The following is a 144,179-nucleotide window of genomic DNA, read 5'->3' as shown; positions in this document are numbered from 1 at the left end:
TCAAGTACTTCCATATTTGCTGTTGTTGGCTAAATCGGGGCTGACGCACACCACCTCCAAGGTTCATCTGGCGGCTATCTCCCGCTACACCAGATCCCCAGGACGACCCTCCTTGTTGTTGCACCGGCTAGTCAAGGAATTCATCAAGTCTCAGTGTTATTTGAGCCTTCGGCAAGTGGACTTCTGTAATATTGCACACTGGCCTTGAAATTGGTCAAGATTTAGACCGGCGTTGGCTCTCAATTTGCAAAACAATGCATTGGCTTTATCAAATTAATATCCCCATTTCACTGGAGCCCCAGGTGAGCATTGCGCACTTGGAATAAGACCCTGTTGTGCCGCTCCGACCAGTTTGGCCCACTTAGAAGCCCCTACCCAGGCCGCACTCCATGCTTGCTCCCCGGACTTGCTGGTTCCTTCCACAGCCCTAATTCCCACCTCCCAGCACGCCCCCGGCCACCGATTTGCCTTCCTCCCCTCGTTGCATGGTGTATCCACCATAGGAAGCAGCTGATCTTCCCATTTCACCAGAGTCCGAGGTGAGCATTGCGCACTTGGAATAAGACCCTCTTGTGCCTCTCCGACCAGTTTGGCCCACTTAGAAGCCCCCACCCAGGCCCCACTCCACGATTGCTCCCCGGACATGCTGGTTCCTTCCACGGCCCTAATTCCAGCTTCCGACCACTGACTGGCCTCCCTCCCCTCGTTGCACGGTGTACACACCATAGGAAGCAGCTGATCTTCCCATTTCACTGACGCCCCAGGTGAGCATTGCACACTTGGAATAAGACACTCTTGTGCCTCCCAGACCAGTTTGGCTCACTTAGAAGCCCCCACTCAGGCCCCACTCTACGCTTGCTCCCCGGACTTGCTGGTTCCTTCCACTGCCCTAATTCCCGCCTCCCAGCCTGCCCCCGACCAGTGATTGGCGGTCTAGATCCTTTTACTACCCTACCCAGGGCATCCCTCTGCCCGTGCAGCCCTTGCGGCTAAGGACCCTGAGGCAAAGGGCGGCTCCAACTGAAGCGGCACCGGAGAGTGTCTGCAGGTGTTAGCAGTGGAAGCCAGTGGCCAGCCGTCAACCAGCAACGACTAGGACTAGTACGGTAGGAGTGGCCTGGGGGAGTAGAGCAATTACTCTGCCCTAGAAACCCAGCCATTTACCATGCTTACCTACACCTGTACAATACTGTGACTACATGCCTCTGCCCCCCTCTCTCCCACTTTACAGGACTCTCAAATATAACTGTGTTTAGATTTATACTCAAACTGCATTGGTAGGTGTAGGCCTCTCACCCACTATACAGGACTCTCAAATCTAGCTGTGTTCAGTCTTGTACTCAATTTGCTTTGTCAGGTGTAGGCCTCTCTCCCACTATACAGGACTCTCAAAACTAGCTTTGTCTAGTCTTGCACACAAACTGCATTGCTAGTTAGCTATGTTTAGTCTGATTATCATACGCTGATACCAGCTACAGTAGGTAACCTAGGCCCATCGCTACAGGACGCTCAATTCTAGACCCAGAAAAATAAGCAATTCTCTCCACCTACAGTACGCATTGCTCACACCACTAACGTGGACACAGGCCACAGACACGGCCAAACATCCATGCACGATAGAACACGTCTACGGCTAAGCACATCCGGCCTAGTTCAAACATAGCCGTCCAGACTGAAACACCTGACGTACCACAACACCTCTGCCACTAGCATTCAGCGACCACCACCCGGTATAGCTGGCCTTACATAGACTCGCTCAACAACAGCAATCTATCTCCGACCTCAAGAGCACCCACCCACGTGTCTGACCTCAACTGGGCTGCTTAGTCGAGCCTTGCCAGACACCAAAGTCTTAGAATGGCAAACATGCACATACGCATCTAAACTAATCCCCTAGAATATCTAACCACATCGACTACGGTCACCAAAGGTGTTCAACCAAGGAAAAAGCACATTGAGGCCACATAAGTGGGGAAAGAGCGCTATGTAAATAACAAAATACAATACAATACAATACAATCTCTTCAGGTGTTTCCTGGCAGCTGTCAGATGGTAATTTTCAGCAGCTCTCTCAGGATGGTAGTTTTTTCAGCTGTCTCACACTGATAATTTTAGGAGCTCCTTTCTTTCCTAATAGTGCATCCTGTCACGGTTTATTAGATGGTCACTCTCAAATCAGGGAGTTCCTTTCCCCCAATCAAGGTGTCGCACAATAAAGCACTTAGCAGATTCAAATTTGGTTAGGCCTCCAACCTGTATAATACCATTCACCTGATACCCACTGTATCACCAATATGCTAGGAACCAGGCCGGTATGTAGAAATAATAGTGTATATTTATTTACATTTCTCAATGAATAATAAATGCCAATAACACCAGCCGCCAACTCCTTGGCGCAACACAATAATCAAAAATGCAAAATACTTGCACTAATTGACTGACATGTATTTCTTAATAGACTTTCAGTTACCACAACAAACACAGGTTGAATTTTATGTCAAAATACCCATAGGATTTCTTTGCACATTAACAGAGAGGAAACTTTAAAAATACACAGTGATTGCTTGGTTTATCACAATGCTCTTTTCTCCCAGCAATTCCCCACCCGAAGGCATCAGTTATATATAACCCATTGGTTTAAAGGCAACGTACAGGGAGTGGGAATATAATGGGAATTTCGTTTGGGGTTTTTATTTGAAAGGCATGGTTTTGGAAATTATCTCAGTGGGAAAACCGTTTGGGGAACACACATTCAAATGAAATGCACTGCTTTGGGGTTCTGATTTGGGAATAAATGGGAACATTAATTTAGCAACACACATTTCAATGAAAACAGGGCTTTGGGATTCTTGTTTGGCATTAGAGGGAATATTTGTTTTGCACACACTACATTCACTTGAAAGGCAGCCTTTTAGGGATTCTTATTTTGGGATTAAGGACACCCCTTTTATCTAAGGAAGTCAAGGGTTACAGGAAAATAGGGTCACCCAATTACTTTATTGACTATTATTGCTGTATAACGCTGGGCATGAAATTTGTTAGTTTCGAATGTTAACACAAATCCTCCCGTGATCTTTTCTATATGGGAATTAATTGAATTAACTTTAATTAAATGTGCTAAGGATCTACACAGTTTCACCCCATCAACCACAATTTAATGGAAATGAGTAAGGCAGTTAGTTCCCAACACAATGCATAGCTTTGGGGATATATCTACTTACATAGGAGATCTCTATTCTCAGCTCAGGTCAACCAGATTTCAGACCCTCCTTTGGGAATAGGTAGGCAGCTCACACCTCTGGTATCTATTCACAGTAAGGTCCCTCCAGCCAAAGACCTCTCTCAGATAGGGCTCGCAGCTTCCACACAGAAGACCCCAGCAAGTGTCCCAGGGTCTCCTGTTTGTCTGCTCTTCCGGGACATTAACCTTCCCTCTTCTTTTTTTTTCCTTCTCCCCCTGTTGTCAGTCTTAGCTTATCTGTCTGCTCTCTTCTTTTTGTCGTTCTGCCCCTCTTTAGATTGAAAATTGATATCATATAGTGCTGATGACACATATACATTATGCATAATCCCATACTATGGATTGGACATCTCTCTTTCTGACATGATGCCTACCCCCGGGGACCTAGACCAAGTCCAGCAACCCCGGAAGCAGGCATCAAGTTACCCCAAGCATGCCCAACAACCTCCGCTAGGGGCTATTTGGGTGCAGTCCTGGCGCCTATGGCGCCAGGCTCATATGGAGAGTCAGTCTTGGCGCCATAGGTACCAGGCTCATAGATTAAAACTTACCTGATGCAGACCATGCTGCAAACTTACCTGATGCAGACCATGCTGCAAGAGCTCTAAGCCAAACGAGGCTTGGAAGGGACTATTTTACCTAGGGACTATTTTTTTACTCGGGTGGGGCTGGGGAGGAATACTTACCTGGGACTACTTTGGAGCCCATTTAAACCACCCCCGAAGAGCAGCACACGCTTCGCGTTATTCTGCATCCAGCAGCGTAACGCTCACCGTGCCTGCAAGTCTGCATCCAGTCTTCTGCCAGGCCCGCCTCGAGTTTGGAGCTCCTAGAAAAAGGGAGAAAGAAGGAGAAAAGGTTAGAACAAGAGCAATACCTTTGATCCTTACCTGAATTCCATATTCATCGCACCTTCGAGCTGGAAGAAAGAAGTTATTGTATGCGCGTCGCCTCGCCTGCTGCAGCGCCGCGCTGAACTCACCGGCCTTCGCAGCATCTTCAAATTTCACCGCATCCTCCTGCATATTCCCGCCGCACTCCGGCACCTAAGGGGAAGACAAGAACAGCAAGGTGAGCCAAGGGAATACACAGAGGAATACCCCCCATAGACTTACGTGATTTTACCACCGGGGGTACTATTCTTCTTCACGGGTCGGCGCAGCGTCCACTGCATCCTAGCCGAACCTCGGCCCCTAAGGGGAAACAAAAGGACAGCAAGGTGAAACAAGGGGCTAACAAGGGGAACCCTCCTCACCACAAAAGACTTACCTGATTTTACCGCCGGAGGCATTATTCCCCGAGACGTCATACTTTCTCTCAGCGCCTGAATATGGGAGAAAGCAACAGGTTACATATGGACATTATTTTATCGAACTGTGTTGGATAATAACAATCCTTACCAGAACATTACCGGTTGCCACGAGGAACTCTTCAGTAGGGTCAAGCTGCAACCTGCAAGGAATCGGACAAGAGTGAAAGTCAGACATTTGAACTCTTACGAACTACAATTTACGGCGTGTTGCCGGGAATATCGGAGTCAATATTGTCCTGGAACTCACCAATTCCTTCGAGCCAGTGAAGCAACTGGTTATCTACGCGCCCCTGCGCTCAATGCAGGATGGAGAGCTCATCTTTTCAAATCATCAGGTGAGACTATAAGAGGCGACATTCAAGGTGATCAGTGGGGAGAACAGCGGGGTGGAGGGATTTACGCTCAACTCCACGGGTGGTTATTTCCCTTTCTCCATTTACAGAAGAATATTCTTACGGGCCAAGCAAACGAAGCTAGGTGGGCCAGTCCATTACGCCATCTCGGCCCTACGCGTCACATTGGTGGAGACCGCAGCAGTCCAGTCCAGATCGACACATCTGTGGGAGCAAGGTGAATGTAAAAGAACGCAAAGCCTACCTACAAATTCCCTCCCGGGCGTTATGGATACCTCAGAGACTGACCAATTGGCCCAATTACTAGGGGAACTGAGGGCCGAAGTGCATTCCGCCCGTCAAGAAACCAATGCCCTTAGGAGGGAACTGATTTTGTCAAAGGAGCGAACTGATGACCTTGCTAGGCAACTATTGCAAAGCCAGGCTGGACAAGCACCCCTACCTGGTTCCGGGGGAAATCCAGCTCCTGTGTTATCGAGTAACCCAGTGCAAATAAACCTACCTGGAAATATTCCATTAGCTCCACCCGAAAGCTTTGCTGGAGATCCCAAAAGGTTCGCCGTGTTTATGAACCAATGCCGCTTGCACTTTTTATGCAGACCTGGAGCCTTCCCAAACGATCAAGCCAAGGTAGCCTTGGTATTGTCATATCTCAGCGGCATTGCAGCTGATTGGTCAATTCCACTAGTTACTCAGGATGACCCAATTCTTCGGGATTTTCGGGGGCTTTCAAACAAGCATGGAAAGACTATTTGCCCGGCACTCCCAAGAACAGGCCCCAGATAACAAACATTTGTCCCTACTGCAGGGTAACCAGGACCTTCTATCTTACATCGTGACCTTTAATAGGTTGATAGTGGAAACTGGATGGCCTGAGGTAAAACAAATCATGTTATTTCATCGAGGGCTTCGAGGAGAACTCAAGGATGTCTTGGCTCAAGTCGTGAACCCACCTCAAGACTGTGCTGAATATATAGACTTAGTGGTCCAGTTAGATCACAGACTTCAGAACAGAAAGGCTGATCGAGCCAAGTTTGAGAACAGGGTGTTGGTCAAAACCCACGCTAACCCCAAAGGAGCAGAGGCTTCAGAACCCATGCAAATCGGAGGGATTAAAGGACCCTTAACCCAGAAGGAAAGAGAAAGGAGACGGCACATGCAATTGTGTCTATATTGTGGTACTTCTGGGCATTTTCTACGGGATTGCCCTATAAAACCACTGAAGAAGGTGGTAGGAGCTGCTGATAAAAGCCATATGGAGTCAGACTCGGGAAACGACCACGCCCGACAAGCGTAGAGGTCCGCTTGCCGAGCTTGAAGAAGGATACTCAGACCTCGCATTTCATCATACCAATGGTCCTCGTAGATCCAGGGCAGCCATCGTGTATGCACGCAGTAAGGGCATACATTGATAGCGGGGCCATAGGAAACTATGTGGACTACGAATTGGCTTCCAGGATGAATCTGCCTCTCTGCCAAAAAACCACCTCAGATGTCATCACCACAGTTGATGGAACTGAAATTGCCTCTGGGCCTGTAACTCATTCCAGCGCAGAGATGACATTATTGGGTCCGGATGGGCATCGAGAGGCTATTGTGTTTGATCTAATCAAGGCCCCACAGTTCCAAATAATGCTGGGGATACCTTAGTTGGAAACACATAATCCTTGAATTGATTGGCGAGATAAGAGAATAACCTTCCCGGATTGTATGCAAACCTGTTACCCAAAAAGAAATCTGATCGCAGGCCTGGCTACAGTAACCACAGCAGTCATGCAACTACCTCCTGAATACCAAGAATTCTAGGATGTCTTCCAAAAAGAACAGGCAAACACCTTACCTCCTCACAGATCATACAATTGCCAAATCGATCTCATACCCGGTGCACAACCCCCTTGTAGCAGGATCTATGCCCTTACGGAACCTGAGAACCTTCAACTACGACAATACTTAGACCAGTACCTTGTCAATGGCTTTATTCGCCCATCTAAGTCCCCTGCACCTTCAGCTTTGTTCTTCGTGCCCAAAAAGGAAGGTGACCTCAGAACATGCATAGACTACCGCGCATTGAACCAGATAACTGTTAAGAACCGATATCCATTGCCTCTGATCCCTGAACTACTAGACCAAGTGAAGGACGCTTGCATGTACACTAAATTAGATCTCTGGGGGGCATACCATCTGGTACGTGTAAAAGAGGGCGACGAATGGAAGACTGCTTTCCGCACTAAGTATGGGTTATTCGAATACCAGGTGATGCCTTTCGGGTTTTGCAATGCACCTGCAGCCTTCCAATACTTCATGAACGATGTCCTTCGTGAACTCATTGACGTTTGTGTTGTCGTATATATCGATGATATTCTAGTATACGCCTCTTCAGAATCTGACCATGTGAAGCACGTCCGAGCAGTCCTTGAGAAATTGCGCCAGCACAAACTATATGCAAAACTGGAAAAATGCGTTTTTCATGCCACAGAAGTTGAATTCCTTGGGTTTATCCTGACCCCAAAGGGAGTCCGAATGGACTCACGAAAGGTGGACGCAATCCTTAAGTGGCCATCACCAAGTCCAGTTAAAGGAGTACAAAGTATGCTCGGCTTTGCCAATTTCTACCGCAGATTCATCCCAGATTTTTCACATGTACATCCCATCACAGCACTCTTGTGAAAAAATAAACGCTTTATGTGGACTGAAGAAGCTGAAAATGCCTTCCAAGAGCTGAAAGCGAAATTCACGTCTGCACCTGTATTAAGGCACCCGTGCCCTGAACTTCCATACATAGTGGAAACTGATGTATCCAGTCTAGCCATGGGAGCTGTCCTGTCTCAAAGGGACCCTGAAACTGGCCAGCTTCACCCAGTAGCGTTTTGGTCCAGAAAGTTCTTGGCACCTGAGTTAAACTATGCGGTTACAGATGAGTTATTAGCCATTAAATCCGCCTTCAAGGCTTGGCGGCACTATCTTCTCGGTGCCAGGCATACCATTACTGTGATCACCGATCATCGGAGCTTACAGTATTTAAAGACAGCCAAGGCCCAATCGTCACGTCAACTCCGATGGGGATTGTTCTTTGCCGAGTTTGATTTCGTGATAACCTATCGACCAGGTTGTAAGAATGGTAAAGCAGACGCCTTATCCCGAATAGGGATGGGAGAGGCAGAAGTGAACCCTGAACCAGCACCTATAATTCCAGAACAAAGGATTCTTGGCATGACTACTCTACAGACTCTAGAGGACATTCAGGTAAAGATCCAGCAACTCTTTGATTCTACAGCCTTGCAGGACTGGGTAAAGAAAGGCCTGGACTACTCTGTCACCAATGATCTGCCTTATTACCAAGGACGGCTATTTCTGCCACACAAGGAACTACAAGAGCTAGTCATTTCCCGTTATCATGATACCCTAATGGAGGGGCACCCAGGTATTGCAAAAACTGAAGCTAAATTAAAAGACAATTCTGGTGGCCCACCTGGCGAAAGGATATTAAATCATTTGTGATGTCTTGTGGCATTTGCGCCCAAAACAAAAGTCAAAAGAAAAAACCAGCTGGACTCTTACAACCTTTAGACATTCCGCCTACACCATGGCACACCTTATCGTTAGACTTTATTACTGATCTACCCCCATGCAATGGATTTAACACCATTCTAGTTATTGTGGATCTTTTTTCCAAGATGGCCCACTTTATTCCTTTAAAGGGATTACCTTCTGCTTCAATCCTGGCCAAGGAGTTCCTCGAAAACATTGTTCGCATACACAGATTTCCGTCCGTATTGGTCTCTGACCGGGGCAGTCAATTCATTTCACATTTTTGGAAAAAATGCTGTCAATTGACTCAGATCGATGTGAGGTTATCGACCAGTCACCACCCCCAGACCGATGGTCAAACGGAGAGGACCAACCAGACTCTCGAACAATACCTGCGTTGTACATTACATCAGACGGAGAGTAATTGGAAAGACATTCTTTGGATCGCCGAATATGCATACAATAATTCAGTACACTCTGGAACTGGACAAAGCCCCTTTTATACCTTATATGGGCACCATCCTCGAACCTCAGACCTTGACTCACCCCAACACTTAGAAATGCCCGCAGTGGACCATCTGCACGCTACGATTACACAAGCCTTTAAGGAAGCAACTACACATTTAAAACAGGCGAAAGAAAAATACAAGAAAGATGCTGATCGGCATAGAAGTGATTCTCAACAATACCAAATAGGGGACCAAGTATGGTTATCCACAAAACATATACCTCTAAAGGGAACACGGACCTTTAACCCCAGATATTTTGGACCTTGCTCTATTAAGGCCATTATCAACCCGGTGGCTGTCAAGTTGGACTTACCTGCTAATATGCAAATTCATCCCATCTTTCATGTGTCACTTTTGTAGCCAGTACAATCAGGGACAAGATTAACCAAGCCACCAGACCCCATCCTTGTAGACGGAGAACCCAAATTTGAAGTTAAGAACATCCTGGACTCCAAGCTGATAAAGTCAAAACTTTTTTATTTAATCGACTGGAAAGGTTACGGACCACAGGAAAGGTCATGGGAACCTAGTGACCATGTTCATGCACCCCGATTGGTGAAAAAATTCCACTGAAATTTCCCAGACAAACCGAAACCACAGGGAAGAACGACTTTAGGAGGGGCCTTGGGGGGGAGTGCTGTCATGATGCCTACCTCCGGGGACCCAGACCAAGTCCAGCAACCCCGGAAGCAGGCATCAAGTTACCCCAAGCAAGCCCAACAACCCCCTACTAGGGGCTATTTGGGTGCAGTCCTGTCGCCTATGGCGCCATGCTCATATGGAGAGTCAATCCTGGTGCCATAGGCGCCAGGCTCATAGATTAAAACTTACCTGATGCAGACCATGCTGCAAACTTACCTGATGCAGACCATGCTGCAAGAGCTCCAAGCCAAACGAGGCTTGGAAGGGACTATTTTACCTAGGGACTATTTTTTTACTCGGGTGGGGCTGGGGAGGAATACTTACCTGGGACTACTTTGGAGGCTATTTAAACCACACCCAAAGAGCAGCACACGCTTCGCGTTATTCTGCATCCAGCAGCGTAACGCTCACCGTGCCTGCAAGTCTGCATCCAGTCTTCTGCCACGCCCGCCTCGAGTTTGGAGCTCCTAGAAAAAGGGAGAAAGGAGGAGAAAAGGTTAGAACATGAGCAATACCTTTGATCCTTACCTGAATTCCCAATCCATCGCGCCTTCGAGCTGGAAGAAAGAAGTTATTTTATGCGCGTCGCCTCGCCTGCTGCAGCGCCGCGCTGAACTCACCGGCCTTCGCAGCATCTTCACATTTCACTGCATCCTCCTGCATGTTCCCGCCGCACTGCGGCACCTAAGGAGAAGACAAGAACAGCAAGGTGAGCCAAGGGAATACACAGAGGAATACCCCCCATAGACTTACCTGATTTTACCACCGGGGGTACTATTCTTCTTCACAGGTCGGCGCAGCTTCCACTGCATACTAGCCGAACTCCGGCCCCTAAGGCTAAACAAAAGGACAGCAAGGTGAAACAAGGGACTAAAAAGGGGAACCCTCCTCACCACAAAAGACTTACCTGATTTTACCGCCGGAGGCATTATTCCCCGAGACTTCAAACTTTCTCTCAGCACCTGAATAAGGGAGAAAGCAACAGGTTACATATGGACATTATTTTATCGAACTGTGTTGGATAATACAAATCCTTACCAGAACATTACCGGTTGCCACGAGGAACTCTTCAGTAGGGTCAAGCTGCAACCTGCAAGGAATCGGACAAGAGTGAAAGTCAGGCATTTGAACTCTTATGAACTACATACTTACGGCGTCTTGCCGGGAATATCGGACTCAATATTGTCCTGGAACTCACCAATTCCTTCAAGCCAGTGAAGCAACTGGTTATCTACGCACCCCTGCGCTCAATGCAGGATGGAGACCTCATCTTTTCAAATCATCAGGTGAGACTATAAGAGGGGACATCCAAGGTGATCAGTGGGGAGAGCAGTGGGGTGGGGGGATTTACACTCAACTCCACGGGTGGTTAATTCCCTTTCTCCATTTGCAGAAGAATATTCCTACGGGCCAAGAAAACGAAGCTAGGTGGGCCAGTCCAGTCCATCATCTCGGCCCTACGTGTCACATTGGTGGAGACCGCAGCAGTCCAGTCCAGATCGATGCCTCTAAGGGAGCCAGGTGAGTGTAACACTTTCTCCCCTCCTCACTAATCCGCCCACTGCCAGCCGATAAAACAAGGAGTTAGAAGGTCTGGATTATGAACAATAATCGGAGGAGAAAAGGCATCATTTCAAAACGACCTGTTTATACATTTTTGAATTCTACAATTTATGATGAATCGGGAGACACTAGTTTTATCGCGGCACGACCTTCCTAGCAGGAGCTGTGATTTTTCCTGGTTTATTCATGAGCTGAAATCATTATAAATGTCAAACTTTACAAAACACACATTAATGTTTCTTTCTATCAGCTCACCAACTTTCAAGTTCCTCTGAATTATGAGAAGGCCAGGATCATGGTTTCCTTTCTAACTCAAATTCTATACATCACATACAGAGAACTGAAGGGCTTCTTATGACCTTCGAAATGAGTCTGGAATGAACCCATCATGAGGTACAGTTCTCCTTTTCGGAATGAAACAGCATCCCAAGTTATCTCAATGGCAATACATTCATATGGAAAGTCATAGTTTCATATTTCCTCAGAAACATCTGACCTAAACTTATCAGTAGTGCCCGTTTCTACACATTGTTAGAAGATCCATTGGTGGCTCTGAGAGGCAATTTATTGGGGTCAAGAAAGACCTGAAAGGTAATTTCTGTTAGCAGCCTTAGCTGAAGCTTCCACAATTTTGATCTAACTTTTTGTGTTGCTTTGCATTTTAACCTGAAAACCAGACCTCTTTTCGTGGTGGGCCCAGCACAAAGTTCTTGAGGTCAACGTTTCAGAGGCACAAACATTTCAGTTCAGTGGGAAAAATAAGCTGCATCCATAATTCAGAAAGGATAGCATTTTAAATCGAAACGATGTGCTTAACATGTAACATTTTGCATTGCATCTGGCCGGCTGTCCATGAATAAAGTAATTCTTTAATACCCTAGTTGAAAAGATATGAGTCTCACTTTCAGTATTATTCACACATAGGCCAGAGTTAACATAGGAAACAAGTGTTCATTTCTACAAATAGGCCTATCATTTTAAATTATGTCATTGTGAATGTTGAAAAGTATGTCTTTTTTTGTATTTGTGACAAATGCAAAGTGCTTGACTTCACTGTAGATTTCTGGATCACAGTCTTGTGATGCATTGAAGCCAATGTAACATGCTGCTGTCTCTTTAAGCAGAATTGAAGCTTTTCATATTTTATTAAAACAGCATTTTCCTTTTCCCATGCATTGGGCACAGCCAGCAGTTTTAAGTTCTCAGGCACATTTTCCTTCACTTGAGTGCCTGTTCATTTCAGTAAAGTTGAGAGAGGTCCATTTTTGTTTATTATCTAGGCCTTATGTTGGAAAACAATGTTTTGCACCGGCTTGCATATTCCAATGGGTCTCAATATCAGTCAGCTTCATTCTCACAATAGGGCCTTGCATGGCATCTCAGGGTCTGTCACTCTGGGGCTGATTTTGCACCCCCACAATCCACTTTATATAGCAGCGATGACACCATCAAGTATCCTGCAAGAGTTCTCGCAAATACGATTGGACAGCTACCCTTCTCTCCTTCTCCTCCCAAATCCAGCCTCCCTCTTAGGATTAGTTTAGGAGTGTGGAGCAGACATATGCCAATTCCCATTTGCAATCCCCTTTGTTTTCATGTCAAATTTTGGGAAAAATCTAGTTATGTGTCAAAACTTTGTGATTTACTAGTAACTGCCACAATATATATATTTTCTGATTCAGCTAATAAGGGGGAAACAAATAAAATGACAGCCAGGTCCGCACCATTTTGCACACCCATTTGGCAATTTTCTGTCATTTTTACAAAAAGCATAATCATTAGGAACATGCAATTTATTATCCGTATTCCTCATGTTATTCTCCACCAGTTTGCCAATTCTCAAATTTGGAACATTTTCAGATCACCCAGAAACCCATTTTAGATGGCCATTTCAGGCGGCCCATTTTAGATGGCTTTCTGGGGCCTGCGTCCAAAATACCTTCAGCTAGTCCTCTGTTAATACCTCCCCTCTTAAGCTCTTCATTCCTCTACCTTTAACTCCCTCGGGGTCAGTCGTTTTTCAAAGACATGAGCTGGGGGTAGATCTCTGTCTTTGGCTGGGGCCTCCCTCTGGAATAGCCTCCCTGCCACTCTAAAATATGAGGAGAACCATCTCCGGTTCCAGTAGCACCTCACGACCTTCCTCTTTGCTTCTGCCTTCTCTCCCCTGCTGATCTACTCTCTCTTGGCAATGTGCACCTGGCCACCCTCTGTCCCCTGGGCCCAGGTACCTGCTCACCCTCCTGCACTGCCACCTGGCCACCCCTTGAAATGGGGACTGTATCTTTACCCATACAACTCCCCACCACCCCCATTTTCTTCCTTTTCTGCACTTATTCAGACCTGCCCAGTCCCCCCATTTTCTTGCTTTTCTGCACTTATTCAGACCTACCCAGTCTGCTGCCGTAAACAATGCACTTGTCACTTTCTGGCTGCACTTCCACTGTTTATTGCTTCTATTATCTATTTATTTGTATTTATTATTATTTATCTGTTCTCCTCTGCTCCGCACTCTCCTCTCTCCCCCTCCTTCCATGCTCTTGCTCCCCTTTCCCTTTCACTTGCACGTTCTCAATGTCACTGGGCCTAGTAAGATCGTTGATTTGTTCTCGCTTGTTCCCGCTCTGAAACACTTGTGTATGAGTGCGATAAAAATAAAATATCATATCGTATATCATTACTCTTCAATTTATTTAATGTGATTTCGTTTAAGTAAATTAAACTTTACACATATCAAAAAACAAACATACACAATGAATAAAACAGAATAAAAATAGAGTACACAATATCGATATATATACATCCTCACATGATTACACAGTTATCAAGATAAAATACCTTCATATATCAACCACAGGAAATGTTAAAAAGAAGAAGTGAATATTGCCTGTAAAAAGTTATGCTGATACTCAATTCAGGTTAACCTCAGTCAAAGTTATTATAGTTATTTTTGATCACACTTTTTAGCAGAGGGCCCAATTTAGATTCAATCCTTGTCCATATGTTGTATGAAGCCACTAATAAGCTCATATTCCCAGAGTTTATGCAATATTGCCAAAAAGATTGGTCACCAATGGTTCCTAAATTATGTACATATCTGGCTAACATTGCCTGATGGATTTGGCCATGACATGGCATTTAGTTAATAAATGTCTTGCAGTCTCAGGAGTTTCTACTTGTCTGCAGAATCGACAAATTTGATCTTCTATCGGTATTTATGCTTTACATCCCAAGTTCATCCTAGTGGGGAGTTGTTCCAGTCTTAGCAAGATGATGAATCGCCTGAGTCTAATTGCTGGGCAGAGAATTATAACCAGAACGGACAAAATTATCCACCTACGGGAGGAAGTAAAAAGGTTGCATTTAAAAACACATCCTTCAGCTCAAGTGATGGCAGTCTGAATGGTGATTCATACCCCAATCGAGGACGATCTAATAGACGCCCCCGTGGAAAACGGAATTACAGTGGCAGGAACATGCCAAACCGTGGTAACCAACAAAATAGGGGCAATATGCAACAACAACCTTTTTTAGAGAGAGGCCAGGACGAATGGGGCTTCGAACCACATTAGACACGAAGCATGCAAGCATTGTGGTAAATCTCTTAGATTATTCACCTACATCTACTGAGTACACAATGCTTGAAAAAGGAATGGGTTTCATTTCCACAAATTACCATGACAGATTTACCTTTCGCCAAGAGTTCACCCAGTTTATGCGCAAGATCCATTTGTTCAAACATTTCAAAGGAACAGAATACGAACCTGAGAACTCTGACTCAGGGCTACAGAACAAATCGGCGTTTTGTGTACCCACTTCACTGCAGAGCGCAGAGGCAAAGACCTACGAGAATTGCGTTTTACACGATTTGGGAATACTAGAACTTAACCTAACAAATCGGAATGCGTATAACAACACTAGTAAGAAAGAAGAAGAAGCAATGAAAAACCTCCTAAATAATGAACTGATAGTCATTCGCAAAGCAGATAAAGGGGGAGCAATTGTTCTACAGAATCGAGAAGACTACGTAATCAAGTGCAACAGACAACTCTTAGATCTCAGCTGCTATAAACCTCTAAATCAAGACCCGACGTCCACACTACAAAGTTTGATTAATAACAAAGTGGATAAAGCAGAGCAAAGAGGATGGATCACTAAAAAAGAGGCTGATTTCCTCAAAAAGGATAAACCGCGCATACCTCAATTTTATACACTTACCAAAATACATGAATCCATGACCAAACCGCCGGGCCATCCTATTGCTTCAGGGGTCAATTCTGTATTAGAACCCCTGTCTAAATTTGCAGACACCTTTCTCCAACCCATGGTTCGCAAAATGGCATCCTTTGTTCAGGACACTACACAAATAATAAAAGAAATGGAAGAATTATCTTTTGACCCTACCATTGAAATCTTACTAGGGTTAGATGTGGTAGCACTCTATACCAGCATTCCGCAGAGGACATCCATCGAAATGTTGGAAGAAAAACTTCTCTCTGATCATGAAGTTGGTTCTACACCTATTTCTTTCATCCTCTGGTGTGCGGAAATGAGTCTAGTTGAAAACTACTTCCACCTCAATGGCAAATGTTTCCAGCAAATACATGGCACGGCAATGGGAGCCACTCTAGCCCCGAGTGTAGCTAACCTTTACATGGAAGCCTTTGAAATTAACAAAATCATGAAAATAATAAATCCTTTTTTCAAATATATACGTATCTGACAAAGGTACATCGATGACATCTTTGTAATTTGGTCTGGCCCAAAAACAATCCTTGAAGTGTTTCTGGTGTGGATAAACAGCCAAGACAGACATCTGAAATTCACATCTAACTATAGTACCAGTGAGTCCTAGACATTACCATCACGGTAGACCCCATGAAGAACTGCATCTTTGTCAAACCCTACAATAAACCGACAGACAGAAATTCACTGCTGCATTATAGTAGCTCACATCCTAGACATGTAAGGGACAACCTCCCTTTGGGCCAATTCTTGAGGCTCAAAAGGAATAGTTCCAAAAAGGAGGATTTCAACAAAGAAGCTGTCAAGATGCAGAACAAGTTACACCAAAGAGGCTATCCGCATATGATCGTCAGGAAAGCTCTTAAAAGAGCTAACAACAACAATCCGGAGTCCCTATTGGAATACAAAGAACATTTTGTAACCAAGAAAGATCCCAAAATAATTTTCGTCAATATCTTCAGCAATATGTCTAATGACATCAAGAAGATAATTTTGATAAATTGGCCAATCCTGGAAAAAGGAGAGATACCGGTACCTAGACCTGTTGTTGCGTTCAAACGCAGCAACACTTGAGAGAACAAGTGACCAGGAACGATGTGTTGCTCAAACCTAAAACCACAACGAGCCTGTCCCAGTTATGGGGTCTCCCGAAAAATTGTGGGCCATTATCCATGTGGACAGTGTGTATATTGTAAATACACAACTAAGAGTACAGAGGTAGACATGGGGCTGAAATCTAAATGGCAACAAAAATCACATACCAATTGCAATTCCATCTTGGTAGTTTATGCCATCTGGTGCCCATGTGAAAAAATCTACATTGGCAAAACGGACCGGAAGGTGAAACTCCGTGTTGGCGAACATAAAAGCTGCCTACAAAATCAAATTAAAAACGCACCTATGGTCGAACACTGGATAGAATATCAACACACATTGGAAGACCTGAAATGGACAGTACTCTATGAATTGATTCCTAGTATGGACTATAACAGGGACAAAACGATCCTCCTAAAAAAAGAAGAACAACTTATTATTTTTTTTTTTTTAACCAACAGTTCCAGGACTGGCCTCAATGAGAAAGTGGATTGGAGTCTATCAATTGCTATTCAAACATCAAAACGAAATGTAATTGAACACTACTAAAATATTTGACTCACTAACATGGTGCGTGTTTGACAGCTCTTTCCCAATGGCGGTCGCCTCATAATTGCGCGAGTAACATGGATGATCATTGATCATGGAAATATATGAGGGACCTGTTATATTTGACTTACCAACATCGCGCGTGTTTGACAGCTTTCTTCCCAATGAGGCTCGCCTCATTATTGCGCGAGTAACACGGACGAACTTCGATTATGGAAACAAACAAGGGACTTGTTATATTCTTGCACTACTAACTATTAGTTAGTAGCTTGACGTATATTTCAACCACATGACACGTGATCGCTCTAATCACATGATACGCAAGACATTTGGAGACACGTCTATTCAGGTATATAAATCACGTGATTTATTGAACACTCCAGCATCGGCACTGTCAGCACGGATGGAGAGCCACTGGAGGAAACACACTACGCGGTAAGACTCAGAACCATGGGCATAAAATGCAGCTACATGTTAAATCTGTAGCCCTTTAAGCTAGCTGAATACGGACTTCCACTCATGTTAAATGGAGAACCGTAGCTAATGAGCTTTAACAGCTGCTCATTTCCTTCTGCTCGTTCGTGCACTGTGACTTAGATTTGACCCTCTCACTCTGTAACTCGAGTCTCGCTAAGTTTTGCTTAATGCAGGTGATTGCGAGATGAGGTTTTCCTTTATGCCTCAGGGGCAGCTAACCGCATCTTATGCCTTTATTGTTTACAGGCCAATAACCGGCACCCACAGCAATCTAGCAGCTATTTGTTAGCAAAGGAACGCCACAGGACATTTATCCTGAGTCTGGCCCACGAAACATGGATAAAGCTTTAACACTCTAAACACGATGGAAACAGACATTATATGTTTTCTTCCACTGCACAACCATGTTTGCATACGGAATGGTAAGCAGTATACTCCATCATTGAATGCTTCCATTTCTAATGTCTGCAGAACATACTGACAGAGATGTATTTCGTTTTTTGTTCTTCCTTGTCTCTCTGATGCAGAATAACCAACGTTGTTCTGTGTAACCCTAGACTGTAGCCACACGGAATCAAAGACGACCAACTTGGATGATCTTTCTTATATTCCCTTGTGAATTTCCATTTTTGATGTAAGTGATGATTCTCACTTCGAGCTTTAGCACCTTGATGCACAAATCTATCCTAAGGAGTTTCTGATTCACCTAGTCCTGTTCGAGCCAGCACATTTAGCAGTATCTTTGTATTTGTTGGTGACTCAATCTTTACTCCCATGAGTATTTTCATCCTTACTGAGAGTCACCATTTCTGTTTCTTTTTAGACCACTCAAAGTGATATATTTACCAGTACAGGCAGTTATATCATTTGTTGACAATTATTTATAAATTAGGTCGACCTTTGATGTTCATTCCTTCCTATTCACTAGAGAATTAATATACAGGGCATTACTCATTTTTACCCCGATCTGTTCCCTTTTCAGATATGGAGTCCCCCTCTTGCTGTTGAGTCTCAAACAATTCTTGGACCATTCACAGGACGAGAAGAGTTTGGACCATCAATTCACATGAATATTTGCTTAAAGCTATTGTATTTGTCATTGTGTTTTTTTTTATCTCCTGTTGACTCTGCAATAATCTGATTGTAGTTGTTATTAGGTGATTTGTACCCTCACCATTATCACTAGTGGGTTATTTTTGGTTTTGGTAGACGGCAGACTACCCCTGAAGAATTTCAGTTTACTCTGTTTACACACACGTTCAGAAAAAAACATGTTGGGAAAGTAATGAATGAATGAATGAGTATGTTTGAATTTGAATTAGAACGAATGTAGTGAGAGATTAGGTTGATTTTGGTGACATTTGCACAACACTACCCCGGAGTAATCTCAATCTTTATTCACTCCTGGTTTTCACATTGGTTTTTACTTTTATTGTTTGGTATCTGTGGTGATTATTCTATATTTTTTCTGTTTATTCTGCTGTTTCCCTCCAATTGTGAAGAGGTACATGTCATTTGCATTTGCACTTTATACCAGTTGTCTGGTTACTGAAGCTTTTAATGTTGACTATGAGCAAACTCAAAGTTTTTTAATGATGTTGAAAACTAATAAATGATATATATTTTTTGTAAACTCGTTTGGAATCTAATCAGTAACTGGTGATTAATGCTGCAAGCATTGGGACACCAATTGAAAAGGGATCAAACCAAGCCCCTTGGCACTGTTTTGTTTGTTGTTCTAGGCTTCGCCTGCAAAGTTTAGAGGATGTGCCAAAAAGAGGGCTCATAATCCTCTTACCTCCCCATAGGTGTTTGTTTGTAGAGATTTAGGTATGCCTGGGGCTTCATGAAGTCATAGGGCCTTATCACGACTTTGGCAGTAACCCTTAAATCTGGCGGTCGCGCTATTACCGCCGGATTTAAAGGCCTGCCAAATCAGTACTTCGGCAGATTTCGCCCCAGCTCTTGGCTGGGCGGAAAATCCACCGAAAATTCTCACTATTACAGCCGGCGGGAAATCCGCCGGCGGTAAGAGCGCACATTTTCCCCTTTGAGCCCAATGGGGAATGGGGCATTCCTGAATGGGCTCAGTGGGGAATGGGGAATTACATTACCGCCGAACTCGTGATCCGGGGAGTTTGGCGGTAGGGCGAATACCACCGGCGGTAATACCACTGGCGTTACCGCCAAAGTCGTGATCAGGCCCATAGTGTCTGTGGTGAACTAGTATCTCTTTAGCTTGCTCAGATGGGCATAGTTTTCAAGCCAGTCCCATAAGGCTACCCGCTTATGGAGCGCATTTTGCACTACACCACAATGCCTTCTGAAAGGACAGTTTTGCTCTGGCATAGCGAATTTCAGCTATGTATTCATCCACAGTTGAGCTCTTGATTAAGACATCAACTACATAGGCTAGGTTTCCCCTTTCGCCCAAGTCGGCATGGCCTTATGAATGAAGATGTTAAATTTGTTGCCAGAGTTTATGTATGGAAAGGGGGTTCAGGTCCACGTGTACTGCTGCGCCCTGAAGGTAAAGGCAAGCTTGTGCTGGTCTTCCCTACTCATGGGTACTGTCCAGTAACCATAAGTCAGGTCCTCCTTTACACCTTTGACCCTTGGATCTGGGCCAGTCCCTGATCGATGTGGGGAAGGGGCCATCTTGACATGTGGACCCATTTATTTAACTCCCTAAGGTCATTGCAAAATCTCCATTGGCTATTGGGTTTGAGTATCCCCAATACCGGTTTGTTGAAGGTCCTGTGGACTGGATGAATTATCTGATAGGAATGTACATTTTTAATAATCTCTGTGAGTGACTCCATAGATGTGAGAGGCAAAAGGTATTGCTTCACAAACACTGGAGCCATCCCAGGGTCTGTAGGTTTGGAGGTTGAATATATCTCTGTGCATCCACAGTTGTACAAATCCATGGCAAAGATATCCTGAAAATCCCAAAACACCTGTCTCAGCTTCTGCCTTTGCTCCTCGGTCTCACAGGCATCAGCGAGATCGATTTGTTCTTTGACCATCTGCTTAAAGCCTGGAAAGACCTTGGGTTTGGCAATTTCGGCAGTATGCACTAGTTGGGTGGAGAGATCTCTTGTTATGGTATTGGCCTGGACATGAGGTTTCACGGATGGGAGGTATTCACTGTTGAGTTGAAATACTGCCTCATCCTTCCTGATGTCACATGTCACCTCATCCCCACCATAAAGGCAGGAGGAGTACACCAAGTAATTCCCCCCTTGCCGGGGGAAAGTCTTTTCCGGAGGAATATCGTCGTCAAAATTGTAACAGTCATTTGGAATTGGTCTAATATCTCATTACCTGAATAAATAGAATAATGTTGGACATCAACCGTCATTCCAATAAAGGTGTCTGCGCCCATAGTGATACCTCTAGGGTCGCTGTTATCAACCAATATTCTAATGGTGTCATGTTCCAGGTCAACTAGAGGTGTTGGTTGTAAATACAAACCTTGCTGTTGGAGGTTATCAAATTTATATAAGCATCCTTGTTTTTGATGCTCTGTCCTCGCTTAATTTTTAGGGCATTGTACATTGTCGCATTTGTCCTTGAATGGTGATCTCTTCTCCCGTTTGAACTTCAACCACATACGGCAGCAATTGAGCTGACCAAAATATTTCTCAGTGTTGTCAAAGCCCACAGGGTTACCCCCAGTTGGGATCAGGCTTTGTAATTAATTAGGTCCAAATTAACTGTGGATCGATTGAGAATATCACTGCCTAAGTAGAAGGCGGATTGGGCATCTCTCACAACCCAACAATTATGTCCTATGCTTTTGTCGACAATGGAAATTTCGAGCATGCAGGAGACGTTTGGAATTTGGAGTTTCCAGGCCCATTTCCCACTTATCAATCAACTTAAACGTAGGAATGGGCGTTTCCCACGTGGGAGTTGGGCGTTCCCTGAATAATGCTACACTGATGAAGCTTCTTCCGTTATTCAGGCATACTCTGGTGAGAACAGGCTCCCCCTCCTTTACCTGAATGCATAAAAACAGCTGTTTACCCTTTATTTGGATGCTGGTCAAACTTTGAGCTGGTTTTTCATCATCTTTTATCATGGGATTTGAGTTTTCTTCAGATTGTGGATTGGTATAACATTTTAGAGTATTTCCTTCCAGTGTGGAATATCACTTAAAACTGTGAGGGAGGTTGATTTTCAAATATGGGCAAGGGTTCCCATCACCAGTTTATTCTCCTACAGAGATGACAGTGCTGTCTGGGACTTGATTGTTCCTAAAGTGGAATTCTATTTGGTCGGACCGTTGTTCAATCATGTGGCATGTGCCATTGAAACTCACATAATTTGTACTTTGTTTTAATTTCAGTGACTGGTTAGTCTGAGTCCAGGGGACCATGTCCATGCAGTCAATCTGGGGTGGTAACCTGCGAAGAAGGTCATTCCCCAGTAGACAGAGTGTGCCCTCTGGAGTGACAACTATCACCAGGTGGTTCACCCTATGTCGCCCAATTTTGATCTCCAGATCTGCAGTCCCTTCGACAGAAATGTCATTCCCATGAAAGTTTTGGAGCTGTCCAGGAAGAGGTGTGATGGGAATTTGGTGATTATCCCCCCTTACTGCATTTAGCTAGTTAAAGGCCTTTTTGGACAGGGGGGTGGCTTGGGATCCAGTGTCCACCAGCGCTGATAATGCACATTGACCCTGTACCTTGACGGAGTGATAACATCCTCCTTCTCTCTCTTCCAGGGGACAAAGAAAATGTGCATTTTGTGCCAGCTTGGCAGTGAATATGTTTATATTGAACTTCTACACTGTGTGATCTTGGACAGTTTTCTTGTCGAAGCCCGGGAACCTGTAAAGAGGATTTAGCACCCAGATATGTGTGGGATTGGGAAGTCCCCTTTTTCCCCTGATTCTTTGCTGTCCCCCTTTTCCTGGAGACAGTTACTCAAACCTGTTTGGGGAGAGGATCCCTTGGTGCTGTCAGGGTCATCGGGTGACATTGTTGCAGTTTAAGAAATGGTTGTTCTGGGTCCCACTCCATACTTACCCAGTTTAAGTTAGGGTCTTTTGGGACCCATTTTTCTTTGGGAGGGATCCCTCCATCTCTGAAAGAGAAGATTTTCTTCTCTGAATCCTCCAGGGATTCTTCCCCTTTGAACGGGATGATGCAGACTTCCTCCACAAAGTGGGTTCTCTTTTGCTCTTGATTTCTCCTACTTACCCTCTATTCCCTAGGTTCCAGCTTTTCAGGGGTAGAAGATTTTTGTTCAGGTTCAGAGGTTTCCATGGGTTTTGTTCTGGTGAGAAAAGAAGGTTCCTCTAGGGCTTTGCATCTCCCTCTCCCCCCGGAACCCCTTCTCTGAAACCGGTTGATTGTCAGAGGTTTCTTCCCATCATTGCTCCGGGGCACCAGACCCGGATGTTGAGCTGTTCTGGGCAGAAATTTCCATTTGAGGGCTCTGCAGAGCCCTCAACATGCAACCCAGGTCTTGTGTTAAAGGTTGGACCTGGTGCTTCAGTTGTGACATCCTTTCTGGTTGGTAGGGGAGTCTGGAATCATACCTTTGCTACTCACAGAAAAGGTAGCTGTCCCTTCTCCAAGAGTAGCTCAGGTATTGAGAGTTTCCCTGATAACCCTCCATCCTTGGTCTCTCTTCTCCCTGATTTAGGAATCTATTATTCTTATAGTGGGGAGAGAGAGGAGGATTGTTCTGGAAAGTTTGAAGGGTATCTGGGAAAGAAACTTAGGTTGAGGGTGGAGTATTTCTTCCCTCCTGAGGCAACCTCTGAGGGAAGTTTTGAGGGAGGATTCCTGGGGCAGTACTTACCTGATTGGACCCCCCCCTTGTGCCAGGATAGTCCATACATACCCCAAAATGGGTCTGTTACCCTTGTATCTAGGTCGGCTATAGGTGGCAGGGTCAGATAGAGCATTGGTCGGATACCCTGCCTGGCTACCACCTGATTGGGTTGGATCAGAGGGTCTCCTCTGTCTCTCATTCTGCTTATTAGTATTAGTGGGAGGAGTATTTGTAGCCCCCCCCATTTCCAAGTACACTATGGGGGTATTTTTCACCTCTGCCACCTTTGCAACAGCAGGTGTGGTTGACGGTTTGGGGGTTTTGGGATTATTTTCATTTTCAGAAGGCTTTTGTACTTCATAAATCCGGGTGGCCTGGTCTATCACCCAGTCCAGGGTCCTACACTCATGGAAGTCCCTTACCAGTTGGGTCATAATGTATTTCGGGAGCGCATGTAAGTAAGTGTTAATGAACTCCCAGCTATTTGTGTTCACCCGCTTCAGCTCTTGAACAAACTCTCTAGGTGCTTGGTCTTCCCCACACTGCTGGTTGTAGGCCACATTGCAGGCCTCCTGAGGGTTCCGTTGAATGGAGCAATGCTTTAAAATAGCCGCCTTATAGTTGGGCCATCATTGGTGATCTTGGTCCTCCAGCCCTGCAAATAAGCTGGAATATTCTGGGGAGAATGTCCATTTGACAAACTCCATGCAATGTTGATAATTCTTGATACTAAATGACATCATCATTTGGTCATAAAATTCCAGATGCTCCCATACTGAGTATTTGGCATTCTTGTGGTAAGGAGTGTAAAGCTCTTTATGGCCTTGATTTGATGAATTGGGTCTTTCACAAGATACCTCTTCTGTTTGGAGGACTTTCTTTTCTGCTGCACCTGAGTCCACTCACCCTCTGACTCAGAGCTGCTACTATTTGTGGTCGGCTCCATGTCCTCTAGGCGCTCCCTACCTCTATGAGACTGGGAATCCCTCCAAGAATGACACGGTCTGGTCTCTTCTCCCCTGTGGTACTGTGGGCTCTCAGTGTCCCTTCCCTTGTACTCCCCTTTTCGCACAGGGGAGTACTCTTCTTCCTCATCCCTTCTTCCAGGTATGGTGGAGAATTCCCCCCACCTCCCTGAATGTGTAAATGATTTTAAAATACTCTTTTGAGGCCTGGACTCTGGTTCTTTTCTGTCTGCAAAGTGGACCAGGTAGTCCCTTTGTAACTTTAGTGTCTGCCAGTCTAACTCCCTGATTAATTCATCATAGGAGCCCTAATGGTCAGAAGTACATGCTAGGGTATTTTTAAATCTCGGCGGAGATGAAGACTTGTTAATATCTGATAAGGACTGCCCTTCCAGCTCAGTTGGACTAGGCCTGGTTGATTCCAGCTGCCTCATGTTTGCCTATTCTTGAAACCTATCAGGCATGAAGTTAGCAGCACCCTATGCATATAAGGGGGTGAGTTGGCTTGAGGTCCCTGGTAAAGTAGTCATCACGCCATGATCAAAGGGTGCCTTTCCATACTCTAACTGGTCGGGGTGCCTGAAAGCCTGTTTGTATTTGGCTATTTCCTTTTCCAATCTCTCATGTTTGTTTTTCTCAGCCCCTATCTCTTGGTGATACATAGAGGCCTGAATGTTCAACACTGATACCAGCGCTTGAGTAGCTTCTTGCACTGTATTTTATGCCAATACTTTGTCACTAAGACCCTTGTTCTCCTCACAAGGGGACTCATGTTCCTTCTGTGAGGCTTGTATTGTCTGGGCATATTCAGTGTGTTGCCTGCTTTATGTCAAACTCTGCTTGCCTCACATGTTCAGTTACTTTTTCATTTTCTATCCTCATGTCAGTCAGTTCTTGAGAACATAAGTTCACTTTTTCCATGTTCATCCTTAACGGATGCACTTGCTGAAACAGGGAACTTGTCTCATGGCACAATTTTCTATTCTCTTCCCTGAACTGCTCTCTCTGTTGTTTCAGAGTGTTTAGATTTTGGCGCATCTGATCGAATTCCCCTTATGAATTGACATCCCTTATGATCAACTGGCTATTTTCATCTTTCAGTTGTTTAATCTGCGTTTGAAAAGCAGAAATGTCCTCTAAGCAGGCTCTATTGTGAACAACCTTCTCACTTAATTTGTGTTGACTCTCTCTCAGGTTTTCAACACCTTCTTGATACTCCTCTTTCAGTGCAAAAAATGGAGCCTCTCGCTCTAAATTCACTTGCTGTTGTGTCACTAACTCATCTTTTAGCTGCTGAATTATGTTTTCTAATTTTAAATCTGAATTTTGGCTCTTTTGCGCGTTTTCCTCTAATTGTTTCAACTCTCTCTGTGCTTGATACAAAATCTCAAACTGGTTTTGCACAAAGGCTACACTATCCTGGTATCTTTCTTCCATGATCATCACATGGAAGTACATATATGCTGTGAGCTGAGCCATTTTAATTTGCTCATCTCTGTTGGTCTGTGTCATATAAAAGTCTGTCAGTGCCTGATGTAACAGCCCATTATCCTGCCACATATCAACATTTGCAGAGGTAACACCCTTCATCATTCTAGCTTGCCACATTTCATGCTCCTATTCTTTCTACCCATTTACCTTTAATAAACAATTTGGATAGATGGTTCTTCCTGGTCATATTGATTTCTGTGGTGCTCATTCTGAAATGTGTTCTGCACCTAATATGCTCTCTATGCAAGGGCAGAATCTGAACCCTGTTCCTGATTAGTTTGTACTCACAATGACAACGCCAATCAACACTGTTTTATCTACACACCACCCTGAAACCCAGGGTTCAGGTCCGAATGGCGCCTTCACATTGCAACACAGCTTTCCATCCACTGAAATGCAATTACTCCTAAATAAATAGTCTGCTGCTACTGCACTTTTACAAGTGGAAACTCTCTACCAATCCCGGCACAAGCCCCCAGTTTGGTCACGGTTTATTACACAGTCAGACTCAACTCAGGGAATTTCTTCCTCCCCCCAATCAAGGTGGCGCACAACAAAGCAGCACTCTTCTTTTGTTATGGTTCAGTTTAGTAAGACCTCCAACCCGTCTCTCACCCAATCCCAACAAATACATGGTCCCACAATGGACTGGGAATCAGGTTGGTGTGTAGTAATAATATAGATTTATTAATTTATTTTAATCAACTTTGACAAATAGACTAACATCAGCCACCAATGCTGTGGCAACACAAGGACAAAATTGACTTCCATAATGTCACCAACACAGAGATAATACTGAGATATGCAGTCACAATGTCCTGCAGCTTTCTTTTCAAACCCCTCACCAACCCAGAAAAATAACATTTCAAAACACACATTGATTGCTGATTTGGTTATAATACTTTTTTCTCCCAGCAACCCCCAACCTCCAAACATCAATTAGACTTGACCTCTCCGAATTGACGGCAAGTGGCAAAGAGTGGGAACACAATGGGAAAATGATTTTTGGAGTTCGGATAAAAATGCACTCTTTGGAAAAGGGATTCAAGGGGAAAAGTCATGTTTTCATTTATTACCACAGATGCAATATGAGGGAAAGAAAAGCAAGGGGAAAATTTGTTTTGCCACACATAAAAAGAGCAGGCAGATCTATCTATCTATCTATCTATCTATCTATCTATCTATCTATCTATCTATCTATCTATCTATCTATCTATCTATCTATCTATCTATCTATCTATCTATCTATCTATCTATCTATCTATCTATCTATCTATTCTGGTTTTTATATAGCGCCCTATCGCCCATAGGTCTCAGAGCCCTCAAAACAGAAACAGAAACAACGTAGAACACAAGACTACAAAGAGAACGAGACAGAGATTCTCTTAGACTTCTCCTTCATCAAACAGATATGTCTTAAGCAGTTTCTTAAAGATGGTAAGAGACGTGCTGTTTTTTTATTGGAGATAGCATTCCAAATCAACGGAGCCCAGTGAGTAACGTTTGTGCCACCAACTCTTTCCAAGGTTTTTCCCGGTTGTTGCAGATTATTTTTTCCATTAGATTGTAGAGTTCTTTGAGTCGGGCCTTAATAAGTCTCTTAGTGAGATAATTAGGAGTGATGCCTGTCTGACATTTAAAGGTCATAACTGAGCATTTGAATTTTATTTGCTGTTGAACTGGTAGCCAGTGAAGTTTTTTCTGGCAACTGATGTTTTCTCCCGCCGGCTCAAGCCCCAGACCGCTCTAACTGCACCATTATGAATGGTCTGCAATCTCTTGATGTTAGCCTTAGAGGTACCCATCAAGAGACTATTGAAGTAGTCCAGTTTGGAGTTAATTATAGCTCCTGCAATCAGCACTAGATTTTGTTGTGATAGATATGGTTGAATTTGCCATGTGAGATTGATGTAAAAGGCGCATGTGGATTTAAGATAGGAGACCTGTCTCTTATACAAGAGATGCGAGTCCATAAAAATGCCCATGGTCTTAACATGCTTTGATACTTCGATGAAGCTATTGTTTATCTTGATTTTTTTGTATTGTTATCTAGTTTCCCTATTCTTTTAGGTGTGCCAAGAATTAGGAGTTCTGTTTTTGCCTCATTGACGACCAAAGAGTTGTTTGCCATCCACTTTTGGATAGCATTGAAAACTTTGTTTATTCTTTCCACGTCCTTTTAATAGGAACCTGACAATTCAAAGACCAGCTGGGTGTTATATGTGTAATTTGTGAATTGAACACCCAAGTTTTTAAGCATATCGCATAGGAGTTTTGAGAACATGTTAAAGAGCAGAGGTGATAGGCATGAACTCTATAGGGTAAAACACAGGTCAGCAGTGTTTTTAGAGAGCTGAAATGGCCCTTTACGACTGCGGCCATTCTTGGACCTAGGAAGGATTTAAACCAATTTATTGCTAGAGAGGAACATCTGCCAATGGATTTCAATACCTCAGCCAAAAGATCATGGTCTATAAGATCAAAAGCTGAGGAAAGGTCAAGTAGCATATGTAGGGCAGTGTTTCCTTTCTCAACAGTAATAGCAATGTTGGCCTGGAGATCCAGAAGCACGGTCTCTGTTCCACGTTTGGCCCTAAAGCCGGATTGCTCATTAACCAAGATTTCTTTGGTATCTATGAACTTCTTTTATTGTATGTAGACAATCCTATCGATATCGTTGAGCAGGAATGGCACATTTGTTATGGGCCTGAAGTTGCCTGGTATAGAAGGATCCAGGTTTTCCTTTTTTATAAGAGGAGTAATTCATGCTTCCTTAAGATCAGCAGGAACATAGGCTTCTTCAAAAGATTGGTTGAGAAATTGCGCAACCAATGTGCCAAGGTGTCTGCATAATCTATGAATAGCTTGGCAGGGAAAATGTCCCTCTGACAGGAAGATGGCCTCGACCTATGAATCACTTCCAAAACCTCTGAAATTGAGACCTTTTTGTAAGAAAAAAGATCTAGATGACTATTAGGCAGATCACTCTTAATGGTAGCAGCGTTAAGTGAGTTGGCTAGTGATCAGAAAATAGTTTTTCTGGTTTCAATGGCCTGTTGATGTTTACTAGTTTTATCTGAGAAACCTTCATGGATCCCTTGGCACCACTTATCGCTCTCTTGAGCTGGGTGTGTAATTGGAGGATCTTTCAGTTCTTTAATAATTGAAAAGATTTCCTTAGATTGAGATTTTCCTTGCTGAATCCTCGCATTAAAGTGTTCAGCTTTGAATTTGAATTTGTTCATTTGTATTGCGCACCCTGCCCAGGGGCATCTGGGCGCATTTCCCTACATGTTTACAGGTTAATTTACATGTTAACAATCATAAATTACAAATCTTTATGTACAGTTACAGAATGGCGGCCTAGTAGCGGAATAGCTTCAAACATATATTACAGCTCTATCACGCTAAACAGGTCTGCACAATGAAGGCAATATTGTGAAAAGGAAGTTTTCATACTAACGTAGGTTGTGGCAAGGTCTTGCTCCGTGAGCCAAGATTTGGCTCCATTCTTAAATAGTAAGTAACGGGTTTCAGTTCTGAGAAGATTAGGGAGAGCATTCCACAGTTTTGATGCAAGCACTGGGAAACTCGACCCACCTGCATTTTGAAGTTTGAATGAGCTTGTGCGGATCTTAGTGGTCTAGTGGCGGTATGTGCCGTGAGGCTATTTGCCAGGTACTCTGGTGCTTGTTTGGTTAGACACTTATGTGTAAGGGCGAGGGTTTTGAGTGAGATTCTAAGTGACACCGGGAGCCAGTGGAGGTTTCGTCTAGTGTCAGAAATGTGCAATTTTCTAGGGAAATTGAGGGCTGCTCTAATAGCGTTGTTCTGTGTTACTTGAAGCTTGTTAATGTTCTTTTTGATAGTCCCCAGGTACAGGGCATTGCAATAGTCAATTTTAGACATTACAAGAGTTCTTGCCAAGGTGATGCAGTTGGAAGTGGTGATGAAAGGTCTGCAAGCTGTAAAAAGTTTGCACGTGTAGGCTGATGCAGAGACTACCGAGTTGATTTGTCTTGTCAGAGAGACGGTAGAGTCCAGGTAGAATCCCAACATTTTGGTGTTGTTTGTCATCTTAATGGGAATCCCGTCGATAACAAAGATTTTGAAGGAGGAGTCTAGTTTGTTGAGTCTGTGAGGGGAGCCTAGGATATGTAACTCAGTCTTGTCGTCGTTCAAACATAGTCCATGAAGTGCCATCCAGGCTTGGATGACAGAATAGATCTCATTAAGCACCTTTAAGTCAGTTGTGTACACGCCCGTGATATGAATGAGTCTGAGGTGTCGTCTGCATAATTAGTGTAGGTGATACCCAGATAGTCGAGAATATCAAATAGTGGTTTGGTGAACACGTTGTATAACGTAGGGGATACACAAGACCCCTGTGGGACCCCACAGGTGGCAGGAGTAGGCTCAGAGGCGGAAGATGGGGAAAAGACATGCATAGTTCTGTTTGCCAGGAAAGATTTGATCCAGGCGGTGGCCTCGTTTGAAAAGTGAGCAGAAGTTTTTAGATGGTGGCATAGTATTTGATGATCGACCAGGTCGAATGCTGCGGAGAGGTCAAGTAGTAGAAGTAGAGCTAGCTTGCCTTTGTCTTTAATGTCCTGAATTTGTGTAGTTATGTGAATGAGGGCAGTCTCAGTGCCATGTTTCGGGCGGACGCCTGATTGCCAGAAGGCAAGGAGTTTGTTAGATTTAAGGTGTGCTTGAATTTGTAAATAGGCTGCTCGGTCTACATTTTTCAGGAGGAAGGGCACTGTAGTAATCGGTCTGTAGTTAAATGGGTTGCTGGGGTCTAAACTAGGTTTTTTAATGAGAGGGATGACCCAAGCATCCTTGAGGTCATCTGGGACCGTACCTGTTTTAAATGATGCATTTATGAAGGTGGCGATGAACAGGGCTAGATCATGGGCAGCTTCCTTGATGATAGGGGCAGGGCAGGAGTCACCTTGGCAATTTGTGGGTTTGAGTTTTTGAATGATGTTTTCCACCTCCCAGATAGTTAGAGGTGAGAATTTAAAAGGTTTGCACAAGTTCTGGTGGGCCAGGTGGTTGAGATTAGGTACTGTAGAAAGGGGATTTGTTAGTAAACTGCATTTTTTTCTTATTAATTTTGCTCTTTAATGTAGTTATTTTGTCCATGAGTGCTTTTTGTATACTAGTGCACAAGTCAGCGTTGGTAATGCACTTGTCTGTGGGGATTATGGGAGACTCAAGTTCTTTGAGGATCTTGAAGAGCTCTTTTGTATTTTATTCTGCCTGAGTGATCCGTTTATTGTAGGTATCCTTTTTTGCTGTGAGAATTCCTTCCTTGTAGTTCACTGAAGCTGAGATCAGCAAAGTTTTATTTGCGTCAGTTCGGTGGTTTTTCCAATGTGATTCAGCCTTTCTCTTCGTTTTGCATAGGTCTCTCAATTGTGGTGTGAACCATGAGTTGAGGTGCGCTCTCTGATTAGGTTTGCAGAGTTTTAATGGTGCTATGGAATTTAGAGCTTTTAGTATGGCTTGGTTGTATGTGTTTACCAAGACCATAGGGTCTGGACAAGATACTGAAGCTCTGTTAAGAAGGGGGATTGAAGAATGGTCAGTTTGTAATCCTTAGCAACTGGTTTATAAGATGCTAGTGATGCTACAGATTGGTGTTTTCTCCAAAGGCGTTCAGCCTTACGCATATTTCGTCCGGCTTCAAGAATATCCTTGGGGAACCACTTGTTCACGTTGGTGGATTTGTTACTTTATTAGGTTTAAGGGGGGGGCAATTCATCAAAGGCTTGACTAGTTGCTTTCTAAAGGCCTGAGTGAAGGAATCCAAGGATGTGTGCTGATGTAGCAGGGGCAGGAGAGGACCGACCTTATCTTTTAAAGCCTCACTGGTTACTGCCTTCCTGTTACACCAGGTTCCTGTAGGTGGAGATTTTGTGGGGCACTGAATTTGTCTGTTAGTGATGTGAAAGGTAAAATTGATCAGATGATGATCAGACCATGCACAATCTAAAATTGAGGTAATGGTAATTTACTCGTTTTTTGTCAGTATCCAATCCAATATGTTACCAGCATTGTGAGTAGGATTTTTAACTAATTGTTGGAATTTAATGGCCTCAAGTGAAGCTTTAAAGTCCTCAGCCTTTATATCCTGTGACTTGTTGTCCCGTAGGTTCATATCCCCCAGGACAACAACTGCTGAGGTGTCTTTGGAGATATTACCAATACTAGCCACTAAATGTTCATCAAACCTAGGAGTGAGTTTGGGGGGGGGGGTAGTACAGCAGTAGGAAGCTTATAGACGTCACATGATTAGATTTAGATTTGACATGAAGAGCTTCACAATATTCCAGGTCTAGGGTACTGGACATGTGAATGTTTAAATCCTTTAAAAAAATAATAGCAACTCCCCCTCCATAACAAGATCTACGTGAAGCATTGTGTGACTATCTGGAATAGCCAGCGGTATTACATGGCTAGTAGTTTGGGTCATCCAGGTCTCAGTGAGAAACAGGATATCCACTTTCTTCTTCGAGATCATGTCAGCAATTTCTGGTGCATGTTTTACCATGGAGCGGGTGTTTAATAAGCAACAATGTAGGTGGTCATGTGACCGATGAGCAGTATTATTCTTATCTAGACCCTCAACCTTTGTCAAGCAGTCATGTTTCTTGGAGCCCCCCTCCTGGGTGAGTTTAGTAATTACCCCTTGGCTATTGTGGTTCATGGTATTACATCCATGATGTTTTGTGCTTTCTATAGTAAATGGGGAGTCTATCGGAGTGTTAGTCGTAAGCAGCAAAGATGGTTCAGCATTTCTTGTTTGCTCTACATTCTTACCCGGGCTCTGAGCTTTGTGGTTAGGGTCACAGAACAATGGGAACAAGGAGCAATTTCGTTTTTCCCACCACACATGCAAAGGAAATACCAGGCTTTGCACTTCCGATTTAAAATGAAGGGGATCAATGGGGATGTTTGTTTTGCACCCTGCACCCTCTCTTGGAAACAGTGTTTTGGCATTAATTCTTTTGTCACATTTTTATGTCCATACTGGCTCAAAACACACTGGGAAGAGCTTATTAGTTTTGAATGCTAACAAAACACATCCTGTGATTTCTATAGGGGAATTAATTGATTTACTTTAATTAAATATGCTAAGGATCTAGACAGACAAACATGATATTTTGCTATGGGGAAATACTAGAACAATACTTGAGAAAATTGCAGGACCTAAACAATCTATGGCTTTGGCATAGTTTTACTCACAGGAGAGGCCTTGTAATGGGCATCAGGTAACAGCAGGGCACATCTGGGACAGCAAGGCTGTCAGTCAAGGATAGTCCCCTCTGGCTCCTACAAGGGGTCCCAGTCAACTTCTATGTCTCTTTGTCCATGTCTCCAATGCAAGATTTGGGGCCTCTCTGCTTGGGTGTTTCTCGCAAGAGTTCAGCAGCAGGTTACCTCCCGGAATAAGTGAACAAGCCTAGTTCTGATGCAAACTGGTTTACTTATAGGGCAAATGACATCACACACTTGTCATAATTTCTGCGAAAGGGATTGGTTGGTTTTCGCTACTCACCTCCCACCTGTGAGCTAATACGACAAGGAGATGAGGGGTGTGAGTTAGGAAAGTTGTGGGAGTAGAAAGTGTTCTCACCCCAAACTAACACGTGGGCTTGGTATGTTCAAACTCTGAAAATCTATCAACATGGCAAGTACCCTATTTTTTCAAATCTTTACATGTATGGATATATTTGTAAGAATTACATTTGAAGGCAAATCAGATGATGCTAATCTGAAGTGGGCATGCCTTTCCTATGCAGAGATATGGTCTTTCTTAATTTACTCAGGAGCCATATCAGTGAAAAATATGCGACTTCCTAGTTCGCATTTTAATTTTGTCCTTCACCCTCACACCAACTTTCAAATCTCTCGGAATCAAGGGAAGGCCCAAATCACATTTTCATTAATAACTCCTGTTATGTTTATCACACAACACCCATTTTGGCATAGTTCAAAGGGTTTCATCCAAAATGTTTGAAAAAAAAATACCGAATGCATGTTTTGGCCGAATTTCAGCCGTTCGAAAGTCCAAACGGCTGAAAAGTTTGACAGATCATGCACTCAAAGCTGGGGGCTGTGGGGTGTGCCCCGCACCCCTGCTTAATATATTGTAAGCAGGGGTTGCGGGGGACAATCCCACAGTGTCCCAAAAAAAAAGGAAAGGACCCTGCGGTGCTGGCTCCCAATAATGGAAGTGAAAGGGAACAGGTTTTGCAGGGACACGGCAAGTCGGAATGTAAGGTAAGGAAGGGTCTAGGGCCTGGGTGTTGGGGTGTGGGTAGGCGTGTGTTGGGGCTGTGGGTAGGGGTGTGGGCCAAATCAGTAATGTTCAGGGGAGAAAAGACCAAAGATTATTTTGAAAACAAAATCTTTTATCTGTTCTCCCTCGAACATTTCTAATTCAGTCTTTCAACCCCAATCCATTCAAAGAGGTTTACTGTCACCTTTAATAAAAGTTTTGAACGACCGTTGTGGCATATATGCTGCCCTTTTTATGCAATAGTATGTATTGTTCCATTAACAAAACTCTTGCCTTCCCTTTGTTCTCTTAAATTGCATTTCCCCTTACGCATGTGATTAGCCAGAGGCTGGATCATTTTATCTTCGCCTACTCTAATGTAGATTTTATTGGAGTTCTGACCTCAAAGCCACTTCTGCTGAAAGAACAGGAATGGCTTAATCTATTTCCACGTGGTTTAAATCTAGACAGTGTGTTTCTTCATATTTTTGTAAGCAATGGACCTTCTTGATTGTTGACAACCAGGCCTCCCTCTGCAGGACCAGCAGAGGAAAGGTCTTGGAGGTTACGTTTCATTTTCAGGAGAAATCGCCAGCTGCATGTACACATTCTGCAAGAAATGGCTGTTAAACATGCACAAAACATTTTACATGAGATTTTATAAGGCACCTGGGCCTTATATCCATGTGTAATGTACTTCTTTAATCTCACATTTGCAAAAGACATGAGTATCACTTCTGGATTGTCCATGTATATAATTCAGTTATATGAGCAAACCATGTTCAAACCTTTAAGGTCTAGTAGGCGCTTCTGTCTGCATACTGGCATTTGGATGAGGAAAAAGGAAGTTCTTTTATTTCTTATGATTGCAAGAAGCTTAGTTTCAATTAAGATTTCAGGATCACAGTCTCACGTTGCATAAAGATATTGTACACGCTGCTAGCTGTCTCTTTAAGTAAAAAGTGTAACTTTCCATGGATTTAGTTAAAAAGCATTGTCAGCCACATGTCTTTCTTTTTCTTGCCGAAATGCATTGCGCATATCTTTGCACTTTTGAGATTTAAGCCCACTTTCTTTCCTTTGAGGTGTAGGCCTGTTTTGGGCTCAATAGGTCTCATGTCTGACATCACCATTTCTGTGCTGGCCTTGTTTGTTTGTTTATTTATTTATAGTGCGCTCCAAACCCGGAGGTATCTGGGCGCATTACAAGGATATGTAGTATCAAAGTTACATGGGCAGTACACAGTGGGCCTCATTACGACCCTGGCGGTAAGTTACCGCCAGGGCCGTGACTTTACCGCCATGGCGCAAACTACGTTTACGCCATGGCGGTAAGGGGATTTACCGCCCCATTCCGACCTTGGCGGGGCGGTAAATCCCCAATCCCCATTTACCCTTCCCCATTCCCATTTTTGCCCCATAGGGCATAATGGGAGTGGGGAAGGCGTTAATTACACCACCGTAAATTACGGTGGCGTAATTAACACCAAGTTCCCTTACCGCCATGGTTTTTTACACCTGCTAACAGCAGGTGTAAAAACCGCCATGGCGGAAAGGGAACTCGTAATTGGCGGAAAGGGGTTGGCGCAGCTAACGCTGCCGCAAACCCCTTTCCGCCAGGGTCGTAATGAGGCCCAGTAAATCATTACACAAAAAGGAATATATACATTTGGATGCACGACATTACACAAAAAAGGAATATATACATTTAGATGCACAATGGGGAATACACAGTAAAAGGAAATATCCAATAAAAGGAATACACTGTAAAAAGGAATATATACACTTAGTTGCACATTAGGGAATACAGAGTAGGTCCGTACAATAGGGACTAACGTGCCTGCAGTATAGTGCAATTTAATAATGATGTCGGGTCTGAGGAATCCAGGACTGGTTAGAATTGGGGGTCTACTGTGGTGTATCTTTAGAGATATGCCAAAGTTTAGTGTCTTTCCTGAATTTGTAGAAGGACTGGTCAATTTTTAATGTAGACGGTAGGGATTTCCATAATTGAGCAGATATAACTGGGAAGCTGCTACTCCCTGCTTTTTTTAGTTTGTACCTGGGCACTCTTAGGCAGTCAGAGTTAGTCGTCCTGATGGGTCGAATAGGGTTGTTTCTGGTGAACTTTTCAGTGAGGTATTGAGGGGCTGCATTGTTGAGGCATTTGTGAGTCACCTAGGCTGTTTTGAGTTGTATTCTCTCCTTAATGGAGAGCTAATTGTGATCACGTCTAGTTGCTGAGCTGTGTTGCCATCTGGATATGCCCAAGGCAGTTCTAAGGGCATTATTCTGCAGGATCTTGAGTTTATTGATGATGTATTTGCTAGCACCTAGGTATAGTGCATTAGTGTAGTCGATTTTAGACAACACTAGAGCTCTGGCCAGCGTGGTGCAACTTTTTGTGGAGAGAATGGGTTTGCAAGAATGATTAAGCTTGCAGGTGTATGCTGTCGTCAAGGCTGTTGCACTGACCTGTTTGCGCAGACTCAGGGAGGAGTTTTGGTAAATACCCAATGCTTTTATCTCGTTTGCCGCCTTTATGTAATTTCCATCAATTTTGAAGGAACTGTATTGGTTGCTCATATTGGTAGGAGAGGCTAAGAGGAGCAGCTCAGTTTTCTCATCATTCAGTGTTGGGGTCTGAAGCCGGATTGACAGAGTCCAAGTAGCTTCTTGGTCTCCAGATTAAGTTTGTATCTGGTGTTAGGCAGATTTGTCAATGATTTTGAGTAAAAAAGGTACTGTTGTAATGGGTCTAAAGTTTGCGGGGATGCTAGGGTCTAATGAAGGTTTTATTAAGAAGTCGGAGTACCCATGAGTTCTTCAGGTTGGTAGGGACAGTGCCTGTGCGGAAGGAGGCATTGATTAACGAGGTGATGCAGGGGCAAGTTCGTTGGCAGCTTCTTTTTATGACAGATGCTGGGCAGGTTCTCTTAGAATAGTAAAGAGTTCTCGGGAGCTTGAGCTGGCTTTATCAATCCTATTATTGTAGGTATCCCTTTTTGCTAGAAGAATTTCTTCTTTTTAGTTAGCTGAGATTCATAGAAGTATGTCTTTGTTGGCTGTGGACGGGCTATTTTTCCAAATTGTCTCACATTTCCTTTTCCCATTTCTTATGGCTTTATGTTTGGGGGTGAACCACGTGTTCAGGTGTGCTTTAGGTTTACCTTTGCACATTTTTAGAAGGGCAATGCTATCTAGAGCTCTGGTGATGGTTTTGTTATAAAGATCCGCCAGTTCTGCTGGGTCGGAAGAGGCAAGAGAGGGTTTAAGTAGGGGTTGGAGAAAAGGCTTAAGTTTGTCTACTGTAATATTCTTTTTATTACTGGTAGGAATGGGTGGAGCAATACGTTTTTCTCTGTTAGGAAGTATACAGTCTTGAAGATGAAATGTCAGTACAAAGTGGTCGGTCCATGGTTGTGGCTCGGTAGAAGTGATAATTGTAGCACAGTTAAAGTCTGCCACCCAGTCAAGGATTATTCCTTTGTCATGTGTAGCTAGTACAGCTCTTTGAGTGAGGCCTAGTTCAGCCAAGGAATTGGCCAGAGTCAGTGCCAATTGGTCTGTGGGGTCATTGAAACCTAGATTAAAATCGCCTAATATGAGGATTTGTGAAGAAGGCTTTGTGTTGGTGGAGAGAAGTGTAATGACTTCTTCTTCAAAGGAGCCCACAGGTCCAGGGGGTCTATAGATTAAATGCATTGTTATAGTGCGTGAATTAGTGAGGGGACGTTTCACAGTCATTAATTCATATGACTTAGTAGTGGTGTGTGAGGCAATTGTGAGTCCCAATGTGGTTTTGGCTATAAAGGCAACACTGCCTCCCCTAGAGGATTCTCTGTCTGATCGAAGGATCGATTAGTTGTCTGGGGTTGCCATGAGGAGGGAGGGACCTGCTGCTGCATGTAGCCAGGTCTCGGTAATTGCTAGGAAGTCCAGATCTTTTGCTAAAATCAAATCTGCAATGTCTATTGCATGGGCAACCAGGGATCTGGCATTGATAAGTGCCCCATGGATAGCAGTAGGGCTATTGCTGTGGGCAGAGAGTTCAGGTGTGGCAGAAACCGATCTGGTCTTTTTTGAATATTTTGGATTTTTGGTGGGCCTTTTATCATGCATTGTGGAGGGCTATTTATTGGCAAAAGGCCTGGAGGTATTTTGTCTGATGTGCCTCGTCTGGCGCCAAGCCTGGCGTTTCTACTAGTTGTGGGGCCTGGGTGATTAATGATCGGTGAGGTGGGAGTGGTCAGGGGTTCCGCAATAGTAGTGATCCTAATATCTTGTAGGTTGCCATGTAGCAAGTTATCGTTACTGAAGGTGTTAGCTTCTAAAGGCAGTAGGGACATTTTTGTAAGTAGGGTGACGTGCATAGGCTTCAGTAGGGGTAGGAAAAGAGTAGATTTCATTTTGACAAGTGTAAGAGGATTCAATTCAACACTACAGCTAAGTCAATGCCTAGTCTGGGATACTGAATGGAAATCCTTATTGATATATCTTTATGTCCAGTTCATGAGTTCTGGATGACTACCCCTATATAACACCCCTGTCTTAGAATCCCCCTGACCCCACTGAGCCAAGAAGTAGTTCTGTTTTGCAAGTTTAAAAGGTTTATTTGAGAATTTAAACAATATATATATATCACACTTTATAATAAATTAATATCTGATAGTACACTTAGACATATGATGTTGATCAACAATGGGTAATCTGGCACTAGCACACTTCTTTGCAATCAATGATGAGTTAGTATAGGATGGATAAAGTAGCAAAACTACTTTTATAATTTCAAGGGAAAAGCAATGAGGAATAAAATGCAGTACATAAATACTTGATATGATTTTAGCAAAAGATAAAATAATCACTTTTTCTCTGGCAATTCACCCCCCTCCTCTATGCAATGTAAGACATGGAAATAGATGGAAAGAGGAGCACACAGTTCTCAGGAATGCAATCAAATACAATATGAAATTCAGTTCTCCCCCAGCAAGCTTAGAGAAAACCGGTATGAGTTTTAAAACACAGGCCCAAAATGCTTTTTAAATGTGATGGCAATGGATGAAAAATATGCTGAAAATGCTTTTAATTCCCTTTAGGAGGTTCAGGGGGAGTGGTAGCTACTTGGGATGAGTTCAGGCTCACTTTAGCAATGATTCAGGGATGGTTCTTAAGATGCAAACGAATTTTAGCAGTTCAGGCAAAAGCAGCTATCTTTTTACAAGTAAAGAAATAGGGCCAGATCGCAAATCGTGGCAAAATTCGCGAGTGCGTGAATCGTGATTGCGGAAAAAGTATAAGGAGTAGGAAGTCGGTTCTAGGCTTCCTGGAGAGCTTAGATTCCAAACGGTTCCAGAGATACGGACGATTAAATAAAGGTAGTTTTTCGGATTTTAAGTAAACTCAAAATGACAGGTGACAGCTTTGCAGCTGCAGAATTGACGAGTGACAGTGGTGCGGCTTTACAAATGACAGGTGACAGTTAGGAGGCAGTTCTACTTAGGTAAATAGATTGAATTATATTACTTTAAACTAAGAGATTTGGTTTTTTGCCCCGTCCTAGCTGTACTCACAATATATTTGGAAGGACTGGGTCTCGTCACGGATCTGATCAATCAGGCTAGCGGCACTTCACAGCGATCTGGTCTCTGGGTCTGCGGTTCTGCACGGTCTGGTCTGGTCTGGTCTGGCCCTGGTATGGTCTGTCCGGATACAGCGCTCTCTGCACGGCTCCTGGATCTCTGCACTGGTCCTGGCAAAAGTTCTTGGCAAGGGATTCAAGCAGCTTGCCCGGCTGTGAGTAGCTTGCAATGATTTGAGGCCTGCTGCAGAGAACTCAGCTTGTGGTTTTAGGCCTCTGATTTATGTTCTAAAGTATATGTTCTAGGTTCTGGAATATGTAGCTGGAGTCAGTCTGGAACTGGTATCTTCTGGATGTTGTGTGGTCCGGCAAAGCTTCCCGCAAGAAAATGGAAAATGAAGACCTCTCTAGATTTCAGTGGTCCCTTTTTATGTGGTCTGAAAGTGGGTGGAGAGGCTAGCTTTCTAGGCCCAACCCCTTCAGAGTTCTGATAGGTTGGAGAATTCTTTGCGTTCTCACTGGAGAGCAGGATTGTGTGTCAGAATGATGTCATTTAATGGCTTGCAGAAAGGACACTCCCCTGTCAAATTACACACAAATCTATATTTGACCTAAAGACATATTTCATAGATACACAGTGGTTTGAAATTACATGCACCCATCACGTATCACATGAGGTATACTCTGTTCAAACTCTGATGTTTCTAAGAGCTTGCATCCAGAAATGGCAATATTTTGCGCTTTTTAGTGGGTTATGCAACATTGGTTTTTCATTAAAATTGATACACATATACACCTTCCTACTACACATATTCCAGTAACTTTCCATTTGTCTAGCTTAAATACAGTGTCTGTGGTGTCAATAAATAGCGGGGTTTTGCCTCAGAACATCACACAAATTGGAGTTTGGGCTTGAATTGTAGGCAAAGATTCCATTTTAAGGTTCCCCACATTTCACGTTTCTATCATCCGGTTACCAAGAGTTATCAGTGTTTCTGTAAAATATATATTTTGCTTTCAATTCAGTTCTCAGAGTGTTGGAGTCCGCCTCCAAGACTTGGGTGGGTTAGTGATCACATGTCTCTTCTGCTGGGAGCTCTTTGTGTACAGTCAACAGTCAACATCAGCATATTCTATTCAAGTGCAAGAGCCTATTGTGTGGTCTCCAGGAGGCTGCCAGCCAGTCTGTCTTCTATCAATCAAGAGGTCATGTGAGATTCTAACTCCTGGTGTGAATCTCTGGAGGTGAGAGGTTTCCCAGCCTTTTGGCCTGTTAATCAACTCAGATTGTCTCTGGGAACAGCAAGTGGTTAAGTTTTTAATTAACTCCCAGCCTTTGATGTAAAGGCCTCTCCTGCAACTCCTGACATGCAGTTTCCCTGTCAGAGTTTAGACCGCTGGATCAGTCTTGAATGAATGCATTCCAAACGAGAGATTTTACATGGAAGTATATTATCCAGGTTCAGCACATGGCACTGGTGTGGTTCTGCAGTAAAATAATTTTGTGCCCTTTGAAGGAATGAATTCCCAATAGTTGTGGGTTGCTTTTGGCAATCAGCATTGCCCCTTTTGCAATGGTTTCAGGCTACTGTGTGTAGCCCAATGGTGGTTTTAGGCAGTGCCCTTCTGTGCCCATAACATCGGCAAAATGGGTGGCAGCCTATTCTTCATGCATTTCCCTGTGCATTTTCTGGTAAGCTCTGGCCATCATGATGTTTTCAATGCCAGTACTGCACAGTTTTCCTATTCTGGCGTACCTGTGGGCTTTTTGGCCATCTTGGATTTTCTAAGCCCACAGCACCAAATGTTGCAGCATGATAGCTCAAACGTGAGTCAGGACACCCAACACAAGAAGACTTAAAGGTGGAAGAAAATTGGTAGGCTTGATGTAGTGTGGGGTACATTTATGCACCCAGCAGAACTCCTGTACATCACCAAACTGCATTTTCAGCAGTACCAGCAGAATGGCTGTGCTGGCTCTGTTAAGCACCATTGCATTGCACCTAAACTGCGTTTTGCAGTCACCAAAATAATGGCTGCGCTGTCTTTGCCAAACACATATGGGGCAAGATGGAACATGGAACATCCCCAGAAAGGCTGCCAGTATTTTCCTTATGTGCACCAAAGAAATGAATTGAAAAGCAGCGCTGCTATGCTGTTAGCTCAAAATTTCCCATTGAAAAAGGAAATATTTTGCATTTAAAATGACTGCACCCTGGTGCTCTTTTCCACCTTTCCAACAGTACACAGTTCTGTTCCAGTGAGACCCAGCTATGTCCATTCATATTCAGGTTGTGCTTCGGCAAAAGGGTGCATTTCTCACAGAATGACAGGCTGTGTCAGGCAAGATCTGTGAAATAACAAAGAACTTCACTCTAAGCCATACGGAAAAAAGCTTGGCTTTTTGCAACAAAATATCACAGCTAAACCCTTAAGAAGCAGCCCTATCTCTCTGTGCTTATGTCAGTTTCAGTGGACCTTTACCTTGAACAGATTTCTGGGTATGAGAAAGTGACTAGGGCTACAAATAATGTTTAGAATCTAGATGTAAGAGAAAACCACATTGTGAAGTGACAGCCAAGGAAAATTAACCACGTGTAAAATGGTGCAAACAATATACAAGAAGTAACAGTATGCTCATGGAATACTAGGGGACATACACATCTGTTCCAAACAGATCGACCCGAATTAAATTCAACACAGGTGATATGTTTACAGGAGACATGGCTATCAATCCCCCCAGTATGTGAAAGATTTCTAACATACATGAACCCGGCTATTAACAACATTGGAGGAAGACCATCAGCAGGCCTCCTTACTTTAATCAGTCAAGATTTGGCAACTGAAATTACCGAATATCAGAATATTGGAAACTGGGCGCAAAATACTCTAGTCAAAAGACAAATGAGGACAGATCCGCAGAGGAACAAAGAGCCCATAAGCACCCAATACCTAAACATCACCAATATATATTGGAATCCAAAGAAAGTTCCAGAAGAAACGATAATTGATTCTATCTTCACTAAGATAGACAGCATTGTCCAGGAACATAAAGATGTAGAATTTATTATATGTGGAGATCTCAACCTGCATATTTTTGATGACAAAGGAGACCTAATAGCAGATCAACTGTTGGAAAATAGAGCACGAAGATGGAAAATAGAGACACAAAACAGAAACTTTGAAAGATGGGATGCCCTCAATGCAGTAAAAAAAACGATACCAACTTGGTCAAGAGGGGAAAATAAATCAATCATAGATTACATCTATACTAGTACGGGAATCACCCAAGCAAAAGTCGAAGCAAAAAATCTATTCAGTGAACATAGCGACCACTATATACTAAAGCGGTCTTGGGTAATGAATAAAGAAGAACGACACAAAATAAACATACCTAAGTTGACGCTAGTAAATAGAATGAACCGGTTGAGAATTCCGCAGAATAGACTAACTGAAATAACAGAAACATTAATGAATTCAGAGCAGAAAGATTCCAACAAAATCAATTATGGGTGGCTAACAGACCAATTCCAAATGAAACAGAGATCGAATCAATCACCAAAACCAGAACGGAAATATATCTACAATAAAGAGATTGCAGAAAAGAAAAAAGAAAAAAGGGACTCTATTAAAAGAGCACAAAAGGAAACACCACAATCCAAAAAAAGAATAATCGGCCAAGCAAAACAAAAATTCAAAAACTGGCACAAAAACGCCAAAATGATGCAAGACCAAGAAAATGCTGAATCCATGATGGCCACCCTGAAAAATCGTAACACCAGAAATTTGTGGGATCTCTTGAAAGCGAGTAAAAAGGCTGAAAATGCAATGATAGTGGATGTCCCAGAAGCAGCGTGGGTTGACTATTTTACAGCTCTTTATGAAGAACGAACAACAGTGATAAAGGAAATTCAACAACATCCGCCAAAGCAATGGAACTTTATATATGACATTGAAGAGATTACCAAAATAATAAAAAAACGAAATATATCAAGGGCACCAGGGCCGGATGGCATGTCGAACGCAACATTAAAACAAAATCCAGAAGCTTGGGCACAATTCTGTGGCAAAATTATAGATCTGATCAACTGCATGAAAAACGTGCCCGAGTCCTGGAAATTAGCAACGCTAATCCCTTTATACAAACAGGGATCATCAAAAGAACCGAAGAACTATCGACCTCTTGCACTTCTGGATCCGCTAGGGAAAATCTTTGCTAACCTTATACTGACAAGACTAAACATATGGGCAAAACAAATGAAACATCAAGCGGTGCGCCAAACAGGATTTGTGCGCAACGTCGGAACAAATGTGAACCTCATGATTCTAAATCTGATGAAACATGAAGCTGAACGAACAAAAACAAACACAATAGTAGCATACGTCGATCTGAGCCTGGCATATGATAAAATTAATAGAGATCTGCTGTGGAAGAAATTGGAACAATGGGGATGCCCTACTGACATCCTAGAACCAATTAAACTTTTGTATGCCAACACAAAAATACAAGTAAGAATGACAGCGGATGGAATAATAACAAGACAAATAAACACCTGGCACGGCTTAAAGCAAGGGTGTCCGCTTGCAGCACCCTGTTCAGCTTATTTACGTCGGATTTTGAAGAGGCTATAAATACACCAATCATCAATCCTCCAAAATTAAATGCGATTGCGGTACCTTGTTTGATCTACGCGGATGATATCATTTTATTAGCAAAAACACTCGTGTGGATTACAAAAAGCTCTTAACCAAACCTACGAATACATGGAACAAAACAAACTGATAATAAACACTAAGAAAACAAGAATCATTTATCTAACAAAGAAAAATTCAAATGGGAAAAAAGCATTCCAATACTTCCTCCAAGAAGAAAAATTGATCCAGGTTACCACCTATAAATATCTAGGGATATGGATAAACCAATCATTGACAGAAGCACCATGGGCAGAACAGCTAAAAGCAAAAACTAGGATGCTAGCCAGACAAGGCCTGTCAATTCATAAGAAATTTGGAAAATGTTTGCTCATACCATCGGTAACTTTTTATAAACAAAAAGTGACAGCGATCCTCGCATATGGGGCAGAAACCATGATTAATCATGATAGAACCATATGGATGAAACTGGAAGCGATGTATTGGCAGAAAGTATTGAGTCTACCTCAGAACACGCCTATGATACGGATACGATATGAACTGGGTCTCCAATCATTAGAATCAATAATCGAATGGAAAATAATAGATCTCTACAGAAAAATCAACAGCGAAGAAAGGATACCGGCATTAGAAATTCTAAGAACTTCAAAAGTACACGTCAATAATGTTGCACTGGACAAATGGAAAGAAGCATCCTGGTGTATATGCAACAAAAAAGGGATTACACTGGATACATTGACGAAAATGCCTCAAATCGCAAAAAAGAAACTGAGTCGAACTGATTGGGTTGAAACCCAAGAGCAGAAAGATCTATATAAGATGACACTTAAATGTGAGGGAGAGGAAAGAGCACTTAATCAACTGCCAAATTACTTAAAATTATATCCGGATCGAAAAATCAGAGACATGTTCCTGAGATTCAGACTAAACCTACTGCCAACAAGAGAGGTGTTGGGGAAATGGAGCCAAAATAAAAGTGCAAGTAGTGACTGCAGATTCTGTCAGATAATAGGGAAAACCGAAACACTCTATCATGTAATTATGGAGTGTGAGGCACTAAATCAAAAAAGACTGATCTTTAGCACCAAATACGCTAGTGCCATAATCGAAATGGGAAAAGAAGAAAGATGGAGTCAAATCTTAATGGGAAATAATAGAAAGATGGTCGCAACCATAATTCACTTCTGGAAAAACATCATGTCGGACAATAATAACAATAAGGAAGAAGGATGAAAGATAAAAGACATTGATGTTTGTAATTGGATTTTTTATTAGGAGAATAATGTAGATTGAATGTAAACGATAAATGTAAGGTTTAAGATGTAAACCAAATGCATTTTAATATAAAAAAAATGGTGCTTTTTACAAACAAGGAAATGTCTGTTTAAAAGTAAATTGTTGAATTAAGGCCCTGTCCTGGCATAGAAGTGTGAGGGGGTTTGTTTTAAAACATATGTAGGATATTTAATTCCAACAGTTTTGCTGTCTGTTTCAGGAAATAAACAAATAAATAAATAAATGTGCTGAAGCCACAGAACAGGTTTTTTCCTGGCCTGGCTTCAAAGGACTTTGCTTCCTGGGAACAGGATCTGCCCCCCTTCCTGTGGACTGGCCCCCGGGGCATATGAATAGGCAATGGTGATGGATCTCGCACCCTCATCAGATTCCGTGGCAGTGCTCCAGCCTGGCACAATAGATTTCTGGGGCACATAGGTGTGACTTTTTAGCAGCACCTTCTCTCAACTCAAACCGTGGAGCTTCAAAGGCAACTCCAGAGCAACATTGGATTCAGGCTGGCTAAAGACTGACATTTGACTGCGGGTTGGGAAGTATGCCCTTATTTGTAAGACAGTGATGGCCCATTTGGGGCAAAAGACGGTTCTAAATTAATAAACTTTAAGACTTCTATTTCTGCAACCAGAAAATGCAGTAATACGACAGTTTAACAGTTTAAATGTAATTTTGGTGGCATTAAAACAAAACTTTGTAGCTTTCCCTAGTATGAGGGGGACGGAAACAGCAGAAAAATGTAAATCATGGGAAAGGTATGCATGGTGCAACTTTGAAATTTAAGGCAAACATACTTTGTGATAATGGGTACACATATCTAAAATTGTAGAATTTTAGGTGAAGCGGTTCCCACTAGAAATGGCGAAAGATTATTAGAATGGTGAAACAATATTGTACAAATGTGGGAATTGGAATGACAGGTTCAGTGTGAAATCTGGAATCTGCCTATGCGTTTTTCAAAAGTGCCATAACTGTAAAAAATGTGCAATTTATGTCATAACTGATTTTGGCTAAAAGAACTGTGGGAGGGCCATGGGCATTGTAAACCCACACCATAAAACGGATGTCATGTCCCGGAAGTCCAACCGGCTGACAGGAAGGCAGTAACAGTAAACCCTGACCAATCCAGTTGTTAGAGGCATGTCAAGCTGAAGGTCTGCCCCCATAGTAAATCTTGTGATGTCACCCACCTTATGAAAGGAAGAAGCTCACAGAGACAAAGGACACTCTCTTCTGAATTTTCCAGCTCCTGCATATCCACATATTCCATATTCATCCTGCAAGATTCCAGATTCCACTGCCAGCCCAGAGCATAGCTGAATCTATCCAGGCAGGACCATTGATCCAGAAAACCCCCACAAAAAATCCCAATAACTCAGGGAGAAAGGGGAAAGGTGGCTGAATCCTCATTGGGATTATTCAGTGCTGCCTGCTTGCCCTGCTACCTGCTTTATTCAGCTGAGGTGCGGCTGCACCATGACCAGACCTTTGCCCAGCTGTTTTCTTCCAGGAGAGTCCGCCGCTGTGACCAGTGACCAGATATTGCCTCGCTGTCCAGAAACTCGGTCCGCTGTCCAAAATACCCCATTCAAGTGCGTGTTGTTAATATTTCCCTTCCCCAACAACCACAAACTGCATCCTTTGCTCTGTTACCTTGTATTAGTTACAGTACCATAGAAATCCCATAGCTGCTTTAGCAGAAATCCTTAAAACTGTCAGAATCCTTTGTGCATCCTGTCCTTGATCTCCAAGTGTTAGCACCATTCTTCCACTCATTTTTGTCCTTGTGTAAGTCCTTAGTACTATTTTGATTAAATAAATGAATTCTCTCTAAAAGAGGCACACAACTTGAAAGGGTTAAAACTGCAGATTAACCTTTGTATTCACGGGTGGCATTTCTCTTTTCTAGCCACTAAAATCGAGTTTAAGTGAAACTTGTCCTTTCCTTTCCAAACCGATTTTCTCTGTCAACTGCTTTTATTTTTGAATCCGAATTTCCTTCCCCACTGAGAATCTCATCCTGTCGTTAATTAAGAGTCACTCTTTCACTTTCATACTATCCCTATGATGTGTATCTGTTCCTTAGTATAAACGCGCATTCTGATTCTGCCTATTCAACCTGTTTTTCAAACCGTTTTGACATTTAAACCTGTGAAAGTAAGACAATGCAATTTCTACTTGTGTGATTTGACTGCGCTGTGTTTTCACTTCAAATTTGATTTTCTGAAGTGTATGTCCATTGTTGGTACCTTGCCTTGTAGTTTGCTGGTGTTCTTACATCCCTGATACTGTTATAACTCATATTTACCTCATTCATTCAGCCGCACATGTAAATTAAATATTTAGTAATTCTGAGTGCTATTTTGTGCAATTGCAAGGGTCTTTAAATCAAATTTCACTTCTGTTTGTTGCCTAGTATACCTGGCTCCTTGCTACTCCTTGCTACCAGGGACATCATTTCACCAAAATGCCAGGGGTAGCGGAAGTGACATCACAAGACCCTTGACCCCTGATTACACAACAGGAAGTGATGTCATTTGATCCCACCCCGAAGTGATATCGCAGGAAGCGATGGAACATGACCTTTAACCCATTGACAAAACAGGAAGTGGCATCACATAGCATTTACACTACGAAAAATATGGTTACGATTAGGGATGTAACGGTATTACGGTATACCGTTAAAGATACCGTGAACCACTTAATTGAACAATAATAACCGTCACATTGTTTATACCGGTATACCGTTCATACCGTTAAGTGTGCTTTTCAATCTGATTTGGAAAGGCTGCAGTAAGCAAGTGCTGCACAGTCTTGGTCTTGCACTGTTGGATGTGCTGTCTGCCAAGTAGTTTCAGTTGGAGCAGTTTTTAATGCCATTCCATAAACCACACGCACCTGACACAAAATCAATATGTTAGCAATAGGAAGAATAAACACAGTGCCAGGAAGGAAAAGGGTTTACTTTGGGTTGGCGGTTTGGGGTTTATATATTTATAATGGATAATGTTTTCTAAACATATGACAATGGGGGATTTCCCTGGTTCCATCATTGAATTTATATATAATAAGTCACAGTGTGAAATGTACTCATCTCTGTGGGTATTCCCTGCTGCCATACCAAAGTGTAACATGTCCGTGATTACTGAACATCTTTTGGCCCGCAAGTAAACTAAAGGCTGTAACGTAAAGAGAGTGTGTGTGTATGCGCACAAGCGTATACTACCATCAGACTCCATTGATCTGTGGCATGCAGGTTATCAAGATGGCAACATGTTCATCTTCACCAGTAGTCAGTGGGGGGACTAAAAGCCGAAAATGACCACTTAAGAAAAGCTATTCAGTTTGCTTTGCCAGTCGCAGAAGGGCTCCCCCCGCCCCGCCTCCTCTCCACACGCGTTTGTGTTTGGTGGAAGCAAGGGGTGGCATTTCAGTGAAAAGTATGTTGAAAAGCCCAATTCTGGCCCTGGGTGCCTGGTTTTGTTTGTGATGATAAATCTGACAATTTATGACTTTTTAGAAAATATTTGTTAAGATTAGTTAACTCCACCTGCTATACCGTGATAACCATGATATACCGTCATTTGGCAAGAAGGTTATTGTACCGTCATAAAACTAATACCGTGACACCCCTAGTTACGATATCACTATAATGTGATGTACATTTCATACAAGAATGGATCGCCATATGTATCGTTAAGATGAGTGTGTATAGGCACATATTACCAAATTACTGTGAATGCAAGCAGACGTCCATGACCAAATGATAATGATGCATTATTAAGCGCTTCATATAGAAAAAATATACACCCAATATCACCCAACCTTTGTTGGTACTCATTTATCGATCTCAGAAGGATGAAAGGCTGAGTTGAGGCATTTAAGAACAGACTGAATCAGTGACTCACCCCCTGAAGTGTGTCTGAAATAAAACTTTAATGAGTCTAGCAATTATTGTATAGAATTCCAGAAAGACACATTATTTGGTATTCCTATTCTTTCTTATTTAGGGTCAGTGCTGAAAGTGTTAGACTTGTGGCACTCCTGTTCTTATTTTTCTTCTTTTTTTAAGGGGCCTGAACAAGAAAGCCAGCCACACCAGAAGTAAAGTGCCACACGGTGCTGACCACAGCCCAGGAGTTGCATTACAAAATAAACAAAAAAAACCTTGTTTTTCTATTTTTTTAGAGGTCACAAGTGAGACCACAGAGGTCAACAGGGAGACCTCAGAGGTCGCAGTTGTGACCTCTGGAGACCCCTAAATGATGAACCTGCTAGCTACCCACCCGAAATGTGGTTAACAGGAGTTTGAAGGAGTATTGCAGGGGGAAATCTTAACTGGGTGCTATCTACCCGAAAAGTAATATTACTCTCATTAATTTGTGCTTTGTGTATGTTGTATTAGAAGGTCAACTAAGTGTATTTCATCAATTTACCTTATAATTATCACCCCATTCGTGACTGCTGCCCTATATTAAATGTGTGATTTTATTTGAAAAAAAATAAAGAAATATTGTGTTACCACCCAACAGCATGGTTTATGGTCGATTGTGACCCGGGGTTTTGGTAAGAGGGGGTGTGAGACGGGTTGGGTGCCATCTCAATCTGAATTCTTAGGAAATAAAGTAAGAGTGTTTTAATTGTGCGCTGCATCCTAGGCCAGTGGCAAGAGTCCTCGGCTGCTGTGTGAGACCCGATTATAATCCTTAACAGATTGGGGGCTCGTGCGGGTGATTGAGAAAGTGTTGCCACCCGTGCCAGCTTAACACAGAAGGCGGCTAACCTTTAAGGTAGTGATACTTTGGGGGATTAAAACACAGTGTTACACTGTAGGCCCTAAGTATCAGGCCTGTGTGTAAAGATAAAGTGAAACCAACCCAGAACTAGACAAAAAGCAACAAAATACAGTTTACCATTTCATAAATAAATTAATAGAGAAAAAACATTCTCCATAATGACCACAGTAGAGATAAACATGGCCAGGCAGCACCTTCTACATAAACTATTTATTAGAGGAGAATGTGCACAGCAAGATGAGGAGGTCTGGCTAGGAGAAATGATGCAACAGGTCATCGCCATGGACATGGATGTGTGGCAAGATGTTAGCCTGTTATATCAAGCTTTGAGCGTGTTCTACCTGACTCAAAATCTTAAAGAAGAGCAGATTAAAATGGTCCGAATCACAGCCTACATATATCTCCATATGGGGATTATGCAGAAAAAATCTGAAGAAAACAGAACTCTTGCGAAAAACCAATCTGAACTCTTAACTCAAATCCACACTGAGCTGAAACTAGTGGAACGGAAATTGCAAAAGAGCCAAGATTCTGAGGTCCAAGTTGAAACGTAATCAAATAGCTAAAAGAGGACTTGCCTCTACAACAGCAAAATAATTCAGACCAAGAGGCCCAAATAAATGCATTAAGAGTGGAGTGTCAAGAAAAGGTTGACTCTTTGGAAGATAGTCAACTGAAACAAAACAACAGGTGAGATACAATAACATCAGCGCAGAGCAAATTGTCACTTTAGAGAATCAGTTAAAAGAATTGGAAGAGGGAAGTAATAAATTAATTATGAAAGAACTCCACTTTCAATCAGAATTTGATGAAGAGCGCCAGAAATTAGGCGCCATGCGCAACAAAGGGATGACCTGGCTGAACAAAGGGGTGCTCTGTATCAGAAGAAAGAGGCCCTATACCAGCAAATGTGTAAATTAAAAACCAATCTGGAGAGAAGGGATTCAGACCTTCAGGGATTGACTGGCATAAAAGAAGAATGTGAAAAGTTAATGGTACATAGGAGACAAAAAAAAAAGGACCATTGATCCAGAAAACCCCCACAAAAAATCCCAATAACTCAGGGAGAAAGGGAAAAGCAGGCCATAGAGGCTCATAATATGCAGAAGAAGGAGGTTCACCTCCTGCAACAGAAATTGTCTCAGTGTTCCCAGACCATACAGGTAGCGCAAAGAGACAATGAGGCCCTCTGTGAGGAGAACAATGGACTCCGCAAGCAGGTGGCAACTCAAGAGCGGGTCATAGAGGCCAGTCAAGCCCTGATAGCCGAGCAAATGGCTCAGACCTTTGCCTACTATCAAGAGGCAGGGGCTGAGAAGGAGAAACTATGGAGGTTGGAGAAAGTGTATGCTAGGCTAAATCCAAACTTGAGGGACAAGTAGAGAGGGACAGGGACACCCCTGATCATGGTGTGATGCTAAGGACCTCAAACCCACTTACCAATTTGTATGTACAAGGCACTGCTGACTTCATGTCTACCTGTTCACATGAGCCAGAAACCATGAGGCAGTCAGAATTAAATAGGCCTAGCATGATGGAGTTGACAGGTCAGCGCTCCTCAGAAATTGATGGGCGGGGGTCCTGTATAGATTCAAGAATATTATGGCTGATGTCTCTGACCAGGAAGCCTCCTATGAGGAGAAGGTTCGGGAACTAGACCTGCAGAACTACTATCTCCAAAGGGACCATTTGGTTCGATTTGCAGAAAAACAGCAAGAAATGAGGCCCCAAAAAGAGCATTCTGAAACCCTCCACCCAATCAGTGAGGTGGGGGAAATCCTCCCCCAATCCGGGAAACAGAGAGAGGTCAAGAGTCTACTCTTCTGTGGGCCACAGGGGAGAAGAAACTATGCCCCAGCATTCTGCAAGCACCTCACAAGCTCACAGAATCAGGGAGCGTCTAGAAGATCATTGAGGGACCTCAAACAGTAGCGGCTCTGCGTCTGAGGGCGAGTGGGCTCAGGTGACACAGCAAAGAAAGGCAAATAAACAGAGGAGAGTTCTGGTGAAAGACCCCATTAGGCAGATCAAGGCTATTAGGAATTCATAACATTGTACCACGGAAAGGCAAACGTATCTGTGTGGGAGCACCTGGAACTCTATGAACAAACAATGGACACTTTTCAAACCAAAGATAGCCAGAACTGCATAGATTATGCCAAATGGATGTTCTCTCCGGAGTACTCGAGCTTCTTTGCTGGACTGGAAGATCACAAACGTTCAAGGTGGTCCACCTACAAGGCGGCCATTTTGGAGCACTTTTCTGCCCACAGAAACCCCCAGGAGGCTCGCAAAGTGGCCTACAATTTGCAATTCGGAGAAGATCAGGCCCCAAGAGAATTTGTGCAGGAGCTAAAACACGCCTTTGCACAAACTACCAGGTGGGTGTGCACTAATTCCAGAGAAGTCATAACCACTTATTTTCATGAACTCCCAAAATACATAATGACCCAGCTGGTGAGGGATTTTCATGACAAAAGATCCCTAGACTTGTTAATAGAGCAGGCTACCCGGATCTATGAGGTCCAAAAACCTGCAGAAAATAAAAACCAGATAAAAAAACCTGAACCAATCAACACCCCTGCTGCTGCTAAGGTGGCGGAGGAGAATGTTGCCCCCATTTTAGACCTAGAAATCGTGGGGCCTAAAAACAAGCCGTCCCAAAATCAGCCAAATCAGAGGCAGAGAAGGCCATCTGATCAATCCGCAACAGGTGGCAGTCAGGAAGGTAACCCCAACAATGGGACCCCTAACTCTCCTGATTACATAAGTCCCAGATAAAAGGGCAACCAACCTATCTTGGGGTATGAATGGACTCCCCCAGCCCAAGGGATGGGGGTCCAACCAGGTAATTACTGCCCCAGGAAACTTCCCTCCTAACTTCCCTCAGGAGGGCAGTAATCCCACAAATCCTGGGTTAAGGTTCATTCCCCAGTATCTACCAAACCCCAACCTGCAGACCAACCCTCCTTTCTTTCCCCGGTTTCAGGATTCTAGACCATCCAATCCAGGAGAGGGGAGGCCACGGTTGGAGGGTTACCACAATCCCCAATACCCAGGGTACTCCGGGAGAAGGGATAGTTACCCTTCCCGCGAACCACCTAGGTATGAAGAAAGACCCCCATACCAGCCAGAACGGATGTCCCAACTGGAGCGCCAGGTCCTCCAGAACCTCACGCATGATCTGAGTCGCATGTTGAGGGCTCAGCAGAACCCTCAGATAAACATGGCAGCTCAGAACCCCTGAAACCAAAGGTCTGGCACTCCAGAACAATGACAGGGAGAGAACCCCGGCAAATCACCGGTTCCAGAGGAGGAGGCACGGGAGGGAGGGGGGTGTAAAGCCCTGGGGGATGCTTGCTTCCTCACCTGTGAAAAGCCCCTGGACAACCCGGAACAGGAACTAAAATCTCCTGCCCCCGAACATCTGCAACCCAGTGAACAGAGTGTGAGTAGGAGAAATAAAGACATCAAAAAAGCCCATTTTGTAGAGGAAGTTAGTGTCCTCCAGTTTGAGGGGGAAGAATCCTTAGAGGGTTCTGGGAAGAGAATCTTCTCCTTCAGGGATGGGGGAATTCCTCCAAAAGAAAAATGAGTCCCAAGACATCTGAATGATGAAGACTGAGTGGGTGTGGGCACTGATTCAGAGTCACCCATCCCTGAACCCCACAATTGTCATCCTGAGAAAAACAAATAATGGAGGGATCCTCCCAACAAACTGGTTCTAGTGACCGCCACCAGGTAAGAGGGACAGCACAGAGCTAAGGGACAAAGGGGATTCCAAATCCCATCTATTTCAGGATGCAACATTTTTATTACAGATTCCCAGACTCTGGCACAGAAAACTGTCCAAAACTCCACTGTGTCGGAGTCCAAAATAAATAAATTGACCACCCAGCTTGCCCAAAATGCCCATTACATTTGCCCGCTTGAGGAGAAGGAGGGGAGATTCTATGCCCCTGTTCGAGTGCAAGGGCAATGTGCCTTTTTAGCACTGGTGGATACTGGATCTCAAGCCACTCGTCTTCCAAAAAGGGCCTTTGAGCAGCTAAATTCAGGAAGAGGGGAGAGACACCAGATCCCTCTCCTCCCTCTTCCTGGACAACTCCAGAACTTTGACAGGAATGAAATTCCTGTCGAGGGGACTGCAGATCTGGAAATAAAAATTGGGCAACATAAGGTGAAACACCCAGTCATAGTCGTGACTTCAGAGGGAACCCCCTGTCTATTAGTGAATGACATCCTTCGCATGTTGTCTCCCCTAATAGACTGTGTGAACAAGGTCCTCTGGACTCAGACTAACCGGCCAATAAAATTAACCATGTTAGTTGAAATGGCACATACCACATGGTTGAACAGAATTCTGATCATTTTGAGTTTAATTTCCAAAATAATTAAACACCTGACGTTACAGTAATTGCTGACGGACAACAAACTGGTGATGGAAACTCCTCTTCATTCCTGAAAATCAACCTTCCTAGAAGGAAATACTTTGAAATTTTATACCAATTCACAGACTGAAAATACCAATTCTACAGTCAAAAGTGATGAAAAACCAGCTCAAAGTTTAGCTGACATTCAGAAAATTAGAGAACAGTTGTTCCTCCCTATTCAGTTAAATGAGGGGAAGGAGTCTCTTCTCGCCCCAGTGTGCTTCAACAAAGGAAAGAGCTTCATCAGCAAAGCCATGTTCAGAAAGCTCCCAAAAGATCCAACAATTCACACATTTAGATTGATTGATAAATGGGATATGGGCGGGAAACTCCCAATTCTAAACATCTCCTGCCTAGCAGGTGTATGCTCAAAATTTCTATAGGTGACAAAAGCATAGAGCATAATTATTGGGTCGTGCGAGATGTCCCTGCTGCATTCTATTCAGGCAGTGACATTCTCAATCAGTTTGCAAATAATGTGGACCTTATAAATCACAAGGCCAGGTCCCGACTAGCTGGCAATCTCATGGGCGTTGATGATTCTGCAAAAGCATTTCAGCCCAATTGCTTCCGTATGCGGTTGAAGTTCAAATTGGAGAGGAGGTCACCATCCCAAGACGGACCCGACAATTCCCACTTATATTAAAAATTGAAAGAGGACAGACACTGCAAAATTCTGACGCCTATGTACATCTCAATGCCCATCTCCAACAGCAGGGGTCGGGGTTAAACCCAACACCATTAGTCAATATAGAACACAACACCATTCCAATATTGATGGATAACAGCGACCCTAGGATTATCACTCTGGGCGCAGGCACCATTATTGGAATGGCGGTTGATGACTGATATTTTTCCATGGATCTACGAAATGAACTGATAGGACCAATCCCCACTGACTGCTTTGACAATGATAGTGACAATGACATACCACCGGACAGGATCTTCACCCGGCAAGGGGGGAATTTCCTGGTGTACTCTTCCTGCCCTTACGGGGAGGAAGAGTTGACCTGTGACATCAGGAAGGATGAGGTGATATTCCAGGTCCACAATGACTGCCTCTCCTACCTGAAACCCTCTGTCCAGGTGAATACCCTAATCAGAGACCTCTCCACCCAGCTGGAGGAGGCCGCTGAGATAGCGAAACCCAAAGTCTTTCCAGTCTTCATGCAAATGGTTGAAGAGCGGGTCAACCTCGCTAATGCCCGTGAGACGCTGGAGCAAAAGCAAAAGTTGAAACAGGTGTTCTTAGATTTCCAAGATATCTTTGCTTGCGACTCGTAGGACTGTGGTCGCAACGAGATACATACAACCACTATTCCCACGGACCCTGGGATGACTGCTGTATTTGTGAAGCAATATCACTTGCCTCTCGTATCTATGAAGTCCCTGACAGAAATCATCAAAAACCTAGAGACCTGTGGGATAATTCGTCCAGTCCACAGCACCTTTAATAATCCGGTGCTGGGGATTTTAAAACCAAATGGCCAATGGAGACTCTGCACTGACCTTAGGGAGCTGAACAAACCGGTCCACATGTCCCAATGGCCTCTCCTCTACATTGACCAGGGGGTGGCCCAGATCCAGGAGTCAAAGGTATATACTGCTATTGACCTGACAAATGAATACTGGACCGTGCCCGTCAGTAGGGAGGACCAATGCAAGCTGGCCTTTACCTTCAGGGGGCAGCAGTACACGTGGACCCGGACTCCCTTCGGATACATAACCTCTGGCAACGAATTCAACATCTTCTTACACAAGGTCATGCCCCATTTGGGTGAAAGGGGTAACCTGGCCTATGTGGATGATGTCTTCATAAAAAGCCCACCTGTGGAGGAACATATAGCAGAAATCTATTATGTTCTGACCCAGTTGGGGATTGACGGAGCAAAACTGTCCTTCCAGAAAGCACAGTGGTTCAGGACCCGTGTCAACTTCTTGGGACATGAAATAACTGCTATGGGTCTCTGTCCCCAGGGGAAGAAAGTGGAAGCACTATTAAAACTAAAAGACCCCATGACTCTACGTGAGCTAAGAAGCCTCCTTGGACTGACTAATTACAGTAGAAAGTTCATTGAGGATTACGCAGAGGTCACAAGACCCCTAATCCATCTGTTGAAGGGGGGGTTAAATGGGAGTGGGGTCCAGAACAATCCGAGGCAGTAAAGCAACTCAAAAGAAGTCTCTCACAAGCGCCTTGTCTAGCTTACCCTGTCAAAAACAAGGAGTTCATTTTAGACACAGGGTTCTCGAATACATGCTTGACTGCAGTATTATATCAAAAGCATGACAAGGTCAATAAAGTAATCGCCTATGCAAGCAAGACTTTATCCTCTGTGGAGGAAAAATTCAACGATTGTGAGAAGGCACTCCTGGCAACAGTGTGGGCATTGAAAAATGACCGCCCGTTCATCCAGGGCGACCACATCATAGTGGTGACTCCACACGAGTCTTTGCAATACCTCCAAAGTGACAGAATCCGGGCCGGAAATGTGAGTAATTCCAGAATTACTTCCTGGATTCTGTCCATGCAAGGCTTTCCTGTGGAAGTCAGATATGGGCAAAACAAGAAGAGTCCCCTCGCGCAAGGTCTGGCTGACTTGCATGATTGTGCCACAGAAAACTGTCTTCGAGGGCGAAAGTCTCAAAACCCAGGACAACATGGAGGCGTGCCTGAATTCCCCACACAAGGTCTATGAAGAAGACAAGTGCGAGGGAATGCCCACAGTTTATGTGGACGGGTGCTCCTACCATGTTGTTAACAACGGGGAAAAGGAACTGCTGGCCGTCTTTGGGAATGCCTGGTTGAATGATGCCCGGAACCCTCTGCTGGGTACAAAATCGGTCCCTGCAGTAGTCAGGTGGAGTTGTTGGCAGTAGTCAGGCAGAGATGACGGCAGCTCATCAGGCCATCCTAACTGCCATCCAACACCAACTCCACAAACTGGTCATAATCACCGACTCAGATTATGTCCAGTACGGGTTAGTGGAGCACCTGGTTAATTGGAAAACCAGAGGCATGCTGTGTGCTAATAACAAACCACTTAAACATGGCAAGCTAATACAAAATATTGATGATCTGGTCACCTCTAACGGGATCACCATCTACTGGAAAAAGATTAAGGGTCATTCCAGAACATAGGGGCCAGACAAAACTGGTAACAACCTGGCTGATCAGCTGGCCAAAATCGGAGCCATCCAGGGGGATCTCCTTGAGATCGAGTCCCTGTTGGGGGAAATCCAGGTCACTGCTGTGACTAGGTCCCATACAAATGCTCACAATGAACTCTCAACTGCCCAGTGAAGTAGGCAGACCCCAGATACTGATTTAATCATGGCACAATAAGGGGATCCGATAAATGGGAAATTTTATTAACACATTGAGGACCCTGAAAACTTTCCTCTGATGGATACCGATTACATTGAGAAAGAGGACCTCAGGGTGTTGATGAAGTGTCCCAAAATGTTCCGGATCCAGATGTTCGTAATGTGATCCATCTCTGGCTGCGACCAGTGAGTGCTACCTACCTCATTCCGGAGCCTAATACTAAGTCACCCCCATGACCCGGCCACAGCCAGTCATCGGGGGTTTCACACTACCCTATAAATCTTACATGAGGTTGCATACTGGCCACAGATGGGGCAGGACCTCAACCAATATTTGAATGAGGTGTCTTGTGTTTGCACAATTTCAGCCAAGTTCACTCTCACATCGAGCTCCCCTCCAGAAGAGGGGGATGACACTGCCTTGGTCAAATTTACAAGTAGATTTCATTGGGCCCGTGATTAGCTCCTCTAGGGGGAACAAGTACATGTTAACAGTAACATGCTTGTTTACCAAATGGGTGGAATTTTTCCCGGCCCCAAATTTCAAGGCAGAAACAGCAACTGCCCTAATGATCAATCACATCTTCTCGCGTTTTGGCCTACCCCAAAGGATTAAGTCAGACCGAGGCAGTCACTTCACCAGCGAATTGATGACAAAGATGTGGGAGATACTTGGGGTAAAAAGGAAACTTCGTATTGCATACCGCGAGCGAATCCTCTAGTGGGGGAGTTGAGAGGTACAATAAAACAATTGTGAGCATTCTACCCAAAGTTTGTGGCAGATTCTGGGCCAAGTTGGGACATCTGATTATCTCTTGTCCTGATGGCCATCAGCTCTGCACCATCTTCAGCGACCAAAATGTCTCAATTTGAGCTAATGACTGGACGAAGGATGGTGCTATCTCAGCATCTGCTCTATAGAACACAACAGCAGACACTGATAAACACCTCCAAAACACATTAATATGTTGAGAATCTAAGAAAACACCTTCAGCATGCTTTTGCGTGCGCTCAGCGGAATCTGGAAAAATCAGCAGACGGGATGAAGACTCAATATGTCTGAAAAACAACCAAAAAGGAATCCCAAGTAGGAGACAGGGTCTACTTGTACAATTTTCAAAGGAACCAGGCTAAGGAACTAAAATGTCTCCCCTCCTGGCGCGGCCCATTTGAAATTGTAGATAAAATTTCACCTGTCGCCTACCGAATCTGCATCCCCAAAGGAGAGCTGACAGAAGAGAAAGGGAGCCACATTAATCAATTAAAGAGTTGTCATTCCAGGCACACTTTGCGGCGCCAAGGGATAGTCAAATAGAGGAAACATTTGGAGAATGAGAACAAGAAAAAGAAGAACCAGAAGGGAACGGGTAGGTCCATAGATATATCTATCTAACAGGGTGTACTTTTCTTCATCATCATTGCAAATGTGCCTCACATAACCATGGCATAAAAATAACTATCTTTGCCTTGTTAACGAATTATTTGCTGAAATGGTTCAAGTACAGTAATAAATGTAATGTATGTGTGTAACACTGATGTCAACCTTCCGGGAAGAAAATCAGTGGGAACATTTTGTAACCTGTCATTATTTATTCACTAGTGAGCACTGATTCCGTTCCTCCAGAACCTCCTGGGGACCTGGAAAAGGGAAGGAATAAAAGGTGGTTTTGCTCCACTCTCCAAAAAAAGGCAAAGGGAGGATTGTGGTGTACCACTCCCTGATGGAAGGACTCCACCTGATGAACCCCACTTTGCCCTACCCTCCCTCAATAAGAAATCTTGGGAAAGTCGGGGGGATCTGTGGGGTACATTTATCTGCCCAGCAGAACTCCTCTACATCACTAAACTGCATTTTCAACAGTACCAGCAGAATGGCTGCGCTGGCTCTGTTGAGCACCATTGCATTGCACCAAAACTGTGTTTTGCAGTCACCAAAATAATGACTGTGCTGTCTTTGCCAAGCACATATGGGGCAAGGTGGAACATGGAAAACACGGCAGCCTTTCTCAGGGTTTTTCATGTTCCATCTTGCCCCATATGTGCTTGGCAAAGACAGCACAGCTGTTATTTTGGTGACTGCAAAACGCAGTTTTGGTGCAATGCAATGGTGCTCAACTCTTATGTGCACCAAAGAAAAGAATTGAAAAGCAGCGCTGCTATGCTGTTAGCTCAACATTTCCCATTGAAAAAGGAAATATTTTGCATTTAAAATGACTGCATCCTGATGCTCTTTTCCATCGTTCCAACAATACACAGTTCTGTTCCAGTGAGACCCAGCTATGTCCATTCATATTCAGGTTGTGCTTCGGCAAAAGGGGGCATTTCTCACAGAATGACAGGCTGTATCAGGCAAGATCTGTGAAATAATAAAGAACTTCACTCTTAGCCATACAGAGAAGCGCTTGAATTTTTGCAACAAAATACCAGAGCTAACCTCTTCACAAAAATCCCTATCTCTCTGTGCTTATGTCAGTTTCAGTGGACCTTTGCCTTGAACAGATTTCTGTGTATGAGAAAGTGACTAGGGCTACAAATAATGTTTAGAATCTAGATGTAAGAGAAAACCGCATTGTGAAGTGACAGCCAAGGACAATTAACCACATGTAAAATGGTGCTTTTTACAAACAAGGAAATGTCTCTTTAAAAGTAAATTGTTGAATTAAGGCCCTGTCCTGGCATAGAAAGGTGAGAGGGAGTTGTTTTAAAACATATGTAGGATACTTGATTCCAACAGTTTTGCTTTCTGGTTCAGAAAATAAATAAACAGATGTGCTGAAGCCATAGAACATGTTTTTACCTGGCCTGGCTTCAAAGGTCTTTGCTTTCTGGGAACAGGATCTGCCTCCTTTCCAGTGGGGAGCCCCCAGGGCATATGAATAGGCAATGGTGGTGGATCTCGTACCCTGATCGGACTCTGTGGTAGTGCTCCAGCCTGGCACAATGGATTTCTGGGACACATAGGTGTGACTTTTTAGCAGCACCTCCCCTCAACTCAAACTGGGGAGCTTCAAAGGCAACTCCAGAGCAACATTGGATTCAGGCTGGCTAAAGACTGACATTTCACTGGGGGGTTGGGAAGTATGCCCTTATTTGGAAGACAATGATTGCCTATTTGGGGCAAAAGACTGTTCTGTATTAATAAACTTTAAGACTTTTATTTCTGCAACCGGAAAACACAGTAATACGACAGTTTAACAGTTTAAATGTAATTTCGGTGGCATTAAAACACGACATTGTAGATTTCCTAGCATGTGGGGGACGCAAAAAATGATATCATGGGAAAAGTATAAATGGTGCAACTTTGAAATTTAATGCAAACATGCTTTGTGATAATAGGTACACATATATAAAATTGTAGGATTTTAGGCGAAGTGGTTCCCACTAGAAATGGTGAAAGAGTATTAGAACAGCGAAACAATATTGTACAAATGTGGGAAATGGAATGACAGGTTCATTTTAAAATCTGGAATCTGCCTATGTGATTTTCAAAAGTGCCATAATGTAAATAAATGCGCAATTTATGTCATAACTGATTTTGGCTAAAAGAACTGTGGACGAGGGTAATGGGCATTGTAAACCCACACATGAAACGGATGTCATGTCCCGGAAGTCCAACCGGCTGACAGGAAGACGGTAACGGTAAACCCTGACCAATCCAGTTGTTAGAGGCATGTCAAGCCAAAGGTCTGCTCCAATAGTAAATCCTGTGATGTCACCTGCCTTATCAAAGGTAGATGCTCACAGAGACAAAGGACACTCTCTTCTGAATTTTCCAGCTCCTGCATATCCAGATATTCCATATTCATCCTTCAAGATTCCAGATCCCACTTCCAGGCCAGTATATAGCTGACCCTATCCAGGCAGGACCATTGATCCAGAAAAACCCCACTAAAAATTCCCAATAAGTCAGGGAGAAAGGGGAAAGTTGGCTGAATCCTCGTTGGGATTATCCAGTGCCACCTGCTTGTCCTGCTACCCGCTTTATCCAGCAGAGGTGCCGCTGCACTGTGACCAGACCTTTGCCCAGCTGTTTTCTTCCAGGAGAATCCGCCGTTGTGACGAGTGACCAGATATTGTTTAGCTGCCCAGAAACTCAGTCCGCTGTCCAAAATACCCCATTCAAATGCTTGTTGTGAGTATTTCCCTTCCCCAACAACCATAAACTGCACCCTTTACTCCGTTACCTTGTATTAGGTCCAATCCCATAGAAATCCCATAACTGCCGTAGCAGAAATCCTTAAAACGGTCAGAATCCTTTGTGCATCCTGTCCTTGATTTCCAAGTGTTAGCCCATTCTATCACTCATTTCTGTCCTTGGTAAGTCCTTAGTACTATTTTGATTAAATAAATTAATTCTCCCTAAAAGAGGCACACAGCGTGAAGGGGTTACAACTGCAGTTTAATCTTTCTATTCACGGGTGGCGTTTCTCTTTTCTAGCCACTAAAATCTAGTTTAAGTGAAACTTGTCCTTTCCTTTCCAACCAGATTTTCTCTGTCAACTGCTTTTATTTTTAAAAACCGAATTCCCTTTCCCACTGAGAATCTCATCCTGTCGTTAATTTGGAGTCACTCTTTCACTTTCATATTATCCCTATGATGCGTATCTGTTCTTTAGTATAAAAACCGCATTCCGATTTTGCCTATTCAATCTATTTTTCAAACCGTTTTCACATTTAAACCTGTGAAAGTAAGAAAATGCAATTTCTACACGTGTGATTTGGCTGCACTGTGTTTTCACTTCAAAGTTGAATTTCTGAACTGTATGCCCGTTGTTGGTACCTTGCCTTGTAATTTGCTGGTGTTCTTACAACCCTGATACTGTTATAACTCAATTTACCTCATTCATTCAACCGCACATGTAAATAAAATATTTAGTAATGCTGAGTGCTATTTTGTGCAATTGCAAGGGTCTTTAAATCGGATTTCACATTTGTTTGCTGCTTAGTATTCCTGGCTCCTTGCTACTCCTTGTTACCCACAAAAAAACTTGGTTAATAAGGGTTTGAGGGAGTATTGTAGGGGGAAATCTTAACTTGGGTGCTATCTACCCAGAAAGTAATATTGCTCTCGTTAATTTGTGCTTTGTGTTTGTTATATTACAAGGTCATATAAGTGTATTTCATCAATTTACCTTGTAATTATCACCCCATTGGTGATTATTGACGAATATTAAATGTGTGTTATTTTATCTGAATTTAAAATAACAAAATATTGTATTGCCACCCACCGGCCTGGTTCATGTTCCATTGTGACCCGGGGTATTTGTAAAAGGGGTGTGAGACGGGTTCGGTGCCATCTCAATCTGAATTCTTAGGAAATATAGTAAGAGTGTTTTAATTGTGCGTTGCATCCTAGGCCAGTGGCAAGAGTCCTGGGGTGGTGTGTGACGCCCGATTAGAATCCTTATCATTAGCATTCGGTGTTGGACATACATAGTAGCAAATAATCACAAGGTTACCAAGTACAGGTTTCAGGCAAGTAAGCATAAGGTGACCAAATATAGATTTCAAGCATTAGTTGCCCTGGACTACCCTGAGATTATGCACCGATTAGCAGGGTACTGATGTGTGCTAGGCCATTTGTATCTGTTGCAGCTGGGAGATATGGGTTATAACCCCTGGCACTCTTGTGGCAAAAAAGGTGGAGGTGTGTCTAAATATCAACACGGTAGCAGGCGGTGGACTACAATCAGAATAGCTAAGAGTGAGGTAACAATCTACCATTTAGTGTCCAGGTCATTGGTACAGATATGCCTTACAAATTTATAACTAGGTAGGTTGCATGCAGTACGGTCTACCAGTGGGCAAATGTCACCAAAATGGACAGGTTAAATGCAATACAGTTTACCAGAGGCCAAATATCATCAGAATGGGCGAGGTCAATGCAATAAAGTTTACCAATGGGCAAGTATCATCAGAGTGGGCGCAAACAATGCAATACAGTGTATCCGTGGGAAAATATCACCAAAATGGACAAGTTCAATGCAGTGCAGTTTACCAGAGGGCAAATATCATCAGAGTGGTCACAAACAATGCAGCACGGTGTATCAGTGGGCATATATCACCAAAATGGACAGGTTCAGTACAATACAGTTTAGCAATGGGCAGATATCAACAAAATAGCATGGCAGATTTGATACAATACCGTAAATTTTGTCTGGATGGGCAAGTTCAAAGCTCTGGTAGACACAGGTCTGCATATAAAGTAAGGTGTTGAAGTATTGCTGAGAGAAACGAGGCAAATACAGTAGGATTGTAGATGGTAAAGGAACAGGTGCTAGATGTGGCGGGATGTAACGTAAAAGAGTGGCATTACAATCAGTTTGGCGAGGTCAGGAAAGCATGCGCGAGGCAACTCAATCATAGAAGCCGTGCAATCAGAATCGTGTGAGGCGCATATAGGAGGGATACTGAAATTCAGCCATGATATACAGGGTGGTGCGGAGGCAATGAGTACCTTGTAGGACGCAGCGTGTGCGACAGACGTTGCAAAGGACCATGGATGCAGCCTATATTGTCCTCAGTGCAACGAGGCGAACAGGGGCAAATAGGGCCTTTTCCTAGGCCTTCTTCTAAGCCTTATACTTCAATGGGACTTCACAAATCACTCTGGCTTCTTTATTTCTGGCATTCAGGGGCTGTTTGTCACCCCCACACTGCTCATGACCTTTCAGCCTAGTGCTGCAACTATAATCTGCTTGTAACCTACCTGACTGACTTTTCAGGCTTGTGCTGCAGATGTACGTGCCTATTTCACCTGATAAAATCTTGTAACATCACACCCATTATAACTAGTGCCTAGATGCCTCAGGGTTTTGTGCGCTGCTATAAATACAAAATAAAATAAGCATGTGCTTCAAGCACATATGCCCTTCCTAATATGACACTTTGATTTATAAAATTTGGTCTGGCCTTTGTCTTTAGGGGCCAAAGCACAGTCCCAAGAGGACACCTCTTGTGGCAGGGCAGGCCCTTTGATTCAATGCCAGCGCCACTCACATTCACCTTTCCATGTTTTGCTGCTAGCTGCTTACGCACATATCTATAAAAACGAATTGTGAAATGTATAACGCTTGCAGTGATGTGATACATTAGTAACCCACTTAACTAGGGCAGGGTCGGACTAGTACATCATACAAGACCTGGGCATCAAAACAAAAGTGGCCGACCAACAAACAAGTGGCCCACATTCGAGATGCATGACTGCTGGCAACAGAACACATGCGATGGTTGAGAGGCTGCTCTGCACACTTGAAAAAGCAGTGGCAAAAATTCAACCTACACCTGCTACCCTCAAGAGCCAGACCCATGACTGCTAGTCTGCCCTCATGCCCCTCATACAGACATGTGCCCAAGCCCATAAACAAATGTTTCCAATGTGGGCTGGAGAATCAAAGGGGAGGGATGGAAATGCCTTCCTTGAAAAGGCCCAATTGAACGAGGGCAGTGAGGTGCAATGATGGATTCCACAGTAGAAACCATAGAAACATTGGATAAGAAGCCAGACAATCTGCATCTCACTTTAAAGCTGGCTGCGCCCAAAGAAAAACAAGACAGGACAGCATTGCCCTGAAAAATGGGTCCTCAGGCTGGTTGTGCCCAAAATCTCAAGGCCCGCATTTCCCTCTAACAAATTTCGCGTTCTTCGGTCACCCAGTGCAATTTCCACAGGTTTTAATCCAGCAGCCTTCACACAAACCACAATAGAAAAGAACTCTGAGCAAAAAATGAGTCTGCATGAAAGCAAACACTTCAGGGGCTTGATCGCATCTCAGCAAGTTGCAACTCTGCAGCATGTTAGTCCCAGGCTGTTAACACACAGAAAGAAGCCTGCTTTAACCAATGAGCTCATCAAACTCGTTTGAAGCAGCTGAAGTGTCATTCTCAGCTCGGTGGAAATTATTACATTGTTAACTTTAGGGGCATCAACCAGGGTAAGGTTAGATCGGGAGGCTCATGTGCGAAATAGATGCCTGTCGGTAGTGGCCTTAAACAGAGTTGTGTACCTGGCCGAATTCAGGGCCATCTTAACAGTTTTGGGGGCCTGGTGCACCGACAGCCTTACCCCCCACCCCCGAAACCCATGTCCTACTCCCACCCCCCTCCAAACCCATGTTGCCCCAGCGACACAACACCCATGCCCCCTCCCAATGTGAAAAATGAAGGGATTACATATCTCGAGTCCAATTCAACAGATACTCCTCTCAGCTTTAAATGGATTATCTAGTTGTTAATAGAGGCCAATTGTCCAGCTGTAAAGGGTGTTTCGGTAGCCAATGAGTGTTAAGCAGCAACGTTCTGTGATATGAATGTAACATACGCAGCACTTGCATAGTTGTAGTTCAATAACCCATACCACCTGGCAGCATGGCCATGATTTGTCGCATGCATTCGATCACTGTTAAAAGAAGTGACACGTGTTCATCATGACACACCCTCATGCGCGGTTATGCTATGATTCATTGCTATACTTAGTTGTGTTATTTTATTAAATCTATTAAGGTATGTTCATTAGCCTTGTTAAGCTGTACTATGTAAGTATGCTGTGCTATGGTACTCTACGCTATGCTTCTTTTATTACACTATGGCATGCTGTGCTGGGTCATGGTATGTTTTGCTATGATAGGTGACGTTATGGAATGTTTGCTATGGTGTGAACAATACACTTGTGAGAAATCCACTGAATTATTTTCTTGACTTCAAAGAGCTGCACTAGCTTGTCAGATAGCACAGCAAGTTGAGTGCTCATTCTGACATCTGTGCGCAGCTTGCTGATGCCGGTTCAAATCCTGTCAGGGCCAACTCAGCCCTTTATCCTTTTGAGGTCAATCATAAAGTGACTATAACGCAGTGTGGGATAATAATAACTTAAGATACCTGAGGGTTTGTAGCGCTATATAAAACTATATGTTATTAGATAATATTCTAATAGGAAAGTTCACTCCAATATCATATCTCCTGCCCCGCATTACCTGCTGGGCAGCATCACTTACCAGCCAGCTGGGTGATCCCCGTTTGTGACCCCACAGGCATTCATTCACCATAACCTGGAAGCAGATAGGCAAACCGCCATCCCTTCCTGGCACATGCCTATGTGAAACTTTGCTTTTATCAGCTAATGCAATTGTGTCTGTTTCTAAATGTATGCATTGATTATGAAATACAATGTCGGACCACAGTGCTCCTGAATCACAGATCTTTTTTGCATCACTTCGGGGATACACCAACAGTTAAGCACTTTACAAGTGCCACACAACATAAGCAGCAAGGTAGATTGAAGAGTTACTGCACCTGCTGCAGTTATGTTTACCTACCTCGTAAATAACTTGCTACAATCCAGGCCGTTCAAACTCATTCATTTTATTTCATGTACCATAGTTTGCCATTTTAGAATATTGTAAATAACAGATGTTTCTATTACCCAAAGGCATGAGCCGCAATTTATCAAACCAACCTACCCTAGTATATAATATATGCAACTTGAATGATGAGACAACTCTGAGTGCCATCTAAAATTCTGAGAAATGCGAACTAGGGTCCTACCCTTTTTATGGCAGATATTTGGGTTTCAGACAAATGTGCACACTTCGCAGAACCCCTTCTGCCGTACCGCTACTGAAAATATACCCATTTTAGCAGGATGTTCAGGTAAGCTTTGTTTCAGAAAACAACTTGCCGGAGGCCCTACTGGGGCAAAGGAAGAGGGACTGGGGATTGTGACCCGAGCCCCAGTCGCCTGAGGAATGGCGGGCAGAGAGCCCAGGTTGTCCATTGGGCACATCTCCCATGAAAGGTAGGGTTACGCCCGAGACAACTCTGAGTGCCATCTCAAATTCTAAGAAATGCGAACTAGGGTCCTACGCTTTTTATTGACGGCAGATCTTTGTGTTTCAGACAAATGTGAATGCCTCACAGAACCCCTTCTGCCCCTCACGGCTGTCCCTGGTCACGGAATCAGTGACCTGGGCCCGGCCTGGCACTACTGGCAGCAGCACCCAGCAGCAGCAGGTCAGGTCACACAGATAGCCGGGCCCGGGCAGTGGCGCAGTCTCCTGGTGGTGTCCTGACGTCTCCAGGCTGCTGGGTCTTGGCCAGGGCCCTTGGGGCCTTGTTTGGAATCACTTTGGGGTGCTTTTGTGGTCACGTCACTTACCTGATTTGGAGTCGGCTCGGCTGCCGGTGGGGCTCTGTCTCCTGTCGGGCCTCAGGGTTTAGGGGGGGTGGCCGGTGCACACTGCTGGCACTTAGTAGTAGTGACACTGGCAGTGGCACACCAGCAGGGCCCCAGGCAGCAACTGTGCCGCACGCACGCACCATGCAGTGCAGCAGGCTCTCTCTGTCTCAAGACCGACACCACGCCTACACACCTTTACAGTAATTCGTAAAATGAAGGTGGCGCCGCGCTGCCTCCTGTGGCAACAACACGTCACCATGTCATTTCACTGCAGCCAATGAAAACTGCACATTACTATACAGAATGTATCAAATACTGCATAGAAACAACAGAATGGTAGTTTTCATTGGCTGTTTGTAACAGTTTCTTGTTGCATTGCTATTGCTGGTCCCTTCCAGGCCCAGCCATGATATGCAACAATGATTTATGATCCAAGCAAAGTGGAAGACTGGCACTCACATGACTTCACTTGTTGTCAACTCTAAATCAGTAAGCCGCCCGGTGGGGATGGGGGCACAGAGAGGAGAGCACTATGTCGTTTCTTACTTCTTGGCCTTTGAGTTTTTATTGAACTTTAAATTAAAGTCACGGCCGGGGAGGGGGAGCCGTGGGCTGTGACTCCTGCTGCAGAAAGGCTGGCACGTGTAATTCTCACACTCCAGGATCTGTGGGGGCCCCCTCTGGGATGGGGGCTTGCATGGGACACGTGCCCCGTTTGCCCCTCCATAGAGACGTCCCTGGGTGAGCCTGCATAGGGTGAATAATTACGCCGCTAAAGTAAGACTTTATCACATTAAATGGCTGGCCAATGCTGACAACGTTATGTAACGTAGCCTGGATGCGACATTGGGCATTTGCACTGTGGCACCTTTATATACACAGTCTGAAGGCTTAAAGGTAATGCTGGGGTTCTCGGGTCGTTTTTAGGTTACTAGGAAACAATATGTACAGAGATGTTTTGGTGTAGACTGGAAAACTGTTTCAGTGAACAACAAATATCGTCCATTGTAAATGTTGTGAACGCATGGAAAAGGAATAGCAATAGATTATGTGAATTGTGAATGTGCTATATGGCTGTATACACTGCAGAAAGTTTATTTGAACCAAAACACATTAACAATAAATGTGCAGGACGAAAATCGAAGCAGTTCACTTTGTATTGAAAATAACATTTTGTTCTGATGTTCAACCGAATTCGCTAAACAATAGAGAATACACATAGAAAATCAGCAGCACGGTTTATTAAACCCTTGAGGGCCAGGCTATTAAGCAAGTCTATGCAAAAAGGACGAGCATACTCGCCCTTGGCACTTATAATGGGTGTGGGATGGGATGGGTCCAAGGGATAGATTGATCCCTGCTGTCTCATAATACTTATCTTGCTGGAACTCACTCATTCACTAGCTCACTCACTCACTCCCGATTCCCCCAGACATGAGCACACACGCTCACTCACGAGTTCCGTTACATATCACTCCCTCGTTCACCCACTCACAATCTGGAGGGCGGTTTCTACAGCACCAAAGTCACTATATAGAACGATAGCTTGCAAAGGGGAATAGACACACAAGTCAACACGCACCCCTCCTTTCCTATGGGCTATCTATGGCACATCTGGCTAAGATACACCTGGTGAGATGAGAGGTGTATATGTAAATACGATTTCCCCTTTACATGAAATCTAATGGAAGGCATCGATTTGAATCCAGCAGCATTGTTTGGGTTTGGGAGTGTGCTGCTGTTACCAGCTGTGACAGCTGCTCCCTTACCAGCCATCCCTCCACACTATGCCATTTCTAGGTTTCCTGGGCGGGGCAATGACAGTGAACACTTAGCGGCACGAACAGCAACATCCTCAGAGGTTTTCATTTTCAAATGTTGGCAGGTTTGTCCTGCACCCAACCAGCATGACTGTATGGCTGCAGTGGCCGCCTAATGTTTAATATGCACTCGACTGCAGTGCCAGACACCCCACACTCCCTCCAGCCTCCTGCCTTGTTGGTAGCGTCCTGCCAACTGCATGACTGCACACCTGGCCAACCAACGGTGCGATGGCTGGACTATACTCTCAGGCCCAGCAAACACGTGCACTGCTCTTCTGTGCTGGGATCGCCAATGCGCCGCCCTGCGTGATTTTTCTGAAAGTCGACAGTCAAAATTACTCTCAGCATGAGCACTGCATCCACGGAAGCGTCTAGAGGCAGCCCGGCTCAAAGTAGCACTATGCAAGTCACAACAGCAAATTAACGACAACTCCTGCAATGCCCCACACATGAGTAGTAACAAACTATCCCGATTTATTTATTTATTTACGCATCCCTGTGACATTTAATAGCAGTGGAAAAGTCACTCTGGCAGTCGGGGTAACATTAAACAAATACGTATGTGCGTTCCAATGCTGTTTGAACTGCCCCAATTGTCAATTCACAATCTTGGTGTCTGTACAGGATGACAGCATGCGCGTGGCGTGGGTCTCTGACCAGACATATACACTGGGATAAGTGTGAAACAACAACGGCATTCAGAAGGGGGCGTCTGACTACGCAGGACCGTGAAGTAGGTGTGAAGAGGGGGGGAGGCGTCAATGCAGGGCCGTGAATTAGGTGTGAAGAGCGCAGCTTAGATTTAAATGCTGACGGTAAAGCCCGAGGCACCACTTCCAAGGAACCTGGCCTCGGGAAGGAGCGTTTGCAAATGGCCTTGATGGCGCGTTCCAAGCACTGACCCCGGCAGGACAAAGGTCAAGCCAACGCTGCCTGGAGTTTCCCACCTGCTGTTTAGAAAACGCGCCATCTCGTGTTTGAGAGTTTGCATCAAATATTTTGGGGTGCAGTACACTCCAGAGATCAGAAAGCATATAAAAGCTACACCCCCACGCCCCCATTCCCTCTCCAAATCGCTCACCCAAGGCCATTTAAACACTCGTTTTAAATGACATGAAAATGCTTTTTAATTAGAGAATAGACATAAATACTATCAAATCCCTAAAAAGCTCTGCCAGGCGCGCGGCAGATCCCTTCCAGACCACCCTGGCTAAGATCGTATACCAGTGCGATGACTTGCCATCTGGCAAGGTGGCGAAAAACCTGTTTATTTAAAAATCTTTATTAACTAATAAAATGATGCAGGTAATTCCATCTCTGAAAGGGCGATCTCCTGATCAGATTCCCCTTCCATAAAGTCCATGCCAAAAGCATACTGTGCACATGTGCCCTGCTGCATCAGTATCCTGATCTGCAGCGCCTGCTCTACCAGTGACACAGAGCAGGTTCTCTCCTATGCACAGCAGTCCACCTTTTCAGGACTTTCTGCACTGTGCTGCAGGGGCAAAATCAACTTTAAAATAGGTGAAAAATATAGCAGAGATGGCCTTCCAAGGAGACCTATATGCCGACATGCCCCAATTTCAACCGCGGGCTGCTAGTCCAGTCTTGGTTTTAGCTTTGCATTCTGGGGCTTGTAGTCTCTGATTTTACCATTATAAACCCGAGGACTACAAATACAAGAATGCTTGAAAGGGGCATGTTGGCACTCATGCATGCATACCACGCGCTCCCATTTCAGACCTGAGTTGTCTGAACAGAGTGGTATTCCTTTGATATTATTTATTTATTTATTTGATTTATTGTGCATTTCTAAGGCGCTTATATATCAAGTAAATTGTGTTTCAAAGCGCCCAAAGGGCAACGGGGAGGGAACATGGGAATGAAAGGCAAATAAAGTAACAATGAAAACAGAGAGAGGCGGTCCCTCTAGGCCTTGTGAGCATTCAGAGCATCCAAGTGGAGGGAGAGAGAAGGGATGAGGGAGATGGGGTAAGTGCTAGGAGTACCACAGAGGGAAGGGCCAGGGAGTAATTTGCTTGTAGCTGTTAGGTGCCTGGCAAAGATAACTTGGTAAGAGTGGTCATCTGCCAATAATAATCGCAGGCCTGTGAAATAGCACAGGCCAGTGGACGCCCAAAGGCAAGTGCCGAGGCTGAAGGTGATTGGGGGGGCAGGACCCAGAAGGACATATAAGGGCCCTGGTCACCAATCTCAGCGACTGTGGGGTTTAGCAAGGGAGGGGAAGAGGGAAGGAGGAGACGAAAAGGAAATTCTTGAGGAGCTTCTGGAATTTGAGGAGATCCTGCTCAAGACAGAGAGGAAGGGGGAGGCTACTCTATAGGAGGGAACCAGCCGAGGAAAGAGATTGGCCACCAGCTCGCTGTTTAGGGATGCGCTTGACATGTAGAGAGTTGGCGCCAGAGGAACGTAAATATCTGGTAGGATAGTATTTGGGGATAGCCAGTTGTAGATAGCGTGGTCCCCGCCTCAGACAGCCTTATGGATGATGCAGAGGCATTTGAATGTGATCCTTTGGAACACTGTTGCTTTATCACAGCAAGCCATGATCTTAATAAATGTCCCCTCAGCGAATAAAGACGGGAGGATGAATGCTTCATATCTCTCCACCACTCAGTTACAATTAGGGTCCTGACACATAGGCATGCTTTTTCAAGGGCAACACTAACGGAAACGTTCCATTAAAAGCATTGGACTGTATGGATGTTTTGGAGGCAAACATCAGGAATCATGTCATTAAGGGACTAAAACTGAAAGTAAAAAGCGAGTTTGACCCTCGAGCGTCACTTTAGGACTTTGACGAGTGGATACATGTTCGAGGCTTGCAAGGGTTGGCAAATTTCAGTGTGCTTACACCCATGCACGCTTCTTGAGGGAGTATTGTGCTGTTTAAAGACTCTATCAATTTTAACATGCACACGTTTAGAGGAGTCATGGCATAATGCTTGGGTGCGGGGGGGGGGGTTGATCGAGGAAACGTGAAATTCCACTGCACAGATGACCACTCTTTCCAGTGGCCACAGTTGCCATCTTTGGGATAGAGGTGCCCTTCTATCCTTGAGTTTAGTGCATCCTCCTCGTCACATGCACGCCATGTCTGTGCCGTTGACCAGAAAGATGTTTTCATGGCCTTCAAATGCCCATCCAGGGCCGGCCTTAGGGCGGGCCGGGCGCGACCTCCAGGCACGCCAGGCCCCCCAGGGCATCATTACCCCCCTGCCACGCTAGCTTGGGGGAATCTTTCAAAGAATCCCCCAAGCTTGCATAGTGGGACAATGCGCAGCAGGCGCCCTTATTTAAATGCACCGGCGGGGCGCATTTAATAACAATAGGGTGCTGATTACCTCCCTGCTCAGACGTAGGAACGAGGCGGTTTTCATTGGACTAGGGCGCTCATGCACTTGCATGATCGCCCTATTCCAGTGATTAACTCCGAGCCAGGCTCCGGAGTGGGGAGTTCGAAAAAAAATGTGGCACCCCCCCGTTGACCAGGGCCACAGGGGGGGGGGCATTTATTTTTTTAAACAACCTGAGGCGCTGCCCCCGCTATGGCCAGCCGTGCACCCATCCCCTACCAACACTATCTGGAAAGCAGCTGTCAGGCCTGTTGTATCCCGGTGGTTCCATAATCATTACAAGCACAGCGTTAGCTCAAGAAAAGTCCATTTTGGTTTGAGCATTCTAATAAATATTGTTAGAAGACCTCCTCCGGGTCGCTGCTGTGCATGTAAATCCTCTGAGAATGAACACAAGGGATAAGACGATGGTGGCATACCTCTGAAGTTACCCTTGTTTGGACTCATCTTCACTCTTCCAACAGGCTGAGTGCCTTGAAAAGAATGAATTGCAATCAATCTCCCAGCAAATTACACAACAATTGTTTTCAACTCCATCGACATTGTAACTGTTTATTGAGAGGCCACCCTCAAAATGGTCACGAAAACATTTAGAGTCCATAATCGTTCTTCTCACATTTGTCCAGACGTATCTGCACCATTTTAACTTAGCTACTTTTGGTGTAAGACCCAGTTCTTCTACAGAGATTTCTGCACATTGGAGTGTTAATTCACAACTCGTGACCCAATCCATAAGGACCCTGCAGCCACCCTGTGACCTCACCTGGTTTAGCTGCTCAAATACCGAGGCCGTTGGGGGGGGTTCAAAATATTTATGAATAGCTGGAGCTTCCCCCAGTCTATCATTGTCTGAATGGGGAGCTGTCCCAGCTCAAACAAGATCCCGCAAGGGGTACTGACTGTGGTAATTGCAAGAGGCCTCTCCACAAAACACCCTCCAATGTTGGCCAATCTATAAGCTGACTCTTGGTTTTGGCACCATAAATTAGTTTCGGAACTAATTGCTGTTTGTATGGTTTCAAAGCTGGTAAAAGTGACTATCTGCCAAATTTAGCATCAAATACTCACAGCTTCACAAGTGCCCCTAGAAATGTGGCCTTAAGATCTTCTTGAGGTTCTGGCCCTGTAACCTTATCATACAATGCAAGACCTAGGCAAACAAACTTGCTCACTACATCTAGCTTCCCATTTTCCAGATGCCAGGGTAGTGTTTTACAATTTGTACCCCCCTTTTAAAATAAGCACCTTTGATTTTTTGTGTTTAGTAATAAATCCAGACCCCCAAAAATCCTTTCACTGCTGACAATGCTCTCTGCAGACCAATAGCTGTTAGATCACATAAAACAATGTCGTCTGCGTACAGTTAATATTGGATTACCAGGGTGCCCAATCTTGGTGGGGTGTGGGGGGAGTATTACATTTTCCTAAATGGCCTCCCAACCCCAACAAGTAGAAGCAGAAAAGGAAGGGGTCCAGCACACAACCCTGTTTTAGGCCCCTATTTTTCTTTATCGAAGGTGAATAACTTCCAGGCGTTCATCAAGGTCTGAGCACTGCCACAAATTGCTTTGTTTTAGACTTACTAGCACACCAAGACAAGACCCAATCTCGGCCTGTATTTTTAGCCTTTTTGGACATCAGTAAGGCCTTTGATCTGGTGAATAGGTCTCTTTTGTGGAAAAAGTTGCATGATCGGGGGTGCCCGGCTGCTCTGCTGGGTATCCTGGAGGCCTTACACACAGACACTAGGATTAGGGTCAGGCTTGATGCTTTTGCTCCCCAAGCTAGATCTCACACAATAACAGTCAATGCCAGTTCTTTTATTCAGCCCTGTTTCAGCCTCATATCATGCCCTTTGAATACCTCCCCGAGTTACCAATGAGCCAAGAACCAGGTTGGTGAACAGGAAATATATTTGTATTTATTTGAATTATAGGTAAAAGAAATCACACTAAACTACACACACCACCTTCTTTGTGGATCACAATTAATATTTCACCCACACCTTTGCTCAAAATAAACACAGTGTGATTTGGGAGTGGGGGTTTTCAGACCCCTCTACTGTGGCCTGCATTGGGGAAGTCTGACAGAAAAATTGGGATGATTGGAGAATTTATAGGCCTGTGTTAGGGAAGTTGGCCATTTAGGAATTTCGATTAGTTTTACTTTAGGGAAAAAGACAGCCCTCTTCCTAGAAGAAGTCGGGGTTAACAGCAAATAGGATCACCCAATTAAATTACAGTCTATAGTGTTCAGTACACCCCGGGAATGACCTTTGTTAATTTCAAATTTAAAAAAAAAATCACCCTGTGGTACTCTGCCAAGGGAAATTAATTAAATTAATATGTTTAGTTAATTAGGCAACGGATCTACACAGTCCTCCCCCCGCCCACTATAAACAGAAAGGATTTAAGGCAAGCAGATTCCCCCACGTTTTGGTCTACCAAAGCTCCGTTCTACTTACATAAAAAGCCTCTGTTTAAAGAGCAAGAGACTGCAGATAGAAAATGGCAGAAGCCATCTATTTGGTCTTTGCGGAAGAATTTATAGAAGGGATATTGGAAAATCCCTCTATTTTAGGTATCGAACAACAAGCTGCCGTAGCCACAAAAGGGGACGATTGGAATGAACTGGAGATCCTCAGAAAGAAACTCATCAGAACGGAACTGCATGGGGCAATCATGACAGAATACCTGCGGGCACATATTGCAACGAATGGGCTGATAATCAGAATTGAACCCAGAATCTTCCTGGAGGAATTACAATTTAGAAAGGATTAGAGTTTTGTTGCAAATAAGTGCACAAGGGGCTGGATAATTTTGATAATCAACACCGCCAAAACCGTCTCTGAAAGAATAATGAACGAAATCATTACAAAACAGGATGCAATGGCAACGAAAATGATAGTAGGGGATTATCTGAAGAATATGGCAGTGCTGGACGCAACAATAAAAGAATTCAAAGAATTAAACTTGAATAAAAAAATCATAAAACTAAAAAAGGATATTTCCGTATTCTCACATGAAAAGAAATACCCCTACACAACTATAATGAATATTACGAAGAATCAGAGAAAGGTGGCAATATACCCAACAATACAGGCCCCACAAGAGGCAGACAAAACCAGCAAAGAAACAGACCGAGACCAGGGAATTGGAACTTCTCCAATGGCAGTTCAGATGAGGACACAGGAAGAATGAACAAAACTCTCTGGTTTGAAGATCAAGAGCAGAACAGGGGTGGAAACACTCAGGGTTTTCAAGTTTCAAGAGGCCATGGCAGACCAAGAGGGTGGTGGCAGGAGCAATCACCCAGGGTCACCAGGAACTGAGGGAGAGGTTGGTACCAGCAGAACAACCCTCAAGAATAAGAGAAGAGGCAGAAAAATCCTTGGTAGTGGACCTCTCTGATGTGGTCCTCTCACCAGATTACCACAAGGTCCTTCAAAAAGGGCTTTCATTTGTCCCTACTTCGACACACGATCCCTTCCAGACTAGAATTGAGATTACTCAACTCTTAAGAAAAATACGATTGAAACAACATTTTGCAAAGAATATCTACGCAGGTCAAAAGGATGTGACTGGATTACACAACAAATCCACTTATTATCCACCTCCACAGTCCAATACAGTGGAATCACAAACGTTTGAAAAAGTGATTCTGAAGAAACTTGAGCAAATTGAGAAAGAGGAGAAAAAATATTTTAACAACATGACCAGGATGGAAAGATTAGCCCTACAAGATCTACAGAACAACGATAAAATAACAATAAAACCCGCTGACAAAGGGGGAGCTATCGTTGTTATGAATAAACTTGATTATGAAGGGATGGTAAATACCTTGACCGAGGATCGCACCACATATCGAAGACTAGGGAGTGATCCTACAGAGAGACTCAGGAATCTGATTAATCCGATTATAGAGGAGGCAGAAGCAGAAGGACACATTAGTGCCAAGGAAGCTGCTTTCCTGAGTCCACAACATCCAAGATGTCCTGCATTTTATGCGCTCCCTAAAATTCACAAAGTGGTCTCCCCACCACCAGGACGATCCATAGTTTCAGGTATTGGCTCCATCCTGGAACCCCTGTCACAGTTTACAGATTTCTTCCTACGGACTGAAGTTACCAAAATGCGATCATACACCAAAGACACCACGGCGGTATTGATTTATTTGGAACACCTCACCTTGAACAACCCTGATACTTTCATTGTAACCATGGATATAGAATCTCTATATTCCAGAATCCCCCAAAGGGAAACTCTGAAAGTTCTGGAAAAGGTTTTACAGGACAAAATAGAGACCTTGGAAATGCCTACCTCATTTATTTTACAGCTGGCAGAGATAGCATTGACCAAAAATTACTTCCTAAAGGGAGAAAGCTATTACGAACAGATAGCAGGAACTGCGATGGGCGCGATTTTGCCCCGGCATTGGCCAATCTATATGTCACAGATTTCGAGGAGAAACATATCTACCCAGACTAATCCCTTCTCTACTAACATCCTGAGTTGGCATCGCTATATTGATAATATCCTTATGATTTTTGAAGGAGATATAGCTACACTGGACAATTTCATCAATTGGGTCAACCATCGGAATCCGTTCCTGAAGGTTACACATGAGGCAAGTAAGAGCGAGGCCACCTTCTTAGACTTGAAGATCACCAGGACTGGGCAACCCCTTGAAACCACAGTGCACAAGAAGAAGACGGATAGGAATTCCCTTTTAGAATACTCCAGCTTCCACCAAAGGTCCTTGAAAGATAACCTCCCTTTCGGACAATTCGTCCGTTTCAGACGCAATTGCACAACAAGAATTGAATATGACAGACAGGCAGAGAGACTAACCAGCAACCTGAAGGAAAGGAATTACCCCAATAAAATAATCAAACAAGCAAGAAAGAGGGCAAGAAATATACCCAGAGAGGTAACACTCACTCAACATGGAAAGAAAGACAGAGGAGAGGACGTCATCACAGCAGTTTTCAGCCATTCACCAATCATTAACCGCCTAAAAAAAGAAATTAAGAAGGCCTGGCCCCTACTTAACGTAGAAGGCAATTTACCAACACCTCTTTTTGCTATTAAACAAAGAAGAAACTTAAGGGATAGCTTGGTCCATACATATAAAGAAAGCTAGACTATAGAAACAACAACTTTGTGGAATACACCGAGGCCATCGGGGCATACACCATGTAACAACTGCTCCGTTTGCCAATTTACAAAACGGACCACAACCATTGATATCGGCTGGGAGCATCCATGGGAACAGAGGCATCTCACTAACTGTAATACCACCAATGTGGTCTATCAGATCCAATGCCCATGCAATAAAAGATACATTGGGATGACTACCAGGGCCATCAGAACGCGGATGTGTGAACATAGGTCCAACATCAGGACAAAAAGACGCACGGCCCCATTAGTAGAACACTACATCACAATAGGCCATACAGAAAACGACCTGGCATGGACAATACTCGAAAATGTACTAGTACCCAGAAGAGGTGGGAATATATCAGCACTCCTTTTGAAGAGAGAACAGATGTGGATCTTCAGATTGCAAGGCCATAAGACTGGCTTGAATGAAAAAATCTGCTGGCAGGCTTTAGCGGTAAAATAACTGGATAGTACACATACTTACATCATATCTTCAATGATGATGTAACTAACAACCCATGTCTAATACTGTAAAATAAGTCATGGCCCAGGAATACCATCTCGTTAGATTCCTGTAGACCTGACTTGATCTCCGGTACCACCTAAGAAAGGGTGTTTTGCATCCAGTACAAATAAAATAAATATACATACGTTGTTGCCATAACTCCCTTGAACATCTGGGAATTCACAGTTCAATATGCCATTAATTGCCTAAGGCAGGCAGGACTGGACACCTATATATGTACAACATGGCACATACAGAATATGCTTACAAGTAGCATGTTATATATCACAGTGCAGGGAGACAAAGCAATGATGACGACCGCAGAGGAAATTACTGTGGCGAACTACAATACCCATGAATCCTTGAAAGATAACAACTCGAATCGCCAATGTCGGCAAAAGCCAGATAAAGAGAAATAAATAGCCGCTTTAATTCGCCTTATCTCGCAAAACGGGGGCCCCCCCTCTCTGTCCAAACACGACTGTTGAGGTAACCATTTGGTAACAATAAGAATAACGACATACTCCCTTCGGCACATTAGAACCACAATTCCCATGCACACCTGGGAATCTGTAGTTCAATGTGACACCATTGTTAGAGAGAGACAGGAGAACTGCATACATAGCATATAGTACATACAGTATACAGCCATAATGAATATATTGGCACTGAGAGGAATAAGATAATGATAGCAACCTCGGAGAATCTCTGGAGGGGCATATGGCAACCACAACTCCCATGAGCACCTGGGAGTAAGTCATGTCTCGAACTGCCGAGATCGGCAATTTCGAGATAAACAATAGGCACACACCTGACTTCCTATACTGGGTACAGCCCGGGTCCTAGAACATTCAGTTGCCAAAGGAAACAGACACCATTCACTGTTGATTCATACGTGAGCAGCAATAGGTCACGTGATGGTAGCACGTGACTCTAAATAGGGAAGTCCCACAAGATGGCGTTCACCACCGCAAACAAGGAAATGACCGCGTCGCGAACAAAATCGAAGGTAAGACCTCAGAAAGGATTCTTTACCTTATTGCAGGTCTGTTTAGCTCCCTTTACAAAAAATAGTCGAACACCTTGAGCGCAGCACACCAGTGCAGAACTGTGGCTGCTGCAACCCGTAATGACCCCTAATAACTAGAACGTGCACCACTCACAGTGCATACTGTGTTTTGATGTATGGCCACCACAGATGACCTTTGTGCACTGACTATAGATAACTAGATTACTCAAAACAAATGGACGTGAGTGGGTTTCACTCTAGTAAACACCTTGGCACTGGGATTTCTTTTCCAGGGTCACCAGACACCCGTTTGAAGAAGACAATCCTGCAATGTGAAAAGGTTCATTAGAATTCAGCCTCACAGTAAGGTAAAATGGCATTTTTTTAGATGTATATGACCCTACAAGCAGAAAAACAGTGGCATGATTTCAAGTATTCTTCCCATTGTCTATTGAATCATAGATACTTACTTGAGCAAGATCCTGAAAGACACCTAATACCAGGATACAACATCCAAATCTGATTGAGGACAGATGTATTGATAATGAGAGATAGGTCACCACAGGTACGGATATCGGAGTTCTTAAAAACCGCCTCACCTGTCTTGATACAGCACTTTTGAGACTGATGATGCCCCACCTGTCCTTTTAACCCCATAGGGCCTGGAAAGTGATCCAATATGCCCATCTGGAAACCCAAAGATTTCCTCAAGACATCCTTGAAAAGGAGCACTGTAAAGAAATTACAGATCTTGCGCAGAATACAGGAAGATTACATCTGTCCTGAAGAAAGCAGCAATTAATTAGCACCGCTGAAACTGGTTGACTTTCATTAAGCAGTCTTGGGCTGATGACCCTGACTCCAAGACCCACTATTCATGTGATAAAAGGGCTTCAATAAACAGATAAATGTAAAGAGCGCATCTAAGTGATCCACTTAACAACTACAAAAGGGACACCTATAGTTTTAAGCTGTGTTTCGACCACTTGGTCGAAATGATATTTTTTACTGATAAGATACACACATTGGAGGCGGGAACATTAAAGCCAAAACCGATGACCAATGGATGTGCACGTTACCTTTTTAGCATAGGAAAGTAGTGAGAGAGGAAAGGGAAAGGACCTCTACATTTCTTTTGTAGTCGCCACAGCAACGAACTCTAGGACGCATGTGACAGCTCCATATGTAGAACATTGACACAGGGCAAATAAGCTATTGCAAAGGGACTTAGACATAGGAATAACTCCCCGCAAACTAAAAAACTACTGTCAATTATGTGTTATGAATATTTGGGTATAGACAGGAGGTGACAGCCCTTTGACTCTATTTGTATCTATTTAAATAGCAGGAAAGCCAGCTGCATTTCAGGGCCTTATGGAACGGTATGGTCGCTCCACTCTCAAGGATGACCCCCAGCTCTCCACCATAGAATCTCTGTCAGCATTTAGGCCTTCCCAGCAATAGAGAGCTCCATCCAGATACAATCTCAGCGTGGCCGAGGCAGATATGGTACCCAGACCTTCTCAGCATGACAGCGTCCCCTCCAGTCAAGCTGCCAGTGGTAGCAGATCTTCCGCCAGGGAAGGAGGTGCAATTCTGCACCACAACCCAGAATCGCTCAACCTGAAGGCCTGGCTCCTGCAGCATTAGAATTCGGAGGGTTGTGATCTTCCAGCGAACTGCAAGGAGGAACTCGCCAAGGCCAGGGCGTCCTCTGCTTTGAAATGCTACAGACTTAAATGGAAGGGATTCGCAATTTGGTGCCTTTCCCAGAAGATCGACCCTCTCAGGGTCACGGCCCCTCAAGTACTTCCATATTTGCTGTTGTTGGCTAAATCGGGGCTGACGCACACCACCTCCAAGGTTCATCTGGCGGCTATCTCCCGCTACACCAGATCCCCAGGACGACCCTCCTTGTTGTTGCACCGGCTAGTCAAGGAATTCATCAAGTCTCAGTGTTATTTGAGCCTTCGGCAAGTGGACTTCTGTAATATTGCACACTGGCCTTGAAATTGGTCAAGATTTAGACCGGCGTTGGCTCTCAATTTGCAAAACAATGCATTGGCTTTATCAAATTAATATCCCCATTTCACTGGAGCCCCAGGTGAGCATTGCGCACTTGGAATAAGACCCTGTTGTGCCGCTCCGACCAGTTTGGCCCACTTAGAAGCCCCTACCCAGGCCGCACTCCATGCTTGCTCCCCGGACTTGCTGGTTCCTTCCACAGCCCTAATTCCCACCTCCCAGCACGCCCCCGGCCACCGATTTGCCTTCCTCCCCTCGTTGCATGGTGTATCCACCATAGGAAGCAGCTGATCTTCCCATTTCACCAGAGTCCGAGGTGAGCATTGCGCACTTGGAATAAGACCCTCTTGTGCCTCTCCGACCAGTTTGGCCCACTTAGAAGCCCCCACCCAGGCCCCACTCCACGATTGCTCCCCGGACATGCTGGTTCCTTCCACGGCCCTAATTCCAGCTTCCGACCACTGACTGGCCTCCCTCCCCTCGTTGCACGGTGTACACACCATAGGAAGCAGCTGATCTTCCCATTTCACTGACGCCCCAGGTGAGCATTGCACACTTGGAATAAGGCACTCTTGTGCCTCCCAGACCAGTTTGGCTCACTTAGAAGCCCCCACTCAGGCCCCACTCTACGCTTGCTCCCCGGACTTGCTGGTTCCTTCCACTGCCCTAATTCCCGCCTCCCAGCCTGCCCCCGACCAGTGATTGGCGGTCTAGATCCTTTTACTACCCTACCCAGGGCATCCCTCTGCCTGTGCAGCCCTTGCGGCTAAGGACCCTGAGGCAAAGGGCAGCTCCAACTGAAGCGGCACCGGAGAGTGTCTGCAGGTGTTAGCAGGGGAAGCCAGTGGCCAGCCGTCAACCAGCAACGACTAGGACTAGTACGGTAGGAGTGGCCTGGGGGAGTAGAGCAATTACTCTGCCCTAGAAACCCAGCCATTTACCATGCTTACCTACACCTGTACAATACTGTGACTACATGCCTCTGCCCCCCTCTCTCCCACTTTACAGGACTCTCAAATATAACTGTGTTTAGATTTATACTCAAACTGCATTGGTAGGTGTAGGCCTCTCACCCACTATACAGGACTCTCAAATCTAGCTGTGTTCAGTCTTGCACTCAATTTGCTTTGTCAGGTGTAGGCCTCTCTCCCACTATACAGGACTCTCAAAACTAGCTTTGTCTAGTCTTGCACACAAACTACATTGCTAGTTAGCTATGTTTAGTCTGATTATCATACGCTGATACCAGCTACAGTAGGTAACCTAGGCCCATCGCTACAGGACGCTCAATTCTAGACCCAGAAAAATAAGCAATTCTCTCCACCTACAGTACGCATTGCTCACACCACTAGCGTGGACACAGGCCACAGACACGGCCAAACATCCATGCACGATAGAACACGTCTACGGCTAAGCACATCCGGCCTAGTTCAAACATAGCCGTCCAGACTGAAACACCTGACGTACCACAACACCTCTGCCACTAGCATTCAGCGACCACCACCCGGTATAGCTGGCCTTACATAGACTCTCTCAACAACAGCAATCTATCTCCGACCTCAAGAGCACCCACCCACGTGTCTGACCTCAACTGGGCTGCTTAGTCGAGCCTTGCCAGACACCAAAGTCTTAGAATGGCAAACATGCACATACGCATCTAAACTAATCCCCTAGAATATCTAACCACATCGACTACGGTCACCAAAGGTGTTCAACCAAGGAAAAAGCACATTGAGGCCACATAAGTGGGGAAAGAGCGCTATGTAAATAACAAAATACAATACAATACAATACAATCTCTTCAGGTGTTTCCTGGCAGCTGTCAGATGGTAATTTTCAGCAGCTCTCTCAGGATGGTAGTTTTTTCAGCTGTCTCACACTGATAATTTTAGGAGCTCCTTTCTTTCCTAATAGTGCATCCTGTCACGGTTTATTAGATGGTCACTCTCAAATCAGGGAGTTCCTTTCCCCCCAATCAAGGTGTCGCACAATAAAGCACTTAGCAGATTCAAATTTGGTTAGGCCTCCAACCTGTATAATACCATTCACCTGATACCCACTGTATCACCAATAAGCTAGGAACCAGGCCGGTATGTAGAAATAATAGTGTATATTTATTTACATTTCTCAATGAATAATAAATGCCAATAACACCAGCCGCCAACTCCTTGGCGCAACACAATAATCAAAAATGCAAAATACTTGCACTAATTGACTGACATGTATTTCTTAATAGACTTTCAGTTACCACAACAAACACAGGTTGAATTTTATGTCAAAATACCCATAGGATTTCTTTGCACATTAACAGAGAGGAAACTTTAAAAATACACAGTGATTGCTTGGTTTATCACAATGCTCTTTTCTCCCAGCAATTCCCCACCCCAAGGCATCAGTTATATATAACCCATTGGTTTAAAGGCAACGTACAGGGAGTGGGAATATAATGGGAATTTCGTTTGGGGTTTTTATTTGAAAGGCATGGTTTTGGAAATTATCTCAGTGGGAAAAACGTTTGGGGAACACACATTCAAATGAAATGCACTGCTTTGGGGTTCTGATTTGGGAATAAATGGGAACATTAATTTAGCAACACACATTTCAATGAAAACAGGGCTTTGGGATTCTTGTTTGGCATTAGAGGGAATATTTGTTTTGCACACACTACATTCACTTTAAAGGCAGCCTTTTAGGGATTCTTATTTTGGGATTAAGGACACCCCTTTTATCTAAGGAAGTCAAGGGTTACAGGAAAATAGGGTCACCCAATTACTTTATTGACTATTATTGCTGTATAACGCTGGGCATGAAATTTGTTAGTTTCGAATGTTAACACAAATCCTCCCGTGATCTTTTCTATATGGGAATTAATTGAATTAACTTTAATTAAATGTGCTAAGGATCTACACAGTTTCACCCCATCAACCACAATTTAATGGAAATGAGTAAGGCAGTTAGTTCCCAACACAATGCATAGCTTTGGGGATATATCTACTTACATAGGAGATCTCTATTCTCAGCTCAGGTCAACCAGATTTCAGACCCTCCTTTGGGAATAGGTAGGCAGCTCACACCTCTGGTATCTATTCACAGTAAGGTCCCTCCAGCCAAAGACCTCTCTCAGATAGGGCTCGCAGCTTCCACACAGAAGACCCCAGCAAGTGTCCCAGGGTCTCCTGTTTGTCTGCTCTTCCGGGACATTAACCTTCCCTCTTCTTTTTTTTTCCTTCTCCCCCTGTTGTCAGTCTTAGCTTATCTGTCTGCTCTCTTCTTTTTGTCGTTCTGCCCCTCTTTAGATTGAAAATTGATATCATATAGTGCTGATGACACATATACATTATGCATAATCCCATACTATGGATTGGACATCTCTCTTTCTGACATGATGCCTACCCCCGGGGACCTAGACCAAGTCCAGCAACCCCGGAAGCAGGCATCAAGTTACCCCAAGCATGCCCAACAACCCCCGCTAGGGGCTATTTGGGTGCAGTCCTGGCGCCTATGGCGCCAGGCTCATATGGAGAGTCAGTCTTGGCGCCATAGGTACCAGGCTCATAGATTAAAACTTACCTGATGCAGACCATGCTGCAAACTTACCTGATGCAGACCATGCTGCAAGAGCTCTAAGCCAAACGAGGCTTGGAAGGGACTATTTTACCTAGGGACTATTTTTTTACTCGGGTGGGGCTGGGGAGGAATACTTACCTGGGACTACTTTGGAGCCCATTTAAACCACGCCCGAAGAGCAGCACACGCTTCGCGTTATTCTGCATCCAGCAGCGTAACGCTCACCGTGCCTGCAAGTCTGCATCCAGTCTTCTGCCAGGCCCGCCTCGAGTTTGGAGCTCCTAGAAAAAGGGAGAAAGAAGGAGAAAAGGTTAGAACAAGAGCAATACCTTTGATCCTTACCTGAATTCCATATTCATCGCACCTTCGAGCTGGAAGAAAGAAGTTATTGTATGCGCGTCGCCTCGCCTGCTGCAGCGCCGCGCTGAACTCACCGGCCTTCGCAGCATCTTCAAATTTCACCGCATCCTCCTGCATATTCCCGCCGCACTCCGGCACCTAAGGGGAAGACAAGAACAGCAAGGTGAGCCAAGGGAATACACAGAGGAATACCCCCCATAGACTTACCTGATTTTACCACCGGGGGTACTATTCTTCTTCACGGGTCGGCGCAGCGTCCACTGCATCCTAGCCGAACCTCGGCCCCTAAGGGGAAACAAAAGGACAGCAAGGTGAAACAAGGGGCTAACAAGGGGAACCCTCCTCACCACAAAAGACTTACCTGATTTTACCGCCGGAGGCATTATTCCCCGAGACGTCATACTTTCTCTCAGCGCCTGAATATGGGAGAAAGCAACAGGTTACATATGGACATTATTTTATCGAACTGTGTTGGATAATAACAATCCTTACCAGAACATTACCGGTTGCCACGAGGAACTCTTCAGTAGGGTCAAGCTGCAACCTGCAAGGAATCGGACAAGAGTGAAAGTCAGACATTTGAACTCTTACGAACTACAACTTACGGCGTGTTGCCGGGAATATCGGAGTCAATATTGTCCTGGAACTCACCAATTCCTTCGAGCCAGTGAAGCAACTGGTTATCTACGCGCCCTGCGCTCAATGCAGGATGGAGAGCTCATCTTTTCAAATCATCAGGTGAGACTATAAGAGGCGACATTCAAGGTGATCAGTGGGGAGAACAGCGGGGTGGAGGAATTTACGCTCAACTCCACGGGTGGTTATTTCCCTTTCTCCATTTACAGAAGAATATTCTTACGGGCCAAGCAAACGAAGCTAGCTGGGCCAGTCCATTACGCCATCTCGGCCCTACGCGTCACATTGGTGGAGACCGCAGCAGTCCAGTCCAGATCGACACATCTGTGGGAGCAAGGTGAATGTAAAAGAACGCAAAGCCTACCTACAAATTCCCTCCCGGGCGTTATGGATACCTCAGAGACTGACCAATTGGCCCAATTACTAGGGGAACTGAGGGCCGAAGTGCATTCCGCCCGTCAAGAAACCAATGCCCTTAGGAGGGAACTGATTTTGTCAAAGGAGCGAACTGATGACCTTGCTAGGCAACTATTGCAAAGCCAGGCTGGACAAGCACCCCTACCTGGTTCCGGGGGAAATCCAGCTCCTGTGTTATCGAGTAACCCAGTGCAAATAAACCTACCTGGAAATATTCCATTAGCTCCACCCGAAAGCTTTGCTGGAGATCCCAAAAGGTTCGCCGTGTTTATGAACCAATGCCGCTTGCACTTTTTATGCAGACCTGGAGCCTTCCCAAACGATCAAGCCAAGGTAGCCTTGGTATTGTCATATCTCAGCGGCATTGCAGCTGATTGGTCAATTCCACTAGTTACTCAGGATGACCCAATTCTTCGGGATTTTCGGGGGCTTTCAAACAAGCATGGAAAGACTATTTGCCCGGCACTCCCAAGAACAAGCCCCGGATAACAAACATTTGTCCCTACTGCAGGGTAACCAGGACCTTCTATCTTACATCGTGACCTTTAATAGGTTGATAGTGGAAACTGGATGGCCTGAGGTAAAACAAATCATGTTATTTCATCGAGGGCTTCGAGGAGAACTCAAGGATGTCTTGGCTCAAGTCGTGAACCCACCTCAAGACTGTGCTGAATATATAGACTTAGTGGTCCAGTTAGATCACAGACTTCAGAACAGAAAGGCTGATCGAGCCAAGTTTGAGAACAGGGTGTTGGTCAAAACCCACGCTAACCCCAAAGGAGCAGAGGCTTCAGAACCCATGCAAATCGGAGGGATTAAAGGACCCTTAACCCAGAAGGAAAGAGAAAGGAGACGGCACATGCAATTGTGTCTATATTGTGGTACTTCTGGGCATTTTCTACGGGATTGCCCTATAAAACCACTGAAGAAGGTGGTAGGAGCTGCTGATAAAAGCCATATGGAGTCAGACTCGGGAAACGACCACGCCCGACAAGCGTAGAGGTCCGCTTGCCGAGCTTGAAGAAGGATACTCAGACCTCGCATTTCATCATACCAATGGTCCTCGTAGATCCAGGGCAGCCATCGTGTATGCACGCAGTAAGGGCATACATTGATAGCGGGGCCATAGGAAACTATGTGGACTACGAATTGGCTTCCAGGATGAATCTGCCTCTCTGCCGAAAAACCACCTCAGATGTCATCACCACAGTTGATGGAACTGAAATTGCCTCTGGGCCTGTAACTCATTCCAGCGCAGAGATGACATTATTGGGTCCGGATGGGCATCGAGAGGCTATTGTGTTTGATCTAATCAAGGCCCCACAGTTCCAAATAATGCTGGGGATACCTTAGTTGGAAACACATAATCCTTGAATTGATTGGCGAGATAAGAGAATAACCTTCCCGGATTGTACGCAAACCTGTTACCCAAAAAGAAATCTGATCGCAGGCCTGGCTACAGTAACCACAGCAGTCATGCAACTACCTCCTGAATACCAAGAATTCTAGGATGTCTTCCAAAAAGAACAGGCAAACACCTTACCTCCTCACAGATCATACAATTGCCAAATCGATCTCATACCCGGTGCACAACCCCCTTGTAGCAGGATCTATGCCCTTACGGAACCTGAGAACCTTCAACTACGACAATACTTAGACCAGTACCTTGTCAATGGCTTTATTCGCCCATCTAAGTCCCCTGCACCTTCAGCTTTGTTCTTCGTGCCCAAAAAGGAAGGTGACCTCAGAACATGCATAGACTACCGCGCATTGAACCAGATAACTGTTAAGAACCGATATCCATTGCCTCTGATCCCTGAACTACTAGACCAAGTGAAGGACGCTTGCATGTACACTAAATTAGATCTCTGGGGGGCATACCATCTGGTACGTGTAAAAGAGGGCGACGAATGGAAGACTGCTTTCCGCACTAAGTATGGGTTATTCGAATACCAGGTGATGCCTTTCGGGTTTTGCAATGCACCTGCAGCCTTCCAATACTTCATGAACGATGTCCTTCGTGAACTCATTGACGTTTGTGTTGTCGTATATATCGATGATATTCTAGTATACGCCTCTTCAGAATCTGACCATGTGAAGCACGTCCGAGCAGTCCTTGAGAAATTGCGCCAGCACAAACTATATGCAAAACTGGAAAAATGCGTTTTTCATGCCACAGAAGTTGAATTCCTTGGGTTTATCCTGACCCCAAAGGGAGTCCGAATGGACTCACGAAAGGTGGACGCAATCCTTAAGTGGCCATCACCAAGTCCAGTTAAAGGAGTACAAAGTATGCTCGGCTTTGCCAATTTCTACCGCAGATTCATCCCGGATTTTTCACATGTACATCCCATCACAGCACTCTTGTGAAAAAATAAACGCTTTATGTGGACTGAAAAAGCTGAAAATGCCTTCCAAGAGCTGAAAGCGAAATTCACGTCTGCACCTGTATTAAGGCACCCGCGCCCTGAACTTCCATACATAGTGGAAACTGATGTATCCAGTCTAGCCATGGGAGCTGTCCTGTCTCAAAGGGACCCTGAAACTGGCCAGCTTCACCCAGTAGCGTTTTGGTCCAGAAAGTTCTTGGCACCTGAGTTAAACTATGCGGTTACAGATGAGTTATTAGCCATTAAATCCGCCTTCAAGGCTTGGCGGCACTATCTTCTCGGTGCCAGGCATACCATTACTGTGATCACCGATCACCGGAGCTTACAGTATTTAAAGACAGCCAAGGCCCAATCGTCACGTCAACTCCGATGGGGATTGTTCTTTGCCGAGTTTGATTTCGTGATAACCTATCGACCAGGTTGTAAGAATGGTAAAGCAGACGCCTTATCCCGAATAGGGATGGGAGAGGCAGAAGTGAACCCTGAACCAGCACCTATAATTCCAGAACAAAGGATTCTTGGCATGACTACTCTACAGACTCTAGAGGACATTCAGGTAAAGATCCAGCAACTCTTTGATTCTACAGCCTTGCAGGACTGGGTAAAGAAAGGCCCGGACTACTCTGTCACCAATGATCTGCCTTATTACCAAGGACGGCTATTTCTGCCACACAAGGAACTACAAGAGCTAGTCATTTCCCGTTATCATGATACCCTAATGGAGGGGCACCCAGGTATTGCAAAAACTGAAGCTAAATTAAAAGACAATTCTGGTGGCCCACCTGGCGAAAGGATATTAAATCATTTGTGATGTCTTGTGGCATTTGCGCCCAAAAGAAAAGTCAAAAGAAAAAACCAGCTGGACTCTTACAACCTTTAGACATTCCGCCTACACCATGGCACACCTTATCGTTAGACTTTATTACTGATCTACCCCCATGCAATGGATTTAACACCATTCTAGTTATTGTGGATCTTTTTTCCAAGATGGCCCACTTTATTCCTTTAAAGGGATTACCTTCTGCTTCAATCCTGGCCAAGGAGTTCCTCGAAAACATTGTTCGCATACACAGATTTCCGTCCGTATTGGTCTCTGACCGGGGCAGTCAATTCATTTCACATTTTTGGAAAAAATGCTGTCAATTGACGCAGATCGATGTGAGGTTATCGACCAGTCACCACCCCCAGACCGATGGTCAAACGGAGAGGACCAACCAGACTCTCGAACAATACCTGCGTTGTACATTACATCAGACGGAGAGTAATTGGAAAGACATTCTTTGGATCGCCGAATATGCATACAATAATTCAGTACACTCTGGAACTGGACAAAGCCCCTTTTATACCTTATATGGGCACCATCCTCGAACCTCAGACCTTGACTCAACCCAACACTTAGAAATGCCCGCAGTGGACCATCTGCACGCTACGATTACACAAGCCTTTAAGGAAGCAACTACACATTTAAAACAGGCGAAAGAAAAATACAAGAAAGATGCTGATCGGCATAGAAGTGATTCTCAACAATACCAAATAGGGGACCAAGTATGGTTATCCACAAAACATATACCTCTAAAGGGAACACGGACCTTTAACCCCAGATATTTTGGACCTTACTCTATTAAGGCCATTATCAACCCGGTGGCTGTCAAGTTGGACTTACCTGCTAATATGCAAATTCATCCCATCTTTCATGTGTCACTTTTGTAGCCAGTACAATCAGGGACAAGATTAACCAAGCCACCAGACCCCATCCTTGTAGACGGAGAACCCAAATTTGAAGTTAAGAACATCCTGGACTCCAAGCTGATAAAGTCAAAACTTTTTTATTTAATCGACTGGAAAGGTTACGGACCACAGGAAAGGTCATGGGAACCTAGTGACCATGTTCATGCACCCCGATTGGTGAAAAAATTCCACTGAAATTTCCCAGACAAACCGAAACCACAGGGAAGAACGACTTTAGGAGGGGCTTTGGGGGGGGAGTGCTGTCATGATGCCTACCTCCGGGGACCCAGACCAAGTCCAGCAACCCCGGAAGCAGGCATCAAGTTACCCCAAGCAAGCCCAACAACCCCCTACTAGGGGCTATTTGGGTGCAGTCCTGGCGCCTATGGCGCCATGCTCATATGGAGAGTCAGTCCTGGTGCCATAGGCGCCAGGCTCATAGATTAAAACTTACCTGATGCAGACCATGCTGCAAACTTACCTGATGCAGACCATGCTGCAAGAGCTCCAAGCCAAACGAGGCTTGGAAGGGACTATTTTACCTAGGGACTATTTTTTTACTCGGGTGGGGCTGGGGAGGAATACTTACCTGGGACTACTTTGGAGGCTATTTAAACCACACCCAAAGAGCAGCACACGCTTCGCGTTATTCTGCATCCAGCAGCGTAACGCTCACCGTGCCTGCAAGTCTGCATCCAGTCTTCTGCCACGCCCGCCTCGAGTTTGGAGCTCCTAGAAAAAGGGAGAAAGGAGGAGAAAAGGTTAGAACATGAGCAATACCTTTGATCCTTACCTGAATTCCCAATCCATCGCGCCTTCGAGCTGGAAGAAAGAAGTTATTTTATGCGCGTCGCCTCGCCTGCTGCAGCGCCGCGCTGAACTCACCGGCCTTCGCAGCATCTTCACATTTCACCGCATCCTCCTGCATGTTCCCGCCGCACTCCGGCACCTAAGGAGAAGACAAGAACAGCAAGGTGAGCCAAGGGAATACACAGAGGAATACCCCCCATAGACTTACCTGATTTTACCACCGGGGGTACTATTCTTCTTCACAGGTCGGCGCAGCTTCCACTGCATACTAGCCGAACTCCGGCCCCTAAGGCTAAACAAAAGGACAGCAAGGTGAAACAAGGGACTAAAAAGGGGAACCCTCCTCACCACAAAAGACTTACCTGATTTTACCGCCGGAGGCATTATTCCCCGAGACTTCAAACTTTCTCTCAGCACCTGAATAAGGGAGAAAGCAACAGGTTACATATGGACATTATTTTATCGAACTGTGTTGGATAATACAAATCCTTACCAGAACATTACCGGTTGCCACGAGGAACTCTTCAGTAGGGTCAAGCTGCAACCTGCAAGGAATCGGACAAGAGTGAAAGTCAGGCATTTGAACTCTTATGAACTACATACTTACGGCGTCTTGCCGGGAATATCGGACTCAATATTGTCCTGGAACTCACCAATTCCTTCAAGCAAGTGAAGCAACTGGTTATCTACGCACCCCTGCGCTCAATGCAGGATGGAGACCTCATCTTTTCAAATCATCAGGTGAGACTATAAGAGGGGACATCCAAGGTGATCAGTGGGGAGAGCAGTGGGGTGGGGGGATTTACACTCAACTCCACGGGTGGTTAATTCCCTTTCTCCATTTGCAGAAGAATATTCCTACGGGCCAAGAAAACGAAGCTAGGTGGGCCAGTCCAGTCCATCATCTCGGCCCTACGTGTCACACTGGTGGAGACCGCAGCAGTCCAGTCCAGATCGATGCCTCTAAGGGAGCCAGGTGAGCGTAACACTTTCTCCCCTCCTCACTAATCCGCCCACTGCCAGCCGATAAAACAAGGAGTTAGAAGGTCTGGATTATGAACAATAATCGGAGGAGAAAAGGCATCATTTCAAAACGACCTGTTTATACATTTTTGAATTCTACAATTTATGATGAATCGGGAGACACTAGTTTTATCGCGGAACGACCTTCCTAGCAGGAGCTGTGATTTTTCCTGGTTTATTCATGAGCTGAAATCATTATAAATGTCAAACTTTACAAAACACACATTAATGTTTCTTTCTATCAGCTCACCAACTTTCAAGTTCCTCTGAATTATGAGAAGGCCAGGATCATGGTTTCCTTTCTAACTCAAATTCTATACATCACATACAGAGAACTGAAGGGCTTCTTATGACCTTCGAAATGAGTCTGGAATGAACCCATCATGAGGTACAGTTCTCCTTTTCTGAATGAAACAGCATCCCAAGTTATCTCAATGGCAATACATTCATATGGAAAGTCATAGTTTCATATTTCCTCAGAAACATCTGACCTAAACTTATCAGTAGTGCCCGTTTCTACACATTGTTAGAAGATCCATTGGTGGCTCTGAGAGGCAATTTATTGGGGTCAAGAAAGACCTGAAAGGTAATTTCTGTTAGCAGCCTTAGCTGAAGCTTCCACAATTTTGATCTAACTTTTTGTGTTGCTTTGCATTTTAACCTGAAAACCAGACCTCTTTTCGTGGTGGGCCCAGCACAAAGTTCTTGAGGTCAACGTTTCAGAGGCACAAACATTTCAGTTCAGTGGGAAAAATAAGCTGCATCCATAATTCAGAAAGGATAGCATTTTAAATCGAAACGATGTGCTTAACATGTAACATTTTGCATTGCATCTGGCCGGCTGTCCATGAATAAAGTAATTCTTTAATACCCTAGTTGAAAAGATATGAGTCTCACTTTCAGTATTATTCACACATAGGCCAGAGTTAACATAGGAAACAAGTGTTCATTTCTACAAATAGGCCTATCATTTTAAATTATGTCATTGTGAATGTTGAAAAGTATGTCTTTTTTTGTATTTGTGACAAATGCAAAGTGCTTGACTTCACTGTAGATTTCTGGATCACAGTCTTGTGATGCATTGAAGCCAATGTAACATGCTGCTGTCTCTTTAAGCAGAATTGAAGCTTTTCATATTTTATTAAAACAGCATTTTCCTTTTCCCATGCATTGGGCACAGCCAGCAGTTTTAAGTTCTCAGGCACATTTTCCTTCACTTGAGTGCCTGTTCATTTCGGTAAAGTTGAGAGAGGTCCATTTTTGTTTATTATCTAGGCCTTATGTTGGAAAACAATGTTTTGCACCGGCTTGCATATTCCAATGGGTCTCAATATCAGTCAGCTTCATTCTCACAATAGGGCCTTGCATGGCATCTCAGGGTCTGTCACTCTGGGGCTGATTTTGCACCCCCACAATCCACTTTATATAGCAGCGATGACACCATCAAGTATCCTGCAAGAGTTCTCGCAAATACGATTGGACAGCTACCCTTCTCTCCTTCTCCTCCCAAATCCAGCCTCCCTCTTAGGATTAGTTTAGGAGTGTGGAGCAGACATATGCCAATTCCCATTTGCAATCCCCTTTGTTTTCATGTCAGATTTTGGGAAAAATCTAGTTATGTGTCAAAACTTTGTGATTTACTAGTAACTGCCACAATATATATATTTTCTGATTCAGCTAATAAGGGGGAAACAAATAAAATGACAGCCAGGTCCGCACCATTTTGCACACCCATTTGGCAATTTTCTGTCATTTTTACAAAAAGCATAATCATTAGGAACATGCAATTTATTATCCGTATTCCTCATGTTATTCTCCACCAGTTTGCCAATTCTCAAATTTGGAACATTTTCAGATCACCCAGAAACCCATTTTAGATGGCCATTTCAGGCGGCCCATTTTAGATGGCTTTCTGGGGCCTGCGTCCAAAATACCTTCAGCTAGTCCTCTGTTAATACCTCCCCTCTTAAGCTCTTCATTCCTCTACCTTTAACTCCCTCAGGGTCAGTCGTTTTTCAAAGACATGAGCTGGGGGTAGATCTCTGTCTTTGGCTGGGGCCTCCCTCTGGAATAGCCTCCCTGCCACTCTAAAATATGAGGAGAACCATCTCCGGTTCCAGTAGCACCTCAAGACCTTCCTCTTTGCTTCTGCCTTCTCTCCCCTGCTGATCTACTCTCTCTTGGCAATGTGCACCTGGCCACCCTCTGTCCCCTGGGCCCAGGTACCTGCTCACCCTCCTGCACTGCCACCTGGCCACCCCTTGAAATGGGGACTGTATCTTTACCCATACAACTCCCCACCACCCCCATTTTCTTCCTTTTCTGCACTTATTCAGACCTGCCCAGTCCCCCCATTTTCTTGCTTTTCTGCACTTATTCAGACCTACCCAGTCTGCTGCCGTAAACAATGCACTTGTCACTTTCTGGCTGCACTTCCACTGTTTATTGCTTCTATTATCTATTTATTTGTATTTATTATTATTTATCTGTTCTCCTCTGCTCCGCACTCTCCTCTCTCCCCCTCCTTCCATGCTCTTGCTCCCCTTTCCCTTTCACTTGCACGTTCTCAATGTCACTGGGCCTAGTAAGATCGTTGATTTGTTCTCGCTTGTTCCCGCTCTGAAACACTTGTGTATGAGTGCGATAAAAATAAAATATCATATCGTATATCATTACTCTTCAATTTATTTAATGTGATTTCGTTTAAGTAAATTAAACTTTACACATATCAAAAAACAAACATACACAATGAATAAAACAGAATAAAAATAGAGTACACAATATCGATATATATACATCCTCACATGATTACACAGTTATCAAGATAAAATACCTTCATATATCAACCACAGGAAATGTTAAAAAGAAGAAGTGAATATTGCCTGTAAAAAGTTATGCTGATACTCAATTCAGGTTAACCTCAGTCAAAGTTATTATAGTTATTTTTGATCACACTTTTTAGCAGAGGGCCCAATTTAGATTCAATCCTTGTCCATATGTTGTATGAAGCCACTAATAAGCTCATATTCCCAGAGTTTATGCAATATTGCCAAAAAGATTGGTCACCAATGGTTCCTAAATTATGTACATATCTGGCTAACATTGCCTGATGGATTTGGCCATGACATGGCATTTAGTTAATAAATGTCTTGCAGTCTCAGGAGTTTCTACTTGTCTGCAGAATCGACAAATTTGATCTTCTATCGGTATTTATGCTTTACATCCCAAGTTCATCCTAGTGGGGAGTTGTTCCAGTCTTAGCAAGATGATGAATCGCCTGAGTCTAATTGCTGGGCAGAGAATTATAACCAGAACGGACAAAATTATCCACCTACGGGAGGAAGTAAAAAGGTTGCATTTAAAAACACATCCTTCAGCTCAAGTGATGGCAGTCTGAATGGTGATTCATACCCCAATCGAGGACGATCTAATAGACGCCCCCGTGGAAAACGGAATTACAGTGGCAGGAACATGCCAAACCGTGGTAACCAACAAAATAGGGGCAATATGCAACAACAACCTTTTTTAGAGAGAGGCCAGGACGAATGGGGCTTCGAACCACATTAGACACGAAGCATGCAAGCATTGTGGTAAATCTCTTAGATTATTCACCTACATCTACTGAGTACACAATGCTTTAAAAAGGAATGGGTTTCATTTCCACAAATTACCATGACAGATTTACCTTTCGCCAAGAGTTCACCCAGTTTATGCACAAGATCCATTTGTTCAAACATTTCAAAGGAACAGAATACGAACCTGAGAACTCTGACTCAGGGCTACAGAACAAATCGGCGTTTTGTGTACCCACTTCACTGCAGAGCGCAGAGGCAAAGACCTACGGGAATTGCGTCTTACACGATTTGGGAATACTAGAACTTAACCTAACAAATCGGAATGCGTATAACAACACTAGTAAGAAAGAAGAAGAAGCAATGAAAAACCTCCTAAATAATGAACTGATAGTCATTCGCAAAGCAGATAAAGGGGGAGCAATTGTTCTACAGAATCGAGAAGACTACGTAATCAAGTGCAACAGACAACTCTTAGATCTCAGCTGCTATAAACCTCTAAATCAAGACCCGACGTCCACACTACAAAGTTTGATTAATAACAAAGTGGATAAAGCAGAGCAAAGAGGATGGATCACAAAAAAAGAGGCTGATTTCCTCAAAAAGGATAAACCGCGCATACCTCAATTTTATACACTTACCAAAATACATGAATCCATGACCAAACCGCCGGGCCATCCTATTGCTTCAGGGGTCAATTCTGTATTAGAACCCCTGTCTAAATTTGCAGACACCTTTCTCCAACCCATGGTTCGCAAAATGGCATCCTTTGTTCAGGACACTACACAAATAATAAAAGAAATGGAAGAATTATCTTTTGACCCTACCATTGAAATCTTACTAGGGTTAGATGTGGTAGCACTCTATACCAGCATTCCGCAGAGGACATCCATCGAAATGTTGGAAGAAAAACTTCTCTCTGATCATGAAGTTGGTTCTACACCTATTTCTTTCATCCTCTGGTGTGCGGAAATGAGTCTAGTTGAAAACTACTTCCACCTCAATGGCAAATGTTTCCAGCAAATACATGGCACGGCAATGGGAGCCACTCTAGCCCCGAGTGTAGCTAACCTTTACATGGAAGCCTTTGAAATTAACAAAATCATGAAAATAATAAATCCTTTTTTCAAATATATACGTATCTGACAAAGGTACATCGATGACATCTTTGTAATTTGGTCTGGCCCGAAAACAATCCTTGAAGTGTTTCTGGTGTGGATAAACAGCCAAGACAGACATCTGAAATTCACATCTAACTATAGTACCAGTGAGTCCTAGACATTACCATCACGGTAGACCCCATGAAGAACTGCATCTTTGTCAAACCCTACAATAAACCGACAGACAGAAATTCACTGCTGCATTATAGTAGCTCACATCCTAGACATGTAAGGGACAACCTCCCTTTGGGCCAATTCTTGAGGCTCAAAAGGAATAGTTCCAAAAAGGAGGATTTCAACAAAGAAGCTGTCAAGATGCAGAACAAGTTACACCAAAGAGGCTATCCGCATATGATCGTCAGGAAAGCTCTTAAAAGAGCTAACAACAACAATCCGGAGTCCCTATTGGAATACAAAGAACATTTTGTAACCAAGAAAGATCCCAAAATAATTTTCGTCAATATCTTCAGCAATATGTCTAATGACATCAAGAAGATAATTTTGATAAATTGGCCAATCCTGGAAAAAGGAGAGATACCGGTACCTAGACCTGTTGTTGCGTTCAAACGCAGCAACACTTGAGAGAACAAGTGACCAGGAACGATGTGTTGCTCAAACCTAAAACCACAACGAGCCTGTCCCAGTTATGGGGTCTCCCGAAAAATTGTGGGCCATTATCCATGTGGACAGTGTGTATATTGTAAATACACAACTAAGAGTACAGAGGTAGACATGGGGCTGAAATCTAAATGGCAACAAAAATCACATACCAATTGCAATTCCATCTTGGTAGTTTATGCCATCTGGTGCCCATGTGAAAAAATCTACATTGGCAAAACGGACCGGAAGGTGAAACTCCGTGTTGGCGAACATAAAAGCTGCCTACAAAATCAAATTAAAAACGCACCTATGGTCGAACACTGGATAGAATATCAACACACATTGGAAGACCTGAAATGGACAGTACTCTATGAATTGATTCCTAGTATGGACTATAACAGGGACAAAACGATCCTCCTAAAAAAAGAAGAACAACTTATTATTTTTTTTTTTTTAACCAACAGTTCCAGGACTGGCCTCAATGAGAAAGTGGATTGGAGTCTATCAATTGCTATTCAAACATCAAAACGAAATGTAATTGAACACTACTAACATATTTGACTCACTAACATGGTGCGTGTTTGACAGCTCTTTCCCAATGGCGGTCGCCTCATAATTGCGCGAGTAACATGGATGATCATTGATCATGGAAATATATGAGGGACCTGTTATATTTGACTTACCAACATCGCGCGTTTTTGACAGCTTTCTTCCCAATGAGGCTCGCCTCATTATTGCGCGAGTAACACGGACGAACTTCGATTATGGAAACAAACAAGGGACTTGTTATATTCTTGCACTACTAACTATTAGTTAGTAGCTTGACGTATATTTCAACCACATGACACGTGATCGCTCTAATCACATGATACGCAAGACATTTGGAGACACGTCTATTCAGGTATATAAATCACGTGATTTATTGAACACTCCAGCATCGGCACTGTCAGCACGGATGGAGAGCCACTGGAGGAAACACACTAAGCGGTAAGACTCAGAACCCTGGGCATAAAATGCAGCTACATGTTAAATCTGTAGCCCTTTAAGCTAGCTGAATACGGACTTCCACTCATGTTAAATGGAGAACCGTAGCTAATGAGCTTTAACAGCTGCTCATTTCCTTCTGCTCGTTCGTGCACTGTGACTTAGATTTGACCCTCTCACTCTGTAACTCGAGTATCGCTAAGTTTTGCTTAATGCAGGTGATTGCGAGATGAGGTTTTCCTTTATGCCTCAGGGGCAGCTAACCGCATCTTATGCCTTTATTGTTTACAGGCCAATAACCGGCACCCACAGCAATCTAGCAGCTATTTGTTAGCAAAGGAACGCCACAGGACATTTATCCTGAGTCTGGCCCACGAAACATGGATAAAGCTTTAACACTCTAAACACGATGGAAACAGACATCATATGTTTTCTTCCACTGCACAACCATGTTTGCATACGGAATGGTAAGCAGTATACTCCATCATTGAATGCTTCCATTTCTAATGTCTGCAGAACATACTGACAGAGATGTATTTCGTTTTTTGTTCTTCCTTGTCTCTCTGATGCAGAATAACCAACGTTGTTCTGTGTAACCCTAGACTGTAGCCACACGGAATCAAAGACGACCAACTTGGATGATCTTTCTTATATTCCCTTGTGAATTTCCATTTTTGATGTAAGTGATGATTCTCACTTCGAGCTTTAGCACCTTGATGCACAAATCTATCCTAAGGAGTTTCTGATTCACCTAGTCCTGTTCGAGCCAGCACATTTAGCAGTATCTTTGTATTTGTTGGTGACTCAATCTTTACTCCCATGAGTATTTTCATCCTTACTGAGAGTCACCATTTCTGTTTCTTTTTAGACCACTCAAAGTGATATATTTACCAGTAGAGGCAGTTATATCATTTGTTGACAATTATTTATAAATTAGGTCGACCTTTGATGTTCATTCCTTCCTATTCACTAGAGAATTAATATACAGGGCATTACTCATTTTTACCCCGATCTGTTCCCTTTTCAGATATGGAGTCCCCCTCTTGCTGTTGAGTCTCAAACAATTCTTGGACCATTCACAGGACGAGAAGAGTTTGGACCATCAATTCACATGAATATTTGCTTAAAGCTATTGTATTTGTCATTGTGTTTTTTTTATCTCCTGTTGACTCTGCAATAATCTGATTGTAGTTGTTATTAGGTGATTTGTACCCTCACCATTATCACTAGTGGGTTATTTTTGGTTTTGGTAGACGGCAGACTACCCCTGAAGAATTTCAGTTTACTCTGTTTACACACACGTTCAGAAAGAAACATGTTGGGAAAGTAATGAATGAATGAATGAGTATGTTTGAATTTGAATTAGAACGAATGTAGTGAGAGATTAGGTTGATTTTGGTGACATTTGCACAACACTACCCCGGAGTAATCTCAATCTTTATTCACTCCTGGTTTTCACATTGGTTTTTACTTTTATTGTTTGGTATCTGTGGTGATTATTCTATATTTTCTCTGTTTATTCTGCTGTTTCCCTCTAATTGTGAAGAGGTACATGTCATTTGCATTTGCACTTTATACCAGTTGTCTGGTTACTGAAGCTTTTAATGTTGACTATGAGCAAACTCAAAGTTTTTTAATGATGTTGAAAACTAATAAATGATATATATTTTTTGTAAACTCGTTTGGAATCTAATCAGTAACTGGTGATTAATGCTGCAAGCATTGGGACACCAATTGAAAAGGGATCAAACCAAGCCCCTTGGCACTGTTTTGTTTGTTGTTCTAGGCTTCGCCTGCAAAGTTTAGAGGATGTGCCAAAAAGAGGGCTCATAATCCTCTTACCTCCCCATAGGTGTTTGTTTGTAGAGATTTAGGTATGCCTGGGGCTTCATGAAGTCATAGGGCCTTATCACGACTTTGGCAGTAACCCTTAAATCTGGCGGTCGCGCTATTACCGCCGGATTTAAAGGCCTGCCAAATCAGTACTTCGGCAGATTTCGCCCCAGCTCTTGGCTGGGCGGAAAATCCACCCAAAATTCTCACTATTACAGCCGGCGGGAAATCCGCCGGCGGTAAGAGCGCAAATTTTCCCCTTTGAGCCCAATGGGGAATGGGGCATTCCTGAATGGGCTCAGTGGGGAATGGGGAATTACATTACCGCCGAACTCGTGATCCGGGGAGTTTGGCGGTAGGGCGAATACCACCGGCGGTAATACCGCTGGCGTTACCGCGAAAGTCGTGATCAGGCCCATAGTGTCTGTGGTGAACTAGTATCTCTTTAGCTTGCTCAGATGGGCATAGTTTTCAAGCCAGTCCCATAAGGCTACCCGCTTATGGAGCGTATTTTGCACTACACCACAATGCCTTCTGAAAGGACAGTTTTGCTCTGGCATAGCGAATTTCAGCTATGTATTCGTCCACAGTTGAGCTCTTGATTAAGACATCAACTACATAGGCTAGGTTTCCCCTTTCGCCCAAGTCGGCATGGCCTTATGAATGAAGATGTTAAATTTGTTGCCAGAGTTTATGTATGGAAAGGGGGTTCAGGTCCACGTGTACTGCTGCGCCCTGAAGGTAAAGGCAAGCTTGTGCTGGTCTTCCCTACTCATGGGTACTGTCCAGTAACCAGGTCAGGTCCTCCTTTACACCTTTGACCCTTGGATCTGGGCCAGTCCCTGATCGATGTGGGGAAGGGGCCATCTTGACATGTGGACCCATTTATTTAACTCCCTAAGGTCATTGCAAAATCTCCATTGGCTATTGGGTTTGAGTATCCCCAATACCGGTTTGTTGAAGGTCCTGTGGACTGGATGAATTATCTGATAGGAATGTACATTTTTAATAATCTCTGTGAGTGACTCCATAGATGTGAGAGGCAAAAGGTATTGCTTCACAAACACTGGAGCCATCCCAGGGTCTGTAGGTTTGGAGGTTGAATATATCTCTGTGCATCCACAGTTGTACAAATCCATGGCAAAGATATCCTGAAAATCCCAAAACACCTGTCTCAGCTTCTGCCTTTGCTCCTCGGTCTCACAGGCATCAGCGAGATCGATTTGTTCTTTGACCATCTGCTTAAAGCCTGGAAAGACCTTGGGTTTGGCAATTTCGGCAGTATGCACTAGTTGGGTGGAGAGATCTCTTGTTATGGTATTGGCCTGGACATGAGGTTTCACGGATGGGAGGTATTCACTGTTGAGTTGAAATACTGCCTCATCCTTCCTGATGTCACAGGTCACCTCATCCCCACCATAAAGGCAGGAGGAGTACACCAAGTAATTCCCCCCTTGCCGGGGGAAAGTCTTTTCCGGAGGAATATCGTCGTCAAAATTGTAACAGTCATTTGGAATTGGTCTAATATCTCATTACCTGAATAAATAGAATAATGTTGGACATCAACCGTCATTCCAATAAAGGTGTCTGCGCCCATAGTGATACCTCTAGGGTCGCTGTTATCAACCAATATTCTAATGGTGTCATGTTCCAGGTCAACTAGAGGTGTCGGTTGTAAATACAAACCTTGCTGTTGGAGGTTATCAAATTTATATAAGCATCCTTGTTTTTGATGCTCTGTCCTCGCTTAATTTTTAGGGAAATTGTACATTGTCACATTTGTCCTTGAATGGTGATCTCTTCTCCCGTTTGAACTTCAACCACATACGGCAGCAATTGAGCTGACCAAAATATTTCTCAGTGTTGTCAAAGCCCACAGGGTTACCCCCAGTTGGGATCAGGCTTTGTAATTAATTAGGTCCAAATTAACTGTGAATCGATTGAGAATATCACTGCCTAAGTAGAAGGCGGATTGGGCATCTCTCACAACCCAACAATTATGTCCTATGCTTTTGTCGACAATGGAAATTTCGAGCATGCAGGAGACGTTTGGAATTTGGAGTTTCCAGGCCCATTTCCCACTTATCAATCAACTTAAACGTAGGAATGGGCGTTTCCCACGTGGGAGTTGGGCGTTCCCTGAATAATGCTACACTGATGAAGCTTCTTCCGTTATTCAGGCATACTCTGGTGAGAACAGGCTCCCCCTCCTTTACCTGAATGCATAAAAACAGCTGTTTACCCTTTATTTGGATGCTGGTCAAACTTTGAGCTGGTTTTTCATCATCTTTTATCATGGGATTTGAGTTTTCTTCAGATTGTGGATTGGTATAACATTTTAGAGTATTTCCTTCCAGTGTGGAATATCACTTAAAACTGTGAGGGAGGTTGATTTTCAAATATGGGCAAGGGTTCCCATCACCAGTTTATTCTCCTACAGAGATGACAGTGCTGTCTGGGACTTGATTGTTCCTAAAGTGGAATTCTATTTGGTCGGACCGTTGTTCAATCATGTCGCATGTGCCATTGAAACTCACATAATTTGTACTTTGTTTTAATTTCAGTGACTGGTTAGTCTGAGTCCAGGGGACCATGTCCATGCAGTCAATCTGGGGTGGTAACCTGCGAAGAAGGTCATTCCCCAGTAGACAGAGTGTGCCCTCTGGAGTGACAACTATCACCAGGTGGTTCACCCTATGTCGCCCAATTTTGATCTCCAGATCTGCAGTCCCTTCGACAGAAATGTCATTCCCATGAAAGTTTTGGAGCTGTCCAGGAAGAGGTGTGATGGGAATTTGGTGATTATCCCCCCTTACTGCATTTAGCTAGTTAAAGGCCTTTTTGGACAGGGGGGTGGCTTGGGATCCAGTGTCCACCAGCGCTGATAATGCACATTGACCCTGTACCTTGACGGAGGGATAACATCCTCCTTCTCTCTCTTCCAGGGGACAAAGAAAATGTGCATTTTGTGCCAGCTTGGCAGTGAATATGTTTATATTGAACTTCTACACTGTGTGATCTTGGACAGTTTTCTTGTCGAAGCCCGGGAACCTGTAAAGAGGATTTAGCACCCAGATATGTGTGGGATTGGGAAGTCCCCTTTTTCCCCTGATTCTTTGCTGTCCCCCTTTTCCTGGAGACAGTTACTCAAACCTGTTTGGGGAGAGGATCCCTTGGTGCTGTCAGGGTCATCGGGTGACATTGTTGCAGTTTAAGAAATGGTTGTTCTGGGTCCGGCTCCATACTTACCCAGTTTAAGTTAGGGTCTTTTGGGACCCATTTTTCTTTGGGAGGGATCCCTCCACCTCTGAAAGAGAAGATTTTCTTCTCTGAATCCTCCAGGGATTCTTCCTCTTTGAACGGGATGATGCAGACTTCCTCCACAAAGTGGGTTCTCTTTTGCTCTTGATTTCTCCTACTTACCCTCTATTCCCTAGGTTCCAGCTTTTCAGGGGTAGAAGATTTTTGTTCAGGTTCAGAGGTTTCCATGGGTTTTGTTCTGGTGAGAAAAGAAGGTTCCTCTAGGGCTTTGCATCTCCCTCTCCCCCCGGAACCCCTTCTCTGAAACCGGTTGATTGTCAGAGGTTTCTTCCCATCATTGCTCCGGGGCACCAGACCCGGATGTTGAGCTGTTCTGGGCAGAAATTTCCATTTGAGGGCTCTGCAGAGCCCTCAACATGCAACCCAGGTCTTGTGTTAAAGGTTGGACCTGGTGCTTCAGTTGTGACATCCTTTCTGGTTGGTAGGGGAGTCTGGAATCATACCTTTGCTACTCACAGAAAAGGTAGCTGTCCCTTCTCCAAGAGTAGCTCAGGTATTGAGAGTTTCCCTGATAACCCTCCATCCTTGGTCTCTCTTCTCCCTGATTTAGGAATCTATTATTCTTATAGTGGGGAGAGAGAGGAGGATTGTTCCGGAAAGTTTGAAGGGTATCTGGGAAAGAAACTTAGGTTGAGGGTGGAGTATTTCTTCCCTCCTGAGGCAACCTCTGAGGGAAGTTTTGAGGGAGGATTCCTGGGGCAGTACTTACCTGATTGGACCCCCCCCTTGTGCCAGGATAGTCCATACATACCCCAAAATGGGTCTGTTACCCTTGTATCTAGGTCGGCTATAGGTGGCAGGGTCAGATAGAGCATTGGTCGGATACCCTGCCTGGCTACCACCTGATTGGGTTGGATCAGAGGGTCTCCTCTGTCTCTCATTCTGCTTATTAGTATTAGTGGGAGGAGTATTTGTAGCCCCCCCCATTTCCAAGTACACTATGGGGGTATTTTTCACCTCTGCCACCTTTGCAACAGCAGGTGTGGTTGACGGTTTGGGGGTTTTGGGATTATTTTCATTTTCAGAAGGCTTTTGTACTTCATAAATCCGGGTGGCCTGGTCTATCACCCAGTCCAGGGTCCTACACTCATGGAAGTCCCTTACCAGTTGGGTCATAATGTATTTCGGGAGCGCATGTAAGTAAGTGTTAATGAACTCCCAGCTATTTGTGTTCACCCGCTTCAGCTCTTGAACAAACTCTCTAGGTGCTTGGTCTTCCCCACACTGCTGGTTGTAGGCCACATTGCAGGCCTCCTGAGGGTTCAGTTGAATGGAGAAATGCTTTAAAATAGCCGCCTTATAGTTGGGCCATCATTGGTGATCTTGGTCCTCCAGCCCTGCAAATAAGCTGGAATATTCTGGGGAGAATGTCCATTTGACAAACTCCATGCAATGTTGATAATTCTTGATACTAAATGACATCATCATTTGGTCATAAAATTCCAGATGCTCCCATACTGAGTATTTGGCATTCTTGTGGTAAGGAGTGTAAAGCTCTTTATGGCCTTGATTTGATGAATTGGGTCTTTCACAAGATACCTCTTCTGTTTGGAGGACTTTCTTTTCTGCTGCACCTGAGTCCACTCACCCTCTGACTCAGAGCTGCTACTATTTGTGGTCGGCTCCATGTCCTCTAGGCGCTCCCTACCTCTATGAGACTGGGAATCCCTCCAAGAATGACACGGTCTGGTCTCTTCTCCCCTGTGGTACTGTGGGCTCTCAGTGTCCCTTCCCTTGTACTCCCCTTTTCGCACAGGGGAGTACTCTTCTTCCTCATCCCTTCTTCCAGGTATGGTGGAGAATTCCCCCCACCTCCCTGAATGTGTAAATGATTTTAAAATACTCTTTTGAGGCCTGGACTCTGGTTCTTTTCTGTCTGCAAAGTGGACCAGGTAGTCCCTTTGTAACTTTAGTGTCTGCCAGTCTAACTCCCTGATTAATTCATCATAGGAGCCCTAATGGTCAGAAGTACATGCTAGGGTATTTTTGAATCTCGGCGGAGATGAAGACTTGTTAATATCTGATAAGGACTGCCCTTCCAGCTCAGTTGGACTAGGCCTGGTTGATTCCAGCTGCCTCATGTTTGCCTATTCTTGAAACCTATCAGGCATGAAGTTAGCAGCACCCTATGCATATAAGGGGGTGAGTTGGCTTGAGGTCCCTGGTAAAGTAGTCAACACGCCATGATCAAAGGGTGCCTTTCCATACTCTAACTGGTCGGGGTGCCTGAAAGCCTGTTTGTATTTGGCTATTTCCTTTTCCAATCTCTCATGTTTGTTTTTCTCAGCCCCTATCTCTTGGTGATACATAGAGGCCTGAATGTTCAACACTGATACCAGCGCTTGAGTAGCTTCTTGCACTGTATTTTATGCCAATACTTTGTCACTAAGACCCTTATTCTCCTCACAAGGGGACTCATGTTCCTTCTGTGAGGCTTGTATTGTCTGGGCATATTCAGTGTGTTGCCTGCTTTATGTCAAACTCTGCTTGCCTCACATGTTCAGTTACTTTTTCATTTTCTATCCTCATGTCAGTCAGTTCTTGAGAACATAAGTTCACTTTTTCCATGTTCATCCTTAACGGATGCACTTGCTGAAACAGGGAACTTGTCTCATGGCACAATTTTCTATTCTCTTCCCTGAACTGCTCTCTCTGTTGTTTCAGAGTGTTTAGATTTTGGCGCATCTGATCGAATTCCCCTTATGAATTGACATCCCTTATGATCAACTGGCTATTTTCATCTTTCAGTTGTTTAATCTGCGTTTGAAAAGCAGAAATGTCCTCTAAGCAGGCTCTATTGTGAACAACCTTCTCACTTAATTTGTGTTGACTCTCTCTCAGGTTTTCAACACCTTCTTGATACTCCTCTTTCAGTGCAAAAAATGGAGCCTCTCGCTCTAAATTCACTTGCTGTTGTGTCACTAACTCATCTTTTAGCTGCTGAATTATGTTTTCTAATTTTAAATCTGAATTTTGGCTCTTTTGCGCGTTTTCCTCTAATTGTTTCAACTCTCTCTGTGCTTGATACAAAATCTCAAACTGGTTTTGCACAGAGGCTACACTATCCTGGTATCTTTCTTCCATGATCATCACATGGAAGTACATATATGCTGTGAGCTGAGCCATTTTAATTTGCTCATCTCTGTTGGTCTGTGTCATATAAAAGTCTGTCAGTGCCTGATGTAACAGCCCATTATCCTGCCACATATCAACATTTGCAGAGGTAACACCCTTCATCATTCTAGCTTGCCACATTTCATGCTCCTATTCTTTCTACCCATTTACCTTTAATAAACAATTTGGATAGATGGTTCTTCCTGGTCATATTGATTTCTATGGTGCTCATTCTGAAATGTGTTCTGCACCTAATATGCTCTCTATGCAAGGGCAGAATCTGAACCCTGTTCCTGATTAGTTTGTACTCACAATGACAACGCCAATCAACACTGTTTTATCTACACACCACCCTGAAACCTAGGGTACAGGTCCGAATGGCGCCTTCACATTGCAACACAGCTTTCCATCCACTGAAATGCAATTACTCCTAAATAAATAGTCTGCTGCTACTGCACTTTTACAAGTGGAAACTCTCTACCAATCCCGGCACAAGCCCCCAGTTTGGTCACGGTTTATTACACAGTCAGACTCAACTCAGGGAATTTCTTCCTCCCCCCCAATCAAGGTGGCGCACAACAAAGCAGCACTCTTCTTTTGTTATGGTTCAGTTTAGTAAGACCTCCAACCCGTCTCTCACCCAATCCCAACAAATACATGGTCCCACAATGGACTGGGAATCAGGTTGGTGTGTAGTAATAATATAGATTTATTAATTTATTTTAATCAACTTTGACAAATAGACTAACATCAGCCACCAATGCTGTGGCAACACAAGGACAAAATTGACTTCCATAATGTCACCAACACAGAGATAATACTGAGATATGCAGTCACACTGTCCTGCAACTTTCTTTTCAAACCCCTCACCAACCCAGAAAAATAACATTTCAAAACACACATTGATTGCTGATTTGGTTATAATACTTTTTTCTCCCAGCAACCCCCAACCTCCAAACATCAATTAGACTTGACCTCTCCGAATTGACGGCAAGTGGCAAAGAGTGGGAACACAATGGGAAAATGATTTTTGGAGTTCGGATAAAAATGCACTCTTTGGAAAAGGGATTCAAGGGTAAAAGTCATGTTTTCATTTATTACCACAGATGCAATATGAGGGAAAGAAAAGCAAGGGGAAAATTTGTTTTGCCACACATAAAAAGAGCAGGCAGATCTATCTATCTATCTATCTATCTATCTATCTATCTATCTATCTATCTATCTATCTATCTATCTATCTATCTATCTATCTATCTATCTATCTATTCTGGTTTTTATATAGCGCCCTATCGCCCATAGGTCTCAGAGCCCTCAAAACAGAAACAGAAACAACGTAGAACACAAGACTACAAAGAGAACGAGACAGAGATTCTCTTAGACTTCTCCTTCATCAAACAGATATGTCTTAAGCAGTTTCTTAAAGATGGTAAGAGACGTGCTGTTTTTTTATTGGAGATAGCATTCCAAATCAACGGAGCCCAGTGAGTAACGTTTGTGCCACCAACTCTTTCCAAGGTTTTTCCCGGTTGTTGCAGATTATTTTTTCCATTAGATTGTAGAGTTCTTTGAGTCGGGCCTTAATAAGTCTCTTAGTGAGATAATTAGGAGTGATGCCTGTCTGACATTTAAAGGTCATAACTGAGCATTTGAATTTTATTTGCTGTTGAACTGGTAGCCAGTGAAGTTTTTTCTGGCAACTGATGTTTTCTCCCGCCGGCTCAAGCCCCAGACCGCTCTAACTGCACCATTATGAATGGTCTGCAATCTCTTGATGTTAGCCTTAGAGGTACCCATCAAGAGACTATTGAAGTAGTCCAGTTTGGAGTTAATTATAGCTCCTGCAATCAGCACTAGATTTTGTTGTGATAGATATGGTTGAATTTGCCATGTGAGATTGATGTAAAAGGCGCATGTGGATTTAAGATAGGAGACCTGTCTCTTATACAAGAGATGCGAGTCCATAAAAATGCCCATGGTCTTAACATGCTTTGATACTTCGATGAAGCTATTGTTTATCTTGATTTTTTTGTATTGTTATCTAGTTTCCCTATTCTTTTAGGTGTGCCAAGAATTAGGAGTTCTGTTTTTGCCTCATTGACGACCAAAGAGTTGTTTGCCATCCACTTTTGGATAGCATTGAAAACTTTGTTTATTCTTTCCACGTCCTTTTAATAGGAACCTGACAATTCAAAGACCAGCTGGGTGTTATATGTGTAATTTGTGAATTGAACACCCAAGTTTTTAAGCATATCGCATAGGAGTTTTGAGAACATGTTAAAGGGCAGAGGTGATAGGCATGAACTCTATAGGGTAAAACACAGGTCAGCAGTGTTTTTAGAGAGCTGAAATGGCCCTTTACGACTGCGGCCATTCTTGGACCTAGGAAGGATTTAAACCAATTTATTGCTAGAGAGGAACATCTGCCAATGGATTTCAATATCTCAGCCAAAAGATCATGGTCTATAAGATCAAAAGCTGAGGAAAGGTCAAGTAGCATATGTAGGGCAGTGTTTCCTTTCTCAACAGTAATAGCAATGTTGGCCTGGAGATCCAGAAGCACGGTCTCTGTTCCACGTTTGGCCCTAAAGCCGGATTGCTCATTAACCAAGATTTCTTTGGTATCTATGAACTTCTTTTATTGTATGTAGACAATCCTATCGATATCGTTGAGCAGGAATGGCACATTTGTTATGGGCCTGAAGTTGCCTGGTATAGAAGGATCCAGGTTTTCCTTTTTTATAAGAGGAGTAATTCATGCTTCCTTAAGATCAGCAGGAACATAGGCTTCTTCAAAAGATTGGTTGAGAAATTGTGCAACCAATGTGCCAAGGTGTCTGCATAATCTATGAATAGCTTGGCAGGGAAAATGTCCCTCTGACAGGAAGATGGCCTCGACCTATGAATCACTTCCAAAACCTCTGAAATTGAGACCTTTTTGTAAGAAAAAAGATCTAGATGACTATTAGGCAGATCACTCTTAATGGTAGCAGCGTTAAGTGAGTTGACTAGTGATCAGAAAATAGTTTTTCTGGTTTCAATGGCCTGTTGATGTTTACTAGTTTTATCTGAGAAACCTTCATGGATCTCTTGGCACCACTTATCGCTCTCTTGAGCTGGGTGTGTAATTGGAGGATCTTTCAGTTCTTTAATAATTGAAAAGATTTCCTTAGATTGAGATTTTCCTTGCTGAATCCTCGCATTAAAGTGTTCAGCTTTGAATTTGAATTTGTTCATTTGTATTGCGCACCCTGCCCAGGGGCATCTGGGCGCATTTCCCTACATGTTTACAGGTTAATTTACATGTTAACAATCATAAATTACAAATCTTTATGTACAGTTACAGAATGGCGGCCTAGTAGCGGAATAGCTTCAAACATATATTACAGCTCTATCACGCTAAACAGGTCTGCACAATGAAGGCAATATTGTGAAAAGGAAGTTTTCATACTAACGTAGGTTGTGGCAAGGTCTTGCTCCGTGAGCCAAGATTTGGCTCCATTCTTAAATAGTAAGTAACGGGTTTCAGTTCTGAGAAGATTAGGGAGAGCATTCCACAGTTTTGATGCAAGCACTGGGAAACTCGACCCACCTGCATTTTGAAGTTTGAATGAGCTTGTGCGGATCTTAGTGGTCTAGTGGCGGTATGTGCCGTGAGGCTATTTGCCAGGTACTCTGGTGCTTGTTTGGTTAGACACTTATGTGTAAGGGCGAGGGTTTTGAGTGAGATTCTAAGTGACACCGGGAGCCAGTGGAGGTTTCGTCTAGTGTCAGAAATGTGCAATTTTCTAGGGAAATTGAGGGCTGCTCTAATAGCGTTGTTCTGTGTTACTTGAAGCTTGTTAATGTTCTTTTTGATAGTCCCCAGGTACAGGGCATTGCAATAGTCAATTTTAGACATTACAAGAGTTCTTGCCAAGGTGATGCAGTTGGAAGTGGTGATGAAAGGTCTGCAAGCTGTAAAAAGTTTACACGTGTAGGCTGATGCAGAGACTACCGAGTTGATTTGTCTTGTCAGAGAGACGGTAGAGTCCAGGTAGAATCCCAACATTTTGGTGTTGTTTGTCATCTTAATGGGAATCCCGTTGATAACAAAGATTTTGAAGGAGGAGTCTAGTTTGTTGAGTCTGTGAGGGGAGCCTAGGATACGTAACTCAGTCTTGTCGTCGTTCAAACATAGTCCATGAAGTGCCATCCAGGCTTGGATGACAGAATAGATCTCATTGAGCACCTTTAAGTCAGTTGTGTACACGCCCATGATATGAATGAGTCTGAGGTGTCGTCTGCATAATTAGTGTAGGTGATACCCAGATAGTCGAGAATATCAAATAGTGGTTTGGTGAACACGTTGTATAACGTAGGGGATACACAAGACCCCTGTGGGACCCCACAGGTGGCAGGAGTAGGCTCAGAGGCGGAAGATGGGGAAAAGACATGCATAGTTCTGTTTGCCAGGAAAGATTTGATCCAGGCGGTGGCCTCGTTTGAAAAGTGAGCAGAAGTTTTTAGATGGTGGCATAGTATTTGATGATCGACCAGGTCGAATGCTGCGGAGAGGTCAAGTAGTAGAAGTAGAGCTAGCTTGCCTTTGTCTTTAATGTCCTGAATTTGTGTAGTTATGTGAATGAGGGCAGTCTCAGTGCCATGTTTCGGGCGGACGCCTGATTGCCAGAAGGCGAGGAGTTTGTTAGATTTAAGGTGTGCTTGAATTTGTAAATAGGCTGCTCGGTCTACATTTTTCAGGAGGAAGGGCACTGTAGTAATCGGTCTGTAGTTAAATGGGTTGCTGGGGTCTAAACTAGGTTTTTTAATGAGAGGGATGACCCAAGCATCCTTGAGGTCATCTGGGACCGTACCTGTTTTAAATGATGCATTTATGAAGGTGGCGATGAACAGGGCTAGATCATGGGCAGCTTCCTTGATGATAGGGGCAGGGCAGGAGTCACCTTGGCAATTTGTGGGTTTGAGTTTTTGAATGATGTTTTCCACCTCCCAGATAGTTAGAGGTGAGAATTTAAAAGGTTTGCACAAGTTCTGGTGGGCCAGGTGGTTGAGATTAGGTACTGTAGAAAGGGGATTTGTTAGTAAACTGCATTTTTTTCTTATTAATTTTGCTCTTTAATGTAGTTATTTTGTCCATGAGTGCTTTTTGTATACTAGTGCACAAGTCAGCGTTGGTAATGCACTTGTCTGTGGGGATTATGGGAGACTCAAGTTCTTTGAGGATCTTGAAGAGCTCTTTTGTATTTTATTCTGCCTGAGTGATCCGTTTATTGTAGGTATCCTTTTTTGCTGTGAGAATTCCTTCCTTGTAGTTCACTGAAGCTGAGATCAGCAAAGTTTTATTTGCGTCAGTTCGGTGGTTTTTCCAATGTGATTCAGCCTTTCTCTTCGTTTTGCATAGGTCTCTCAATTGTGGTGTGAACCATGAGTTGAGGTGCGCTCTCTGATTAGGTTTGCAGAGTTTTAATGGTGCTATGGAATTTAGAGCTTTTAGTATGGCTTGGTTGTATGTGTTTACCAAGACCATAGGGTCTGGACAAGATACTGAAGCTCTGTTAAGAAGGGGGATTGAAGAATGGTCAGTTTGTAATCCTTAGCAACTGGTTTATAAGATGCTAGTGATGCTACAGATTGGTGTTTTCTCCAAAGGCGTTCAGCCTTACGCTTATTTCGTCCGGCTTCAAGAATATCCTTGGGGAACCACTTGTTCACGTTGGTGGATTTGTTACTTTATTAGGTTTAAGGGGGGGGCAATTCATCAAAGGCTTGACTAGTTGCTTTCTAAAGGCCTGAGTGAAGGAATCCAAGGATGTGTGCTGATGTAGCAGGGGCAGGAGAGGACCGACCTTATCTTTTAAAGCCTCACTGGTTACTGCCTTCCTGTTACACCAGGTTCCTGTAGGTGGAGATTTTGTGGGGCACTGAATTTGTCTGTTAGTGATGTGAAAGGTAAAATTGATCAGATGATGATCAGACCATGCACAATCTAAAATTGAGGTAATGGTAATTTACTCGTTTTTTGTCAGTATCCAATCCAATATGTTACCAGCATTGTGGGTAGGATTTTTAACTTATTGTTGGAATTTAATGGCCTCAAGTGAAGCTTTAAAGTCCTCAGCCTTTATATCCTGTGACTTGTTGTCCCGTAGGTTCATATCCCCCAGGACAACAACTGCTGAGGTGTCTTTGGAGATATTACCAATACTAGCCACTAAATGTTCATCAAACCTAGGAGTGAGTTTGGGGGGGGGGGGGTAGTACAGCAGTAGGAAGCTTATAGACGTCACATGATTAGATTTAGATTTGACATGAAGAGCTTCACAATATTCCAGGGCTAGGGTACTGGACATGTGAATGTTTAAATCCTTTAAAAAAATAATAGCAACTCCCCCTCCATAACAAGATCTACGTGAAGCATTGTGTGACTATCTGGAATAGCCAGCGGTATTACATGGCTAGTAGTTTGGGTCATCCAGGTCTCAGTGAGAAACAGGATATCCACTTTCTTCTTCGAGATCATGTCAGCAATTTCTGGTGCATGTTTTACCATGGAGCGGGTGTTTAATAAGCAACAATTTAGGTGGTCATGTGACCGATGAGCAGTATTATTCTTATCTAGACCCTCAACCTTTGTCAAGCAGTCATGTTTCTTGGAGTCCCCCTCCTGGGTGAGTTTAGTAATTACCCCTTGGCTATTGTGGTTCATGGTATTACATCCATGATGTTTTGTGCTTTCTATAGTAAATGGGGAGTCTATCGGAGTGTTAGTCGTAAGCAGCAAAGATGGTTCAGCATTTCTTGTTTGCTCTACATTCTTACCCGGGCTCTGAGCTTTGTGGTTAGGGTCACAGAACAATGGGAACAAGGAGCAATTTCGTTTTTCCCACCACACATGCAAAGGAAATACCAGGCTTTGCACTTCCGATTTAAAATGAAGGGGATCAATGGGGATGTTTGTTTTGCACCCTGCACCCTCTCTTGGAAACAGTGTTTTGGCATTAATTCTTTTGTCACATTTTTATGTCCATACTGGCTCAAAACACACTGGGAAGAGCTTATTAGTTTTGAATGCTAACAAAACACATCCTGTGATTTCTATAGGGGAATTAATTGATTTACTTTAATTAAATATGCTAAGGATCTAGACAGACAAACATGATATTTTGCTATGGGGAAATACTAGAACAATACTTGAGAAAATTGCAGGACCTAAACAATCTATGGCTTTGGCATAGTTTTACTCACAGGAGAGGCCTTGTAATGGGCATCAGGTAACAGCAGGGCACATCTGGGACAGCAAGGCTGTCAGTCAAGGATAGTCCCCTCTGGCTCCTACAAGGGGTCCCAGTCAACTTCTATGTCTCTTTGTCCATGTCTCCAATGCAAGATTTGGGGCCTCTCTGCTTGGGTGTTTCTCGCAAGAGTTCAGCAGCAGGTTACCTCCCGGAATAAGTGAACAAGCCTAGTTCTGATGCAAACTGGTTTACTTATAGGGCAAATGACATCACACACTTGTCATAATTTCTGCGAAAGGGATTGGTTGGTTTTCGCTACTCACCTCCCACCTGTGAGCTAATACGACAAGGAGACGAGGGGTGTGAGTTAGGAAAGTTGTGGGAGTAGAAAGTGTTCTCACCCCAAACTAACACGTGGGCTTGGTATGTTCAAACTCTGAAAATCTATCAACATGGCAAGTACCCTATTTTTTCAAATCTTTACATGTATGGATATATTTGTAAGAATTACATTTGAAGGCAAATCAGATGATGCTAATCTGAAGTGGGCATGCCTTTCCTATGCAGAGATATGGTCTTTCTTAATTTACTCAGGAGCCATATCAGTGAAAAATATGCGACTTCCTAGTTCGCATTTTAATTTTGTCCTTCACCCTCACACCAACTTTCAAATCTCTCGGAATCAAGGGAAGGCCCAAATCACATTTTCATTAATAACTCCTGTTATGTTTATCACACAACACCCATTTTGGCATAGTTCAAAGGGTTTCATCCAAAATGTTTGAAAAAAAAATACCGAATGCATGTTTTGGCCGAATTTCAGCCGTTCGAAAGTCCAAACGGCTGAAAAGTTTGACAGATCATGCACTCAAAGCTGGGGGCTGTGGGGTGTGCCCCGCACCCCTGCTTAATATATTGTAAGCAGGGGTTGCGGGGCACAATCCCACAGTGTCCCAAAAAAAAAGGAAAGGACCCTGCGGTGCTGGCTCCCAATAATGGAAGTGAAAGGGAACAGGTTTTGCAGGGACACGGCAAGTCGGAATGCAAGGTAAGGAAGGGTCTAGGGCCTGGGTGTTGGGGTGTGGGTAGGCGTGTGTTGGGGCTGTGGGTAGGGGTGTGGGCCAAATCAGTAATGTTCAGGGGAGAAAAGACCAAAGATTATTTTGAAAACAAAATCTTTTATCTGTTCTCCCTCGAACATTTCTAATTCAGTCTTTCAACCCCAATCCATTCAAAGAGGTTTACTGTCACCTTTAATAAAAGTTTTGAACGACCGTTGTGGCATATATGCTGCCCTTTTTATGCAATAGTATGTATTGTTCCATTAACAAAACTCTTGCCTTCCCTTTGTTCTCTTAAATTGCATTTCCCCTTATGCATGTGATTAGCCAGAGGCTGGATCATTTTATCTTCGCCTACTCTAATGTAGATTTTATTGGAGTTCTGACCTCAAAGCCACTTCTGCTGAAAGAACAGGAATGGCTTAATCTATTTCCACGTGGTTTAAATCTAGACAGAGTGTTTCTTCATATTTTTGTAAGCAATGGACCTTCTTGATTGTTGACAACCAGGCCTCCCTCTGCAGGACCAGCAGAGGAAAGGTCTTGGAGGTTACGTTTCATTTTCAGGAGAAATCGCCAGCTGCATGTACACATTCTGCAAGAAATGGCTGTTAAACATGCACAAAACATTTTACATGAGATTTTATAAGGCACCTGGGCCTTATATCCATGTGTAATGTACTTCTTTAATCTCACATTTGCAAAAGACATGAGTATCACTTCTGGATTGTCCATGTATATAATTCAGTTATATGAGAAAACCATGTTCAAACCTTTAAGGTCTAGTAGGCGCTTCTGTCTGCATACTGGCATTTGGATGAGGAAAAAGGAAGTTCTTTTATTTCTTATGATTGCAAGAAGCTTAGTTTCAATTAAGATTTCAGGATCACAGTCTCACGTTGCATAAAGATATTGTACACGCTGCTAGCTGTCTCTTTAAGTAAAAAGTGTAACTTTCCATGGATTTAGTTAAAAAGCATTGTCAGCCACATGTCTTTTTTTTCTTGCCGAAATGCATTGCGCATATCTTTGCACTTTTGAGATTTAAGCCCACTTTCTTTCCTTTGAGGTGTAGGCCTGTTTTGGGCTCAATAGGTCTCATGTCTGACATCACCATTTCTGTGCTGGCCTTGTTTGTTTGTTTATTTATTTATAGTGCGCTCCAAACCCGGAGGTATCTGGGCGCATTACAAGGATATGTAGTATCAAAGTTACATGGGCAGTACACAGTAAGTCATTACACAAAAAGGAATATATACATTTGGATGCACGACATTACACAAAAAAGGAATATATACATTTAGATGCACAATGGGGAATACACAGTAAAAGGAAATATCCAATAAAAGGAATACACTGTAAAAAGGAATATATACACTTAGTTGCACATTAGGGAATACAGAGTAGGTCCGTACAATAGGGACTAACGTGCCTGCAGTATAGTGCAATTTAATAATGATGTCGGGTCTGAGGAATCCAGGACTGGTTAGAATTGGGGGTCTACTGTGGTGTATCTTTAGAGATATGCCAAAGTTTAGTGTCTTTCCTGAATTTGTAGAAGGACTGGTCAATTTTTAATGTAGACGGTAGGGATTTCCATAATTGAGCAGATATAACTGGGAAGCTGCTACTCCCTGCTTTTTTTAGTTTGTACCTGGGCACTCTTAGGCAGTCAGAGTTAGTCGTCCTGATGGGTCGAATAGGGTTGTTTCTGGTGAACTTTTCAGTGAGGTATTGAGGGGCTGCGTTGTTGAGGCATTTGTGAGTCACCTAGGCTGTTTTGAGTTGTATTCTCTCCTTAATGGAGAGCTAATTGTGATCACGTCTAGTTGCTGAGCTGTGTTGCCATCTGGATATGCCCAAGGCAGTTCTAAGGGCATTATTCTGCAGGATCTTGAGTTTATTGATGATGTATTTGGTAGCACCTAGGTATAGTGCATTAGTGTAGTCGATTTTAGACAACACTAGAGCTCTGGCCAGCGTGGTGCAACTTTTTGTGGAGAGAATGGGTTTGCAAGAATGATTAAGCTTGCAGGTGTATGCTGTCGTCAAGGCTGTTGCACTGACCTGTTTGCGCAGACTCAGGGAGGAGTTTTGGTAAATACCCAATGCTTTTATCTCGTTTGCCGCCTTTATGTAATTTCCATCAATTTTGAAGGAACTGTATTGGTTGCTCATATTGGTAGGAGAGGCTAAGAGGAGCAGCTCAGTTTTCTCATCATTCAGTGTTGGGGTCTGAAGCCGGATTGACAGAGTCCAAGTAGCTTCTTGGTCTCCAGATTAAGTTTGTATCTGGTGTTAGGCAGATTTGTCAATGATTTTGAGTAAAAAAGGTACTGTTGTAATGGGTCTAAAGTTTGCGGGGATGCTAGGGTCTAATGAAGGTTTTATTAAGAAGTCGGAGTATCCATGAGTTCTTCAGGTTGGTAGGGACAGTGCCTGTGCGGAAGGAGGCATTGATTAACGAGGTGATGCAGGGGCAAGTTCGTTGGCAGCTTCTTTTTATGACAGATGCTGGGCAGGTTCTCTTAGAATAGTAAAGAGTTCTCGGGAGCTTGAGCTGGCTTTATCAATCCTATTATTGTAGGTATCCCTTTTTGCTAGAAGAATTTCTTCTTTTTAGTTAGCTGAGATTCATAGAAGTATGTCTTTGTTGGCTGTGGACGGGCTATTTTTCCAAATTGTCTCACATTTCCTTTTCCCATTTCTTATGGCTTTATGTTTGGGGGTGAACCACGTGTTCAGGTGTGCTTTAGGTTTACCTTTGCACATTTTTAGAAGGGCAATGCTATCTAGAGCTCTGGTGATGGTTTTGTTATAAAGATCCGCCAGTTCTGCTGGGTCGGAAGAGGCAAGAGAGGGTTTAAGTAGGGGTTGGAGAAAAGGCTTAAGTTTGTCTACTGTAATATTCTTTTTATTACTGGTAGGAATGGGTGGAGCAATACGTTTTTCTCTGTTAGGAAGTATACAGTCTTGAAGATGAAATGTCAGTACAAAGTGGTCGGTCCATGGTTGTGGCTCGGTAGAAGTGATAATTGTAGCACAGTTAAAGTCTGCCACCCAGTCAAGGATTATTCCTTTGTCATGTGTAGCTAGTACAGCTCTTTGAGTGAGGCCTAGTTCAGCCAAGGAATTGGCCAGAGTCAGTGCCAATTGGTCTGTGGGGTCATTGAAACCTAGATTAAAATCGCCTAATATGAGGATTTGTGAAGAAGGCTTTGTGTTGGTGGAGAGAAGTGTAATGACTTCTTCTTCAAAGGAGCCCACAGGTCCAGGGGGTCTATAGATTAAATGCATTGTTATAGTGCGTGAATTAGTGAGGGGACGTTTCACAGTCATTAATTCATATGACTTAGTAGTGGTGTGTGAGGCAATTGTGAGTCCCAATGTGGTTTTGGCTATAAAGGCAACACTGCCTCCCCTAGAGGATTCTCTGTCTGATCGAAGGATCGATTAGTTGTCTGGGGTTGCCATGAGGAGGGAGGGACCTGCTGCTGCATGTAGCCAGGTCTCGGTAATTGCTAGGAAGTCCAGATCTTTTGCTAAAATCAAAACCGCAATGTCTATTGCATGGGCAACCAGGGATCTGGCATTGATAAGTGCCCCATGGATAGCAGTAGGGCTATTGCTGTGGGCAGAGAGTTCAGGTGTGGCAGAAACCGATCTGGTCTTTTTTGAATATTTTGGATTTTTGGTGGGCCTTTTATCATGCATTGTGGAGGGCTATTTATTGGCAAAAGGCCTGGAGGTATTTTGTCTGATGTGCCTCGTCTGGCGCCAAGCCTGGCGTTTCTACTAGTTGTGGGGCCTGGGTGATTAGTGATCGGTGAGGTGGGAGTGGTCAGGGGTTCCGCAGTAGTAGTGATCCTAATATCTTGTAGGTTGCCATGTAGCAAGTTATCGTTACTGAAGGTGTTAGCTTCTAAAGGCAGTGGGGACATTTTTGTAAGTAGGGTGACGTGCATAGGCTTCAGTAGGGGTAGGAAAAGAGTAGATTTCATTTTGACAAGTGTAAGAGGATTCAATTCAACACTACAGCTAAGTCAATGCCTAGTCTGGGATACTGAATGGAAATCCTTATTGATATATCTTTATGTCCAGTTCATGAGTTCTGGATGACTACCCCTATATAACACCCCTGTCTTAGAATCCCCCTGACCCCACTGAGCCAAGAAGTAGTTCTGTTTTGCAAGTTTAAAAGGTTTATTTGAGAATTTAAACAATATATATATATCACACTTTATAATAAATTAATATCTGATCAACAATGGGTAATCTGGCACTAGCACACTTCTTTGCAATCAATGATGAGTTAGTATAGGATGGATAAAGTAGCAAAACTACTTTTATAATTTCAAGGGAAAAGCAATGAGGAATAAAATGCAGTACATAAATACTTGATATGATTTTAGCAAAAGATAAAATTATCACTTTTTCTCTGGCAATTCACCCCCCTCCTCTATGCAATGTAAGACATGGAAATAGATGGAAAGAGGAGCACACAGTTCTCAGGAATGCAATCAAATACAATATGAAATTCAGTTCCCCCCCAGCAAGCTTAGAGAAAACCGGTATGAGTTTTAAAACACAGGCCCAAAATGCTTTTTAAATGTGATGGCAATGGATGAAAAATATGCTGAAAATGCTTTTAATTCCCTTTAGGAGGTTCAGGGGGAGTGGTAGCTACTTGGGATGAGTTCAGGCTCACTTTAGCAATGATTCAGGGATGGTTCTTAAGATGCAAACGAATTTTAGCAGTTCAGGCAAAAGCAGCTATCTTTTTACAAGTAAAGAAATAGGGCCAGATCGCAAATCGTGGCAAAATTCGCGAGTGCGTGAATCGTGATTGCGGAAAAAGTATAAGGAGTAGGAAGTCGGTTCTAGGCTTCCTGGAGAGCTTAGATTCCAAACGGTTCCAGAGATACGGACGATTAAATAAAGGTAGTTTTTCGGGTTTTAAGTAAACTCAAAATGACAGGTGACAGCTTTGCAGCTGCAGAATTGACAAGTGACAGTGGTGCGGCTTTACAAATGACAGGTGACAGTTAGGAGGCAGTTCTACTTAGGGTAAATAGATTGAATTATATTACTTTAAACTAAGAGATTTGGTTTTTTGCCCCGTCCTAGCTGTACTCACAATATATTTGGAAGGACTGGGTCTCGTCACGGATCTGATCAATCAGGCTAGCGGCACTTCACAGCGATCTGGTCTCTGGGTCTGCGGTTCTGCACGGTCTGGTCTGGTCTGGCACTGGTATGGTCTGTCCGGATACAGCGCTCTCTGCACGGCTCCTGGATCTCTGCACTGGTCCTGGCAAAAGTTCTTGGCAAGGGATTCAAGCAGCTTGCCCGGCTGTGAGTAGCTTGCAATGATTTGAGGCCTGCTGCAGAGAACTCAGCTTGTGGTTTTAGGCCTCTGATTAAGGTTCTAAAGTATATGTTCTAGGTTCTGGAATATGTAGCTGGAGTCAGTCTGGAACTGGTATCTTCTGGATGTTGTGTGGTCCGGCAAAGCTTCCCGCAAGAAAATGGAAAATGAAGACCTCTCTAGATTTCAGTGGTCCCTTTTTATGTGGTCTGAAAGTGGGTGGAGAGGCTAGCTTTCTAGGCCCAACCCCTTCAGAGTTCTGATAGGTTGGAGAATTCTTTGCGTTCTCACTGGAGAGCAGGATTGTGTGTCAGAATGATGTCATTTAATGGCTTGCAGAAAGGACACTCCCCTGTCAAATTACACACAAATCTATATTTGACCTAAAGACATATTTCATAGATACACAGTGGTTTGAAATTACATTCACCCATCACGTATCACATAAGGTATACTCTGTTCAAACTCTGATGTTTCTAAGAGCTTGCATCCAGAAATGGCAATATTTTGCGCTTTTTAATGGGTTATGCAACATTGGTTTTTCATTAAAATTGATACACATATACACCTTCCTACTACACATATCTCAGTAACTTTCCATTTGTGTAGCTTAAATACAGTGTCTGTGGTGTCAATAAATAGCGGGGTTTTGCCTCAGAACATCACACAAATTGGAGTTTGGGCTTGAATTGTAGGCAAAGATTCCATTTTAAGGTTCCCCACATTTCACATTTCTATCATCCGGTTACCAAGAGTTATCAGTGTTTCTGTAAAATATATATTTTGCTTTCAATTCAGTTCTCAGAGTGTTGGAGTCCGCCTCCAAGACTTGGGTGGGTCAGTGATCACATGTCTCTTCTGCTGGGAGCTCTTTGTGTACAGTCAACAGTCAACATCAGCATATTCTATTCAAGTGCAAGAGCCTATTGTGTGGTCTCCAGGAGGCTGCCAGCCAGTCTGCCTTCTATCAATCAAGAGGTCATGTGAGATTCTAACTCCTGGTGTGAATCTCTGGAGGTGAGAGGTTTCCCAGCCTTTTGGCCTGTTAATCAACTCAGATTGTCTCTGGGAACAGCAAGTGGTTAAGTTTTTAATTAACTCCCAGCCTTTGATGTAAAGGCCTCTCCTGCAACTCCTGACATGCAGTTTCCCTGTCAGAGTTTAGACCGCTGGATCAGTCTTGAATGAATGCATTCCAAACAAGAGATTTTACATGGAAGTATATTATCCAGGTTCAGCACATGGCACTGGTGTGGTTCTGCAGTAAAATAATTTTGTGCCCTTTGAAGGAATGAATTCCCAATAGTTGTGGGTTGCTTTTGGCAATCAGCATTGCCCCTTTTGCAATGGTTTCAGGCTACTGTGTGTAGCCCAATGGTGGTTTTAGGCAGTGCCCTTCTGTGCCCATAACATCGGCAAAATGGGTGGCAGCCTATTCTTCATGCATTTCCCTGTGCATTTTCTGGTAAGCTCTGGCCATCATGATGTTTTCAATGCCAGTACTGCACAGTTTTCCTATTCTGGCGTACCTGTGGGCTTTTTGGCCATCTTGGATTTTCTAAGCCCACAGCACCAAATGTTGCAGCATGATAGCTCAAACGTGAGTCAGGACACCCAACACAAGAAGACTTAAAGGTGGAAGAAAATTGGTAGGCTTGATGTAGTGTGGGGTACATTTATGCACCCAGCAGAACTCCTGTACATCACCAAACTGCATTTTCAGCAGTACCAGCAGAATGGCTGTGCTGGCTCTGTTAAGCACCATTGCATTGCACCTAAACTGCGTTTTGCAGTCACCAAAATAATGGCTGCGCTGTCTTTGCCAAACACATATGGGGCAAGATGGAACATGGAACACCCCCAGAAAGGCTGCCAGTATTTTCCTTATGTGCACCAAAGAAATGAATTGAAAAGCAGCGCTGCTATGCTGTTAGCTCAAAATTTCCCATTGAAAAAGGAAATATTTTGGATTTAAAATGACTGCACCCTGGTGCTCTTTTCCACCTTTCCAACAGTACACAGTTCTGTTCCAGTGAGACCCAGCTATGTCCATTCATATTCAGGGTGTGCTTCGGCAAAAGGGTGCATTTCTCACAGAATGACAGGCTGTGTCAGGCAAGATCTGTGAAATAACAAAGAACTTCACTCTAAGCCATACGGAAAAACGCTTGGTTTTTTGCAACAAAATATCACAGCTAAACCCTTAAGAAGCAGCCCTATCTCTCTGTGCTTATGTCAGTTTCAGTGGACCTTTACCTTGAACAGATTTCTGGGTATGAGAAAGTGACTAGGGCTACAAATAATGTTTAGAATCTAGATGTAAGAGAAAACCACATTGTGAAGTGATAGCCAAGGAAAATTAACCACGTGTAAAATGGTGCAAACAATATACAAGAAGTAACAGTATGCTCATGGAATACTAGGGGACATACACATCTGTTCCAAACAGATCGACCCGAATTAAATTCAACACAGGTGATATGTTTACAGGAGACATGGCTATCAATCCCCCCAGTATGTGAAAGATTTCTAACATACATGAACCCGGCTATTAACAACATTGGAGGAAGACCATCAGCAGGCCTCCTTACTTTAATCAGTCAAGATTTGGCAACTGAAATTACCGAATATCAGAATATTGGAAACTGGGCGCAAAATACTCTAGTCAAAAGACAAATGAAGACAGATCCGCAGAGGAACAAAGAGCCCATAAGCACCCAATACCTAAACATCACCAATATATATTGGAATCCAAAGAAAGTTCCAGAAGAAACGATAATTGATTCTATCTTCACTAAGATAGACAGCATTGTCCAGGAACATAAAGATGTAGAATTTATTATATGTGGAGATCTCAACCTGCATATTTTTGATGACAAAGGAGACCTAATAGCAGATCAACTGTTGGAAAATAGAGCACGAAGATGGAAAATAGAGACACACAACAGAAACTTTGAAAGATGGGATGCCCTCAATGCAGTAAAAAAAACGATACCAACTTGGTCAAGAGGGGAAAATAAATCAATCATAGATTACATCTATACTAGTACGGGAATCACCCAAGCAAAAGTCGAAGCAAAAAATCTATTCAGTGAACACAGCGACCACTATATACTAAAGCGGTCTTGGGTAATGAATAAAGAAGAACGACACAAAATAAACATACCTAAGTTGACGCTAGTAAATAGAATGAACCGGTTGAGAATTCCGCAGAATAGACTAACTGAAATAACAGAAACATTAATGAATTCAGAGCAGAAAGATTCCAACAAAATCAATTATGGGTGGCTAACAGACCAATTCCAAATGAAACAGAGATCGAATCAATCACCAAAACCAGAACGGAAATATATCTACAATAAAGAGATTGCAGAAAAGAAAAAAGAAAAAAGGAACTCTATTAAAAGAGCACAAAAGGAAACACCACAATCCAAAAAAAGAATAATCGGCCAAGCAAAACAAAAATTCAAAAACTGGCACAAAAACGCCAAAATGATGCAAGACCAAGAAAATGCTGAATCCATGATGGCCACCCTGAAAAATCGTAACACCAGAAATTTGTGGGATCTCTTGAAAGCGAGTAAAAAGGCTGAAAATGCAATGATAGTGGATGTCCCAGAAGCAGCGTGGGTTGACTATTTTACAGCTCTTTATGAAGAACGAACAACAGTGATAAAGGAAATTCAACAACATCCGCCAAAGCAATGGAACTTTATATATGACATTGAAGAGATTACCAAAATAATAAAAAAAACTAAATATATCAAGGGCACCAGGGCCGGATGGCATGTCGAACGCAACATTAAAACAAAATCCAGAAGCTTGGGCACAATTCTGTGGCAAAATTATAGATCTGATCAACTGCATGAAAAACGTGCCCGAGTCCTGGAAATTAGCAACGCTAATCCCTTTATACAAACAGGGATCATCAAAAGAACCGAAGAACTATCGACCTCTTGCACTTCTGGATCCGCTAGGGAAAATCTTTGCTAACCTTATACTGACAAGACTAAACATATGGGCAAAACAAATGAAACATCAAGCGGTGCGCCAAACAGGATTTGTGCGCAACGTCGGAACAAATGTGAACCTCATGATTCTAAATCTGATGAAACATGAAGCTGAACGAACAAAAACAAACACAATAGTAGCATACGTCGATCTGAGCCTGGCATATGATAAAATTAATAGAGATCTGCTGTGGAAGAAATTGGAACAAAGGGGATGCCCTACTGACATCCTAGAACCAATTAAACTTTTGTATGCCAACACAAAAATACAAGTAAGAATGACAGCGGATGGAATAATAACAAGACAAATAAACACCTGGCACGGCTTAAAGCAAGGGTGTCCGCTTGCAGCACCCTGTTCAGCTTATTTACGTCGGATTTTGAAGAGGCTATAAATACACCAATCATCAATCCTCCAAAATTAAATGCGATTGCGGTACCTTGTTTGATCTACGCGGATGATATCATTTTATTAGCAAAAACACTCATGTGGATTACAAAAAGCTCTTAACCAAACCTACGAATACATGGAACAAAACAAACTGATAAATGATTCTTGTTTTCTTAGTGTTTATTATCTAACAAAGAAAAATTCAAATGGGAAAAAAGCATTCCAATACTTCCTCCAAGAAGAAAAATTGATCCAGGTTACCACCTATAAATATCTAGGGATATGGATAAACCAATCATTGACAGAAGCACCATGGGCAGAACAGCTAAAAGCAAAAACTAGGATGCTAGCCAGACAAGGCCTGTCAATTCATAAGAAATTTGGAAAATGTTTGCTCATACCATCGGTAACTTTTTATAAACAAAAAGTGACAGCGATCCTCGCATATGGGGCAGAAACCATGATTAATCATGATAGAACCATATGGATGAAACTGGAAGCGATGTATTGGCAGAAAGTATTGAGTCTACCTCAGAACACGCCTATGATACGGATACGATATGAACTGGGTCTCCAATCATTAGAATCAATAATCGAATGGAAAATAATAGATCTCTACAGAAAAATCAACAGCGAAGAAAGGATACCGGCATTAGAAATTCTAAGAACTTCAAAAGTACACGTCAATAATGTTGCACTGGACAAATGGAAAGAAGCATCCTGGTGTATATGCAACAAAAAAGGGATTACACTGGATACATTGACGAAAATGCCTCAAATCGCAAAAAAGAAACTGAGTCAAACTGATTGGATTGAAACCCAAGAGCAGAAAGATCTATATAAGATGACACTTAAATGTGAGGGAGAGGAAAGAGCACTTAATCAACTGCCAAATTACTTAAAATTATATCCGGATCGAAAAATCAGAGACATGTTCCTGAGATTCAGACTAAACCTACTGCCAACAAGAGAGGTGTTGGGGAAATGGAGCCAAAATAAAAGTGCAAGTAGTGACTGCAGATTCTGTCAGATAATAGGGAAAACCGAAACACTCTATCATGTAATTATGGAGTGTGAGGCACTAAATCAAAAAAGACTGATCTTTAGCGCCAAATACGCTAGTGCCATAATCGAAATGGGAAAAGAAGAAAGATGGAGTCAAATCTTAATGGGAAATAATAGAAAGATGGTCGCAACCATAATTCACTTCTGGAAAAACATCATGTCGGACAATAATAACAATAAGGAAGAAGGATAAAAGATAAAAGACATTGATGTTTGTAATTGGATTTTTTATTAGGAGAATAATGTAGATTGAATGTAAACGATAAATGTAAGGTTTAAGATGTAAACCAAATGCATTTTAATATAAAAAAAATGGTGCTTTTTACAAACAAGGAAATGTCTGTTTAAAAGTAAATTGTTGAATTAAGGCCCTGTCCTGGCATAGAAGTGTGAGGGGGTTTGTTTTAAAACATATGTAGGATATTTAATTCCAACAGTTTTGCTGTCTGTTTCAGGAAATAAACAAATAAATAAATAAATGTGCTGAAGCCACAGAACAGGTTTTTTCCTGGCCTGGCTTCAAAGGACTTTGCTTCCTGGGAACAGGATCTGCCCCCCTTCCTGTGGACTGGCCCCCGGGGCATATGAATAGGCAATGGTGATGGATCTCGCACCCTCATCAGATTCCGTGGCAGTGCTCCAGCCTGGCACAATAGATTTCTGGGGCACATAGGTGTGACTTTTTAGCAGCACCTTCCCTCAACTCAAACCGTGGAGCTTCAAAGGCAACTCCAGAGCAACATTGGATTCAGGCTGGCTAAAGACTGACATTTGACTGCGGGTTGGGAAGTATGCCCTTATTTGTAAGACAGTGATGGCCCATTTGGGGCAAAAGACGGTTCTAAATTAATAAACTTTAAGACTTCTATTTCTGCAACCAGAAAATGCAGTAATACGACAGTTTAACAGTTTAAATGTAATTTTGGTGGCATTAAAACAAAACTTTGTAGCTTTCCCTAGTATGAGGGGGACGGAAACAGCAGAAAAATGTAAATCATGGGAAAGGTATGCATGGTGCAACTTTGAAATTTAAGGCAAACATACTTTGTGATAATGGGTACACATATCTAAAATTGTAGAATTTTAGGTGAAGCGGTTCCCACTAGAAATGGCGAAAGATTATTAGAATGGTGAAACAATATTGTACAAATGTGGGAATTGGAATGACAGGTTCAGTGTGAAATCTGGAATCTGCCTATGCGTTTTTCAAAAGTGCCATAACTGTAAAAAATGTGCAATTTATGTCATAACTGATTTTGGCTAAAAGAACTGTGGGAGGGCCATGGGCATTGTAAACCCACACCATAAAACGGATGTCATGTCCCGGAAGTCCAACCGGCTGACAGGAAGGCAGTAACAGTAAACCCTGACCAATCCAGTTGTTAGAGGCATGTCAAGCTGAAGGTCTGCCCCCATAGTAAATCTTGTGATGTCACCCACCTTATAAAAGGAAGAAGCTCACAGAGACAAAGGACACTCTCTTCTGAATTTTCCAGCTCCTGCATATCCACATATTCCATATTCATCCTGCAAGATTCCAGATTCCACTGCCAGCCCAGAGCATAGCTGAATCTATCCAGGCAGGACCATTGATCCAGAAAACCCCCACAAAAAATCCCAATAACTCAGGGAGAAAGGGGAAAGGTGGCTGAATCCTCATTGGGATTATTCAGTGCTGCCTGCTTGCCCTGCTACCTGCTTTATTCAGCTGAGGTGCGGCTGCACCATGACCAGACCTTTGCCCAGCTGTTTTCTTCCAGGAGAGTCCGCCGCTGTGACCAGTGACCAGATATTGCCTCGCTGTCCAGAAACTCGGTCCGCTGTCCAAAATACCCCATTCAAGTGCGTGTTGTTAATATTTCCCTTCCCCAACAACCACAAACTGCATCCTTTGCTCTGTTACCTTGTATTAGTTACAGTACCATAGAAATCCCATAGCTGCTTTAGCGGAAATCCTTAAAACTGTCAGAATCCTTTGTGCATCCTGTCCTTGATCTCCAAGTGTTAGCACCATTCTTCCACTCATTTTTGTCCTTGTGTAAGTCCTTAGTACTATTTTGATTAAATAAATGAATTCTCTCTAAAAGAGGCACACAACTTGAAAGGGTTAAAACTGCAGATTAACCTTTGTATTCACGGGTGGCATTTCTCTTTTCTAGCCACTAAAATCGAGTTTAAGTGAAACTTGTCCTTTCCTTTCCAAACCGATTTTCTCTGTCAACTGCTTTTATTTTTGAATCCGAATTTCCTTCCCCACTGAGAATCTCATCCTGTCGTTAATTAAGAGTCACTCTTTCACTTTCATACTATCCCTATGATGTGTATCTGTTCCTTAGTATAAACGCGCATTCTGATTCTGCCTATTCAACCTGTTTTTCAAACCGTTTTGACATTTAAACCTGTGAAAGTAAGACAATGCAATTTCTACTTGTGTGATTTGACTGCACTGTGTTTTCACTTCAAATTTGATTTTCTGAAGTGTATGTCCATTGTTGGTACCTTGCCTTGTAGTTTGCTGGTGTTCTTACATCCCTGATACTGTTATAACTCATATTTACCTCATTCATTCAACCGCACATGTAAATTAAATATTTAGTAATTCTGAGTGCTATTTTGTGCAATTGCAAGGGTCTTTAAATCAAATTTCACTTCTGTTTGTTGCCTAGTATACCTGGTCCTTGCTACTCCTTGCTACCAGGGACATCATTTCACCAAAATGCCAGGGGTAGCGGAAGTGACATCACAAGACCCTTGACCCCTGATTACACAACAGGAAGTGATGTCATTTGATCCCACCCCGAAGTGATATCGCAGGAAGCGATGGAACATGACCTTTAACCCATTGACAAAACAGGAAGTGGCATCACATAGCATTTACACTACGAAAAATATGGTTACGATTAGGGATGTAACGGTATTACGGTATACCGTTAAAGATACCGTGAACCACTTAATTGAACAATAATAACCGTCACATTGTTTATACCGGTATACCGTTCATACCGTTAAGTGTGCTTTTCAATCTGATTTGGAAAGGCTGCAGTAAGCAAGTGCTGCACAGTCTTGGTCTTGCACTGTTGGATGTGCTGTCTGCCAAGTAGTTTCAGTTGGAGCAGTTTTTAATGCCATTCCATAAACCACACGCACCTGACACAAAATCAATATGTTAGCAATAGGAAGAATAAACACAGTGCCAGGAAGGAAAAGGGTTTACTTTGGGTTGGCGGTTTGGGGTTTATATATTTATAATGGATAATGTTTTCTAAACATATGACAATGGGGGATTTCCCTGGTTCCATCATTGAATTTATATATAATAAGTCACAGTGTGAAATGTACTCATCTCTGTGGGTATTCCCTGCTGCATACCAAAGTGTAACATGTCCGTGATTACTGAACATCTTTTGGCCCGCAAGTAAACTAAAGGCTGTAACGTAAAGAGAGTGTGTGTGTATGCGCACAAGCGTATACTACCATCAGACTCCATTGATCTGTGGCATGCAGGTTATCAAGATGGCAACATGTTCATCTTCACCAGTAGCCAGTGGGGGGACTAAAAGCCAAAAATGACCACTTAAGAAAAGCTATTCAGTTTGCTTTGCCAGTCGCAGCAGGGCTCCCCCCGCCCCGCCTCCTCTCCACACGCGTTTGTGTTTGGTGGAAGCAAGGGGTGGCATTTCAGTGAAAAGTATGTTGAAAAGCCCAATTCTGGCCCTGGGTGCCTGGTTTTGTTTGTGATGATAAATCTGACAATTTATGACTTTTTAGAAAATATTTGTTAAGATTAGTTAACTCCACCTGCTATACCGTGATAACCATGATATACCGTCATTTGGCAAGAAGGTTATTGTACCGTCATAAAACTAATACCGTGACACCCCTAGTTACGATATCACTATAATGTGATGTACATTTCATACAAGAATGGATCGCCATATGTATCGTTAAGATGAGTGTGTATAGGCACATATTACCAAATTACTGTGAATGCAAGCAGACGTCCATGACCAAATGATATTGATGCATTATTAAGCGCTTTATATAGAAAAAATATACACCCAATATCACCCAACCTTTGTTGGTACTCATTTATCGATCTCAGAAGGATGAAAGGCTGAGTTGAGGCATTTAAGAACAGACTGAATCAGTGACTCACCCCCTGAAGTGTGTCTGAAATAAAACTTTAATGAGTCTAGCAATTATTGTATAGAATTCCAGAAAGACACATTATTTGGTATTCCTATTCTTTCTTATTTAGGGTCAGTGCTGAAAGTGTTAGACTTGTGGCACTCCTGTTCTTATTTTTCTTCTTTTTTTAAGGGGCCTGAACAAGAAAGCCAGCCACACCAGAAGTAAAGTGCCACACGGTGCTGACCACAGCCCAGGAGTTGCATTACAAAATAAACAAAAAAAACCTTGTTTTTCTATTTTTTTAGAGGTCACAAGTGAGACCACAGAGGTCAACAGGGAGACCTCTGAGGTCGCAGTTGTGACCTCTGGAGACCCCTAAATGATGAACCTGCTAGCTACCCACCCAAAATGTGGTTAACAGGAGTTTGAGGGAGTATTGCAGGGGGAAATCTTAACTGGGTGCTATCTACCCGAAAAGTAATATTGCTCTCATTAATTTGTGCTTTGTGTATGTTGTATTAGAAAGTCAACTAAGTGTATTTCATCAATTTACCTTATAATTATCACCCCATTCGTGACTGCTGCCCTATATTAAATGTGTGATTTTATTTGAAAAAAAAATAAAGAAATATTGAATTACCACTCAACAGCATGGTTTATGGTCGATTGTGACCCGGGGTTTTGGTAAGAGGGGGTGTGAGACGGGTTGGGTGCCATCTCAATCTGAATTCTTAGGAAATAAAGTAAGAGTGTTTTAATTGTGCGCTGCATCCTAGGCCAGTGGCAAGAGTCCTCGGCTGCTGTGTGAGACCCGATTATAATCCTTAACAGATTGGGGGCTCGTGCGGGTGATTGAGAAAGTGTTGCCACCCGTGCCAGCTTAACACAGAAGGCGGCTAACCTTTAAGGTAGTGATACTTTGGGGGATTAAAACACAGTGTTACACTGTAGGCCCTAAGTATCAGGCCTGTGTGTAAAGATAAAGTGAAACCAACCCAGAACTAGACAAAAAGCAACAAAATACAGTTTACCATTTCATAAATAAATTAATAGAGAAAAAACATTCTCCATAATGACCACAGTAGAGATAAACATGGCCAGGCAGCACCTTCTGCATAAACTATTTATTAGAGGAGAATGTGCACAGCAAGATGAGGAGGTCTGGCTAGGAGAAATGATGCAACAGGTCATCGCCATGGACATGGATGTGTGGCAAGATGTTAGCCTGTTATATCAAGCTTTGAGCGTGTTCTACCTGACTCAAAATCTTAAAGAAGAGCAGATTAAAATGGTCCGAATCACAGCCTACATATATCTCCATATGGGGATTATGCAGAAAAAATCTGAAGAAAACAGAACTCTTGCGAAAAACCAATCTGAACTCTTAACTCAAATCCACACTGAGCTGAAACTAGTGGAACGGAAATTGCAAAAGAGCCAAGATTCTGAGGTCCAAGTTGAAACGTAATCAAATAGCTAAAAGAGGACTTGCCTCTACAACAGCAAAATAATTCAGACCAAGAGGCCCAAATAAATGCATTAAGAGTGGAGTGTCAAGAAAAGGTTGACTCTTTGGAAGATAGTCAACTGAAACAAAACAACAGGTGAGATACAATAACATCAGCGCAGAGCAAATTGTCACTTTAGAGAATCAGTTAAAAGAATTGGAAGAGGGAAGTAATAAATTAATTATGAAAGAACTCCACTTTCAATCAGAATTTGATGAAGAGCGCCAGAAATTAGGCGCCATGCGCAACAAAGGGATGACCTGGCTGAACAAAGGGGTGCTCTGTATCAGAAGAAAGAGGCCCTATACCAGCAAATGTGTAAATTAAAAACCAATCTGGAGAGAAGGGATTCAGACCTTCAGGGATTGGCTGGCATAAAAGAAGAATGTGAAAAGTTAATGGTACATAGGAGACAAATGGAACTCGAGTTAAAGCAGGCCATAGAGGCTCATAATATGCAGAAGAAGGAGGTTCACCTCCTGCAACAGAAATTGTCTCAGTGTTCCCAGACCATACAGGTAGCGCAAAGAGACAATGAGGCCCTCTGTGAGGAGAACAATGGACTCCGCAAGCAGGTGGCAACTCAAGAGCGGGTCATAGAGGCCAGTCAAGCCCTGATAGCCGAGCAAATGGCTCAGACCTTTGCCGACTATCAAGAGGCAGGGGCTGAGAAGGAGAAACTATGGAGGTTGGAGAAAGTGTATGCTAGGCTAAATCCAAACTTGAGGGACAAGTAGAGAGGGACAGGGACACCCCTGATCATGGTGTGATGCTAAGGACCTCAAACCCACTTACCAATTTGTATGTACAAGGCACTGCTGACTTCATGTCTACCTGTTCACATGAGCCAGAAACCATGAGGCAGTCAGAATTAAATAGGCCTAGCATGATGGAGTTGACAGGTCAGCGCTCCTCAGAAATTGGTGGGCGGGGGTCCTGTATAGATTCAAGAATATTATGGCTGATGTCTCTGACCAGGAAGCCTCCTATGAGGAGAAGGTTCGGGAACTAGACCTGCAGAACTACTATCTCCAAAGGGACCATTTGGTTCGATTTGCAGAAAAACAGCAAGAAATGAGGCCCCAAAAAGAGCATTCTGAAACCCTCCACCCAATCAGTGAGGTGGGGGAAATCCTCCCCCAATCCGGGAAACAGAGAGAGGTCAAGAGTCTACTCTTCTGTGGGCCACAGGGGAGAAGAAACTATGCCCCAGCATTCTGCAAGCACCTCACAAGCTCACAGAATCAGGGAGCGTCTAGAAGATCATTGAGGGACCTCAAACAGTAGCGGCTCTGCGTCTGAGGGCGAGTGGGCTCAGGTGACACAGCAAAGAAAGGCAAATAAACAGAGGAGAGTTCTGGTGAAAGACCCCATTAGGCAGATCAAGGCTATTAGGAATTCATAACATTGTACCACGGAAAGGCAAACGTATCTGTGTGGGAGCACCTGGAACTCTATGAACAAACAATGGACACTTTTCAAACCAAAGATAGCCAGAACTGCATAGATTATGCCAAATGGATGTTCTCTCCGGAGTACTCGAGCTTCTTTGCTGGACTGGAAGATCACAAACGTTCAAGGTGGTCCACCTACAAGGCGGCCATTTTGGAGCACTTTTCTGCCCACAGAAACCCCCAGGAGGCTCGCAAAGTGGCCTACAATTTGCAATTCGGAGAAGATCAGGCCCCAAGAGAATTTGTGCAGGAGCTAAAACACGCCTTTGCACAAACTACCAGGTGGGTGTGCACTAATTCCAGAGAAGTCATAACCACTTATTTTCATGAACTCCCAAAATACATAATGACCCAGCTGGTGAGGGATTTTCATGACAAAAGATCCCTAGACTTGTTAATAGAGCAGGCTACCCGGATCTATGAGGTCCAAAAACCTGCAGAAAATAAAAACCAGATAAAAAAACCTGAACCAATCAACACCCCTGCTGCTGCTAAGGTGGCGGAGGAGAATGTTGCCCCCATTTTAGACCTAGAAATCGTGGGGCCTAAAAACAAGCCGTCCCAAAATCAGCCAAATCAGAGGCAGAGAAGGCCATCTGATCAATCCGCAACAGGTGGCAGTCAGGGAGGTAACCCCAACAATGGGACCCCTAACTCTCCTGATTACATAAGTCCCAGATAAAAGTGCAACCAACCTATCTTGGGGTATGTATGGACTCCCCCAGCCCAAGGGATGGGGGTCCAACCAGGTAATTACTGCCCCAGGAAACTTCCCTCCTAACTTCCCTCAGGAGGGCAGTAATCCCACAAATCCTGGGTTAAGGTTCATTCCCCAGTATCTACCAAACCCCAACCTGCAGACCAACCCTCCTTTCTTTCCCCGGTTTCAGGATTCTAGACCATCCAATCCAGGAGAGGGGAGGCCACGGTTGGAGGGGTACCACAATCCCCAATACCCAGGGTACTCCGGGAGAAGGGATAGTTACCCTTCCCGCGAACCACCTAGGTATGAAGAAAGACCCCCATACCAGCCAGAACGGATGTCCCAACTGGAGCGCCAGGTCCTCCAGAACCTCACGCATGATCTGAGTCGCATGTTGAGGGCTCAGCAGAACCCTCAGATAAACATGGCAGCTCAGAACCCCTGAAACCAAAGGTCTGGCACTCCAGAACAATGACAGGGAGAGAACCCCGGCAAATCACCGGTTCCAGAGGAGGAGGCACGGGAGGGAGGGGGGTGTAAAGCCCTGGGGGATGCTTGCTTCCTCACCTGTGAAAAGCCCCTGGACAACCCAGAACAGGAACTAAAATCTCCTGCCCCCGAACATCTGCAACCCAGTGAACAGAGTGTGAGTAGGAGAAATAAAGACATCAAAAAAGCCCATTTTGTAGAGGAAGTTAGTGTCCTCCAGTTTGAGGGGGAAGAATCCTTAGAGGGTTCTGGGAAGAGAATCTTCTCCTTCAGGGCTGGGGGAATTCCTCCAAAAGAAAAATGAGTCCCAAGACATCTGAATGAAGACTGAGTGGGTGTGGGCACTGATTCAGAGTCCCCCATCCCTGAACCCCACAATTGTCATCCTGAGAAAAAAAAATAATGGAGGGATCCTCCCAACAAACTGGTTCTAGTGACCGCCACCAGGTAAGAGGGACAGCACAGAGCTAAGGGACAAAGGGGATTCCAAATCCCATCTATTTCAGGATGCAACATTTTTATTACAGATTCCCAGACTCCGGCACAGAAAACTGTCCAAAACTCCACTGTGTCGGAGTCCAAAATAAATAAATTGACCACCCAGCTTGCCCAAAATGCCCATTACATTTGCCCGCTTGAGGAGAAGGAGGGGAGATTCTATGCCCCTGTTCGAGTGCAAGGGCAATGTGCCTTTTTAGCACTGGTGGATACTGGATCTCAAGCCACTCTTCTGCCAAAAAGGGCATTTGAGCAGCTAAATTCAGGAAGAGGGGAGAGACACCAGATCCCTCTCCTCCCTCTTCCTGGACAACTCCAGAACTTTGACAGGAATGAAATTCCTGTCGAGGGGACTGCAGATCTGGAAATAAAAATTGGGCAACATAAGGTGAAACACCCAGTCATAGTCGTGACTTCAGAGGGAACCCCCTGTCTATTAGTGAATGACATCCTTCGCATGTTGTCTCCCCTAATAGACTGTGTGAACAAGGTCCTCTGGACTCAGACTAACCGGCCAATAAAATTAACCATGTTAGTTGAAATGGCACATACCACATGGTTGAACAGAATTCTGATCATTTTGAGTTTAATTTCCAAAATAATTAAACACCTGACGTTACAGTAATTGCTGACGGACAACAAACTGGTGATGGAAACTCCTCTTCATTCCTGAAAATCAACCTTCCTAGAAGGAAATACTTTGAAATTTTATACCAATTCACAGACTGAAAATACCAATTCTACAGTCAAAAGTGATGAAAAACCAGCTCAAAGTTTAGCTGACATTCAGAAAATTAGAGAACAGTTGTTCCTCCCTATTCAGTTAAATGAGGGGAAGGAGTCTCTTCTCGCCCCAGTGTGCTTCAACAAAGGAAAGAGCTTCATCAGCAAAGCCATGTTCAGAAAGCTCCCAAAAGATCCAACAATTCACACATTTAGATTGATTGATAAATGGGATATGGGCGGGAAACTCCCAATTATAAACATCTCCTGCCTAGCAGGTGTATGCTCAAAATTTCTATAGGTGACAAAAGCATAGAGCATAATTATTGGGTCGTGCGAGATGTCCCTGCTGCATTCTATTCAGGCAGTGACATTCTCAATCAGTTTGCAAATAATGTGGACCTTATAAATCACAAGGCCAGGTCCCGACTAGCTGGCAATCTCATGGGCGTTGATGATTCTGCAAAAGCATTTCAGCCCAATTGCTTCCGTATGCGGTTGAAGTTCAAATTGGAGAGGAGGTCACCATCCCAAGACGGACCCGACAATTCCCACTTATATTAAAAATTGAAAGAGGACAGACACTGCAAAATTCTGACGCCTATGTACATCTCAATGCCCATCTCCAACAGCAGGGGTCGGGGTTAAACCCAACACCATTAGTCAATATAGAACACAACACCATTCCAATATTGATGGATAACAGCGACCCTAGGAGTATCACTCTGGGCGCAGGCACCATTATTGGAATGGCGGTTGATGACTGATATTTTTCCATGGATCTACGAAATGAACTGATAGGACCAATCCCCACTGACTGCTTTGACAATGATAGTGACAATGACATACCACCGGACAGGATCTTCACCCGGCAAGGGGGGAATTTCCTGGTGTACTCTTCCTGCCCTTACGGGGAGGAAGAGTTGACCTGTGACATCAGGAAGGATGAGGTGATATTCCAGGTCCACAATGACTGCCTCTCCTACCTGAAACCCTCTGTCCAGGTGAATACCCTAATCAGAGACCTCTCCACCCAGCTGGAGGAGGCCGCTGAGATAGCGAAACCCAAAGTCTTTCCAGTCTTCATGCAAATGGTTGAAGAGCGGGTCAACCTCGCTAATGCCCGTGAGACGCTGGAGCAAAAGCAAAAGTTGAAACAGGTGTTCTTAGATTTCCAAGATATCTTTGCTTGCGACTCGTAGGACTGTGGTCGCAACGAGATACATACAACCACTATTCCCACGGACCCTGGGATGACTGCTGTATTTGTGAAGCAATATCACTTGCCTCTCGTATCTATGAAGTCCCTGACAGAAATCATCAAAAACCTAGAGACCTGTGGGATAATTCGTCCAGTCCACAGCACCTTTAATAATCCGGTGCTGGGGATTTTAAAACCAAATGGCCAATGGAGACTCTGCACTGACCTTAGGGAGCTGAACAAACCGGTCCACATGTCCCAATGGCCTCTCCTCTACATTGACCAGGGGGTGGCCCAGATCCAGGAGTCAAAGGTATATACTGCTATTGACCTGACAAATGAATACTGGACCGTGCCCGTCAGTAGGGAGGACCAATGCAAGCTGGCCTTTACCTTCAGGGGGCAGCAGTACACGTGGACCCGGACTCCCTTCGGATACTTAACCTCTGGCAACGAATTCAACATCTTCTTACACAAGGTCATGCCCCATTTGGGTGAAAAGGGGTAACCTGGCCTATGTGGATGATGTCTTCATAAAAAGCCCACCTGTGGAGGAACATATAGCAGAAATCTATTATGTTCTGACCCAGTTGGGGATTGACGAAGCAAAACTGTCCTTCCAGAAAGCACAGTGGTTCAGGACCCGTGTCAACTTCTTGGGACATGAAATAACTGCTATGGGTCTCTGTCCCCAGGGGAAGAAAGTGGAAGCACTATTAAAACTAAAAGACCCCATGACTCTACGTGAGCTAAGAAGCCTCCTTGGACTGACTAATTACAGTAGAAAGTTCATTGAGGATTACGCAGAGGTCACAAGACCCCTAATCCATCTGTTGAAGGGGGGGGTTAAATGGGAGTGGGGTCCAGAACAATCCGAGGCAGTAAAGCAACTCAAAAGAAGTCTCTCACAAGCGCCTTGTCTAGCTTACCCTGTCAAAAACAAGGAGTTCATTTTAGACACAGGGTTCTCGAATACATGCTTGACTGCAGTATTATATCAAAAGCATGACAAGGTCAATAAAGTAATCGCCTATGCAAGCAAGACTTTATCCTCTGTGGAGGAAAAATTCAACGATTGTGAGAAGGCACTCCTGGCAACAGTGTGGGCATTGAAAAATGACCGCCCGTTCATCCAGGGCGACCACATCATAGTGGTGACTCCACACCAGTCTTTGCAATACCTCCAAAGTGACAGAATCCGGGCCGGAAATGTGAGTAATTCCAGAATTACTTCCTGGATTCTGTCCATGCAAGGCTTTCCTGTGGAAGTCAGATATGGGCAAAACAAGAAGAGTCCCCTCGCGCAAGGTCTGGCTGACTTGCATGATTGTGCCACAGAAAACTGTCTTCGAGGGCAAAAGTCTCAAAGTTTGTGGCAGATTCTGGGCCAAGTTGGGACATCTGATTATCTCTTGTCCTGATGGCCATCAGCTCTGCACCATCTTCAGCGACCAAAATGTCTCAATTTGAGCTAATGACTGGACGAAGGATGGTGCTACCTCAGCATCTGCTCTATAGAACACAACAGCAGACACTGATAAACACCTCCAAAACACATTAATATGTTGAGAATCTAAGAAAACACCTTCAGCATGCTTTTGCGTGCGCTCAGCGGAATCTGGAAAAATCAGCAGACGGGATGAAGACTCAATATGACTGAAAAACAACCAAAAAGGAATCCCAAGTAGGAGACAGGGTCTACTTGTACAATTTTCAAAGGAACCAGGCTAAGGAACTAAAATGTCTCCCCTCCTGGCGCGGCCCATTTGAAATTGTAGATAAAATTTCACCTGTCGCCTACCGAATCTGCATCCCCAAAGGAGAGCTGACAGAAGAGAAAGGGAGCCACATTAATCAATTAAAGAGTTGTCATTCCAGGCACACTTTGCGGCGCCAAGGGATAGTCAAATAGAGGAAACATTTGGAGAATGAGAACAAGAAAAAGAAGAACCAGAAGGGAACGGGTAGGTCCATAGATATATCTATCTAACAGGGTGTACTTTTCTTCATCATCATTGCAAAAGTGCCTCACATAACCATGGCATAAAAATAACTATCTTTGCCTTGTTAACGAATTATTTGCTGAAATGGTTCAAGTACAGTAATAAATGTAATGTATGTGTGTAACACTGATGTCAACCTTCCGGGAAGAAAATCAGTGGGAACATTTTGTAACCTGTCATTATTTATTCACTAGTGAGCACTGATTCCGTTCCTCCAGAACCTCCTGGGGACCTGGAAAAGGGAAGGAATAAAAGGTGGTTTTGCTCCACTCTCCAAAAAAAGGCAAAGGGAGGATTGTGGTGTACCACTCCCTGATGGAAGGACTCCACCTGATGAACCCCACTTTGCCCTACCCTCCCTCAATAAGAAATCTTGGGAAAGTCGGGCGGATCTGTGGGGTACATTTATCTGCCCAGCAGAACTCCTCTACATCACTAAACTGCATTTTCAACAGTACCAGCAGAATGGCTGTGCTGGCTCTGTTGAGCACCATTGCATTGCACCAAAACTGTGTTTTGCAGTCACCAAAATAATGACTGTGCTGTCTTTGCCAAGCACATATGGGGCAAGGTGGAACATGGAAAACACGGCAGCCTTTCTCAGGGTTTTTCATGTTCCATCTTGCCCCATATGTGCTTGGCAAAGACAGCACAGCTGTTATTTTGGTGACTGCAAAACGCAGTTTTGGTGCAATGCAATGGTGCTCAACTCTTATGTGCACCAAAGAAAAGAATTGAAAAGCAGCGCTGCTATGCTGTTAGCTCAACATTTCCCATTGAAAAAGGAAATATTTTGCATTTAAAATGACTGCTCCCTGATGCTCTTTTCCATCGTTCCAACAATACACAGTTCTGTTCCAGTGAGACCCAGCTATGTCCATTCATATTCAGGTTGTGCTTCGGCAAAAGGGGGCCTTTCTCACAGAATGACAGGCTGTGTCAGGCAAGATCTGTGAAATAACAAAGAACTTCACTCTTAGCCATACAGAGAAGCGCTTGAATTTTTGCAACAAAATACCAGAGCTAACCTCTTCACAAAAATCCCTATCTCTCTGTGCTTATGTCAGTTTCAGTGGACCTTTGCCTTGAACAGATTTCTGTGTATGAGAAAGTGACTAGGGCTACAAATAATGTTTAGAATCTAGATGTAAGAGAAAACCGCATTGTGAAGTGACAGCCAAGGACAATTAACCACATGTAAAATGGTGCTTTTTACAAACAAGGAAATGTCTCTTTAAAAGTAAATTGTTGAATTAAGGCCCTGTCCTGGCATAGAAAGGTGAGAGGGAGTTGTTTTAAAACATATGTAGGATACTTGATTCCAACAGTTTTGCTTTCTGGTTCAGAAAATAAATAAACAGATGTGCTGAAGCCATAGAACAGGTTTTTACCTGGCCTGGCTTCAAAGGTCTTTGCTTTCTGGGAACAGGATCTGCCTCCTTTCCAGTGGGGAGCCCCCAGGGCATATGAATAGGCAATGGTGGTGGATCTCGTACCCTCATCGGACTCTGTGGTAGTGCTCCAGCCTGGAACAATGGATTTCTGGGACACATAGGTGTGACTTTTTAGCAGCACCTCCCCTTAACTCAAACTGGGGAGCTTCAAAGGCAACTCCAGAGCAACATTGGATTCAGGCTGGCTAAAGATTGAAATTTCACTGGGGGGTTGAGAAGTATGCCCTTATTTGGAAGACAATGATGGCCTATTTGGGGCAAAAGACTGTTCTGTATTAATAAACTTTAAGACTTTTATTTCTCCAACCGGAAAACACAGTAATACGACAGTTTAACAGTTTAAATGTAATTTTGGTGGCATTAAAACACGACATTGTAGATTTCCTAGCATGTGGGGGACGCAAACGGCAGAAAAATTTAAATCATGGGAAAAGTATAAATGGTGCAACTTTGAAATTTAATGCAAACATGCTTTGTGATAATAGGTACACATATATAAAATTGTAGGATTTTAGGTGAAGTGGTTCCCACTAGAAATGGTGAAAGAGTATTAGAACAGCGAAACAATATTGTACAAATGTGGGAATTGGAATGACAGGTTCATTTTAAAATCTGGAATCTGCCTATGGGATTTTCAAAAGTGCCATAATGTAAATAAATGTGCAATTTATGTCATAACTGATTTTGGCTAAAAGAACTGTGGGAGGGCAATGGGCATTGTAAACCCATACATGAAACGGATGTCATGTCCCGGAAGTCCAACCGGCTGACAGGAAGACGGTAACGGTAAACCCTGACCAATCCAGTTGTTAGAGGCATGTCAAGCCAAAGGTCTGCCCCAATAGTAAATCATGTGATGTCACCTGCCTTATCAAAGGTAGATGCTCACAGAGACAAAGGACACTCTCTTCTGAATTTTCCAGCTCCTGCATATCCAGATATTCCATATTCATCCTTCAAGATTCCAGATCCCACTGCCAGGCCAGTATATAGCTGACCCTGTACAGGCAGGACCATTGATCCAGAAAAACCCCACTAAAAATTCCCAATAAGTCAGGGAGAAAGGGGAAAGTTGGCTGAATCCTCGTTGGGATTATCCAGTTCCGCCTGCTTGTCCTGCTACCCGCTTTATCCAGCAGAGGTGCCGCTGCACTGTGACCAGACCTTTGCCCAGCTGTTTTCTTCCAGGAGAGTCCGCCGTTGTGACGAGTGACCAGATATTGTTTAGCTGGCCAGAAACTCAGTCCGTTGTCCAAAATACCCCATTCAAATGCTTGTTGTGAGTATTTCCCTTCCCCAACAACCATAAACTGCACCCTTTACTCCGTTACCTTGTATTAGGTCCAATTCCATAGAAATCCCATAACTGCCTTAGCAGAAATCCTTAAAACGGTCAGAATCCTTTGTGCATCCTGTCCTTGATTTCCAAGTGTTAGCCCATTCTATCACTCATTTCTGTCCTTGGTAAGTCCTTAGTACTATTTTGATTAAATAAATTAATTCTCCCTAAAAGAGGCACACAGCGTGAAGGGGTTACAACTGCAGTTTAACCTTTCTATTCACGGGTGGTGTTTCTCTTTTCTAGCCACTAAAATTTAGTTTAAGTGAAACTTGTCCTTTCCTTTCCAACCAGATTTTCTCTGTCAACTGCTTTTATTTTTAAAACCGAATTTCCTTCCCCACTGAGAATCTCATCCTGTCGTTAATTTGGAGTCACTCTTTCACTTTCATATTATCCCTATGATGCGTATCTGTTCCTTAGTATAAACGCACATTCTGATTTTGCCTATTCAATCCGTTTTTCAAACCGTTTTGACATTTAAACCTGTGAAAGTAAGAAAATGCAATTTCTACACGTGTGATTTGGCTGCACTGTGTTTTCACTTCAAAGTTGAATTTCTGAACTGTATGCCCGTTGTTGGTACCTTGCCTTGTAGTTTGCTGGTGTTCTTACATCCCTGATACTGTTATAACTCAATTGACCTCATTCATTCAACCGCACATGTAAATAAAATATTTAGTAATGCTGAGTGCTATTTTGTGCAATTTCAAGGGTCTTTAAATCGGATTTCACATTTGTTTGCTGCTTAGTATTCCTGGCTCCTTGCTACTCCTTGTTACCCACAAAAAAAATTGGTTAATAAGGGTTTGAGGGAGTATTGCAGGGGGAAATCTTAACTTGGGTGCCATCTACCCAGAAAGTAATATTGCTCTCATTCATTTGTGCTTTGTGTATGTTATATTAGACGGTCATATAAGTGTGTTTCATCAATTTACCTTGTAATTATCACCCCATTGGTGATTGCTGACCAATATTAAATGTGTGTTATTTTATCTGAATTTAAAATAACAAAATATTGTATTGCCACCCACCGGCCTGGTTCATGGTCCATTGTGACCCGGGGTATTTGTAAAAGGGGTGTGAGACGGGTTCGGTGCCATCTCAATCTGAATTCTTAGGAAATATAGTAAGAGTGTTTTAATTGTGCGTTGAATCCTAGGCCAGTGGCAAGAGTCCTGGGGTGGTGTGTGACGCCCGATTAGAATCCTTATCATTAGCATTCAGTGTTGGACATACATAGTAGCAAATAATCACAAGGTTACCAAGTACAGGTTTCAGGCAAGTAAGCATAAGGTGACCAAATATAGATTTCAAGCATTAGTTGCCCTGGACTACCCTGAGATTATGCACCGATTAGCAGGGTACTGATGTGTGCTAGGCCATTTGTATCTGTTGCAGCTGGGAGATATGGGTTATAACCCCTGGCACTCTTGTGGCAAAAAAGGTGGAGGTGTGTCTAAATATCAACACGGTAGCAGGCGGTGGACTACAATCAGAATAGCTAAGAGTGAGGTAACAATCTACCATTTAGTGTCCAGGTCATTGGTACAGATATGCCTTACAAATTTATAACTAGGTAGGTTGCATGCAGTACGGTCTACCAGTGGGCAAATGTCACCAAAATGGACAGGTTAAATGCAATACAGTTTACCAGAGGCCAAATATCATCAGAATGGGCGAGGTCAATGCAATAAAGTTTACCAATGGGCAAGTATCATCAGAGTGGGCACAAACAATGCAATACGGTGTATCAGTGGGAAAATATCACCAAAATGGACAAGTTCAATGCAGTGCAGTTTACCAGAGGGCAAATATCATCAGAG

At 43.6% G+C, this 144,179-nt stretch overlaps 1 long non-coding RNA gene across 1 annotated transcript; it reads left to right on the top strand.

Moving 5' to 3' along the window:
- Positions 1-17,848: 17,848 nt before the first annotated feature.
- Positions 17,849-18,731, top strand: LOC138575839 (uncharacterized). The gene is made up of 3 exons (XR_011303957.1): positions 17,849-17,936; positions 18,042-18,148; positions 18,497-18,731. It is a non-coding gene; the product is annotated as an uncharacterized lncRNA (long non-coding RNA).
- The last annotated feature ends 125,448 nt before the right edge of the window (positions 18,732-144,179 follow it).

The sequence above is a fragment of the Ambystoma mexicanum genome, chromosome 1p, assembly GCF_040938575.1.
Source record: "Ambystoma mexicanum isolate Mex_15411 chromosome 1p, UKY_AmexF1_1, whole genome shotgun sequence".
Taxonomy (NCBI): Eukaryota; Metazoa; Chordata; class Amphibia; order Caudata; family Ambystomatidae; genus Ambystoma; species Ambystoma mexicanum.
The sequence above is the reverse complement of the archived record's forward strand: the minus strand, read 5'-3'. Positions and strand labels throughout refer to the sequence as shown.